At 41.9% G+C, this 130,088-nt stretch overlaps 5 protein-coding genes across 10 annotated transcripts in view; 3 read left to right on the top strand and 2 right to left on the bottom strand.

Moving 5' to 3' along the window:
- Positions 1-3,837, bottom strand: part of LOC117973453 (proteoglycan 4-like) — a 22,036-nt gene extending 18,199 nt beyond the window's left edge. Inside the window, exon 1 of the mRNA XM_059035610.1 lies at positions 3,761-3,837. Within this exon, the coding sequence (XP_058891593.1) occupies positions 3,761-3,837 (77 nt within the window). The remainder of the gene's footprint in view (positions 1-3,760) is intronic.
- Positions 3,838-10,880: 7,043 nt separating this feature from the next.
- On the top strand, positions 10,881-84,717 carry LOC117403717 (rho-related BTB domain-containing protein 2-like). Of its 3 annotated transcripts, none has more exons than XM_034926270.2 (10): positions 10,881-11,737; positions 48,904-49,105; positions 50,852-50,955; positions 62,908-63,093; positions 63,566-64,614; positions 65,545-65,663; positions 74,649-74,799; positions 76,053-76,132; positions 76,761-76,866; positions 78,491-84,717. In XM_034926270.2, exons 2-10 carry the CDS (start codon positions 48,914-48,916, stop codon positions 78,703-78,705), a joined length of 2,202 nt encoding a protein of 733 aa, XP_034782161.2. In that variant the 5' UTR covers positions 10,881-11,737; positions 48,904-48,913; the 3' UTR covers positions 78,706-84,717. The 3 variants fall into 3 exon arrangements, with proteins under 3 accessions (XP_034782161.2, XP_034782162.2, XP_058883020.1); XM_034926271.2 differs by lacking the exon at positions 10,881-11,737 and adding an exon at positions 11,838-12,059; XM_059027037.1 differs by lacking the exon at positions 10,881-11,737 and adding an exon at positions 39,632-40,009.
- A 1,422-nt stretch (positions 84,718-86,139) lies between these two features.
- LOC117404130 (WD repeat-containing protein 54-like) lies at positions 86,140-93,601 on the bottom strand. The gene is made up of 10 exons (XM_034911848.2): positions 93,400-93,601; positions 92,136-92,361; positions 91,709-91,771; positions 90,985-91,051; positions 90,368-90,430; positions 90,006-90,133; positions 89,404-89,504; positions 88,657-88,819; positions 88,306-88,380; positions 86,140-87,500 (listed from the first exon to the last, which is right to left on the bottom strand). Exons 2-10 carry the CDS (start codon positions 92,358-92,360, stop codon positions 87,369-87,371), a joined length of 1,017 nt encoding a protein of 338 aa, XP_034767739.1. The 5' UTR covers position 92,361; positions 93,400-93,601; the 3' UTR covers positions 86,140-87,368.
- A 109-nt stretch (positions 93,602-93,710) lies between these two features.
- Positions 93,711-97,981, top strand: LOC117404146 (uncharacterized protein C2orf81 homolog). Of its 4 annotated transcripts, none has more exons than XM_034006904.3 (4): positions 93,711-93,809; positions 94,125-94,412; positions 95,058-95,270; positions 95,765-97,981. In XM_034006904.3, the coding sequence occupies exons 2-4, from the start codon at positions 94,176-94,178 to the stop codon at positions 96,797-96,799; spliced, it is 1,485 nt and encodes a 494-aa protein (XP_033862795.3). In that variant the 5' UTR covers positions 93,711-93,809; positions 94,125-94,175; the 3' UTR covers positions 96,800-97,981. The 4 variants fall into 4 exon arrangements, with proteins under 4 accessions (XP_033862795.3, XP_058882867.1, XP_033862796.3 ...); XM_059026884.1 differs by having other exon boundaries at positions 93,723-93,857; positions 94,167-94,412; XM_034006905.3 differs by having other exon boundaries at positions 93,723-93,857.
- A 1,109-nt stretch (positions 97,982-99,090) lies between these two features.
- LOC117403978 (zinc finger protein 239-like) lies at positions 99,091-103,824 on the top strand. Its single transcript, XM_059026711.1, has 3 exons — positions 99,091-99,336; positions 100,438-100,692; positions 101,084-103,824. Exons 2-3 carry the CDS (start codon positions 100,467-100,469, stop codon positions 101,983-101,985), a joined length of 1,128 nt encoding a protein of 375 aa, XP_058882694.1. The 5' UTR covers positions 99,091-99,336; positions 100,438-100,466; the 3' UTR covers positions 101,986-103,824.
- Positions 103,825-130,088: the final 26,264 nt, after the last annotated feature.

Below are 130,088 nucleotides of genomic sequence, written 5' to 3'. Positions count from 1 at the left end.
ACCTGCTATAACAATAAGAGCTCTAAAAACCACAACTGTCTTGCATTGTGGTTTAGATGCTCGCTTGCAGTGCACAGGGTCGCTGATTTGCACCCAGCCTCTGCTCTGTTATGGTACTATTAATGAAAAATGTGCCACTTATACCGGGACTTCCTCTCGGTTACCGTGGCAACAACCTCAAGCGCACTTCCTGTTTGCAGGTTTTAGAGGTTGAGGTATTAATTTGGGATGCGAGTTCCATACAAGTGGCTTCATTTAAAAGCAGGTCTTGCCCTTCACAGCTGTAGGTCTGGGTTTGGATCCAGCTTCTTGGGTCATGAGGGAACAAAATATTTGTTTAATTCAGGACGTCCACTCTCCTCCTTTTGAAACAAGTAATCCTTCCTTTAGGGTTACCACAACTATGAACACTGACTTCCCTTGTTAACCAGACTGTAATTATGCCTCAAAGCCTAATGTCTTTCCTCCGATGCTAATTATTCAGTCGGGAAGCGTCGGTCTCTCTCTGTGTTATTTGCTATATTCTTGTGCTACTGTTTTAGTTCAAAGCGTGCTCACTCTGCATTTACACATACAGTTATGTTTTAAATATCCTATCCTAATCCCTGGCTCTCAGTGTTTTCATATGTCATAGTGTTGCAATATACATAAAATGCTGACAAACCACAGTATCCTCAAGGACTTTCCTCAGGGTTCTGTTCTTGGTCCAATATTATTCTCTTTGTACATGCTACCTCTAGGCCAGATTATTCGTAAACATGCTGTAAATTTTCCCTGCTATGCTGATGATACACAGTTATATATCTCTGTGAAACCTGGTGATATCATCACAACAATCTTACTGGAGTGTATTATTGACATCAAAATCTGGATGTCCCAAAATGAGAAATCTGTTATCTTTGACTGTGCTTTAAGTTTTGAGTAGCATATTAAAAGGATTTCAAAAGTGTCTTTTTATCATCTAAGAAACATTGTCAAAATTAGATCATTTCTGTCATTCTCTGATGCCGTGAAAGTAGTCCATGCCTTTATTTCATCTAGACTGGATATTGTAACGCCCTGTTTGCTGGACTTACTAGCCAAGCCTTATCACAGCTGCAGCTTGTGCAGAAATCAGCTGCAAGGGCTCTCACCAGAACAAAAAAGAGAGCACATATAACTCCTATTGGTCTCTGTGTGCTTTGATGTCAGCTGATAGTAGGCTGCTCTGCACTCGAGGGTAAGGCTTAGGAAGAAAGGAGAGGAGAGGTTGCTTTTTGTGTTTGGGCTCCGCAACTGAGGAACTCTCTGCCTGAGCATATCAGAAGTTCACCCACAGTGGCTACTTTAAATCAAGGCTTAACACTTTATTATTAGCCTTCTGATTTGATTTTTTGACATGGGTTATTTTAACTGTTCTATTTAATTATTTTTCTTATGTATTTTTTATTTGTATAACTATTTTTTTGTCTTAGTGTTTTTATAATATCTGTCTTGTAATTGTGAACTTGTGTGAAGTGCCTTGAACCCTGCAGTATAAAAGGCGCTCTATAAATAAAGTATTATATTATTCAGGAACAAAGCAAATCCAAAGACAGTACAGGGTGCAATCACAGGATAATACTGTAGGGAAAGTTACAGGTTTCAGCAGGTGGAATCTGAGCAACAAAGCTGCAGGTAAACCTACAGGTGCCAGCAGGTGGGATTCAAGCCCCCACACTGGCCTCAAGATGTTGTCTGAGCTGCCAAGGCGACATCAATGGTATGTCTGCACCCTCATGGCATCAGAGAGTTTGTTCCTGAGTGGCATCAGTGTAGATGTAGTTTTCTGAGCCCAGAAACATTAGTTACAGACATTAACATACTGTAATATACTGGAGCATGCTCTCTCCAGGACCTGAATGTTGGTGGTGAGTGAGTTCTGCATGCAGATACATACAGGCATATATCATTTTGGAACAAGAGGTGTGGCTGTCTTGCTAGACAAAAGACTGAAAAGAGGGCAATCAGACTGTTTGCTGATTGGAGATACAAAAGACTGTTTAAAAAGTGCAATCAAAGGTGGGTGCGTACTATTGAAGATATGTTAATCACTTCAGGACAAGCAGTCACCACCTCGACACAATGACTGTGAGATCACCCTTGCACCTCTCCCAGGAACCACAATATGCCGGTTCATAAAATATACTCTGGCTACGTGACTGCAAAGAATAGTCTATAATAATTCAAACAGTACAAAGATAACCTTACACTATGTAACAGTAAAACAAGTATAGGTCATTTAGTTTATGGCTGTATAATACACCATTAACCCAACCTAACTGCACACACAGAGGGAGTTAAATAATATGACTTGTTTATGCTGAAGTTCAAAAGGAGCAGCATGAGGTTTCTGTGTCAACAAAAGCAGCATGCAGCTCCGCTCGGGGTCCTAATCTGATCATCTGACAAACATCCAGACCAGTCAACACATCCACAATACAGCAGCCCCAGGGTACATCTACAGCAGTGCAAATGTGATGGAAAAGGGATTTCATTGCTCCACTTATCATAGCTTAGTTGAACTGTACCAGGGCGGAAGCCCTGCCGGTGTAAGGTGTGTGTGTGTGTGTGGTGCTTGTGCGTGATCGTGTGTGTGTGTGTGTGTGTGTGTGTGTGTGTGTGTGTGTGTGTGTGTGTGTGTGTGTGTGTGTGTGTATGTGTGTGCGTGTGCGTGATCGTGTGGTGTGTGTGCGTGCGTGTGTGCGTGTGCGTGATCGTGTGTGTGTGTGCGTGTATGTGTGTGTGCGTGTGCGTGTGCGTGATCGTGTGTGTGTGTGTGTGTGTGTGTGTGTGTGTGTGTGTGTGTGAGGAGGAAACACGTGGGGATGTGGCCCTGGGCTTTTTATTTGTTAGTGTGTTTTGTTTGTTCCTATATTGTGGATTAAACATGTGCAATAGCGCTTCAAACTGCAGCTTCTTGCTTCAGAGTTTCTCTTCCTGCCAGTAACAGCTGGGCCGTGACGCTACCCTGTCACAGGAATCTTTCCTTGTTAAAGGTGGTGGTGCTAAGGTTTTAAAATCGATTTTCTTACCTCTGCCATTGTCACTGCTCCCCTTATCATTGAATAATACCCTGCCCATCACATTGCAGTAGCTCTGCTAAAAGCCTAACCTGGATGCAGCTGAGTCATGGGTGGTATGGCATTTCATCACTTTTGTGGCTTCAAGCTGCACCATTGAAGTTAATTTAATTGACATTTTTTGTAAGGAATTTCCTGGCTTTCATGGCTTCATGCTTAAACCATAACTATTTTTTTAACAAAGTTTTTTTCAATGAATTATAATGATTTGCAGGGGTTTGTTCTTAATAGCTGATCTGATTCATACCACCCCATTCAGTGAAACAGTATCAAGGGTCGTTATCCCATTCTTATGGGCCAGTAGAGTAAGTGTGGACCAACCTGCCAGCATGTGCACTAGGTAGTAACAAACCCTTCGTATGGAAGATCAGTATTGTTAGTAAGGCAATGCACATGCTTTCAGTAATCTCAAAACGACCGTAATCCACTGGAATCTGGTATTACCACACCTGAATCTTCCAGTTTAAAGCACAGCAATACGAGTGTGAGGTTCTGTAAGACCTGCACCAGCTGACCTTTTCTACACAGATTGTTTTGTTTTGTTGATTATAAGCCCTCCCCACTGGGAATGATTGGTTACAGATAATAACAGTATTTACAAAGACATTAAGGAAATGCTAGAAAAGTTAACAGGTTCAGAGACCAACACAGTCAGCTACCCAAGAGAGTCAGATCTGATTGGAATGACCAGGAGAGGGCACACCTTGCAGGTCACCATGGGGCTCTCCGCAGGCATTCCCTGTGTCTTCCATTGTACTGTATAATTTAAACATACATATGAGACAGACATCCCTATGAAGAATATAAGAAGATACACTAAGAGTTACAAATGAGAAGAGACCAAGCTCAGCCGGCTCCTAACAGCTAATTGATCCCAGAACCGCATCTAGACAACTCTTGAAAGATCCCAGTGAATCAGTAGCAACAACTTGGCTTAATAACAACCCCTGCCACACACCTCCTTGTAATGAATTGGCATCTCTGCTCACTGAATTGAATGCACAGTAAGATACTGTATAGTAGAGGTGTGCAGAAACTCATTGTTAGTTTGTTGCCTTGGTACACCAGTATGGCAGTAGAAACGTCAGTGCTGCGGAAGTTAATTGCCATTGATTGGTAATCAATTGTAAACATGAGGGAAGGACAATGTTTCTTGTCTTGAAATCAACACATTAATGAATGGATTTATTGAATACCTGCCGATAAATACTTCTTAAAGGCAATTCCGAGTATGAGTATGAGTTTCTGCATACCTCTATTGTATCGTTCTTCCTCTGCTTAAACCCCAATAGAGTCTGGACATGTGGATACCACACTACAGCACAGTGCACAAGCATCACAACTGAAAATCCTAACGAGCATTAAAATAAAATATCAAGGGCTTTCGAGTGGCGCACCCGGTAAAGGCACTCCTATAGCCTGGAGGTCGCCGGTTTGAGTCCAGGCTATTTCACTGCCGACCGTAGATGAGAGCTCCCAAGGGACAGCGCACAATTGGCTGAGCATCAGCCGGGTGGGGAGGGTTTAGGTTGGCCAGGGTGTCCTCAGCTACCGCACACCAGCGACCCTGTAGACTGTCTGGGCGCCTGCGTCCTTGCCTGTAAGCTGCCCAGAGCTGCGTTGTCCTCCGACGCTATATTATTATTATTATTATTATTATTTGTTTATTTAGCAGACGCCTTTATCCAAGGCGACTTACAGAGACTAGGGTGTGTGAACTATGCATCAGCTGCAGAGTCACTTACAATTACGTCTCACCCGAAGACGGAGCACAAGGAGGTTAAGTGACTTGCTCAGGGTCACACAATGAGTCAGTGGCTGAGGTGGGATTTGAACCAGGGACCTCCTGGTTACAAGTCCTTTCTTTAACCACTGGACCACACAGCCTAGCTATAGCTCTGAGGCGGCTGCATGGCGGGCCTGCAGAGTGAAAAAAAGTTGTCGGCTGAGGCACACGTTTTGGAGGACAGTGTGTGTTTGTCTTCGCCGCTCCAAGTCAGCGCGGGGGGTGGTAATGGTGAGTTGAGCCTAAAATAGTACAATGGGCTGTTTCAAATTGGAAGAAAAATTGGGTAAAAATCAATTGGCGAATACTAAATTGAATATATATATATATACTATATATATATATATATATACTGTATATAATATCTATCTCAGGACAACGGCACTCATACTGTTGCCATGGTAACCTAAAGTGCTGTTAAAAAGTAATGCTATTGAGGACTCAGCCTTGCCCAGTAATGCACACCTCTCTTTTAAAAATCTATTAATAGTTTCTTTCATCTCAGACAGTATTAATGCAGATACCACTGGAGATTAAGACCTGTCAAAATATAACACACAGTCGCACAGCCGATAAATAGTCTGGCTGATTCCACATGCAGAGTGCTCAATTTGGACCTGCTCTGCAGTAGGTTTACAGAGACAATCTGCCTTGTAGGAATTAGCAAAACACAGTAAGAAACACAGGGTCACCAGCACTTGACATACAGTAAAGAAGGTTTTCAGCAGTCTCCATGTGAAATCGATGTATAAGAACAGTCTCATTCAGTACTCAATACTGAGGATACTGCACACATCCCCAGTGACAGGGCTATTTATGAGAGGCGGCCGCAGGGTTTATCCTTTAGCTATAAACCCGCTTCTCCAATTGGGATGAAACTTGCTAATGTTGAGCTGAGGTTAAAAGCTCTAGAGCCACACAAGTAGATGAGCCCATCTCTTTGCATAGTGGTTAAGGTGCTCGCTTGCAGTGGCAGGGTTGCGGGCTCATGCCCAGCCTCCGCTCTGTTACACTAAGGACATCTTTAAGTCACTGTTAATCTGGTAGAATATGGAAGCTGTCAGCCTGCATGTCAATGTATACCTGAAGAACTGCTTATCCAATTCAGATGAAGCTTGTTAAGGATATTCTTGGGGTGTCTGTCAGGAGGCATCTGTCAGTCTTTCATACAGTGGATGTATGGCGTGGTGATTTACTTTTTCATGCTATCGACAGCTCTAATTCTAATTGCGATCTAGATCTTGAAGCGGTCTTGAAGCCTTCTCCAAGCTATGACAGCTTCTGTAGACTTTCCAATACCAAAGCAAAAGATCCTGTCAATCTGGCAAGCGGCCCCACTAGTCACGTCGTACATACGTAAACTGATGACGGTGGTGTTAATGGAAAGCATGCTCAGTCAAACAGCCGCTCTGCAGTCATCATAAAAGACAACATGTAAGCTGTGTTCAAAATTGGGAAGCTATGTGCCACATTCACAGCTAGAAATGTGTTTCTGAAATGACAGATTGATATGACACTCATTGAAATTAGAGATGTTGAGGCCCTTAGGGAACGGTCATGCAGGAGGTTCGTTCCAGTGGTTTGCAAGGGAATTGGAAGGGTTTTAGCAGCTAGAGGTGTCGTTTGTTTCAACTTGACAGGGCGTTTTGGGTTTTTTTTGTGGCATAGATATTGCTGAGTGAAGTTAATCTCTCCTGTTGCTATCGTGGATTAGCCTGACGCTTTCAAGCCTTTGTGTGGCAGGGTGTAAGTGTTCTGTATAAATCAGCCAACACGGGGGTTTAAAATCTCAAATCAGCATTTTCACAAAGGATAGTAGACGAGCGAATGGATTACAGAGTGCTCTATTTAAATCTCACTCCTATTGTTCAGGTGGACATGAATAGGGACAGCCTTCGTTTCAGGGGAAAAGGGCTGATCAGAACACATTCAAATGAAGCGCAATGCAAGATAAAGCAGAAAAAAAGCAGCATTGCAACTCACGATAACCAAGTTATTACCACTGTCACGAAATCCGCGTGGTCAGATTTCTTTACGTACTCTTATGAACTGCTCAGCATACACTCTTATCTCAGGGGAGACGTTAGGAGGACAGAGCTGTTATTACTCCTAGTGGGATATAGTTCCTGCTCTGGACCCGCAGTATATCCAGATGACTGATATAGAACTCAAGAAACTGACAGACTCATGTATTTAAAGTTTTTTACGAATCGGAGTATGATCAGTACTCGTTCGGTTTATTAACGGTTAAATATTGGATAGAGTAGCTACAGGCTACGTCGTATCCCCAGCTGAAAGGCACACTGGGCAGTCCAGTGTCTTAACAGATATCAACGTTAACACTTTAATACATGTATATATGTGTTAATCAAGGCCGACAAGCAGGCCAAGAACACGTCACCTAAAGTACCCAATGGTCTATTTCAGCACATTCAACAAAACTCTCTCTTATTTCTAAAACATAGCGTGAGTCCCTTATGGCAATACATGCAATACATGTGAGATAAAAGAATAATAATTGCTTAATGCTTACCCTTTAATATAAATCGTAAAAGGATATGGCTGTCTTCACCAGGCAAATGAAACTGAATTCAATCAGCTCAATTGTGTCGGTTTGCAAAAGATGGACCACCTTGCCCTGTCTGGGATGAGTGTGGTACTCCATTGAAATTACTCTGGAGTTTTATAGGTTTTTCGTCTCATTGGAATACATGGGACGCCTCAATTAATTCTCAGATTACTAATCAGGTGGGACAGTTCTTATCCATTTTACAAATAATAGTTTTCAAAAGATCCGGACTAACTTTTCAGAATTAATAGGGGTCATGTACTCAATAAATTCAAAACTTCACACTTGTTTCAACTCTTATGATCTAATTTCTTTGCTTTCCTCCGAGCCCCTCCTTTATCTGAAAAGTTAAGTGAACCAAGGTTCCCAGGATCTTGGTTTATAATACAATATAAAAACAGTACTGCATGCGAAACACTATTTTTATATGTGTTATATGTGAGAGATGTGCTTAATATGTATTTGTATTTGCTTGCGATTGTAAGTCGCCCTGGATAAGGGCGTCTGCTAAGAAATAAATAATAATAATAATAATAATAATAATAATAATATGTGACATCATCTTCTAAGTGATTATATTATGCTAAATTAAAGGTATGTGTTTCTTTTAACTTCATATTGTTTCATCATTTTGTTAATGAGTCAGTTTTGATTCCATATACCATTGTCTAACAGAGTATTTGACAAAAGTTTGTCTCTTACAATATTCAAGTCATTTAGTTTCACTAAGTTTAAGTGGTAATAGTTTTCATTACAATTATTTATCCCTTAAGAGATGCACTGACCAGGCTCTGACCTGTACCTGACTCTGGGAATATGTTACTGCTAGCAGTTTCCACAGTCTCTTGTTTTCTCCAAGGTCAGAGTCTGTGCAAACACTTTATTAGATATATGACCTGTCCATTAAGCCATGAGTTGTGCATATTATTTCAAGACATTTACTTATCAGTACTAAACCACTAACTCCATAAACCTTAACACTACAAGTCTATGAGATTTGCAATTTTGCTGAAGTGGAATGTAAGATGACCCCCTCCTTTCTCTACAGCCCATATGAGGCCCTTTTTCACTGCAGCAGTTTCAAATAACCACATTATAAGGATTCCATCTACCATCATTAGACAATAGTATAGTGGATTAATAACAAGGTACATTATAGTATATTATTACAAACTTAACACAAAAACATAACACAACACCTTTTAACTTCTATAATTCAATGGATATCATAATGTCTAGAAGTCTTATTGTTCAATAGCAAGAAGAATAAACTTGTACCATTTTCCCATTTAAGTAAATCGAATACTGCTCCAGGTTTTAATCTTCTTATCACTACAGCAAAGTCGTGAACAAGCAATAATACTTGTCAGTTTTAAATAATATGTTTTCTCATTATAGCAAATACTTAAAACATATTATTAATCTTATGAAATAACTGTTATGAACTGTAAACAGTTTCAATTAGCACTGAATCTGTTTCATTATAAGATAATCTTTCAATTAATTTACCTCTGTTTATCAATTGCTATAATATTATTTTGGTGAATCCCTTTTAGGATTTAAATCCAAATATAGGCCAGTATAACTGCATTCAACTAGACTTGACCCTTCTCTTTGTTCATACAAAATCCAGCCAAGACAGGATTTTTTCTCAAGACCTCTGGCTTGTTAGTTAATCTTTTGGTCATAAAAAGTCTCTTCTTATGTTGTGTTTTTCTTGACATAAATTTGTAGATTAACGTTCACTTTTAGCCGGAATGGTGCTTTTTATCAAGCGTCATGCTTTCTGAAGATAAGATATACTAGTGGTAAATCGTTCATTATATATATATATATATATATATATATATATATATATATATATATATATATATATATATATATATATATATATATATATAATTAAAAATTATCAGATTACTAAATGTTCAATTAGAACCATATGTAGACTGGTGGTGCAAGGATACTCTTTCTTTATCCTTCCTAATATCTTTGACACTTCATTTTATAATACATTCCATATTTAAAATTGCCTAGTACATGTTCAGCATATCCATATGTTCTCAGCAGGATTCAGCTTCTGTACCAGGTTTCGCTCTTAGTTGTTTCCACAAGAAGTCCCTTGATCCAGTGTTTCTCCATCACAGGTGTGGATTTCCATGGCCTGACTTCATTCCTATAAGATACTTGGACACGTTTAGCTGTAAATATTATTTCTTTATATTTCCTTTTGGTCGCACAGAGTCACTTTGCGAGGTACGCCTTCCATCCAGAACACTGAAGGAGGCCAAAACTCACTGTTATTCATATTTTCTGGTATCCAATTACTGTTCTGCCTCACATCATCAGTTGGCAGACACAATACAACTGAATCTGATTCAATTGATGAACCAACAGCTGTAGCTACCAAGATCCTCCTGTCAAAGGAGTCAATATTTTACTGACCAGCCTAACTGATTCAGCGTCACTTGCGACACCACGACTGTATTATAATATAGTCTTTTGACCCCTGGTTAAGCAGTGAATGAGCACCTTCACTGTTAATGTCATGTTGTAGTTTCCCATGCTTTCTTCATATGTATGCTACAAATTTATTTAGTTTTACTGCATGGGCTGGACGAGCACCGCAGACCATACGGTTCAGAGAGTGCTTGACATTGAACACCTCAGGTGAGTGTCTCAACCCCTGTACTAAAGGGTTCTTTACATGAGCAGGTATAGCGCTTTTAATGCCATCTCACCAGCAGGGGTCAGGATCCGTACCTTCAATGCATCACACAACCCTGCACCATACTTTTCTCACTTGTGTTTGACCATGGCGCTGGTGCTTTATCTGCCCTTCACTATGTTATGCTACAAACCTTGCTATAAATATCACCATGGCAGTAAATCATTTCAAGGGAGCCCCTGCCATCCTCACGACTGATAAACACAGAAGCCGCTGGTGAAACGTTAACTTCTGTTACAAAAGTGACTAAGGTAGTCAACATCAAATATTCATTTCAATTGTTCATTAAAATTCAGCAATACATATTTCTCAAGCTTTGCTCTTGTGGTTTCTGGTATCACAGGACCCCACCTATGGATTTTTCTTCCTTGTTCACTTCAGCCCAGTCTCTTGTTCTATTAAGCCAAAGTGTTGCTTGCATATACCAAAAGAAGAAATTAACTGAACCAGGTTTGGGAAATGTGTAAAGCTGCCAATTTGTCAAATGAATGTGTTTTTATAGCTAGAGTACAATACCCGTGTAGTGTAATATGACAAACTCCTTTTCAGTGTAGGCCAGTGGCTTTAAGAGTGGGCAGTCCTCGTACAGCGGTGGGCGTGTCTGTGCGGGGAGTTATGAATGACTGGGTGTTGCGAACTGGGGTGATTGACACATAGAGGCGGCTGTCGTCAGCGCGTTTCATAGGAGGCGCTGGGTTTAGTAACTGGGCTACACATCAAGCTCAAGAGGGTTGCAATCAATAGGAAACAGAAAGCAACAGGGAGGGAAGTAATTGTAGATACACGCAGATCGCTGGGGAATGTCCGAATCTCCGAGTACAGCAACAAAGACGACGAAACGAAATCATCGCATAGGCGTATGGAAAGGACCGGCTGGGCGAAACAACGGACTGCCTTGAACGACGTATATATACTGATACCAATACCGTTATAATAAATGGACAGGACTTTATTATAGATTATTAAAATAAAAAAGTAGTGCTGAAGAAAAAAAAAAAGATTTTATTATCCAAAAGAATAAAAAGCTAATACCCAGTCCACATACACTATTGATTATCATACAGTAGTGGCTTACTACTGTACCTGCAACAAGAAAATACTCAGAGAGACTGATGGGTTGTAATAAGGAAATGTCCGTTTAGAAAGCTCTCCCTCTCGAAGGTATACAATAATAAACGTGACTTGTTGTGCACACCCGGGCTCGGGTTGCTGCTGCTGCAGCCCGGTCTTGTATGTAATTTAAATGATGCATCCCATCTAGTATCGTGAAACAGGTTCAGCAACCCGCCTGCTTCTCATTGCGACACCTCGGAGCTCGGAGCGCGTATAGGCGGACCGGCGGGGATGTTTAGGAGTTCATTTCTCTTCCAGAGGAGGATCCGAAAGACTAAGTCGAGTTGTAATACACACCAGTAGCTGAACGTCAGTAGGGTGCTTCAGACGGTCTACGTGAGAAATAAAAGAAAGAAAGAAAAAGGACACTTTGCAGATTAGGAACTAAACGGACCAAGGACTAAACCAACGAGTTGAGCTCTGTTTGCAGACAATTCAAGGTAAGTTTACTATGTGGTAACACAGACTGCTGGGTAATCTAGGAAACTGGATATCAGATAACCTGAAGGCGTTTATATAAATGTAAGGGTAAGTAGCGTACAGTTCAGTATAGTGTAGTCTTCCCTGCACGCCCTTGTGTATTTTGGTTATGTGCCATCTGATGACAACGCTACCCGAATATTATTAACGCGCTGTCAGTCCACAGCGAGGTAGTCAGTTGACTTTGTGAAGTTTCGCGATTGCATCCCAAGTTTCGGGAGCCGTTCTCTTGTGGGGGACTGGTGTGTTTATTTGAAGAATTTCCTGTGGTACTGGAATTAGGTGAGTCTCCACACCTTATTGTGTATTTTCTATCACAGCAGCATACCAGAATACTTTTAAAAAGTGTGCTGGGCAACCCTTATAATCGTTTCCTTAGTGACAGCATAGCAAAGTGAATTAAAATACAGGGAAAGCATGGTAAAGCACAGGTATGCACTGTAAAGCACAGGTATGCACTGTAAAGCCCAGAGAGGTATGCTAAAGCATATTATAAAAAAAAGAGGCAAACTATGGTACACTATGTTAAATGCATAGTACTGTACAACCACGGGGGGAAATGTTTTTGTAAATGTATTGTGGTAAATATTAATAAGGGAGGCTTTGCTTACATTATGTTTCTATCAGAATTCTGCCCCTCGCCAGCTGGATCATGTTTATTGTTGATGGTGGAGGGTATTATTATTATTATTATTATTATTATTATTATTATTATTATTATTATTAATAATAATAATAATAATAATAATAATAATAATAATAATAATAATAATTTCTTAGCAGTATTCCCTAATGTTTTGTTCATGACAGCCTTGTGATAGAATGAGAAGAAGCACCTGTATCCTTACAACCTGTATCCTCAGTTAATTTCCTCCCATAGCTGTAATATTTACAGCTCTGTAATTTTAACCATTAATGAACTCATACTTAATGCTTTACAAGTTGGAGATCCACTTAAAAGCGAACGCGTTGTATGTACACCGTCTGTTTCATGCCAGTTCCCCGTGTGGGTACATCCTATACGATGAGTTCCTTCTGAAACATACACTCCTCTGATGTTTAGAAATCCCAGTGGATTAGAGGAACATTAGACCCCGTGTCTACTGATTTAGTGCAGCAATAACCCGCCCTTGGAATAAATCTAAATCTCGGCGGCAGCATAGCCGAGAAGCCACTGAAACTGCGCATCAGGTCTTCAGGTTATCAATGAAATAATGAAGGGGTTAATACCATACCGAGATTGTGTTGGTTCAGTTAGGTAAGGGTTTCGTGGTAATACATGTCTTGAATGTAATTGTCCTCGCCTCACAGCGCTGCATTAAATGTATAGCTATGGCGATATAAACTTTTAAGTTGTTGCCGCCTAGCTGTGAGTGTTTTGCTGCGCTAGATCAAGAACAGATGCATCAAGTTTGTATAAAGTCTGTGAAAGTCACATGACTTTTGTATTTCTGTGCTAGAAAGGCCTTCGTAGTTATACTGTACGTGAATCCGATCACAGACGGGCGTAGTTCAGTTGTTAAATCGGAATGACTGTGTGCCAGTAGTATGTTCAGAGCCAATGACAGATGCGAGTCTGAATTCTGAGGTTGAACTTCCTTAGTTAGCCCAGCGGTTCTCAAACTTCGCTGCACTGCAACCCCTTCTCGCATTAAGAATGACTACGCGACACCACTGCCCTGTGTTATTGCAAAGTAGTTAGTATTGATAAGTAAAACATGCATTGCAAGGAAATATCAACAACATAAATATATAACCATTGGCTATTTTTAATTCACAATACAAATCGCAAGATTTTTTATTTTATTTTTTTTAATTTTTTTTTACAGCCAGCTGTAAAAAATAAAATAAAAACGACATTACAGGTTAATGGGAGCGGTGAGCGTGCATGAATGAACACGGAAAATGCACGAGTGCTTTCAGAGCTGCAGATGAGAGCTTTTGACATTCTTGTCGCACAGAAATCCAAAAACAAGCAAGAGGTTTTTGAAAAAAATATGAGCTTCAGGTCTCGTCACAAGAAAGGTCCATTAATTCTTCTGCAATCCACCGCTCTGCTTTCCGATCCTTTTCAGGGAAATAGGAAAATCGAAACTGAGCCCGAAGGCTGGTCAGGTTGCTGCCGGTAACGGCTTGCAAGTCACTCTTTGACAAGGCATTCTCATCCAAACAGTTACCCCTCGTAATAAAATGACTCCAGGTGGCAGTTTACGCGATCGTACAAGGACAGCTTCCTGATCCAGCTTTCGATTTAGTAAGAGAAAGGACCAGTGGTGCAGTCCTAAATCTTAGTGCCGGAAGGCAAATTAAATTGTTTATTTTTCTAAAACAAATTATACGACTTCACGTTTTATTTGTACTTTGAACTCGAGGTAACATTTAATAGGTAATGCATGCGATTTCGATGCTACTCCCCCCCTTGATCAGTGCTGCCAGATTGGCGGTTTTCCAGGCACATGTGTCTTGTTTTGAAAGCATCTAGCGGGTAAATGCTGTCTTTTGGCTAGTTTTTTCTCATGCATGTTTGTTCTAATTCTTTCGATTTTGAGGTCATCACCAGCGCAGAACAATAACCGCGATGCCCTGCTCTGTACCACGTCCTCGTCCTATATATATATATATATATATATATATATATATATATATATATATATATATATATATATATATATATATATATATATATGAACATAATGTAGGTCTTTTATTTAATATAGTGCAACCAAATACTACAAAATGATATCGCAAAAGTCTACCTAAAGCCATAATAGTATTACAGTATTTCATGTTAGATTTTGAAATGGCACATTTTTCATTTTTTGTCAGTTTTTCATTATATGGAAAACTACAAAGCGGTATGTAATCCAATATGTTAATGTAAGATTATTCAGCAGGTTTCATTCGACTTTATGAAGCAATATTAGTTAATTCTACAGGGTGACGTCAAACCTTTGGCCATAGCTGTACATGCATCCATAAGGGGCTATCAATTTACACTGACACCTAGGCTCTGTCACCAGATATATCAATCCGAATTATTTGATGCTTGTCCTCCCATTATATAGCCTTAAAAACATATATGTTCGTAAAAAAGAGAAATATCAAAATTATCTGCCATTGTAATTCTGTATCATACAACAAAAGCATTATGTTATTATGAAAAATTAAAATATTGCATTATTTGCCATTGTAGAAGCAACCACATATTCAGTGACACCCAAAAGCCATGCTTTTTGAACAGCCGAAATATGATATTGTGAGTAAAGTTACGCCAATGTTAACATCTCCATCTATACATGCAAGGTTACGCTTGTACTTGGTTAGGAACAGAACCTCTTAGAATGTCATTACAAATAAGAAGACAAGAAAGAGGACAAGCCACCCCGGTCTCCCCTGCACGTGTGAGTTTATACAAAAAGAAAGAGGACAAGCCACCCCGGTCTCCCCTGCACGTGTGAGTTTATACAAAAAGAAAGAGGACAAGCCACCCCGGTCTCCCCTGCACGTGTGAGTTTATACAAAAAGAAAGAGGACAAGCCACCCCGGTCTCCCCTGCACGTGTGAGTTTATACAAAAAGAAAGAGGACAAGCCACCCCGGTCTCCCCTGCACGTGTGAGTTTATACAAAAAGAAAGAGGACAAGCCACCCCGGTCTCCCCTGCACGTGTGAGTTTATACAAAAAGAAAGAGGACAAGCCACCCCGGTCTCCCCTGCACGTGTGAGTTTATACAAAAAGAAAGAGGACAAGCCACCCCGGTCTCCCCTGCACGTGTGAGTTTATACAAAAAGAAAGAGGACAAGCCACCCCGGTCTCCCCTGCACGTGTGAGTTTATACAAAAAGAAAGAGGACAAGCCACCCCGGTCTCCCCTGCACGTGTGAGTTTATACAAAAAGAAAGAGGACAAGCCACCCCGGTCTCCCCTGCACGTGTGAGTTTATACAAAAAGAAAGAGGACAAGCCACCCCGGTCTCCCCTGCACGTGTGAGTTTATACAAAAAGAAAGAGGACAAGCCACCCCGGTCTCCCCTGCACGTGTGAGTTTATACAAAAAGAAAGAGGACAAGCCACCCCGGTCTCCCCTGCACGTGTGAGTTTATACAAAAAGAAAGAGGACAAGCCACCCCGGTCTCCCCTGCACGTGTGAGTTTATACAAAAAGAAAGAGGACAAGCCACCCCGGTCTCCCCTGCACGTGTGAGTTTATACAAAAAGAAAGAGGACAAGCCACCCCGGTCTCCCCTGCACGTGTGAGTTTATACAAAAAGAAAGAGGACAAGCCACCCCGGTCTCCCCTGCACGTGTGAGTTTATACAAAAAGAAAGAGGACAAGCCACCCCGGTCTCCCCTGCACGTGTGAGTTTATACAAAAAGAAAGAGGACAAGCCACCCCGGTCTCCCCTGCACGTGTGAGTTTATACAAAAAGAAAGAGGACAAGCCACCCCGGTCTCCCCTGCACGTGTGAGTTTATACAAAAAGAAAGAGGACAAGCCACCCCGGTCTCCCCTGCACGTGTGAGTTTATACAAAAAGAAAGAGGACAAGCCACCCCGGTCTCCCCTGCACGTGTGAGTTTATACAAAAAGAAAGAGGACAAGCCACCCCGGTCTCCCCTGCACGTGTGAGTTTATACAAAAAGAAAGAGGACAAGCCACCCCGGTCTCCCCTGCACGTGTGAGTTTATACAAAAAGAAAGAGGACAAGCCACCCCGGTCTCCCCTGCACGTGTGAGTTTATACAAAAAGAAAGAGGACAAGCCACCCCGGTCTCCCCTGCACGTGTGAGTTTATACAAAAAGAAAGAAGACAAGCCACCCCGGTCTCCCCTGCACGTGTGAGTTTATACAAAAAGAAAGAAGACAAGCCACCCCGGTCTCCCCTGCACGTGTGAGTTTATACAAAAAGAAAGAGGACAAGCCACCCCGGTCTCCCCTGCACGTGTGAGTTTATACAAAAAGAAAGAGGACAAGCCACCCCGGTCTCCCCTGCACGTGTGAGTTTATACAAAAAGAAAGAAGACAAGCCACCCCGGTCTCCCCTGCACGTGTGAGTTTATACAAAAAGAAAGAAGACAAGCCACCCCGGTCTCCCCTGCACGTGTGAGTTTATACAAAAAGAAAGAGGACAAGCCACCCCGGTCTCCCCTGCACGTGTGAGTTTATACAAAAAGAAAGAGGACAAGCCACCCCGGTCTCCCCTGCACGTGTGAGTTTATACAAAAAGATAGAGGACAAGCCACCCCGGTCTCCCCTGCACGTGTGAGCTTATACAAAAAGAAAGAGGACAAGCCACCCCGGTCTCCCCTGCACGTGTGAGTTTATACAAAAAGAAAGAGGACAAGCCACCCCGGTCTCCCCTGCACGTGTGAGTTTATACAAAAAGAAAGAGGACAAGCCACCCCGGTCTCCCCTGCACGTGTGAGTTTATACAAAAAGAAAGAGGACAAGCCACCCCGGTCTCCCCTGCACGTGTGAGTTTATACAAAAAGAAAGAGGACAAGCCACCCCGGTCTCCCCTGCACGTGTGAGTTTATACAAAAAGAAAGAGGACAAGCCACCCCGGTCTCCCCTGCACGTGTGAGTTTATACAAAAAGAAAGAGGACAAGCCACCCAGGTCTCCCCTGCATGTGTGAGTTTATACAAAAAGAAAGAGGACAAGCCACCCCGGTCTCCCCTGCATGTGTGAGTTTATACAAAAAGAAAGAGGACAAGCCACCCAGGTCTCCCCTGCATGTGTGAGTTTATACAAAAAGAAAGAGGACAAGCCACCCCGGTCTCCCCTGCACGTGTGAGTTTATACAAAAAGAAAGAGGACAAGCCACCCCGGTCTCCCCTGCACGTGTGAGTTTATACAAAAAGAAAGACGACAAGCCACCCCGGTCTCCCCTGCATGTGTGAGTTTATACAAAAAGAAAGAATAGAGAACATAGCATCCAGACCCTAATAACACTTTCATTCCAAACACACCTTTTAACAAGTTCAACATGGAATTTCTAAACAATTCTGTAAATGAAAAGAAAAAGAAAAAAAGACGGTTGTGGGAAAAAAAATCCTCCTTTCCTTTTTTTTTTAAAGAAGCGTTGTATAGAACACTCAGCTGTTCGGAGCGGAATATTAAAACATTATAAATTATAGGCTTCTCTGTTGGGTGAATAGCTTTGAACATTCCCATTCATTCTGTGGCAGCACAATGTGATTTTAACTGTGTCTTACTGTATTGCATTGGTCGTACAGAATGCCTTGACTATGTCCACGATTTTAACAGCGCTGCGCTTTGGGGCCATGTGATAAATCTGTATTTTAATGTCCTTTTATTTCACATTTCGGGATAAGCAGTTTGTTTAATGTCAAAAGAGAGATGATCCTGCCCTGGACCCTCATGAGAAATACATGAATGTGGGCCATGTCAAGCACCTGCGAGGATCCCTGCACTGGGTTGTCTTCACTGGGATTATGACAGTATCCCAATAACTCTCTTGTTTCGTCCTTTCCAGTCTTGCTTTGTGAACTCTCAAGTGGAAATCAGAAGAAATATTGTAGTTTAGCTAGTCATCATCACTCGCAAAAGTGAATTCCTCTCTCCCATTGCCAGAACCATGTGCATTGAACTAGAGCAATGGAAAGAGTGTCCACACAGAAGATATAAATATAAAAAACGGGATGCAATCCCACTGTGCAGATAAATTGAGGATGAATACTGAGTTTGGGAAAGCCTACCAAACAAACGCAAAATGAGGAAGTCTACTTAAACGATCTCATGTACGACTACGTTCTTATGGCAGCATGAGGTTTTGTAGATGTTACAGATTCAATGAGACGTTCTGTGTTTCCACAGCTGCCCTTCATCACCCCCTTGTATTTGTGTTTGGAAGATACAGAAGTGTTGTACAGAAGTCAGTGACAGGACCTGTTCCTTTCAGGCATTCTGTTTTCTAAACAATGTGCACCTGACTGTTGATACAGCACGCTTCCAGGCAGCCTAGTCATTATAGTGTTCCTAGCACGAGCTGAAGCAGCAAGGCTGCAGATTGTCAGAGCGTTATGCAATCAAGGATTATATAATCATTACCAGGCCAAAGGTCTCAGACCCCATTAAGAAAAGTAGTGCGTGTTTCAGTAATGTGAAACATTTTTAACAACCTTCTGATTTTTATATTTTAAATGTGGTTGACAGGTTTAAAAAAATAAATAAAAAAACTTGACTACATTAAAGTTTCTGAAAATGTTATATGTTCTTTTTAATGTCCTGCAAAGTTAACTTTTTTATTAATTACAACTGAGCCTGACACTTTTAAATATATAAAACCCTCAGTTTAGTCTACTGGTAAGAAACATTAAGAAAATCCATAAACTCTAAACTAACATGAAGCAGCAGACAGGCCTGTGTCTTTTTTCTTCATGCAAAAGACTGGCTGTAGTTGTATTTCTCTTTACATACGTGCGTGCCAGCACTAATTAGCTTGTTAAGAAACCTCAGTCCACAATGCAACTGACCAGACTCAACTTCCTGCCAAATGAATACTCAGAGGCTGGTCTGTGGAGCGGAGTGGAAATTGCCTTGATTGTTTATCATGATGCAGTGTTGATAAAGCAAGTTTTGGACCTTTGACCTTGGTGTGAAACCCCAAAAATATAAATCTCAACAAATTACCAAGAAAAGGTCAAGGTCTCGGCGTCGTCTGTGCAAAATTTCAGGAAGGCAATATTTCTGGTTTGCTTTGAAAAAATCAAAACCTAACCTGCCCCCAATAAAATGACACCCCCCACAAGTGTGCAGCACTAACTGTTTTTGAGTAGATGGTTGGTTAATGTTAAGGGGGGGGGGGGTACCCATCAACCACATTTTAACCTCTCTATAACTTTTGACCCCTTGTCCTGATCAGTCTAAAAATATAAATTTGAGCTTGTTTGCCTGAAACAACCCCAAGAGCCAAGTTTGGTGTAAATGGGAGATGGCAGGGTGTAAATGGGAGATGGTAGAGTGTAAATGGGAGATGGTAGGGTGTAAATGGGAGATGGTAGAGTGTAAATGGGAGATGGTAGGGTGTAAATGGGAGATGGCAGGGTGTAAATGGGAGATGGTAGGGTGTAAATGGGAGATGGCAGGGTGTAAATGGGAGATGGTAGAGTGTAAATGGGAGATGGTAGGGTGTAAATGGGAGATGGTAGGGTGTAAATGGGAGATGACCGGGTGTAAATGGGAGATGGCAGGGTGTAAATGGGAGATGGTAGGGTGTAAATAGGAGATGATAGGGTGTAAATGGGAGATGGTAGGGTGTAAATGGGAGATGGCAGGGTGTAAATGGGAGATGGCAGGGTGTAAATGGGAGATGGCAGGGTGTAACCTGTTGGGTGATTTGTCACGGAATGACCCTACTCCTTTTAAGATTGTAAAGACTTCAATCATGCAGCCCTGATTCTTCTATGTTCCAGGCTAAATAGATTCAGTTCTTTCAGCCTTTCTTTGTAGCTCAGTCTTTTAAGCCATGGGATTAGTCTGATTAGTATTTCTTTAACTTTTCCTTGACAAAGGCTACACCCATTGCTTAAAGCATGCCATTCAGTTTACTGCACATACGTTACACGTTTACTAAAAAACCTAAGCATGACAGCATTAGTTACAGATTTTCCACTGATATGCAAAAGCAGTGCAGCGGTTCTGTGCTTCTGCAGTACCACAGTACTACACAAGAACCTGTGTGACATAAGGACCAATATGCAATATGTGTTTCTAATCCATTGTGTTTGCATTGCTGGTAATACTGCGACTGATTCTTCTAAACATGGTTATATTTTTTAAACATTTCTGTAAGGCCAGCCCCAAGTTTATAATAATGCTGTGATAATTGGATTGACTATGGGCTGGAATCATGGCTGCCTGCCCTGAAGGGGAAGTATTTGTCTTGTCAGGACGCCAAGAGCTTCAACAGACATGGGAGCTCAACGCTCAAGAACACGATTAATGCTCTAAACAGAACACCCCAGAGTAGAGGCCTAGTTTCCAAGTATTTCTACAGCTTGTACTGACGCCCCCTTGACTAGCATCACACATCCTATCCTTGACCCAACCTACGTGTGCATCCCAATAACACTGCCAGCTCGCTTTAGCAGAGGCCCATGCTACGAGTTTGATGGATCCTCGTTCTGAACTCTACCACTCTGCTGGTGCTGGGCTCGTTTTTACTTCCCTAGCAGGAACGTGGGGAATGGGGAGCTGATTTTCTAAACAAGCACATTATGCTGAAGAAGAATAAACGCAGTTTTGTGCTCTGACAGAGTTCACACTCTGAATCCACTGAAGAAACATGTCCAGGGTACCTTCACCTTCGGCAAGTCAGCAAGGCATTAATGAAATTAGAATTCTGCAGCTCCGTTGGTGAAGTACACAGGGTGTTAAATCAAGCACAGGTTAAACCAGACGCAGTGCTGTGTGTGTGAACAAGTTTGCATGTTATTACCTGTAACACTTGAAATGTATTTGCTTACGATTGTAAGTCGCCCTGGATAAGGGCGTCTGCTAATAAATAAATAATAATAATAATAATTCCCTCACCATTTCCGCTATCATCTTCTATAGATAGTGTGTGTTATTCTCATCACCAGTTTTTACAACAACAAATTAGTTCTTAGCTAAACTTCCTGTTTTTGCATGCATTGCGTAGAGTAATTGCAGGGGAAACTGCATTACCAAATAGTTAGCCGCCTCAGTCAGCCTGCAAGTTCTACCAATGCATCTTGCTGTGACACATAGTCTCTGTAGAGATCTTTATATTGTGCATTAATACATTATTACTGATGTAACACAATTTTTGATCCTGGGTAGTAAGTGTTATTTCCTAATTGCTTATGCCTCAAAAGTATAGAAAATGGCTATTATTCCCCACAAACTTTGCTTTTGTGACCAGGACAGTGATATTTTGAAATTTACCTATTTCCAATGAGAAAACAGGCAAATTTGTGTCTTTTCGTTCACATAAAGTCAGAAAAAAACAACATATGAATCCAAATTAACATGTATTTATACTAAAGTAATACAAAAATGACTACAAAAGATTTAGAAGTGAGTAGTTTTTCGAGATTTACGATTATACTGTAAATCACTTTCACGAATCAGCCCCCAAATGTAGTCTCCCATCATGTTCTCGTTATACTGTCCTTGGTAGCGGCGTTCAAAGTCCAGTATATCCTGGTGGAAGCGCTCGCCTTGCTCCTCCGAGTACGCTCCCATGTTCTCCTTGAATTTATCAAGATGAGCATCAAGGATATGGACTTTGAGGGACATCCTACAGCCCATTGTGCCGTAGTTCTTTACCAGAGTCTCAACCAGCTCCACATAGTTTTCGGCCTTGTGATTGCCCAGGAAGCCCCGAACCACTGCGACAAAGCTGTTCCAAGCCGCTTTCTCCTTACTAGTGAGCTTCTTGGGGAATTCATTGCACTCCAGGATCTTCTTTATCTGTGGTCCGACGAAGACACCGGCTTTGACCTTTGCCTCAGACAGCTTAGGGAAGAAGTCTTGAAGGTACTTGAAGGCTGCCGACTCCTTATCTAGAGCTCTGACAAATTGTTTCATAAGGCCCAATTTGATGTGCAATGGTGGCATCAGCACCTTCCGGGGGTCCCAGCCGTACTCATCATACTTCAAGGCGTCCAGCAAGGTCTTGATGCTGTTGTAATCCTCTTTGAGGTGCACCGAGTGAGCCAGGGGAAGAGACGGGTACTTGTTACCATTATGGAGCAGCACGGCTTTGAGGCTCCTGGATGAGCTGTCAGTGAAGGACAGTATAACGAGAACATGATGGGAGACTACATTTGGGGGCTGATTCGTGAAAGTGATTTACAGTATAATCGTAAATCTCGAAAAACTACTCACTTCTAAATCTTTTGTAGTCATTTTTGTATTACTTTAGTATAAATACATGTTAATTTGGATTCATATGTTGTTTTTTTCTGACTTTATGTGAACGAAAAGACACAAATTTGCCTGTTTTCTCATTGGAAATAGGTAAATTTCAAAATATCACTGTCCTGGTCACAAAAGCAAAGTTTGTGGGGAATAATAGCCATTTTCTATACTTTTGAGGCATAAGCAATTAGGAAATAACACTTACTACCCAGGAACAAAACAAAAAAAAAAAAATTGTTACACGGTGATATCACATGTGCTAACCATACATTGTGTTCAACACATCTACAGTGTCTTTTAGTTCTCTCATCAATTACTCACTACAAGGTTCCTCCTGTATACCCTCCTTTTGGGAAACAGCAAATACAATTCATGGTTATTGTTGAAGAACTCTAAAGGAAGGACATTGTAACCTCAGTCCTAGGAGACTGCTTCAACACAGAACTCACAAAGAGGCGCGCTTTGGCTGTGGAAGAGGAGACACCTGGTTGGTTCTGTTGAACACAAGCTGTCAGGGAATTAAAAGCCTAAGACAACTGATGTTAGTGCACATTGAAACCGGAGAACAGTATATTTTCCAATTTTCTGATCTATGAAAATACTGCATGAAATAAAATATATTTTAATTGTTAACAAAGCACTATGTAGTTCACTGTGGGTGGAACACCTGCAATAAACAAAATTAAAGAAAAAACAGCTTAGAAATTATGTTCAGTCTTACTGTATATAAATTCATACGTCATGCGTAGGGTTTCTTATTGTATAGGGCTGTCATCTTGTATGTCCACTATGCCGTATGTTCTGTGCTAGGGATGACCTCTATACACAAGACGAGACGTTCTGAAATTCTAAAATTAATGGGATTCCATATGAAATGATCGTGGGAGACCGCATTTTGAGGGCCAAGGAGGCCCTTCACACCTTCGGTTCAGAAAAAACAAAAAAAAAACCCTAATGCAATAGAGATTTTGCTTTTGCAAATAAATCTAATTTAAACAAATGTACTACTGCCTGGACATTCTTAGCCTTGAACACAAGGAAGACAAAAGCCAGGCCTAGTTTAAATCACAGAGTGAAATAATGGATTTGGAAAACAGGCAAGGTAAACATTAGAGCACAACAAGGAGCTCAGAACCCCATCCTGCCAGAGCAAATCTTCCTGCTGCTGCTACTGAGCGAGGCCAGCTGCAAGTAGAACACAAAGGAAACTATCTGGGAGAGCAACAGTCTCAAGGGTTAGATGTACTGTAAGCAGGATTGCTCCTTTTAAGCATCGGTTTTTCTACCAAAATATTGTAATAAATCACTCACCTTTGGGTTATTCACCATGAAACCTATGCATTTTACAACAGGTTTTGCCACTTTCACAGTCTTTTCTGACCAGCTGAGCTGACGATACACTGTGATTGAGTGGGGCAGAGATACTGCGATCCAAAGTCAACGATAGGAAAGCGCCAGGTACGACTGACACCCGTTTCATTTGCCGTGATTTTCCTTAGCACGGATATCTCCAAGTAAAGTACTCTATTTAAAGGCTTTAGTGTCAAACCTAATATCACAAATAAAGACCAGTATATTAATGTCTGTTTAAAGCAAACATATTTTTAGAAATGTAATTTTCAATTCCGAGATTGAGGCACAGCATTGACAGATGCAGTATGAAATGTAGTGATTAGACTGATTGGCCCAGGATCTCGCCTTCGGGTCCAGCAGGAGCTGCCCTCAATCAAGGTGGTCAGCCGAGGCCGGGTGAGGAAGGACCACACCCCCTATAAGGGAGATCCAGCTGCAAAGGAGGCTGTGGGGAGAAAGACTTACAGAACATTTACTTAAAAGCAGGCTTGGTCTATATAGTATTGGGTAGCCAATAGGTTTAGCATAGCGGGCTGAGCCTCGTCCCTATGAATTACGGTAAGCCACCAGTGGATTAGTGGCTGATGAATAAAGCAGTAATAATACCAGCAGTTATGCAGTGCTGCACTTTATAGAGGTCTTTCCTCCCTTTTATTTTTCACAGAATGGATTTCTTTCAAAGAAATGAGAGAAGTTATTTACAAACCGCTAACCAAGATCAAGCAACAGTCTCTTGACACAGGGGGTATACCGACAGACTGGAAAATTGCAAACGTAATACCGATCCACAAAAAGGGAGACAAAACCGAACCAGGTAACTACAGACCAATAAGCCTGACTTCTATTATATGTAAACTTATGGAAACTATAATAAGATCCAAAATGGAAAATTACCTATATGGTAACAGTATCCTGGGAGACAGTCAGCATGGTTTTAGAAAGGGAGATCGTGCTTAACTAACCTGCTTGATTTTTTTGAGGATGCAACATCGACAATGGATAATGGATAATTGCAAAGCATATGACATGGTTTATTTAGATTTCCAGAAAGCTTTTGACAAAGTCCCGCATTGAAAGATGGATTAGGGAGTGGTTAACATGTAGAAAACAGAAAGTACTGATTAGAGGAGAAACCTCAAAATGGAGCGAGGTAACCAGTGGTGTACGACAGGGATCAGTATTAGGTCCTCTGCTATTCCTAATCTACATTAATGATTTAGATTCTGGTATAGTAAGCAAACTTGTTAAATTTGCAGATGACACAAAAATAGGAGGAGTGGCAAACACTGTTGCAGCAGCAAAGGTAATTCAAAATGACTTGACAGCATTCAGAACTAATGGATTCGATGCTATTAGTTTTATTTGGTCAGTATTTTAGTTAACTGGATACTTTAAGGATAGAGAATGGCAAATTAGAAAATATTTTTCTAACAAACTGAAAGAGTAATGCTTCAATATCTTCTTTGTAGCTAAGCAAACTTCCCCTTCAAACACCGCCTCCCTATCAGGAAGTAAGGTCATCAAAAATGATCTAGACAGCATTCAGAACTGGGCAGACACATGGCAAATGACATTTAATAGAGAAAAGTGTAAGTTACTGCACACAGGCAATACAAATGTGCATTATAAATATCATATGAGAGATACTGAAATTGAAGAAGGAATCTATGAAAAAGACCTAGGAGTTTATGTTGACTCAGAAATGTCTTCATCTAGACAATGTGGGGAAGCTATAAAAAGGCCAACAAGATGCTCGGATATATTGTGAAAAGTGTTGAATTTAAATCAAGGGAAGTAATGTTAAAACTTTACAATGCATTAGTAAGACCTCATCTAGAATATTGTGTTCAGTTCTGGTCACCTCCTTACAAAAAGGATATTGCTGCTCTAGAAAGAGTGCAAAGAAGAGCAACCAGAATTATCTCGGGTTTAAAAGGCATGTCGTATGCAGACAGGCTAAAAGAATTGAATCTATTCAGTCTTGAACAAAGAAGACTACGCAGTGATCTTATTCAAGCATTCAAAATCCTAAAAGGTATAGACAATGTTGACCAAGGGGACTTTTTTGACCTGAAAAAAGAAACAAGGACCAGGGGTCACAAATGGAGATTAGATAAAGGGGCATTCAGAACAGAAAATAGGAGGCACTTTTTTACACAGAGAATTGTGAGGGTCTGGAACCAACTCCTCAGTAATGTTGTTGAAGCTGACACCCTGGGATCCTTCAAGAAGCTGCTTGATGAGATTCTGGGATCAATAAGCTGCTAACAACCAAATGAGCAAGATGGGCTGAATTGCCTCCTCTCATTTGTAAACTTTCTTATATTCTTGTTCTTAATTACTATTGCAAGTGCTTTAAGAGAATCATGCTCTCTTTAACTGAAACCCAAGTGGTTTGAAAAACTCAACTCAAGGCTAGTTGTCACTGGGGTAAAGTTCAGAATGGTCTGTTTTTTACTGTTTTTTGTTTAATGAGCATTGCCAAAATCGGCCAAGTCTCGGTTTGTAGGTCTTGTCTTTCTGGATTTGTGCTTCTGTTGCATAGAGATGGGTTTTGTAATTTAAAACGTTGTGTTTTACATAAATAACCCTTGGGCTGATTTGTCATTATGCAACACATTTGTAACCCTTTTGGAAATGCAGAAACACTGAATGCTATTTTCAAGGATACGGTGCCCATTAACCTGGTGTTTAAGGTGGTTGTGGGAGATAAATCCGAAGCAGTTTAAATTCATGCTCATTTGGGTTTACCTTAAATTCTTGATCCAAAAAAGCAGCTAATAGATTAGCTATGTTACTGTATGCCGTTGAAACCACACAATCCTGACCTTGTTTCCAGGGAGAGGGGCCTGCGCTGCCTGTTTCAACATCTGGACAGACTGTATTAGTGGATAATAAGCTTGCTTGTTTAACATGAGCATGATTGAAAAAGCTATCTTTGCCTCTGTGTAGTGCAGTGAACAGATCTCTATTTACAGAGCAGTAGCTACATTATATACATAGTTTTAATCCCAGCAATGTAGCTTCTTATTGTAGCTTCAGCCATCACATGAGTCCAGCTGCAGCCAATTATTCCAGTGCTCCTGTGTTACAAAGTATCATCGTTTGAGTCAACAGTTGAACCACGGCTAACTGCTGCTTCTGCTGTATTGGTTGCAAAACCTTTTGGCATGGTCTGCAAGAGGGCAGAGGGTAAGGGGACCCTTTCTGTTCACAGCAAACACATTCTTCTCAGCGTCCCAGTGCTTCTGTATGTTGTTCTTTACGTTCCTGCTGAGTGCAGTCGGTCCGATATCATGTTTTCTGCACAGGACTGATTGCCAGGGCTGTCACAATCGCCTCTTTGAGTTTGTCCATGCTGGCTGTGCAGTGGACTTTGTGCTTGTGTCTATTTTAAATATTTACATAGACTGAAATGCTCTAGCTTGTACTCTGAGTGGTCCCGTGAACCTCAGCACATTAGATAAAAAATAAAATAAAAAAGCTATGAAAAGTGATTTGTATCTTAGGGATTTATTTTTAAATATATACAGTATCTGAGATATTGAGCTCCTTCAGTCAGTAGAATGGAGTTGCAGAGTCCATAGACCCCACAGTAATCTTTGAAGTGAGATGATCGTGAATTAAAATGTAATGTGGTTATTGTCCAGCAGGTGGCTGGGATATGGATGTAAGGTGCTTGTCAACAGCAGTATTGGATGATGTTACAAAAGTGCAAATACATGAGGAAAGAATAAGGGTTTTAAACAGTGGCCTAGCATGTTCTCTCTCGGTTCCTTCCTCAGACTGCGTGTGCGTGTGTGCTCTCTGTGCTCCTAAACCTTCCGGTATCAGCTAGTCCAATTCGCTGGGCTAACTGTATGTTTGATAGGTTACACAGTCAAACAGAAGCCAGTGAAGCTAAGGCTTCTTTTAACTGGTTTTCTATTGAGACACATGTTGTTAAGGTCTAGAGTGGATGGTATTAAGAAGAAGGCCTTGCCAGTTTGATATCGACTGTGTTCAATGACTTTGCAGTAGCCACTGTCTGGAGAAATTACTGTTAATAAATGATAATGATTAAATAAAGCTTAGTGAAGCCACTGCAGCACCTCATGCTGGAATCTCTTCTTCTCATTACTGCTTTTCCTACGATTCCTTGATATGATCTCACCAAAAAAAATGTAATACTAATAAATCCTCATCTACAACTCTATCACAGGTCTATTATCTCTTTGCTGTAGATCAGAGGGCACCGGTAAGATACAGAGATTTTCCAAGACTTTGTCTTCCCTTTGTAATGCTAATAAGAGGTAGGAATGGTTTTTAAGCCATGGCTGTTACCAACTCAAAGCCCTGTGAGTGTATTCTCAGGGCTGCAGGAGGTTTTGGTGTCCGTTTCCCCTCAAACCAGTACTCAGTGTCTCAGCGTCCCATCATGAGTTGGGTTGCTGCTGCGGTTGTCGTTCAGGTGAGGTTTTATACACGGAGTTCCTGTTTATTTTGTGGACAGAACCCCCGTGTGTAAACAGAGCCAGGATCCATACGCTGTTCAAATTATTCTTGCCGTCTGACGACATTTTCCATTGTTTAACAATCAGATTGTAGAAATGTTTCTGTAAATATACTCGCATTACAGACTGCCCCAGAGATTTTGCTCTTTTCCAGGCACTAAATCTGTTTTTTACATGGAAGAGAACACTATGTTGACACAAGGTCCACTCATTTGGTCGATTTAACAGCTCTAAGCTAATTGGCAGCTTGGCCTCACTCCAGTGTTTGCTTTGAGAATGGAGGAGTGATGCCATGAGCAAACAGACGTGTGCCTGATTTCTGAGCAAACAGCAGCAGGGCTCGGAGGCACAGAGCTGCGTCTGTGAGGCACAGGGCAAGCGTCACAAACCCCCAACCAGCCTGCCTGAGCCTGAACCTGCCTGGAAAACAGACCGTTCCCTCCCTGAACACCTGGTAGAGGAAACTAGCTGGGGACTTGAAGATCATGCCCAAACCTGTCAAGAACTGAGCAGGAGTGTGCTTTCTACACCGTCTGTATTTTCCCTTGTTACAGTGCTCTGTATCTCCACTTCTCTTTTCAGTTTTTTTTAAAAACATTTTTTTACTTTATTTGCTTGCATCTTTTTTAAACAAACAAAGAATAAATTATACTTTCCCCAAAAATCAGCAATTCATATCAGATGGATTATTCATTCTGCTTTCCAACCAAACAATGTTTTTGAGAATCTTTGAACAAGCTGCGTTTGCAGAACTGGCAATACCTGCACCTTATTTGAAAGAATAATATTGAATTCACAGGCACTAAGGCAGTGGTTCTCAATCTGTGGTCCCTTCAGGTGGTCCGTGGAAAGGTTACATTATGGAAGGAAAGCAGCAGCATAGTTTATAGATCCCAAAATTTGAGACCTTAAACTCAGCTATGGAAGCAGGAAGAAAATGCAGAGATGTAGAATATCTCCAAGTTAAAAAAAGGTGTAACCTCTCCTTCATATATAGTTTTGGAGCGTCTAAATGTATTCTTGGGAGTTTTCGTGTATTGCGCTTACGGCGTGCGTTGTGTTGTGTTAACATACAGCTGTAGTTGGGTTGGAGGCACAAAGCGAAGCTGGAATGCCCTTCAACCAACAAAGCCATATGTACAAACCCTGGAGTGCGTTAACCCGCTTATAAAAATTCATTGATCGTAATTAATTAAAATGAATGAAGCCTCCGTGCTGATCTCAATCACTTTGTAAACAGAGCTGACATAACCCGCAATGTTTGCCTTGTTAGTGACCAAGCATTTAAAAATGCCAATCATGTGTTTTTGTTGATAATGAAGATACAGAAAAGGAAGCAAAGACAAAGTTCACTATCCACACATTACAAAAATACATTATTGACATTTTAAATGCTTGCACTAACAGGCTATCATTGCGGTTTATGTCAGTACTGTTTTACGGAGCGATTGAGACCAGCACGGAGGCTAACATAACAAAACTGAGTAGCCTATTCTTGACCAGCCGAATTACGCACTGAAGCGTAGAATCTGTTTTTTTTTCCCTCTCGGTAAATTTGTTATGAAAAGTAAACTAGAAACGTTCTTGAAAACTCAAATTTTAAAATAACTTTGCTCACAGAAACACACCTACCCATCGCATTACCACAAAGAAAGGTAAGTCTACTGTTATTTTTAATATTATAGTGTTTTTTTTGTATGTGTTTATTTATCAGTAAGCTATGCTTTTTATTGTGTGGTCTGCGGAGATAAAAAAAATCTAGGTGGTCTGTGAGCAAAAAAGAACCACTGCACGAAGGGGAACGCCTCCCAGGTCTTTGTTCCAACCATGTTCATGAAAGTTACACCCAGCTCTTAAAGCAGGTTCATTATTGAATTATACCTGTTATACCAGGTGTAGAGTGCTCTTCCAGGGCCAGAGATGCCGACCCCTGTCCTAGTGATTATTCTGAGATGTTATCTCTTTAATTCCTGGATTGACGTATATGACACACTGGTAACCCATACTGTTTGAACTGGAGGCTTACAGTGATTCTAGGGGCGAGGCTCAGCCTACTATGCTAAACCTATTGACTACCCAATACTGCATAGACCAAGCTAACATTTCACTAAATGTTCTACAAGTATTTCTCCCCCTGCTCCCCACCACCTCCTTTGAAAATGGATCTCCCTTCTGGGGGGGTCGGTGGTCCTCCATCATCCAGCCTTGGAGGACCTCTGACCGACATCGAAGGTCACACCTCAATTGAGGGCAGCTCCTGCTGGACCAGTAGGTGAGATGCTGGCCAAACAGTCTAATCACCCCGCACTACATTTCATACTACATGTGTCAAAGCTGTGCCTCGATCTTTGAATGGTAATTGGAATATGGACTAATACATGGGTTTTAACTATGCTATTATATTAGCATTTCAATACAATGTATGGGTAGTAAAATAACAGATCTCAAACTGGTACTCTGTAATCAAATCATTAATCTGGCGCAGTTAGCATCATTAAAGTATTTGTTGCTCATGACATCAGTTGATCAGCCTCTAAACTGATACGAATCAAAGTTAAAAAATGCATGAGATGCATGAAACAAAACAAACATTGGACAGCAGAATCCATTTCAGATAATCATTGCTGAATTATATTTACTGGGGAAACTCTCTGTAAACAGACTGACTGTCTGATAATGTCCGGCAGGGCTGCTGGGCATGAAAACGGGTGTACTGTATGCCATGGCTAGCTCTATGGCAGAGGTGTATCTGGAGCCAGTGTTTATTGTAGTAGTGGCTCCATCACAAAGGGCTCCAGATGCCCCTAGATGGCTCTGGCAGTGCTGGCAGGAGCTGTTATAAATACTGACTACATTCCTGGGATAAGTCCCATGCTCCATGTGAACTATCTGCTGTATTACAATGGGTGATAGGAACCTCACTGAGCCGACTGTGCACAGTGCCTGAAGTCACACTGCAGCACCTCTGGACAGGAGGCTCCACAGGTCCCATACCCAACACTCACCAGCTTCAGACAGAGCTAGTCCGTATTCTTAAACTGGATGACAGTGTCCATTAACACAGTTGTAACGCAGTCAATTTGCAATGTAAATTGACAATTTGCCATGCTTTTCCCATACTTTTAATATACTTTACCACACTTTACGATGCTTTGACCATCACGTACTGAGCATTGGCAGCTATAACCACAGCTGCAATCAGAGTGGTTGATACACTCCCCCTCCCCACAATCTCCCACGTGCTCGCTAACTCTCTGATCATTTCAAAGTGATGCTAGCAATGGACCTGCTACACTTCTTCTGACTTCGCTGAGTTATTCATTCCAATCACAAACCAGCTTGTAATCGGATAGTGGGAGCGTACCCTGTGTACACTGCATAGATATTGTCAATAACTGATGGAAAATGCACCAGCATCCTGGGCCAGGAAAAATCTGTTTCTAACAGGTATGGGCAATGGAGTTTCATAATATGAGGTAATGTGTTATAAGGTTTTAAGATCGTGGGGAAAAAAGAATTGCTTGAACAAATTATGCTGACTCTTGTCTGAGCTTTGCAAACCCAACCCAACCCAGGCATTTCTTCTGCAAGAATGTCTCTGGACAGCACCCAGCTCAGACAGCCAGACTAGGCTGCACTGTGGTCACTTCATTCTCATCACAATGGGATTGAAGCTGCTTTGGCCGGCTCTGAATCAGCCTGGTATGCAAGCTGTGCCAGAGGGTTAAAGCTCAGGATGTTCACAGGCTTCAGAAATGGCTGAGAAATGCAGATTACAAGACGAGTGAGTTTAATATTCCCCTCATCCTGCTTCTTAGTAGACAGTGTTGGGTTCTTTGGGACGCTTGCATAGTAACCCCCTGCCTCCCTCAGACAGGCACAGTTAGTTAAGCTCTCTAAGGTGATTATACTATATTCACAATTTGAGACCAGCAGTAACAATACACAAAGGCCTGTGATAAATGTACGGCAGGGGTTTGGTGGTCTCGCTGTAAAATGTTGAACAAAAGTAATCTTTTACTAAGCTTGAATAAAGTGCCAGTAAATTATTTATGACTACCATCTTGGCTGGGGTACGGAGAGTTGTTGGGTTTGTGAACCCTCAGTTTGCTTGCTCTCGTTCATTAGCACATGGATTAAATCAGTGGTTTAAGAATCAATGTGTAAGGCCAAAGCATGTTGGATAAATGCTATTTGATAACTGTCCACTGTCCTGCAGTTAATAAAGCATCTATTTTGGATATCTGCAGTTGCTCGAATCCCACAGAAAGTAATTGCTAAACAAGTCGGACCGCTGTGTGTTTCATGAACACTCCTTTCAGTCCCTGGAGTCCCAGCCGAGTCGCTCTCCGCTGCCAGAAATACCAGCGAGTTTCAAGAAGAGAGCTTTTCCTCTCCCTGCTGCCAAACCCTCAGTGATTTAGCATGGGCATCTAAAACCCAAAGCTGTTCCAAAGAGGCTCTTTATTAAGTGAAATGAACAGCTGGAGTGTGGGAGTGTTTTCATTTCATTGCAGGGGCAGGACAACAGCCGGGTTCACTCACTGGGGTCTTCAATCTGATCATGCCGCCGGATCCCAATACACCCACTTGTTTAAATTGAGATAGTGCTGAGACAATTCAAACTAACGCGGCTCGAAATGTATTCGGTGGCAAAAATGGTCATGTTCGTAATCTATCATATAACTGAATTTATAAACGACTGTATCCAAAATGTATCATGCAAAAGAAACCAATGCATCGGTGAGGTCTGGAATAACGAACCCACATTCTACTGTACAGAAGAGTTTCTCTCCTTTCTTCACAATATTCCAGCATTCCCGTATACAAGTTTGCTTTGATACATCTGCATGGCTGTTTTGCAGTTTTCCCGGGATTATATTACTGTATGTATTCACTTTGCTTTGCTGTGTTCTGGGATAGGAGAGTAGGGTATTGAAACCAGACAAGTATGTTTTAAGGCAGGAAGTGTAATATAATATAATATAATATAATATAATAGAGTGGCAAGTAAAAAAGGAACACCTTAGGAAGGGTAAGATGGTACTATGTCACCATTTACCTTTGCTTCAATTATTAAATGGTCATTCTTTTTACTGATTTATGTTCTTTAATTGTCCAGTAATTGCACTGTCAACTTTGAATAGGAAATCTTAGAAATGTAAAAATAACAAGAACAAAAAAAAAAAAAAAAAAATGTTTTATTTGAAAACACTGCACTGGTGCCCAGTTTTATTATTTTAGACGTTTTACTTATTGCCTGCAGAGGGTGCTGTTGTCCGTGGCCTGCGTACCAGCAACGGTACACAGGATCACAGGAATACCAATACTGGTAAAACAGTGAGAAACTGGCGCACTCATAGGTGCTTAAAATAATAATGAAAATAAAAGGCGAAATGAAAAGGGAAAATAAAACACAGTATTAAAACTACAATATAAAGGTGCTGCTTACGCAGTGCCCCCACTGCCGCTAAGCCGGTCAGCTCGAGATCTCCGTCCTACGTTGTTATGCACTCTACACTGGGGTGGCCAAGGTTCCCCTATCACTACGCACGTCCCCTCAGGTACGTAACAATAGATTTTAATAAATTGTTTATTTATTGCTGGCTGTCTTCCTCAGCTGTGCTTGTCTGTTTTGGTCGCTCGCTCCAACCACTGGTGTTCTCAGCCAGCGTCTCTGGGTATTCCCAATCACGGCCACCCGAATGCATAACCAAGCGCGGTACTTATGGGCCGAGCAATCCTCCAAGACCCGCCTCTCAGCCACTCAGAGAGAGGGAAAGCCAACATACCCTCATCCCCACCTCTCCGTGTCACTGCCATAACTGACAGGCAGATCTTTTACAAACGAGAGGAGGCCATTCGGCCCATCTTGCTTGTTTGGTTGTTAGTAGCTTATTGATCCCAGAATCTCATTAAGCAGCTTCTTGAAGGTAATTTACCATGTGTCTGCCCAGTTCTGAATGCTGTCTAGATCATTTTGAAAGTCCTTTGCTGCTGCAACAGTGTTTGCCACTCCTCCTATTTTTGTGTTGTCTGCAAATTTAACAAGTTTGCTTACAACACACAACACACACATTCTCCTCATTCACCAACGGTGTGACCCGTCCTTTTCCCCTTACAATACATGTAACATACAGTATATAAAAGACAGACGAGACAAACTGAACAGACAGCAAGTCCTGCAACAAAGAAATTGTCCGGGTTGTTAATATCTTTTCATTTGAAAGTAAAAATATATAAGAAAGCATGACAACCTTTACGTACAAAAATCTTCACTAATATACAATTGAACAAGAACTGTTGACTATTTATTTTCATTTCATACAGTATTAAATATCATTGTTTATATGACAGTGAAAAATAAATAAATAAATATAAAGATAGATAAATAAATACATAAAGGTCTATGTATTCATTTATATTCATTTATTTCAATATTTATTTATTTATTTATTTATGTATTTATTTATGTTTTACTTTTACCACATATATAGGCTATCCTTCAGCACAGCTAATTCTCAGAAATGATTTCCTTTTTGTCCAGTGGGGACCACAAATAGCGTTACTCTCATCAACCAGTATAGAGAGAGGAAACCGTAGGGACCACAATAAGCGTTACACTCACAGGAAACCACACATTTTTAGAGCTCAAGGTCAAAATCTGAGTATGATGATGATGAATGATGGCTCAAAAAATCTAACATAACAAATCTCAGGTGGGTGGCTTCATCTTTCAAAATAGTGCTTTTTCTCAACGAAACGTATAGCACTGACAGTTACAACACAACATGCTTCCAAACTGAAGGTTGTAGGTTCAAATCCCATATATACCAGACTTTTCTATATTCATATGAAGAAAGATTTTTTTGCTGGCAAATGTTCCATTTTAAAACAGAAATAAATCATTTAATGTAAATGATATAGACATCACAATAAGTGAGTTCCCTAGTATATTTCCATGTTGACAAAACAAATTAATTGTCATTAAAATCGGATGTTCTGTAATATACATATGCGTGGATAAAAGTGCCTGGGAATAGTATATTTCCTCTAGAGGAATTATCACTTTTTTGACGTCAGTACTGCGGTATCATCCCTTTTTTTCAAATGGCTCATGACGCAAATATAGCCTTCATCCATATATATATATATATATATATATATATATATATATATATATATATACATACATACAGTGCCTTGCGAAAGTATTCGGCCCCCTTGAACTTTGCGACCTTTTGCCACATTTCAGGCTTCAAACATAAAGATATGAAACTGTAATTTTTTGTGAAGAATCAACAACAAGTGGGACACAATCATGAAGTGGAACGAAATTTATTGGATATTTCAAACTTTTTTAACAAATAAAAAACTGAAAAATTGGGCGTGCAAAATTATTCAGCCCCCTTAAGTTAATACTTTGTAGCGCCACCTTTTGCTGCGATTACAGCTGTAAGTCGCTTGGGGTATGTCTCTATCAGTTTTGCACATCGAGAGACTGAAATTTTTGCCCATTCCTCCTTGCAAAACAGCTCGAGCTCAGTGAGGTTGGATGGAGAGCATTTGTGAACAGCAGTTTTCAGTTCTTTCCACAGATTCTCGATTGGATTCAGGTCTGGACTTTGACTTGGCCATTCTAACACCTGGATATGTTTATTTGTGAACCATTCCATTGTAGATTTTGCTTTATGTTTTGGATCATTGTCTTGTTGGAAGACAAATCTCCGTCCCAGTCTCAGGTCTTTTGCAGACTCCATCAGGTTTTCTTCCAGAATGGTCCTGTATTTGGCTCCATCCATCTTCCCATCAATTTTAACCATCTTCCCTGTCCCTGCTGAAGAAAAGCAGGCCCAAACCATGATGCTGCCACCACCATGTTTGACAGTGGGGATGGTGTGTTCAGGGTGATGAGCTGTGTTACTTTTATGCCAAACATAACGTTTTGCATTGTTGCCAAAAAGTTCGATTTTGGTTTCATCTGACCAGAGCACCTTCTTCCACATGTTTGGTGTGTCTCCCAGGTGGCTTGTGGCAAACTGTAAACGACACTTTTTATGGATATCTTTAAGAAATGGCTTTCTTTTTGCCACTCTTCCATAAAGGCCAGATTTGTGCAGTATACGACTGATTGTTGTCCTATGGACAGAGTCTCCCACCTCAGCTGTAGATCTCTGCAGTTCATCCAGAGTGATCATGGGCCTCTTGGCTGCATCTCTGATCAGTCTTCTCCTTGTATGAGCGGAAAGTTTAGAGGGACGGCCAGGTCTTGGTAGATTTGCAGTGGTCTGATACTCCTTCCATTTCAATATTATCGCTTGCACAGTGCTCCTTGGGATGTTTAAAGCTTGGGAAATCTTTTTGTATCCAAATCCGCCTTTAAACTTCTCCACAACAGTATCTCGGACCTGCCTGGTGTGTTCCTTGTTCTTCATGATGCTCTCTGCGCTTTAAACGGACCTCTGAGACTATCACAGTGCAGGTGCATTTATACGGAGACTTGATTACACACAGGTGGATTCTATTTATCATCATTAGTCATTTAGGTCAACATTGGATCATTCAGAGATCCTCACTGAACTTCTGGAGAGAGTTTGCTGCACTGAAAGTAAAGGGGCTGAATAATTTTGCACGCCCAATTTTTCAGTTTTTTATTTGTTAAAAAAGTTTGAAATATCCAATAAATTTCGTTCCACTTCATGATTGTGTCCCACTTGTTGTTGATTCTTCACAAAAAATTACAGTTTCATATCTTTATGTTTGAAGCCTGAAATGTGGCAAAAGGTCGCAAAGTTCAAGGGGGCCGAATACTTTCGCAAGGCACTGTACAGTGCCTTGCAAAAGTATTCAGACCCCTGACCAATTCTCTCATATTACTGAATTACAAATGGTACATTGCAATTTTGTTCTGTTTGATATTTTATTTTAAAACACTGACACTCAAAATCAATTATTGTAAGGTGACATTGGTTTTATGTTGGGAAATATTGTTAAGAAAAATAAAAAACTGAAATATCTTGCTTGCATAAGTATTCAACCCCTGTGCTGTGGAAGCTCCCAGTTTACACCGATGAAAGAAATTGCCCTAATGAGGACACAATTACCTTACCATTGGCCTCCACCTGTGAACCATTAAAGTTGCTGTCACATTTTCTGGATAAAAACCCCACTGTTGAAGGGTCATTGGTCAGGCTGTGAATCTGAAGGAAAATGAAGACCAAAGAGCATTCTACAGAAGTTAGAGATAAAGTAATACAAATGCATAGATTAGGGAAAGGGTACAAAATAATATCCAAGTGTTTGGATATCCCAGCAAGCACAGTTGGATCAATAATCAGGAAGTGGAAGCTGCATCACACCACCCAAGCACTGCCAAGAAAAGGCCGTCCCTCAAAACTCAGCGCTCAAACAAGAAGGAGACTTGTGAGAGAAGCCACAGAGAGGCCAACAATCACTTTGAAGGAGCTACAGAGTTCAGTGGCTGGGAGTGGAGTAATGGTGCACCAGTCAACCATATCAAGAGCTCTGCATAACACTGGCCTGTATGGGAGGGTGGCAAGAAAGAAGCCGTTACTCAAAAAGTACCATCTGAAAGCACGTCTGGAGTTTGCCAGAAAGCATGAGAGTGACCCAGCTGCGATGTGGGAAAAGGTTTTGTGGTCAGATGAGACCAAGATAGAGCTTTTTGGCCAAAACTCATAGCACTATGTGTGACGCAAACCTAATACTGCCCATGCCTCAAGACACACCATACCTACAGTGAAGTATGGTGGTGGCAGCATCATGCTGTGGGGATGCTTCTCATCAGCAGGGACTGGGCATCTTGTTAAAATTGAAGGAAGAATGGATGGAGCAAAATACAGGGAAATACTGCAAGAGAACCTGCTTCAGCCCGCTAAAAAACTGAAGCTTGGGAGGAAATTCATCTTTCAGCAGAACAATGATCCCAAGCACAAGGCCAAAGCAACATTGGAGTGGTTCAAGCACAAAAAGGTGACTGTCCTACAGTGGCCCAGTCAAAGTCCTGATCTCAAACCCATTGAGAATCTGTGGCAGTATTTGAAAATTGCGGTCCACAAGCGTCGTCCAACCAACCTGAACAACCTGGAGCAAATCTGCCAAGAAGAATGGGCCAAAATCACTCCGACACTGTGTGCAAAGCTGGTACATACTTACCCCAAAAGACTTAAAGCTGTTATTGCAGCGAAAGGTGGATCTACCAAATATTAATGTGTGGGGGTTGAATACTTATGCAAGCAAGATATTTCAGTTTTTTATTTTTCTTAAAAATATTTCCCAACATAAAAACAATGTCACCTTACAATAATTGATTTTGAGTTTCAGTATTTTAAAATAAAATATCCAACAGAACGAAATTGCAATGTACCATTTGTAATTCAGTAATATGAGAGAATTGGTCAGGGGTCTGAATACTTTTGCAAGGCACTGTATATATATATATATATATATATATATATATATATATATATATATATATATATATATATATATATATATATATATGTAAACATATATGTAAACAGCAGTGTACAATATTGAAGGCATATGAAAAAAAGTTTTTTTTAAATGTACAAAAAAAGTTTAAAAGATTAAAAAATATTTTATTTTCAGAACTTTTCCTGGCAAAAGCCCTTCTTCAGCTGTTTAAAAAGAAAACACCGTGCAGTAAACTTGTTATTCACACTCTCACACACTCACACTCTCTCTCACACACGCACGATCTTACTATCCCAGTGTTATATAACAAGTTTACTGAACTGTGTGGTTACTTTTCTTTTTAACAGCTGAAGAAGGGCTTTTGTCCGAAACGTCCTGGAAATAAGAGATTTTTTAATCTTTTAAACTTTTTTGTGTACATTAAAAAAAAAAAACCTTTTTTTTCATATATATATATACACAGTATATAAAATAAGCCACACATTCTTTGACACAATGAAGATTGTGCTGAGAGGGGCATTGTTCTATCTTTTCCAGGGCGGAGTTAAGGGACGGTCGTGGTAACTCATTGGCTCACCTGTATGGGGGCGGGGGTTGAGAACACACCTCCTTTTCCAGGGCTGGGCCGGGGGGGTTGTTTCTGTCTGTTTCCTTGTTTACCGATCAGCTGGGAAAAATATAACACAGGCAACAAAGAAGCAGATTGCAATGCTGGCAAACGCTGGGTGGACTACAGGAAAGAGGAGTGCAGAAATATCGAGAGAACACGCCAACCCTCGTTCTTAAAGGGGTAGAGCTCTCTGTTCTGAAAAAAGATACTGCTGCTCAGACAAAAGCTTTTAGCTGCGTCGGGAGTGCGTAAAAGTTTGCAGTGGCTGTAAGACAGGATGCAGTGAGATGTTTAGTAAGGGTTTCAAGCACCAAAGATACAACTCAAGGGAGAGTTGTGCCCAGGGAGGGGATATATGCGAGCTGGATGAAGGGAGCACTGGGGAATGTGGCTGAGCTCTGTAGCAATCACAAGGTAAGACCACTGGAGACGCGTGTGCTTGCGTGTATATACAGGGTGATTAGAAAGTAAAAGTATAATGCGCTGTATGCATGTGACTGTATGCGTGTCTCTGTCTGTGTGCGGGGGTGGAGGGTAGGATGGGGCATGTTCTTTTATGCTTCTGCTGAAAACCCTTGTGTGTCGTGACAACCCCAGTCCAATCAAAATGCGTTATACATAAGAATATAAGAAATGTTTGGGAACGTTCTGCCCACGGTTGCTCGTTTACCCAGCTAACAATCGAATTCCAGAATCTTTTTTTGACTGATCCTAGTGTTTTTACAGTCACTTTGTACCTGTTAACGTTTCAACTCTTTTGGTCATTTTCATAGCCCTTCTAGTAGCATTATCCCTGGACTACCTAATTCTAATTTTAATTGACCCCAGGGCTGGTACTAATATAGACAGCAGATGTAATGTGTTTAGTACCCAGTAGGTGCCTAGGAATGGTGTTGCAAACTATATCTCAGAGATACTCTCCAGCACTCTGTCAGTTAGTTTGTTTCAGGGGAATGTGTTGTAGCTGCAGGTGTGTAGTACCGCAGTTCCAGTTACAGCTACAGTAAACTGCTGGCTGTACACATGGTTTACAATCTCTCCTTCCTGTCTTATAGTTTCATTCAATTCCGAACCTGGAAAGAGGTACTTCTCTGCATTAGTTCTGTATTATAGTGCAGTACAGGTACTTAGCTTGCTAAAGGTGCAGTCCTGCTCATAACATGTTTTGATAATTCAGAGATCTTTGTGTTGCTGTTGTTAGCTTTTGTTTAACTATGATGTGTCCTGGTGCAACCTCACCCACCAGGCTTGCCTCTGTGTGTTAACACGACCCCTACCGTTACTGTGAGCTGTGTAAAGCAGCAGAATTCCACAGCACATCCGTCTCCAGAACCAGCAGCCTGGGGTGCAAGCCTCACCCACCAGGCTTGCCTCTGTGTGTTAACACGACCCCTACCGTTACTGTGAGCTGTGTAAAGCAGCAGAATTCCACAGCACATCGGTCTCCAGAACCAGCAGCCTGGGGTGCAAGCCTCAGTCACGCCCACCAGGATGCTGGCATAACTTCTTCTTACAACTTAAAACTTACAAGGCCATTGTAAGTCCTGTCCCCATTAGAACCTATTTGTAGCACCAAGACAACTTGTAATGTCCCTCGGAGCACTCGCAGTTTCAATAACGAAGCATTCAAAGCATTTCACTCTCAACAGGTTCTATAGAAACAGATTAAGTGCATTAAAATCAGGTCTGTCGTTTGTTTTTTATTTAGAGTTCATGACTTTATATGAGTGTTCGGTGGCTCCTCTAATCAAGTTGAGAGAGTACTTTCTCTTGCACTCTTTGTATGTCTGACACAGCATTTGGACAATTGCAATGTTATAAAACTGGCAAGAAAGTACTTGGTTTCGTTGTATTCCTCAGGTTATTTGCCTGGCACTTCACAACAGTCTACCAAGGGTCCTAATAGTTCCTAATAAATTGACCACACCCAGGGTTTGAATGAATAGTTTAGAAGCAGGTGAAGAAAAGTGGAGATACAGGAGACCTCAAAACTGGGGCTTGAAACCTGTTTCCCATAGTAATAGCACATCAAAGTGTAATAAAACACAGTGGAATCATGGTAAAGTATAGGCAAGCATTGTAAATCCCAGAGAGATGTGGTAAAGCATATTAAAAAACATGGCACACCAGGGGAAATGCATAGTATAACCATGAGAAAAAGCATGGGGAAAGTGCAAAAAAAAACCAAGAATACCATGGTCAGTTTTTCTAAGGGAAACTCCAGGGACTGCTTTATTACAAACACATTTTTACTAAGGGAAACTCCAGGGACTGCTTTATTACAAACACATTTTTTCAAATTTCCTTCCGACCGCTTTCCCGCTGTCCCTGCAGCTCATGTCTGTGTGTGGCCGCAGGACATTTGGTAATTATTCAGCCAGACTGTGGATCCCTGCCTCCAGATAGCTGGGAGCGTGACTCGCTGCTCTCTCTAACGCGACTCTGAACCCACGAGCTGTACGACATGACCTGCTCGTGACTGTCTGAATCGTAGTTCAGCCTCCGAGATGCTCCATCATGCAACACGATGTGGGTCTGGAGTATTGAGAGATAAAATGAATACAGATTACATTACAGTTTGTAAAGCACAGTGCAGCACCTGGTACGGATGTGAAGGATTGCCCTGAGTGCTGGCACTGTACCTTACTTATAGGAGGAAGCATTTCTATTTGCTTCACCACCAGGGCTCTATTGAAAAGGCTATGTGGTCCCAGCGTGTTTGATAAAGTGCAATTAGTCAATGAATACATACGTACAGTTTAGGAATAAGCTGTGCTGTTACCTAGTTCATGAGATGGTATTGATAGTGATGATGCTATAATAATATCTCTTTTTAATCTTAAATCTATGGCTCCCCCAGTGACTTACCTAGTACAGGCAAGACTATGTGGTGTGCAGGGTGAGTCATCCTAACTGAGCAGAGTTGCCGGTCTTGGCTGGGGATCCCAGAGGGTGCTGACGTACCCATGGATTGAGGACCTGCACCTGTCCAGCAGTACAGCAGCTCCTGCTGGACAGGTGCAGAGTGAGCTCAAGCAGACACCTTCAGGGTTGGCCTTTGTCCGGCAGGGGCAGGTGGCTCACCCACATGCACTGTCAAGCTCCTGGGTGTAAAGAGGCAATGGGCTTGTCTGTAGGATCGGAGCTCTGATCTACCATTCTCCTGAGCTGATGTGGGGGGTTGCTGCAGTGAGGGAACATAATTATACAGTCTACAACACTGACTTTGATGTGGGTTTCCTTGCTCTGTTCTCTTCCTGTGGTCACACAGTTTACTATGAGCAGCACAGAATGTGAGACTCCAGGTTGGGTTTCATTACCTTGAACAGAGTAAGTGAACTTTACCTGAAAGTGAAAATATAAAAGGACCAGCTGTTTCTTATCTAAGTCAGTGACCTAGATCAGGGATAGATAGCAAGGACTTAAAGGACTGAGCTTCAATAAGCCCCTTCACACTGGCACTCCTGCTCGGGTCCGGACCTGGGTCCTGGCTGACCGGGTCACAATCCTGCTTGGTGTGAAATCACGTACCTGGGTCGGACCCGGGTTAACCTGGTTCCCAGTGACCCACCCCAGGATGTGAGTTGAGCGAGACAAAATACATGACGGCTGTTCGTGAGCCAACACAATAACAAACAGTCATGCCTGCGTGAAAGTTTCATTTCCGCAAGGAATGTTTCTGTTTATTCTGTTTAGCCATATTTTGTTGATTGAGACACAGCATGAGTCAGATTGCAGCATGTAGAAATGAGACCGATGGTTCAATCCAGAGAGGCTCGGATGGAAGCGTCTGTAACAAGCTGCTTCCGGGGCTTTGATACATGCATTGTGTACTTGCGTCTGACACCCAGATCAATGCTTTATCAAAAGCAGTGTGAAATCACATAGCTGACCCGTATGACACCGGGTCCTGCCAGGTAGGTTCTGACCCGGGTAGATCATGCCAGTGTGAAAGGGGCTATAGGTTGACAAAGCTAACCCTAACCAATGCTTCAAGCACACACAGAAACCCGGACCAGAGGACAGTTGGAAATGAAGTGGAGATGGACTTCGGACAGAGGGAAGGAGACACGTTTTTACACAGAAAGTGGTGAGGGGAATTGGAATGGGTTCCCAAGTAGTTGATGCTGATCACTGAGCTCTTGCCTTGCCCAACTTGCCAAACAACTGCATGTGATTTCAGTGTTTAGAATAACGCAGCAGGTGGCTTCAAGTCCACTACAAGTGAAGATAAGAACACGAGCAGGAGGATTCAGAGACGTCCTACACTGCAAGAAAGAAAGTTGCACAGTTTATTTCCATCTGAAAACATCTAAATAATGGACGAAGCAAAGCATCTTTATTGTTTAAATTCTGTTTTTCAAATCCAAATGGAGAACGGTCTCGATTTGAAAGCTGACATTATAAATCACATACGAGAAATCAACCGGTCTCTACAAAGGATAATAGGTTTGTCAAAATTCTAGGACATCTTACTCTGTGTACAGATGTTATTCAATGCAAAGCACATTGTCAGTTGTGTTTTATTAATAACAATAAAACAAAGCTACCTTTTTTAAATGTGCACTATAGCAAAAGCACAGCAAATTGTAATAAAGCACAGTGAAAGCGCGATAAAACATAGGAAAGCATTGTGAAGCCCTGAGAGTTTAAAAAAAAAAAAAAACATGGCAAACTATGGTAAATGCATAGTATAACCATGAGAAAAAGCGTGGGAAAACTGCTAAATTACTGTCCATATTTACTGTGGTAAACTTTTATAATATATGTTAAAATATGTTTTATTCTCGACTCTAAGACTGTGCAACTTTGTTATCACTGTCTGCTTTTTCATTCGGTCTTATCAAAGTGTGTAACAGCTCATTCAAGGCTAGCAGAGAGACATTATAATTATACAGTGGCTCTCAAAAGTATTCACCCCCCTTGGACTTTTCCACATTTTATTGTGTTACAACATGGAATCAAAATGGATTTAATTAGGAGTTACAAAACAGAAAATAATTGATTGCATAAGTATTCACCCCCTTTGCTATGACACTCCTAAATAAGCTCTGGTGCAACTAATTGTCTTTAGAAGTCACATAATTAGTTGAATGGAGTCCACCTGTGTGCAATTAAGGTGTTCACATGATTTCAGGTTAAATACACCTGTCTCTGGGAGGTCCCACAGTTGGTTAGTACATTTCCTAACAAAAACTACATCATGAAGACGAAGGAACATTCAAAGCAAATTCGGAATAAGGTTCTTCAATAGCACCAATCAGGGGTAGGATATAAGAACATTTCCAAGGCATTGAATATCCCCCGGAGCACAGTAAAGTCCATTATTAAGAAATGGAGAGAATATGGCACAACTGTTAATCTGTCTAGAACAGGCCGACCCTCAAAAACTGACGAGAAGGGCACTAGTCAGGGAGGCCACCAAGAGGCCTATGGCAACTCTAAAGGAGTTACAGTCTTCCACGGCTGAGCTGGGAGACACTGTGCATACGGCAACAATAACCTGAGTGGCAAAAAGAAAGCCATTGTTGAAAAAAACTCACATCAAATCTCGGCTAGTTTGCCAGAAGGCATGTGGGAGACTCTGAGACCAAGTGGAAGAAGATTCTATGGTCTGATGAGACCAAAATAGAACTTTTTGGCCTCAACGCTAAGCGCTGTGTTTGGCGCAAGCCTAAAACTGCACATAATCCTGAGAACACCATCCCTACCGTGAAGCATGGTGGTGGCAGCATCATGCTATGGGGATGCTTCTCTGCGTCAGGGCCTGGAAAGCTTGTGAAGATAGAGGGCAAAATGGATGCAGCAAAGTACAGAGAAATCCTGGAAGAAAACCTACTGAAGTCTGCAAGAGACCTGGGACTTGGGAGAAAATTCATCTTCCAGCAGGACAATGACCCCAAACATACAGCCAAAGCCACACTGGAGTGGCTTAAAAACAAAAAGGTCAATGTCCTGGAGTGGCCCAGTCAAAGCCCGGACCTCAATCCAATTGAGAATATGTGGAAAGAGTAGAAAATTGCTGTTCACCAAAGGTCATCCAACTTGACGGAGCTTGAGCAATTTTGCAAAGAAGAATGGGCAAAAATTGCAGTGTCCAGATGTGCAAAGCTGGTAGGGACTTATCCAAATAGACTCATGGCTGTAATTGCTGCCAAAGGTGCCTCTACCAAATATTGACTCAAGGGGGTGAATACTTATGCAATCAATTGTTTTGTGTTTTATATTTCTAATTAATTTAGAACAATTTGTAGATTTTATTTTTCACTTTGAAATTATGGACTTTTTTGTGTTGATCAGTGGCAAAAACTCCTAATTTAAATCCATTTTGATTCCATGTTGTAACACAATACAATGTGGAAAAGTCCAAGGGGGGTGAATACTTTTGAGAGCCACTGTATATGATTTAACATTGTATAACACAGATGGTTTCTGCAAGTTAATATTGAGTGGAAATTGTATTTCATGGAAAAAGGAAATCTTGTGTCGGGAGGCTGTTAGTGTAGGAATTATTGTGCTGCTGCTGCTGTGAATGGGGGAGGTGGTTGCCAGCTGTATGACAGAGCTCCTCCAGTATTCTACAGTAACTGCATCTGCCTGCTGGGGCTTCCGTTTCATTCTGCTACACTGTCTTGCGCTGCTGTGCCTGTTATATGACAGTGCAACAAAATGAAAACACACAGAGAGCTCGGGCTGCTGGGAAATCTCTCCCCGCACGTGCAGGAGAGCGAGCCGAGCAGAGGAGCTCACCTGTCCCCATCTCAATGAGACACAGGGAGACGCTCACCCTGTCACCCCCCCTCCTCCATCCTCCTCTGAATATGGGCAGCTCAGGGGCTGCTGCACTGTGAACTGACCGGGGGGAAGGTACTGTACGTATAACTTGACTTTTCCACAGGAGAAGGACCCGGGGGACAAGTCCAGGCCTGTCCAATAAAGCACTAAGCTTTTAGGGATCAGGAGCTTTGAGAGAAGAAAGCAGAGACTTCAATTTAACCTATGATTGCTGCTGGAATAAATACTGGCACTGCACTTAGTATGAAGCTGTGGTGAATATACAGTCTAAAAAACACACCTTGGAAGTAGCATCTTCAGACTTTAATGAGGTTGCTATAGAAACTAGTTTTATCCGAGGTTGAGTTTCTGTGAAGTGGTGATAATGGGACCAAGTCCTTCCATGATACTCAGAGTCATAAAACACAGCAGTAGACGCAGTGGAGTGTAGTGGAGTGCACTGTTTAGCCTGCGGGACTGGAAGTTTGTGGGTTTCATTCTTGCCCAAATGGTATTCAGTGGCAATGCAGATAGACAGTGGTAATGTCAACTCATGGCTGCATTGGTACCACAGTGGTCTGACCAATGGTGGCTTCACAATAGTATGAACTGGACCAACACCCACTGCAGTGCCATATCCATACCATAACATTATGTACACGCAGTTGATGCATAACGTACTTGATGTGCATTCTGGTGACACATCAAAGCTCATTGAAGGTCAGTGCTGGAATAGGGTTTATTTTAATTGTGTTGGTAAACACAGTGCCTTTGCTGCTTGCATAGTTTGGATCCAGGTTTTCAAATCCAAACGTTTCTGTTGTAATCCCTGAGTGATGTAGGGAGCTTGAGGTTCGGTTGTATGACTACGAGTGAAGCACTCAGTGGGTAGAACACTCACAGATTCGGGCTCCCGTGCCGGTGAGATGACATGAGGTTAAAAGCTCTATAACCATGAATGAAGAGCAGCCGGACTCTCTTTGCACAGTGGTTAAGACCTGTTTGTGTAGCACAGCAGAGCCTGGGCGTGACCCAGCCCCCAAGCACACCACAAGCAAGTGCCTTAACCACTATGCAAAAGAGTCAGCCTCGTGCGTTGCTGGTAGCTCGGATGGGTAGCACTTGCAGCGTAGTGACCCCTATACTAGGGGTCACTAGAAGTTAAGGACGGGAGATTGGTGAGTCTCCAGTAATACCCATGGATAAATGTCAAGTGGGATAATGCTTATTTAAGTGTGTGGCCTTTAAAACTCTCAGAGCACTACATTCTGACAAATCACTGTGTGGTTTGCCAGTCCTTGAAAAGATGTTGATAGATTGAGAAAGGAATTTTTTACAGCTCTGCAGGTTGTATATCTGCACTACAAAAAAAAATCTTATTCAGGTAAACTGCTACAGTAAACGTGATCATCTTGATGTTGTTTTAGGTTGTACTGAGGTTATATACAGTACAGTGGAAGATGTGTTTTTGGAGGTGATTATGAAGTTATGTAAATTGTAGCTCTGTAAGATTATTATTGTTTTTGCATTCCTTGTCCTAGTTATAATTAGCTCTAATTAACTACATTGCTAATTGGACCCTGCTTTCAGATCCTGTCACAATGATGCCAGCAGACCCGTTGCTCACAGAGGTGTGTCTGCGTCTCTTTACAGCAGTGCTTCTAAACCTGGCATTCAGGGACCCCAGGGGGACCCCAGGATGATCTGGATACTTCTCTCTTTGTAAAACCACACACACATTTAATTTACAGAAAAATTTAGTCCCCTGTTGTGATTAGATGTTATTCTTCAGGACAGTATATACAGTATCTGCAGCGTCTGCACTGCTTCCTTTTCCAGTTTTCACTTGAATGTTACATAGCTTTTTTTCTGTCAAGTTTCTAGATCTTGGCAAATGCTATGGTTATTAAAAGCTTACTGTATACATTCAGATGTCATAAGTGTATCTTATTATATAGAAAAACATTTCTTTTCATCCAGTTTGGGCAAGTGAATTGTGAGGCGAAGCTTACAGGTTTTGACTGCTCAAACCGTACAGAATGCCATCACCCTGTACACAACATATTAACTTATTATAAATCACACAGATTTATTAAACAGTATTTTATTTATAAAGGATGTATAATGTATACCAGTGTGGGACATGTATTCAGACCTCTTCTATTATTCCTAACCCTGACTTTAAAAAGGGAGGGGAAGGGGGAGTCAGGACAACATAAATATATAATGACCCAGGGGAGAATTCGGAGGTGACAATGCAGTTCATTTTCAGACCAACCAGAAAACTGTGCAGATTACCTATGAAGTTTAGTGTAAAAACAAATCCACATGGAGGCTGCATGAAAATGTCGAGACTTGGGTGCAGTATATCGGCGAGGCAAAGAAGGAAGGCCTGTTTCCCTTTTTTTCCAAGGCTGCCGGGATGCTATGTGGTTCAGAGTGTGTCTCTCTTGCTAACAGACTGTGCTTTCCTTCCCTCCCTTTCTCTCTCTCCCTCTCCCTCCTTCTCTCCCTCTCTCCCGCTCCCTCCCCAGGGCCCTCTCCATGGATATTGACACAGACTACGAGCGGCCGAACGTCGAGACTATAAAGTGTGTGGTGGTGGGTGACAACGCGGCGGGGAAGACACGACTGATCTGCGCCAGGGCCTGCAATGCCACGCTCACGCAGTACCAGCTGCTCGCCACGCACGTGCCAACTGTCTGGGCCATCGACCAGTACAGGGTGTGCCAGGAAGTAAGAGGACAGCAACTGGAAGCTCTAGATAACTAACTTTACATTGTGAAGAACTGTACGCAGGATGCAATCATCACAGTTGAAAATAATAAATCTTTTATTTGTTGGTTTTGATCAGCAAGCACAAGACAATCTCAGTGCAACTTTGCGAACATGGCAGAGTCAGAGAGAATACAAATACTTTGTCAATGCAGCGCTGCATACATTGGTCAGAAAGACATTTAATACATAATAATATGCAAATATGACAGTCGACAGAGAATCGGGTGAGACGTTGTTGTAAGTGACTCTGCAGCTGATGCATAGTTCACACACCCTAGTCTTTGTAAGATGCCTTGGATAAAGGCGTCTGCTAAATAAACAAATAATAATAAAGGACTACCCACAACCGGAGACTGATCCTTGTACTCTAAAGCCTCGCACACACACAGCCTAAATGCGGTTTGCGAGTTCGCCTTTTGTCTTGATACGGTTTAAGTACACACACATTTCAGTAGCAAAAGGCAGCGAAAACCGCACTAGTTAATCCTGTTCAGAGCGAGTTCTGTTATTAATTCAGTTTGGTTAGTTAATGTGTCTGTGTATTAAAACTGCACTAAAACAACCACAGCAGGTTGAAAGATTAGGAATTGGGTGCACAGTGCCTAGGAGCTGACTTGTCTCGGATGTTGTGACTTTCATACGATAGATACAGGAAATAAAAAGTTCACAAAGTCATCTAGCCATAAACAACAGGAAATAACCTTTGTGAAAGAACTATCCAGTATCAGTTTTGTGCTTTTTATTTGATTTCAAACTGGGTCATTGTAGATTTTTCAGTAATTTGTGTCTTTATGTACTACAGTATGTGCTTAAAATGTTATGGGCAAAAACAGGACAATATGACATTTTATTTTTTACCTTTTCCCTCGCCCTTAAAGCCAGCATAGTTTGAGGGGGCGCTGTCCTATTGGATCAGCCAGTCAACCAATCAGTTCCAATCAATGAAATGTAACCAGACGAGGCAATCTGAGAACGTCTTCTCTGGAGCAGGGAGAGGGGAGGCTAGTTTTATTCTCATTATTCAAGACCAATGCAGAAGTGCACAGGCTGAGAACAGCTTCTCTGGAGCAGGGAGAGGGGAGGCTAGTTTTATTCTCATTATTCAGGACCAGTGCAGAAGTGCACAGGCTGAGAATGGCTTCTCTGGAGCAGGGAGAGGGGAGGCTAGTTTTATTCTCATTATTCAGGACCAGTGCAGAAGTGCACAGGCTGAGAATGGCTTCTCTGGAGCAGGGAGAGGGGAGGCTAGTTTTATTCTCATTATTCAGGACCAGTGCAGAAGTGCACAGGCTGAGAATGGCTTCTCTGGAGCAGGGAGAGGGGAGGCTAGTTTTATTCTCATTATTCAAGACCAATGCATAAGTACACAGGCTGAGAACAGCTTCTCTGGAGCAGGGAGAGGGGAGGCTAGTTTTATTCTCATTATTCAAGACCAATGCAGAAGTACACAGGCTGAGAACAGCTTCTCTGGAGCAGGGAGAGGGGAGGCTAGTTTTATTCTCATTATTCAGGACCAGTGCAGAAGTGCACAGGTGCCATTCAGTGATAATCCTGCTCTGTAGGACCATCACCCTCCCTTGATTATTAGTTGATAATCTGCTCTAGGCAGATTCATACTAGAGCTGTAGAAGTGAAAGGCTGGTGCATTAAGTGTGTGACTGTGCCTGTGTGGTTAACCCCAGCGTGTCTCTGTGTGCCGTGCAGGTGCTGGAGCGCTCTCGTGATGTGGTGGACGAGGTTAGCGTGTCTCTGCGACTCTGGGACACCTTTGGGGATCATCACAAGGACCGCCGCTTCGCGTACGGCAGGTATGCACTCGCTCTTAACCCTTTAGAGTCTGTCACAAAACTTTACAGACACTTTTTCCAGGAGGCGATGGGCTATATGTTCAAAGTGATTCCTCCATTCTTTAATTAACTCCTCTTTTTTGAAAGGAGAACAATTCATCTTAATGCTACAAAGTGAGAAACAAACACCCTGAGAGTGCTTAACAGAACTTGAAATCTGTAACTTAGGTGTTTGGTTGTAGTTTTGTAAAATTAACAGGGTGTTTTACCTCTTTCAAAAAATAAGAGTTCATTTAAAGACTGGAGTAAATGCTTTGAAAATATTAGCCAGATACCACATGAAAAATGATTTCTGTCAGACATGGAATTGAAGTAATTCTGTATTTTGTAAGTGATGGTTTAATAAAGTTACTGTTTTTGTTGTTGTTTTTTTTAATAATGTGCCTGCAACAGGACAGACAGGCAAGCAGGAATCGCAGAAACAGAAGAACAAGGCCATGCTGTTATTGATAATTAACTAAACAATAGTCACATTTTAAAGAAATAAACGCTCTGGAGCAGCACTTTGTAAAGCCAGAGGCAGCGATGCGTTCACCATGAGTTTGTAAAGCCAGAGGCAGCGATGCGTTCACCATGAGTTTGTAAAGCCAGAGGCAGCGATGCGTTCACCATGAGTTTGTAAAGCCAGAGGCAGCGATGCGTTCACCATGAGTTTGTAAAGCCAGAGGCAGCGATGCGTTCACCATGAGTTTGTAAAGCCAGAGGCAGCGATGCGTTCACCATGAGTTTGTAAAGCCAGAGGCAGCGATGCGTTCACCATGAGTTTGTAAAGCCAGAGGCAGCGATGCGTTCACCATGAGTTTGTAAAGCCAGAGGCAGCGATGCGTTCACCATGAGTTTGTAAAGCCAGAGGCAGCGATGCGTTCACCATGAGTTTGTAAAGCCAGAGGCAGCGATGCGTTCACCATGAGTTTGTAAAGCCAGAGGCAGCGATGCGTTCACCATGAGTTTGTAAAGCCAGAGGCAGCGATGCGTTCACCATGAGTTTGTAAAGCCAGAGGCAGCGATGCGTTCACCATGAGTTTGTAAAGCCAGAGGCAGCGATGCGTTCACCATGAGTTTGTAAAGCCAGAGGCAGCGATGCGTTCACCATGAGTTTGTAAAGCCAGAGGCAGCGATGCGTTCACCATGAGTTTGTAAAGCCAGAGGCAGCGATGCGTTCACCATGAGTTTGTAAAGCCAGAGGCAGCGATGCGTTCACCATGAGTTTGTAAAGCCAGAGGCAGCGATGCGTTCACCATGAGTTTGTAAAGCCAGAGGCAGCGATGCGTTCACCATGAGTTTGTAAAGCCAGAGGCAGCGATGCGTTCACCATGAGTTTGTAAAGCCAGAGGCAGCGATGCGTTCACCATGAGTTTGTAAAGCCAGAGGCAGCGATGCGTTCACCATGAGTTTGTAAAGCCAGAGGCAGCGATGCGTTCACCATGAGTTTGTAAAGCCAGAGGCAGCGATGCGTTCACCATGAGTTTGTAAAGCCAGAGGCAGCGATGCGTTCACCATGAGTTTGTAAAGCCAGAGGCAGCGATGCGTTCACCATGAGTTTGTAAAGCCAGAGGCAGCGATGCGTTCACCATGAGTTTGTAAAGCCAGAGGCAGCGATGCGTTCACCATGAGTTTGTAAAGCCAGAGGCAGCGATGCGTTCACCATGAGTTTGTAAAGCCAGAGGCAGCGATGCGTTCACCATGAGTTTGTAAAGCCAGAGGCAGCGATGCGTTCACCATGAGTTTGTAAAGCCAGAGGCAGCGATGCGTTCACCATGAGTTTGTAAAGCCAGAGGCAGCGATGCGTTCACCATGAGTTTGTAAAGCCAGAGGCAGCGATGCGTTCACCATGAGTTTGTAAAGCCAGAGGCAGCGATGCGTTCACCATGAGTTTGTAAAGCCAGAGGCAGCGATGCGTTCACCATGAGTTTGTAAAGCCAGAGGCAGCGATGCGTTCACCATGAGTTTGTAAAGCCAGAGGCAGCGATGCGTTCACCATGAGTTTGTAAAGCCAGAGGCAGCGATGCGTTCACCATGAGTTTGTAAAGCCAGAGGCAGCGATGCGTTCACCATGAGTTTGTAAAGCCAGAGGCAGCGATGCGTTCACCATGAGTTTGTAAAGCCAGAGGCAGCGATGCGTTCACCATGAGTTTGTAAAGCCAGAGGCAGCGATGCGTTCACCATGAGTTTGTAAAGCCAGAGGCAGCGATGCGTTCACCATGAGTTTGTAAAGCCAGAGGCAGCGATGCGTTCACCATGAGTTTGTAAAGCCAGAGGCAGCGATGCGTTCACCATGAGTTTGTAAAGCCAGAGGCAGCGATGCGTTCACCATGAGTTTGTAAAGCCAGAGGCAGCGATGCGTTCACCATGAGTTTGTAAAGCCAGAGGCAGCGATGCGTTCACCATGAGTTTGTAAAGCCAGAGGCAGCGATGCGTTCACCATGAGTTTGTAAAGCCAGAGGCAGCGATGCGTTCACCATGAGTTTGTAAAGCCAGAGGCAGCGATGCGTTCACCATGAGTTTGTAAAGCCAGAGGCAGCGATGCGTTCACCATGAGTTTGTAAAGCCAGAGGCAGCGATGCGTTCACCATGAGTTTGTAAAGCCAGAGGCAGCGATGCGTTCACCATGAGTTTGTAAAGCCAGAGGCAGCGATGCGTTCACCATGAGTTTGTAAAGCCAGAGGCAGCGATGCGTTCACCATGAGTTTGTAAAGCCAGAGGCAGCGATGCGTTCACCATGAGTTTGTAAAGCCAGAGGCAGCGATGCGTTCACCATGAGTTTGTAAAGCCAGAGGCAGCGATGCGTTCACCATGAGTTTGTAAAGCCAGAGGCAGCGATGCGTTCACCATGAGTTTGTAAAGCCAGAGGCAGCGATGCGTTCACCATGAGTTTGTAAAGCCAGAGGCAGCGATGCGTTCACCATGAGTTTGTAAAGCCAGAGGCAGCGATGCGTTCACCATGAGTTTGTAAAGCCAGAGGCAGCGATGCGTTCACCATGAGTTTGTAAAGCCAGAGGCAGCGATGCGTTCACCATGAGTTTGTAAAGCCAGAGGCAGCGATGCGTTCACCATGAGTTTGTAAAGCCAGAGGCAGCGATGCGTTCACCATGAGTTTGTAAAGCCAGAGGCAGCGATGCGTTCACCATGAGTTTGTAAAGCCAGAGGCAGCGATGCGTTCACCATGAGTTTGTAAAGCCAGAGGCAGCGATGCGTTCACCATGAGTTTGTAAAGCCAGAGGCAGCGATGCGTTCACCATGAGTTTGTAAAGCCAGAGGCAGCGATGCGTTCACCATGAGTTTGTAAAGCCAGAGGCAGCGATGCGTTCACCATGAGTTTGTAAAGCCAGAGGCAGCGATGCGTTCACCATGAGTTTGTAAAGCCAGAGGCAGCGATGCGTTCACCATGAGTTTGTAAAGCCAGAGGCAGCGATGCGTTCACCATGAGTTTGTAAAGCCAGAGGCAGCGATGCGTTCACCATGAGTTTGTAAAGCCAGAGGCAGCGATGCGTTCACCATGAGTTTGTAAAGCCAGAGGCAGCGATGCGTTCACCATGAGTTTGTAAAGCCAGAGGCAGCGATGCGTTCACCATGAGTTTGTAAAGCCAGAGGCAGCGATGCGTTCACCATGAGTTTGTAAAGCCAGAGGCAGCGATGCGTTCACCATGAGTTTGTAAAGCCAGAGGCAGCGATGCGTTCACCATGAGTTTGTAAAGCCAGAGGCAGCGATGCGTTCACCATGAGTTTGTAAAGCCAGAGGCAGCGATGCGTTCACCATGAGTTTGTAAAGCCAGAGGCAGCGATGCGTTCACCATGAGTTCTCTCCCCAAACTCCGTTGCAAACTGAAACTAATCCAGGTGCTTTTATACAGTACATATGGTCAGGTTAAATTAGCAATCCATTTGTTACCCTGTCTCAACCAAAAACATAGAATTATTAGTGTGAAGGGTCATCATCCTTCCACAGTGACCTAAAGCTTAGTTTGTTTTGATAAATTAAAGCTGGAAGAAATTGTGATAATGCATTTATGGAGGGGGCTAGAACTAAATTTGAATGTATTTGAATTGCAAACCTAGCCTTTCCTCAGCATACAATCTAATCAGCCGTAATTATTAAACCACCCCATAGAAATATGCAAAGAAACCAACTTTGACTATCCTTCTCATTGTCTTCATTGTCAAAGAATTGCAGTAAAAAATGTTTGTCAAGTTTCTTTTAGTGTTCACACAATTTAATAATGTCAAAACACCAGAGGTCCACACACACACACACACATATATATATATGTGTAAGGAAATGACTTACTTACTTGATTTAAAAACGAATGTTAGAACTGAATTGCTATGAATTACTTCCAAATAAATAATTATTTCCTGAGCGTGCAAATGCTTTTTTTTTTCATGAAGTGAAATCTGTTCCAGGGGTGAAATTCTGCCAGGTCTTATTTTAATCCTGGTACTGGGTACCGGGACTTCATCTGCTTTTCATCCAACGCGCTTGCATTCCGTTCAGTCACACTAGTGTAGCGTTTCTCCAATGTGCTTTCATTCAGCACAGTTCATGCTGCTTGCATTCTGTTTACTCATACAGCATCTCTTAGCTGCTATTGGCCACCATTAAAGTCAGTGTAATCACTGCGTGTTGATTGGCTGAGCTTTCATTCTGATTAGATTTCATTTTGGCATGCTTCACAAATCTCTGCCCATTTTGCTTTGTGTCAGTGCTCCTTGGTTGATCAATAAGAGAAGACTTTAGCAGTGAGACGTGAAAACAGCGCCATGGAGTAATTATTATTTTCTTAAGTTCAGAGAAACTATCTGAATATTCGAACGACCATTGCTGCACATGAATTTGAAGGCAAAAATCCACGTCAGTGTCCGCCATAAATTTTAGAAATAATGATCACAACGTGCTTTGTCTTGCACCGATTTATAAAATGGAAAGTGACGTGTGGGACAGCAGGGATTAACATAAAAAACAGGATCAACAAAGTCAAGTGCTGCTTCAGATTTGGCGAGCGAGTCAGAATCGGGATACAGATGCAGGTGTGCTTTTACACTTTCCAAACACGGGCCCAACCTGCAAGGTGAATGTTAAGTACAGTGATCAAAGTTTTGTTTTGTTGTGATCCTAGCATTTTCTGTTATGAGGGCTGTACATTTACAATGCCCCCTTTTTCTACAGTTTATTTCAGTTAAATTTTGCACTTGCGTGTAAAGGCATACGTAAACCACAGTAATGATATTACTTTATGAACATGTGTCATTTGTCACTTTGTTATTGTGTAGGAACCACAGTGCCAGGGATTAAAAAAACAAACAAAAAAACCCTAGAAACCTGATGTCTGCTTTTATACGGTTTCTGCCTGAAATATACTCCTCTTTATCTGCAATAGAGCATGGTATAATTCATCTACACAGAAACACAACAGAGAAGCACACAGAATATATTGTAGGATTACAATATATTATAATCCAAGGTTATCAGTCTGGAACATACAGGGAGGATTTCAGAGAATACATGGAGATTGAAATGGCCAAGTCATTTTTTAATAGTAGTGCCTTGTACATTAAAAAATAAAGGGGTATTTCAGCCCGTATTGCACATTGTTTGTCTTAGACCTTTTTGTATCATTTGTTCATAGCACAGTTGTTTTCTTTATACACATTTTGTATAACATCCCCCCTTTTTAGGATATCTTGAAACAAAACTCCCTCTCTACAGCAGTTACTGCATAGTGTAATATTTCTTAATACTTATCATTTAAGGTTTAACTTAAGTGTTATATTGCAGTACATGACTGAGTGATACATGCAGAGGGTACAAAGCTTTCAGGATTTTCAGCTTCTTTGTTTATGATGAATTGGTTATATTTTATCAGTTTTTTTTAATGCTTATTTTGTATTCATAAATGTATTGTGTACTGCGCACATGAATACATGCACTTTTTTGTTGAGAATTTCCTCCCTGATCTATTCATTCTACAGCATAAAGAATTGCTTTATATATTTGTACAGAGTTTGTGGATGGGAGGCTGTTATGTGTTATCTCCTTATCCTGCAGTCTTACTGAGTTACACAAACTGGGAGCAGCTGGTTTAGAACATGCACCAGTGCTCTGTGAGAGTCTCTGGAAAGCTGCTAGATATTTAGCAGCATCCTAAATCTCCAGCTGGTCCTTCTAAAGTTACTGATACCTAGTTTTGTGAAACGGATAGAAGGATGTTAATGAGTTCGGCCCTGCTAGATGCTTCAAAGCGCTTTGTTGAGTCAGCTGGGCGTGTGCAGCAGACAGTCTCAGCGGCTCAGCGGTTTTAGAACACGCGGAGTGTTCCTAGCGACTAAGCTTCCTGCCACAAGCCGTCCGTCAACTAATACCGCTTTACCCAGTCACCTCGCAGAGCTGTAATGAGGCGGCTGTGAACAAGAGCTCTTTAAAATCCCTTAATCCCCCTTAAAATGAACAAGATAATCTGATCTTCTCATTGAAGAGGATCATGAGTAAACCATGCCCGAGGGATAAAGAGGGGGGGGGTGGGATGGAGGGAGGGAGGGAGCAGAGAGATTGTATAGGGAGGGAGGGACATGGGGAGAGGGGGAGAGATTGTAGAGGGAGGGAGGGAAGGACATGGGGAAGGGGGGAGGGATGGAACAGAGAGAGTGTCTGGGGGAGGGAGGGAGAGGGGGAGAGAGATGGAACAGAGAGAGTGTCTAGGGAGGGAGAGACATGGGGAGGGACATGGAACAGAGAATGTCTGGGGGGAGGGAGGTAGAGGGGGAGAGAGATGGAACAGAGAGAGTGTCTAGGGAGAGAGGGACATTGGGAGAGGGGGAGAGATGAACAGAGAGTGTGTCTGGGGAGAGGGAGGGAGAGGGAGAGAGATGGAACAGAAAATGTCTGGGGAGGGAGGGAGAGGGGGAGAGAGATGGAACAGAGAGAGTGTCTAGGGAGGGAGGGACATGGGGAGAGGGGGAGAGATGAACAGAGAGTGTGTCTGGGGAGAGGGAGGGACATGGGGAGGGGGGGAGAGAGATGGAACAGAGAGTGGAAGTGTATAAGAATGAAAAGGAAAGGCAAAGGGAGGGTGGGTGTGTTTTGTCCTATGGAGAGTGCCAATAGCATAATTACACTGCAGGCTGATTGCAATGATCCAGGATTTAAACCACAATGCAGCCATTGAGATGTTCGGTCCAGCAAAGGAGAATACTCTTCCTTACAGTGCAGCCGTACCATCGGCATACTGGGGCTTTTTTAAAGTGAACTAGTCTAAGTTCTTCCCAGTTGATCTCCAGTGACGAAGCTGTTGCTCTGTGGTGACAGGTAAAGCTACAGTGGTACGAGCCATTGGTGGAATCGTGGATCGGTGCCACATCTTCATATTTCCACATAGCAAAAGCATACACGGGTAACCCACTGGATTTCCATAACAGTACTGGACAGTGTGCTACTATATCAGGACCATTGTGCAGTATTTCCATTGCTCGTAATGCTGTGGTCTGTGACTGGGTGCACTAGGGCTCTTTCATCGTATTTCACTGCGATTAGCGTGGGATCTGAATGAGACTTTTGTTTTGAAAATGTCCTATTCCTGCCTCTGTGTAACAACCATCTGGATGATGTGTGCGCTCTACAGCCTTCCACTCACCTCACCAGATCACACCTGGATGATGTGTGTGCTCTACAGCCTTCCACTCACCTCACCAGATCACACCTGGATGATGTGTGCGCTCTACAGCCTTCCACACACCTCACCAGATCACACCTGGATGATGTGTGTGCTCTACAGACTTCCACACACCTCACCAGATCACACCTGGATGATGTGTGCGCTCTACAGCCTTCCACACACCTCACCAGATCACACCTGGATGATGTGTGCGCTCTACAGCCTTCCACACACCTCACCAGATCTCACCTGGATGATGTGTGCGCTCTACAGCCTTCCACACACCTCACCAGATCACACCTGGATGATGTGTGCGCTCTACAGCCTTCCACTCACCTCACCAGATCTCACCTGGATGATGTGTGCGCTCTACAGCCTTCCACACACCTCACCAGATCACACCTGGATGATGTGTGCGCTCTACAGCCTTCCACACACCTCACCAGCTCTCACCTGGATGATGTGTGCGCTCTACAGACTTTCACACACCTCACCAGATCACACCTGGATGATGTGTGCGCTCTACAGCCTTCCACTCACCTCACCAGATCACACCTGGATGATGTGTGTGCTCTACAGACTTTCACACACCTGACCAGATCACACCTGGATGATGTGTGCGCTCTACAGACTTTCACACACCTCACCAGATCACAGCAGGAGAGGCAGCTGTGGCACACACACACTACTGTAGCTGGGGAAGCTGCATGGGCCTGTCTGCTGATAACTGTTTCTAAATCTGAATTAATGTACAGTTATGGCCAAAAGTTGTGCATCACCTAGAATTTTAGGATTGTGATATAATAAAAAAAAGTATTTTATTCAACATCATGTAATCAAAAAAACTACAAAATGATATCACAATAGCGGTAAGCCAAATTAGTTCATTCTATAGGGTGATGCAAAACTGATTTTTTTTTTTTTTTTACAAAATTAATTGAATTTACAAATAGTTCAAATATCCCAAATGACTTAGTGAAAATGACTTTTATTAAGATAAATCATTTAAATACTACTTATTTCCTGAAATACAAATTATTTTATTATGTTATAGTAACTACAGTATATTCATTATTGAAAGTCTTTATATATACAGAATATGTTTGTGTGTGTGTGTGTGTGTGTGTGTGTGTGTGTGTGTGGGTGGGTGGGTGGGTGGGTGGGTGGGTGTGTAGTTGATTAAAACAAACTCGGAAGTCACACACAACACATCCTGTTTAAATACTGCAGATAAAACGATGACCTTTGTGTTAAGTGTGTTTGCACGTGTGTTATAAATGATTAACAGTAGATATTAAATATTTAAACCGGGAAGGTATTCAGAGTTTCAGCAGCCTGTCTACTGTATTTCACATTCCCCGTGACTTCATCCACTCCTATTTAGGCCTGTCATTCCATGGCTTTATAATGAAGTATGCAGCGGTATTGTATCTAACCACGCTACCAGAGCGTTGCTCCAAACATGCAAACAGCTGCAGAGCTATATACAAAAGTCACCTGACCAGTAGACAGATATTCAGGGTTAAAAGTATGCGGTTCAGACTAGAGCACCACCTAATTGTGCTATAACAGTAAACATGTTGGAATGTTTGTCAGATTAGATTGAGTAGCATCTAAAATAGCTTCAGCATATACTCTGCTGCAGCAAGTGTTCAGATTCACTAGGTTTCCTAGCTTGCACAGACTTGTTGTTTTTCTTGTGTTGCTTTTCTAGTAGTTGTGGGTGCTGGGGTCCAGCAGGGCTCCTAGTGGCCAGTTTGAGTTGAGTCGAAGGGATCTTTCTTGTATAACTCATGATTAGTGACAGGCAGTGAGCAGTCTAAAGATAGCCAGCCGGAGTGTTCTGTGCTTTATTACTATTATTTATTTCTTAGCAGACGCCCTTATCCAGTGCAACTTACAATTACAATTGTTACAAGATATCACATTATATTTATATACAATTACCCATTTATACAGTTGGGTTTTTACTGGAGCAATCTAAGTACCTTGCTCAAGGGTACAGCAGCAGTATCCCCCACCTGGGATTGAACCCACAACCCTCCAGTCCGGAGCCCTAACCACTACTCCACACTGCACTACACACGATAAACTCTCAAGAAAAGGAAACAGCTGTTGGTTTGCTGGAACAGTTGTTTTTCTTTTTTTTATTTAAATTCTATTCATAGCCTCTTTCAGTCATGTGTCTGCCTTCCTGCTGGTTGTCTCAGTGGAGGATGTTAACACAGCCACTGTATCTCGTTCTAATCCTGCTGGTGTTTAGGTGATGTTATTAAGGGTCAACCCCTATAAAAGTTGTCCACAGTAAAAGCATGGCAAAATGTAATAAAGCACAGAGAGGTGTGGTAAAATTATTATTTATTATTATTATTATTTATTTCTTAGCAGACGCCCTTATCCAGGGCGACTTACAATCGTAAGCAAATACATTTCAAGTGTTACAATACAAGTAATACAATAAGAGCAAGAAATAGAATAACTTTTGTTCAAGCAAAGTTAAAAGCATAGTAAAATGTAATAAAGCACAGAGAGGTGTGGTAAAAGCATGGTAAAATGTAATAAAGCACAGAGAGGTGTGGTAAAAGCATGGTAAAATGTAATAAAGCACAGAGAGGTGTGGTAAAAGCATGGTAAAATGTAATAAAGCACAGAGAGGTGTGGTAAAAGCATGGTAAAATGTAATAAAGCACAGAGAGGTGTGGTAAAATGTAATAAAGCACAGAGAGGTATGGTAAAAGCATGGTAAAATGTAATAAAGCACAGAGAGGTATGGTAAAAGCATGGTAAAATGTAATAAAGCACAGAGAGGTGTGGTAAAAGCATGGTAAAATGTAATAAAGCACAGAGAGGTGTGGTAAAAGCATGGTAAAATGTAGTAAAGCACAGAGAGGTGTGGTAAAAGCATGGTAAAATGTAATAAAGCACAGAGAGGTATGGTAAAAGCATGGTAAAATGTAATAAAGCACAGAGAGGTGTGGTAAAAGCATGGTAAAATGTAATAAAGCACAGAGAGGTGTGGTAAAAGCATGGTAAAATGTAGTAAAGCACAGAGAGGTGTGGTAAAAGCATGGTAAAATGTAATAAAGCACAGAGAGGTATGGTAAAAGCATGGTAAAATGTAATAAAGCACAGAGAGGTGTGGTAAAAGCATGGTAAAATGTAATAAAGCACAGAGAGGTATGGTAAAAGCATGGTAAAATGTAATAAAGCACAGAGAGGTATGGTAAAAGCATGGTAAAATGTAATAAAGCACAGAGAGGTGTGGTAAAAGCATGGTAAAATGTAATAAAGCACAGAGAGGTATGGTAAAAGCATGGTACAATGTAATAAAACACAGAGAGGTATGGTAAAAGCATGGTAAAATGTAATAAAGCACAGAGAGGTGTGGTAAAAGCATGGTAAAATGTAATAAAGCACAGAGAGGTATGGTAAAAGCATGGTAAAATGTAATAAAGCACAGAGAGGTATGGTAAAAGCATGGTAAAATGTAATAAAGCACAGAGAGGTATGGTAAAAGCATGGCAAAAAGAAGATTGCAAACTGTGATAAACAGTGGTAACCATGGGAAAACCACAGGGAAACCTGAAGAATGCTGTTTTTCGCTAATAAGGGAAAACCTTGATGATAAAGTCCAAGACGTACAAAGTTAAATATCTATTTCAGTTTGCCAATAAAGCAGAGAATAATTAAAGGACGATCATCTTTGGCTGCAAACAGAAGAAGCCATTGTTTGATTGCGCTGCTGCTTTCTTGTCAGCAGGAAAACTAAATAATTGACACTTTCCTATAGTTAGGAGATGCCTCCTGTGAAATCACCTTCAGACCAGCCTTCAAATGATAAATATCACAGTCATTAGACCTGTGCTGCCAGCTAATAGCTACTGAAACGAACTACTGCAGGTGAGGCATCCTGCTTTACCATTGAAGACCATAGGATCTCATGAGAGACTATATATAATCTTGGATATCCGGCCATTAATAAATGCATTTATTAATTAATATTTATAGAATAGTAGATAGTAGTAAAATGGTCGCATTACCGCAGTAGTTATACAATTACCGCACCCTGTTGTCTGTTATGCTTACTTATATATTTATTTATCTGTATTCATTCTGTCTCAGAAAAATGATCCTGGTTGCACAGATATTCCTCCAGCTATCCCTCTCTCTGTCTCTCATCTCTCTCTGTCTGTCACTCTCTCACTCTCTCTGTCTGTCTCTCTCTCTCATCTCTCTCTCTCTCTCTCTCTCTCTCTGTCCGTGGCAGGTCTGACGTGGTGGTCCTGTGCTTCTCCCTCGCCAACCCAAACTCTCTGCGCCACGTGAGGTCCATGTGGTTCCCTGAGATCAAGCACTTCTGTCCTCGCACTCCCATCATCCTGGTGGGCTGCCAGCTGGACCTGCGCTATGCTGACCTCGACGCAGTCAACCGTGCCCGCCGGCCACTCGCCAAGTAAGGAGTGCCTTCACACTGCCCTTCTCCCAGCTGACTCAGCTCAGCTACCCTACCAGTCCTTCTGCTCTAACTACTGGACCACACTGCTTCCTTCCCAGTCCCTCAGCTCTAATCACTAGGCCACGCTACCTCCCTTGTCCTTTAGCTCTAACCACTATACCACACTGCCTCCAAGACCTGCTAAGAGGACTAGGGGGCAAAAAATGCTTCTTAGCCTCCATTCTGGGTTGTTTTCTCCTCAAGCAATGGGGCAATCAGAACAAAAACAGAACATTATATATATATATATAATCTCGCATATCATTCTGTTAACCTTACTAATGCCCTTATCCGCAATGATAGATCATTAATGTTCAAGAAAATGTATTAATTCACTTGGTGTTCATGGTGTTTGTAGTCTTATGCTTGCCCATGGAACAAGCCACGTATATTAAACTTATAAAATGCTGCTGTGTTTGGTCCCATTCAGGCCCATCAAGCCGACAGACATCCTGCCCCCAGAGAAGGGTCACGAGGTGGCGAAGGAGCTGGGGGTGCCCTACTATGAGACCAGCGTGGTGGCGCAGTTTGGGGTGAAGGATGTCTTTGACAACGCCATCCGCGCCGCCCTCATCTCCCGCCGCCACCTGCAGTTCTGGAAGTCCCACCTGAAGAAGGTGCAGCGCCCCCTGCTGCAAGCCCCCTTCCTTCCGCCGCGGCCCCCTCCTCCTATTATTGTCATCCCCGAGCCGCCCCCCTGCGACGGGGAGGGGCCTGCCACCCTCTTCTCGGTGCCCCTCTGCGCTGACGTCCTCTTCCTCCTGCAGGGCGGCACCACACGCGTCTTCGCTCACAAGGCCTACCTGGCCACTTCCTGCTCAAAATTCTATGACCTCTTCATCATGGAGCTTGACTGGAGGGGAAGGGAGGAGGAGTGGGAGGAGGAGGAAGAAGAAGAAGAAGAAGAAGAAGAAGAAGAAAAGGAGGTGCTAGAGGAGGAGCGCAGGGGAGGGAAGGAGCCGGCCAGCCGCACTAAGAGCCTGAACATCGACAAGGACCCTCTGGAGGGAGGAGGCAGTCACCACTTTGTCAGGAGGCATCTCTCACACCAGGGCTCCCTGACGACTTCCAAGAGTGACAACCTCCTCCCGGAGAGGGCCCAGGAGCCGGGTGGGGTGGGTGTCAGCAGGACTCTCTCTGGCTGGGGCCGGGGCTTCCTCAGGATGTACTTGGAGCGGGTGGAAGACCCGGTGACCCGGCGAGAGAGGCTGATGACGGTGGTTTCCATAGACTGCCTAATCCAGCCCCGGCCGTTCCAGGCCGTGCTGAATTACCTGTACACCGGCAGCCTGGACGAGGGCCGGGGGGACCTCATGCAGGTGGCCTCCATCGCTGAGCTGCTGGAGGTGTTTGACCTGCGCATGATGGTGGCCAACATCCTCAACAAGGAGAGCTTCATGAACCAGGAGATCACCAAGGCCTTCCATGTGCGTCGTGCCAACCGCATCAAGGAGTGCCTGGTCAAGGGCACCTTTGCAGGTCTGTCTGAGTGTCTAATCTGTCTATCAGCCTACATTACCTGTCTGTCTATATCAGTGTTCATCCGTCACCCTTAAGTACTGTCCAGAATATGGTTTCAACCAGCTAATTAGCATTGTTTTTCAATGCTAATTCATATCTAGTGTGCAAACAGTAATACCACAATTACAGACAGAGCGCTCTATTAATGATTTGCACAGTAGCATCTCTTAATGCCACCACTGTGTAAACCTGCTACATTAAAGGCCTCTCCACCCCTGTATTTTTTATTGTATTCCGTCATACCTGTACAATAAAATAAAAAAACAAAACAAAGAACATTAAGATCGTTGTATAGTTTAAATGGGGGCAGTGGTAGTGTGATCAGTGCTAATAAGAGGTAAGGAGATAAAGCCTTGGTTATCAGTCCTTTAAAGCAGCTTACTGCATGATCAAAGAGATCATAGTGTAGGGCTAAGCAGGACAGTTCCTTCCTCGGCCACTTATGATGTTTTACAATAAAGGTAATTTTCAGACGGAGCTGCTGAGTAGAGCGGATTGGTTTTACAGTGAGAAGATTTAACTGAAAGAAGTCTGAAGGGAACTAAACAAACCACCCTGGGAGAATAGACCAGGCTCAGCGAACTGGACACAAAGAGCGGAGGGGGTTGGAAAAGCACTTGAGTGGTTTATTTGTTAATATAATTACTAGCTAGTTCTGTTTTTACAGACACAAAACAAATGTAGTCTTATTGTATATATATTCATGTCAAGGGATCTCATAGCTAATTAAGAAGCTCCAGCAATGTGAAGGTATGATTGTAACAAATATCTGTATCTGTCTGCCGGTCTGTCTGTCTGCCTGTCTGTCTGACTCTGTCTGTCTGTCTGTCTGTTTGTAGTGTCCACACTCGATGACACATGTGGAGATGGTTTTCCCTGTTGTTTTAGATGTTGTCTTCCAATTGGATGACGGACAGTTGCCCGCCCACAAGCCCTTACTGATCTCCAGCTGTGATTGGATGGCGGCTATGTTCCGGGGTTCCTTTTTGGAAAGCTACATTGAGGAGGTGGGTCTCGTTCATGCAGGGCTTTGGTGCTTCACTGTACCCATTAGGGTTGGTATCCTCTTTATATTATCAATAATTTTGTTAAATCATATTATCAGTGATAGTCTAAAGCCAAAAAGGATAAGCACCACTGAAGACAACCAGTTTGTCCATAAAGAGATGCTGGCAGAGGGGGGAAGGCTGTTAAGTGCCGTGCAGTTAAAGTTAAACAGTTAGGAATAGATATATTGCAGACGCCTGTATGGTAGGTACATCACACTTTACAGTTTTACACCTACCTAGAGAACCGCTTCTCCAATGGGTGAGACTTGGTTAGGGCATTCTCCTGCAAGTTATTGAGAGAATCAGAATCGCATGGTTTATGGACACGCCCTGTCCACCTGTCTGTATGTCACATGTATATACATGCCCATAATGCATGCATCAAGTATGTTGTTACTACACCTGCTATTGCAATCTACAGTAGGTGTAACTTCACAAATGCTGCTTCCTTTATAAACCGTACCATATATAGTTGCCAGCTGCAGTGTTCCAAAGGCTCATGTTCTAGCTGTGCAAAGGTAGAGTTATTCTGAGGGGAAGAACCCGGCGCTCTCAGTTTTTGCTGAGGCCTTGGCTCTGGGGAAAGGATATCTCTGTATAGTGTTACATGTTCAATCCCTGTTGGTGAGCTCACTCAAGAAATAGGACGCCCGTGGATATAATAACAAACCTGGCGCGCTTGCAGTACCGTAGTTTTTCATACTGCTGAGCTGTGTAGAAACAGCCCCTGAAAGACCAACTCCCTGACAGTGCAACACACAGTCGCTCTTCAATAAGAGATTTGTTTATAGCTGGTGATTTTAAAATTGAGGAACGGTCCAAGCAGGCCGGCAGAGGTTCGACTCTTTCAGTGCGAATGCCAGGCAATGTTCAATTCAGTACGTTACAGAGACTGTTTTTAAGCACCCACCCATTCTCCAGACAGATAACTGGATTGCTTTCACTGCACTGCAGTATTGTGGTATGAAAAATCTCTGGAAATTGAACCTGTTTTCTTTTTTCTTGTATAACATATCCTGGTAGCTTATTTGATGTGTCTCCTTCAAATGGTACTAAGTATTTAAAGGCATGCTAATCATCTGCCTGTGAGATGTGTATTCTTGCTGACAGAGAAGTTACCCTATAATATACAGTCACCTCCAAAAGTATTGGCACCCTTGATAAAGATGAGCAAAAAAGACTGTATAAAATAAATAATACCAGTACTGAGCTATATTGTAATTTTCCAACATGTGGAATATATTTGACTTTATTAATGATTCAATGGAATCAACCAAAATTACACATTTCTCAAATCATAAATTTATTTCCAAAAAAAATGAAGTGTCACAATTATTGGCACCCTTGTTTTCAGTACTCTGTACACCCTCCCCTTGCAAGGATAACGGCACAGAGTCTTTTTCTATAATGTTTAATGAGATTGGAGAACACATTGGGAGGGATCTTAGACCATTCCTCCATACAGAATCTTTCCAGATTCTTGATATCCTTCGGTCTGCACTTATGGACTGCCCTCTTCAATTGAAACCACAGGTTTTCAATGGGGATCAAGTCCAGAGACTGAGATGGCCATTGCAAAATGTTGATTTTGTGGTCAATTAACCATTTCTTTGTGGATTTTGATGTGTGCTTGGGGTCATTGTCTTGCTGGAAGATCCACTTGCGGACAAGTTTCAGCCTCCTGGCAGAGGCAACCAGGTTTTTGGCTAAAATGTCCTGGTACTGGGTAGAGTTCATGATGTCGTTGACCTTAACAAGGGCCCCAGGACCAGTGGAAGCAAAACAGCCCCATAACATCAAAGATCCACCACCATTTTTTACAGTAGGTATGAGGTTCTTTTCTGCACACGCATCCTTCTTTCGACGCAAAACCCACCGCTGGTGTGCGTGGCCAAAAAGCTCTATTTTCGTCTCATCTGACCATAGCACCCGGTTCCAATCGAAGTGCCAGTGCCGTTTAGCAAACTCCAGGCGCTTACGTTTGTTGGTTGCTCTCAATAAAGGCTTTTTTTCTGGCAACCCTTCCAAATAGCCTATTGGCATGAAGGTGGCGTCTAATTGTAGATTTGGAGACTAGGTGACCCGAAGATGCAACCAAGTTCTGTAATTCTCCAACTGTGGCCCTTGGATTTCCCTTTGCCTCCCGAACCATCTGCCTCACTGTGCGTGGGGGCAAGATACACTTGCGTCCTCTACCAGGCAAGTTTACCACTGTTCCAGTGGTTTTGAACTTCTTAATTATTGCCCTAATAGTGGTAAGTGGTATTTAGTTTTTTAGCTATTGTTTTGTACCCATTGCCTGATTTATGAAGGTAAACAACTATTTGTCTCTTTTCATTTGTGAGTTCTTTGCCTTTCCCCATGGTGATGGGTGACAAATGGATTTCATATGCGTGTTACCTCATTATTATACCCAAGTGAAACAGGAAGCCATGGAAGGCCACAATACAGTTCCTTAAGACTGAGATTAACTTAAATAAGTAGAATGTTAATGCAGATTTAATTTTGTTTGATTTTATTTAGAAGAATCTTTAGGGGTGCCAATAATTCTGACACCTGTCATTTTGAGAAAAAAATGTATTACTTGTTAATAAAAAACGTTTTCTCTGAGCAATTGTATTACAATAAAAGAATATGGTTTTTCCATATATTTGAGCATAATACCTGCTCATTACCTGTGTTGTTTATTTTATACAGCCTTTTTTTGCTCATCTTTATCAAGGGTGCCAATAATTTTGGAGGTGACTGTGTGTGAGTCAGAATATACTACCTCACAAAAATCAGTTTCAAGTTAGTTTTGAGCCGTAATGCATGAGTGATGCAGCCACGACTACGTTACGTCTCAGAACCAACCCGAGATATTTTTGTCTGGTAATATGTTCTGACCCACAATATTATTTTATAAATTGTGTTTCTTAAACCTTCAATAGTGATTAGAACATAAGTATTGATTGATTGATTTTCACCTGTTTTACAAATCTCATAGAGAAACAATAAATGCAACATGTTGTATTGTTTATTTCAGTTGTTTCTATTATTTGGTAGTAATGAAATTAATAAACTGATTAAATGATGCATATTTTCTTAAGTTGTTTGTACGGCTGGTCGCCTTTCTCTTTTATTCTTCAGATGTTTCTGTTTGGCTGAGTGTGACTGAGTGCAGGATGCAGATTACCTAAATATCAGACTTGGGAGACGGTGATTGCAGTTTGCGATGATAAAAACAAATCCTATCTTCATACGAAGACCCTAATTAAACTGTTGACAGACGTTTCCCTAACTGAATGTCAGGACTCTGAGTGTGTTGGCAGACTGATGGTGTATTTCAGAAAGGGTTATTTGTAGGTTTTATTGCTGTTGTGGACTATTTGGCTGCTGTCACTATAGTTGCTGTTCTGTCTCGATGGCAGCACGCTGTGTTTATTCATTTTTAGAAAGGGAAACAGTGATGCAATTTGATATTAGTTTTTAATGCGACAGTGTAGGTGCTGTGAAACTCAGGAAAGAACAAAAATGCAGCACTCTGATTGGCTGAAACACTTAACAGCATGGTGATGCAGAGTCGTTATGGGCATGAGAAGGGATGTTGGTGTGGTTGTGTGTACCATGTGAAAGATGTTTGCGGGCGTGCCTGTACATGGATACGCTCACAGATAGAGAGACAGATCAACAGATAGATTTTTGTACCAGCAGTTCTTTTTTTAAAACTAGGTGAATTAATTAGGTGAAACCTTCGCATTGCAATTATTACATTAGCAGTAACGCTGCGTAATGCTGTGATCCTGCAGTAGTTTGGGGTCTGTTTAAAGAAGCACGTCCCTTGCTGTGTAAATGTAACTCTTACTGTAGAGGGTTCCATCCCCCGCAAGGGTTAATATCTATGTGAAGAGGAGGCACCTGTCTTTGTATCTTGAGAATCGCTCATTTAATTGTAATGATGGAATTTGGTGTCGCTCTTGATTGGGTTAGAATATAGGCCATGGTGACCTGCTTTTGCTAGAGCTCTGTTTGGTTTGGATAAAAAAAAAAACCACTCACCACATACACCACTTGTGGTATATGAAACTGTAAATATTAGTATTGCATGCACATGAACTATCAGTCCTGCACACACATGACCTATCAGTCCTGCACGCACATGAACTATCAGTCCTGCACGCACATGAGCTATCAGTCCTGCACGCACATGAACTATCAGTCCTGCACGCACATGAGCTATCAGTCCTGCACGCACATGAACTATCAGTCCTGCACGCACATGAGCTATCAGTCCTGCACGCACATGAGCTATCAGTCCTGCACGCACATGAGCTATCAGTCCTGCACGCACATGAGCTATCAGTCCTGCACGCACATGAACTATCAGTCCTGCACGCACATGAGCTATCAGTCCTGCACGCACATGAGCTATCAGTCCTGCACGCACATGAGCTATCAGTCCTGCACGCACATGAGCTATCAGTCCTGCACGCACATGAACTATCAGTACTGCACACACATGAACTATCAGTCCTGCACGCACATGAACTATCATCCCCCCCACCTCCAGTCAGAGAGACGCTGGCTACTGCAGTGTCAGGCTGGCTGCCTCAATGTGGAGCAAAGGGTAAAGGAAAGGTCACCCAGCGCTGTAGCATCAGTGAAACTCCATCTCGGCCCCACTGCCTGCTCCAGCTGCTATTTAAAGGGATAGCATCCTGATCCGAGTGCTCCCTGGAACAAACACACACAGGGGCTGTACATAAGAACACAAGAACATGCAGTAAGAAAGTGTGTAGACCATTCAGAATGGGTCTTAAAGGATCCTAGTGACTCGGCATCAATAACAGGGCTAGGTAACCCATTCCATGCCCTCGCTGCTCCCTGTGCGGTGAAGAAGCGTCTCCTGCCGTCTGTCCTAAGTCTGCATCCACTTAAATTCCAACTGTGTGTCCTCTGATGTACTGCTTTAAACAGCTGCAGATCCTAGTAACAGCACCTATAAACCTTCTCTGACATGGAACCCTGGGTGTTGTATTTAGTGTTGTTAGTAAGGAGGTCAGTAAATCACTAGCATGATTAAAATAGATTCCACACTCTCAGGTGAATACTGATCCAGTTCTCTCCTCTTCCCGACACACACACACACACACACACAGCGAGTGCCTGGCCTTGTAGCCTATCAGATACCGGAGAATTCTGCACATTCCTGCACCCATGTGTGTGTCTGTGCCAGACAAGCAGGGCACTCAGCTGAAATGTTCTAGTCTCATCTGACCTAAATGGCCGACAGATAGATAGATGTTGCTATAACTGCAGTATATACCTCTGCATAGTATCACCTAGGGCTGCAGTATTCAGTCCTGCCTTCAGACTGCAGATTCTACTCCCATCAAGGACTTCTATCATTCAAACATTAATTCAGAGATACATGAAGCAGAAAAGCAGAAAAATGTTTTGGCTATGGCAGTGTTATTTTTTTTATTTTTATTTTTTTAAAAGACGAGGTTCGTGGCAGCACAGGTGACTATCGTGACATTTAGACTGGCCTCTGTTTTCACTGGCCTGAGAGATAGGGAACCAGTAGGTCAGAAATGTATGAAGGGGCATGGCCCTTGATAGTCTCTTAGGTTAAAAACGTAACTTTCAAATCGCTGGCCTGACCTGGTTTTCGACGGCCTGACCTTTTGAACGATAATTAGGGGCCATGTCGAACTTGACATTCAGCTAATTGGCCCAAACCGCTGAGGCAGAGCGTGGACACCCCAGAGCCTGTCAAGGTCCCCTGCCGACGCCCCCGCAGTGGGTAAACAACCCCTGCAGACGAGTGATCTTTATTGAGGCTGCTACCCTTCTATTATCATTCAATAGAAGTGTGAATTAAAAATACTTATAAACGTTCGCTGTCATATTGCTGTTCAAGTTTAAGACACAACCTAAATAAAATATTAAATAAACAAGCAAACACTGTGTGACAGGGTAGCTGTCTGCCTTGTGGGGGCGTGCATTCGCTGTTTAGTGACAAGCAGGAGATCGAGACGGAGGGTGAAGTTGAACAGGTGAACGATTTTATTTACATAGACCAGGAGTGTCCAATCCATAGCTTGCGAGCCACATGTCGCTCGCGAAGCAGTTTGATGTCGCTTGCAGGAGCCTTCTGGAGACACAGGCTAAAATGTGTTTGGCCCTGACAATTTATTCACTGATTTTAAAATGCACATCACCTACACATCAGCTTGGACCCCCCCCCCCCCCAAAAAAAAACAACTCTTCACCTTGCCATGTTCCTGCTATGGGAGCACATCCTGCTCATGCACAGACGGTGTCTATGGAAGGCCATCTTAGTACGCTTTTTAGTACACGTCTTGATTTGGACCAATACATAAAATACCACGTGCTCTAAATCACCTTCAGGATAGCATCTTTCTAATTTCAGACATGAAATATGCTTTAAAAAAATCAAGAAAAAGGAAAATTTCAAATCATGGTGACGAGAGGCAGTGCGGTCCACTGGTTAAAGTCCCGGGCTTGTAACCAGAAGGTCACTGGTTTAAATCCCACCTCTGTCACTGTGTATTTCGTTCTCTGTGTCCGGGTAGCGTGGACGATCTTCAGCCTGTCGGCTTATGGCTTTGCAGCCGTCATGAGGTGAATTCATGGGTCCTTGTTATACCTGATGCCCTCACTGGAACACACCTACCTGCTGATTAGATTCCACACCTGGTAATCACACACAGCAGGCAGGCTCTCCCAGGAGCGTCAGGTACTTCATAATTTATTTACAATAAATGTACACACATTTTACAAAACACTGTTTACAATATTTACACACAAAACCCACTCTTCATGTGCAGGGCCCCTGTCCTGCCACACACACTGGTATCAACATGGGGAGAACATCACAGAGCAGCAAAACAAAACCACTGGAAATAAACGCCCATCAGTCCTCTGAGTCCTCTGACAGAAGGGATATCAAACCCTGTGCCACTTTCAGTAATGTTGGGTGGCACAGCATGTGTTACTGTAGCTATTAATGGAAACACACTTACTACTGCTGTTCAGAAAAGAAGCCATAATGTACTTACTCTCTCTCTATGTACAGACCAACAGCAGAGACCTAGACCCTTAAGGACAATGTAATGGGCAGTGTTGTGTGATATACTGCTCTTACGGATTATGTCGCCTGCCGGTGAGATGAGATGAGGTTAGTCGCTGTAAAATCACAAAGCATGGGAAGCAACAGATTTCACCCATGGACAGTTTGGGGAGTGGAGACAATTCCACCCACGTACTGAAAGAACCAAGGAAGTGCAACACTGTCTGAAAGCATGACTTGCAAACAGAGATGTTTTTAACCTGCTGTGGTTCCAGATAGCCTGTTTTCTTTTTCTTTTCAAATCTGCACATGTGAGACCTACATATTGAATGGAAGTGCACGACAGGTAAGATTTGTGAAATGATTTAGTTAGCTGCCATTTCTCTAAATAAGCAGTCTCTCTTTAATCTAACACGCTGTGGTAGCTGAGTGGGCAGTGTGTTGCCTTGCTCTTTATATATCAGTTCTACAATGGGAGAGAAGGAGGCCGGAGGAACAGAGGCTGTGTTGTGTTCAGGGAAGCCGGTGGGAGAGAGACAGAGAGAGAGGAGGCAGAGGAATAACTGTGACAGCACTTTCCATTCCCTCCTTAATGAACCTTTGAATCCTTCCGCCAACATGTTTGGCTCAAACAAGAAGTATGCTGTTTGCACTGCTGTTGTACTAAGTAGTATTTTTTTATAACTATTAATAGCTCGGTGGTAAATTTTTGGTAGGAAGCGGGGCTGGAAAGGAGGGCAGTTGGTAAATAAAACAAATCCATCTTAAGGGCGAGGTTTAAAGACTGTCCCAGTCTCAGAGTCTCTGATAAGCTGCAGCAGGGTAATCCAGAGAGTAGGAGCACAGCTGTTAAAAGCCCCCCTGGTCCTCAGCTCCAGGGCTGAGAGATGCGATGAGGTTAAAAGCTCTATATCCATGAATGCAGAGGAGCCCGGCTCATTTGCACTGTGATTAAGATGCTTGCGTGCACTGTGTGGGGTCGCAGGTTCACACCCAGCCTCCGCCCTGTTACAGGTGCATCACGTTCAGCTCAGGACTCCTAAATGTCTCCATGCTCAGTTATGTAGCTAGAATGACCAGCGGACATAAGTGCTTCAGTACAGAACCATTGCATTGTCAATAAAGTGGCGCTGCATTGCCATGGTTGGGGTGGATGCTGTCCGAAGGTATCAGGGAGCTTTGATGTTTATTTTCCAGCAACCCTGACATTTAAGCAGCACCAGCTCTTTCATCTGAAGAGGCTACAAGGGCTTGGCTCTTTGAAACCTGATCTTTTCAGTGCGCTGTTGCATCGCTGAGTGTCGGGACGCCCACTGTGGGGGGGGGGGGTACCTTAAGACAGATCAAAGCTTTAAAAAACGCTAAGATAAATCAGGGCTCGTCTCCGATCTGAATCAATAAGATGTTGTGGCCCGACTCTTTGAAAGTGCAGCGCGTCGGTGCAGCAATATCATGTTGTTGGCCAGCACTATACAGTACCTGCGCTGCAACCCTAACACTACCACACAAGAACTGAAGCTAAGCGACATGCCATTTTACAGTTGAGTTTGTTGGTTGCTCACATTTTCTGTATTATTGCTGCAGGTTTACCATGGTATTTTTGCAGTTTCCTATGGTTATACTTTACTGAAAATGACCAGGTCAAGGACGTTCTCCCTGGTTTGCCATGTTTATTTATATGCTTTGCCATATCTCTTTATTCTTTAACATGCTTACCTTTGCTTTACCATGCTTTCATTGTGCTTTATTATTATTTTTTGAATTTCCCTCCCTCTCCCTGACCTGAGATCCACTCCTGGAGGGGCAGTGCTTGGAGAGGTGTGATAACAGATGGAAGGGGTTTGTAATGTTTCCTCTCTCTTCCCCAGGTCTCCATTCCCAACACAAACTGTGCCTGCATGCGCGCCGTGCTGGAGTACCTCTACACTGGCCTGCTGACCCCCACCCCGGACCTGGACCCCATGGAGCTGGTCATGCTGGCCAACCGGCTGTGCCTGCCGCGCCTCGTCGCACTCACAGGTCAGAGCGGGGCCAGCGTGTGCGTGTGCGGTGGGGAGGGGGTCCTGACATTGAGCTGACTGCAGGGGATCATACACAAGACATTTTAGAATAACTTTCCCTATCAGGTCTTATTGTTTGCATGAATTGTGCACTGTTGTTTCTTCATCTTCATCTTCTTCATCATTTTCTTCTGTAGATGAGAAAAAAAATATTTAGCACCCTCAACCAGAGGGAGCTAACAAGGACGGATATTGAACTAAATATAACGAAAAACAAATTAAAAAAGGGACTATGAATGAAATGTTCCGGTGTGAAAGTAGCAGTTGTCCTAATTTAAATACCTGTGTGAAGGAATGCTCCAGCTGACACTGATTAGGCTGTCAAGCTGTCCCCTGACCAAGCTTCTTTCAGACAGAACAATAATACATTCTGAACAGCTGCAGTATTCCATAGACAGGGAGAATTTAGCAAGAGAGTGACATCCATACATGTGGGAAGAGGTGTGAGCATCTGCAATCCTTGATGCATCGTGGACTCGGGGGGACCGTCTAAGACAGTGCTTCAAACAACTTACCACCTCAAACACAGACACTGTTTCCTGATTCTTTTGAGCAAGCTTTCCTCTCTGATTTTGGCTGTCTCTCATCACTTTTCATCCTTGAAAGTTTGTTGTTTTGTTGGTACACCTCTCATGGCTTACATTCACCGTATTTGATGATTATTGTACAGTAGGTTGAACTGTGTTAAAAATCCCAGGGTGTTTTTGCGCACGATTGACAATCTTTAGTTCTTCCTCGTTACCTGTATGCTGTTCGCAGTGAGCTGTGCCTCAGAGTCTGTCTCCAGCTCTCTGCCACGGCTACTGAGGAGCGAGACAGAGAGCGTCTCTCCCAAGTGAACTGACATCCTGTATTAGCATGTTGCCATGGCAACCGCTTGCCCTAACAAAAGAGAATAAAGTCTGTTTGTATCTCAAGGGCTCTCTGTTACTCTGTCTTAAGTTGAAGTGCTCATCCAATTGGTATTGGGTTTGCCATTGATATTTCTTGGTTCTTGACGGTGTCAGAATCTATGTCACACAGGTGTAGCTCTGGCCTTTGATTCGCTGGACTAACACGATATATCTTTGAAATTGCTTGCCTGAAATTGATGAAAGTTGGTTAAGAAGTTCCTTGCCATGCTGTAAATGCAGACGAGGTTATTGCAGGGGATCAGGGTATTGACAGCTGATGCTGAGCTATGCTGAGCCGTCCCCTGTGTTCCCCCCACAGAACAGCACGCGGTGGACGAGCTGCAGAGAGCTGGAGAGGACGCAGACCAGAAGGTGCTGCTCTATCTGGAGATGGCTCAGGTAAGCTCCCTTATAAAAGTTTCCCACAGTAGTTTTGCAGTATTTTTGCACTTTTCCCCAATGCTTTTCCCATGGTTATACTGTGCATTTACCACTGGTTTCCCTAGGAGGTGGGGTGTTAAGATGAATCTCTTAGTAACATTTTTTTTCTCCTACCAGCTTTATTAATAGTATTACTGCCCCCCTTTTATGGTGCTGAGAATCTTGCCTTACCTTGGTCGTTTTACATTAATTCAGGACCTATTTAAAATACAAATTAAAACTTTTACATGACCTGCTGCATCCTGGTACCTGTGCTGTTGGTCACATGGTCTGATTGCCGCTTTACAATTGGATTGAAGTTGAACTATAGCACAGGAAGTGACTGGGTACCAATAAGCAGCTTTTGATCTATAGCCTTGTCTTTGAAATACCTGCATGTTCCAAATTGTAGTGTAACGTACAAGCAAATAACTGCTAGATCTTCAGTAGAAGTAAGTAAGTGGGGTTTAAAGCCATGGTTAGCGCTAGTTCAGCGAGTGTCTACAGGGGACCCGGGCAGACTGTGGAAAGTAGCCGCAGTGTGTTCTCAGCAGGGCTGCCCTGTATGAAAACCATTCCTGGAGTCTCCCCTCTTATTTCTTTTCAGTTTCATAACGCAAAACAGCTGGCCACGTGGTGCCTGCATCACATCTGCACAAACTACAACAGCATCTGCCGCAGGTTCCGCAAGGAGATGAAAGCCATGTCTCCAGGTGAGAGCCCCACTCCCCGCATCTCCGGACTGTGCCCTGGTGTGAAGAAACAGGAAAATAAATAACGGGATGTAAAAGCAATACTGGTAGAAAAACAGCGAGAAGAAAAACTCCAGGAAGGAGCAGCTCACTGATTGATTGTTCTCTCCTGTTTCTTGGTAGTTTTCATTCCTGCCTTTGTTCTTGAACTAGTTTCCAACCGCAGCCCTGCGTGACGGACGCTAGTTTAAAAGTGCAATTGGGAAACCCCATCAGAACCACTAGCAGGTTTGGAACATGTATCTCAGAGTGGTCCAGTTGCCAAACAGGCTCTGAGGCTTTGATTGAGTTTTACAGTAAAATCCATTAGGATGGCGAGCCTGTGTCTTCCCTGACATTAGGGTGTTAATTCAATTTGATTCAATAGACGGAAGTGCTTTTGGAAACATTAGGGGTAATGTATTCGTGTCGGCTGCTAGATTGTTTTCCCATGACAGTGCTCTCTCTGTCCCTCCCCATTCTGCACAGTAAAAACACCAGGCTGCCTCTCAGCAGCTCGAGTCACTGTGGTTTTATCAGATAAAAAATGCCTCGCAATTAAAAGAATATTACAGTGATTGGAAATCCTGTACAAAAAATAATTTACAGAGGTTAATGTGAAGGTTAAGCAAAGTGCTTTTCTGTTAAAACAATCCACTGTTTTTTGCATTTAATAAAGAGAGGTTGAGTCCTGTTCTAGCTGTGGCATTCCTCTCTGAAGATGTGCACCTGCTTCTAAAGAGTGTGACGGTGAAGGAGCAGAGCTGACACACTGCTCAGTTGGGTCTTTTGTTCTCCTGTGCCACTAGCCTACGTTTTTGCTTCCTTTCTTGAATTCTTTATTGTGTGGTTTTGAATTAGCTGCTGCATCATCTCATTTTTCACCCCATGGTGTTTTTTGTGTGTGTTCACACATTCTTTCTTCTATACAATGCCTTGCAATACAGGTCAGGAATACTGCAAAGTCCTGCAGTCAGCTGACTATAGCAAGCATGCTTGTGTGTAGGACAGTTTCACAAACTTTTATCACTGACAGTATCCTTTTAGAAATGTGATTGAGCAGTGCTGCCCACACTGTATCAGCTGAGCAAAGGTCAGAGAAATACTGATTGTAGTAGTAGCTTCGATTGAAAAGATATGTCTTAGTTTATAATGTATTCAATTAAAAGGCTACGAGAAATGTTCTTGTTTATTAAACATGTTGAAAAATGTGTGTAATTTATTTACAGTATTCAGTATACGTACACTTTATATAACCATTTGTTGTCATAACTGTTAAACATTCAATAGGGCTACATTTAGAAACACTAAAAGAAACTTAAGTTAAATGTCAAACGTTTTGACAAGAAGTCTTTTTCAGTGTCTTCAATATTATTTTTCCTCAGGGTGACATTGAAAAAGTCATTGAACTCTTTAACTATTTCTAAATTTAGCCCAGTTAAGTGTTTAATATTCCTAGTATTTCTAAAGGTTTGCTCTCACGAATACCCAGACGCATCCCGTTTGACAGCAGTTGCAGGTTCCGTGCTGTTGCGGTAGTACAAATGTAAAGCGTGTCTCGATGGGCAGCAGGTCCTCACGGCTCTCTCACGTTCTGTCTCTGCAGAGAACCAGAGGCACTTTGAGAAGCAGCGCTGGCCGCCAGTCTGGTACCTGAAGGAGGAGGACAGCTATCTGCGCTCCCGGAAGGAGAGGGAGAAGGAGGAGGAGATCCTCCGCAAGCAGCACATCAAGCACGGCTGGTGCTTCTGGCGCCACTCCTCTTCCTCCTCCTCCTCCTCCTCCTCCTCCTCCTCCTCCTCCTCACCCCATGTCTCCTGAGCTGACCCTGACCCCCCTCCGAAACCCACTGGGGAGGGCCGTCCTCTGGGGACAAAACAGACAAGCAGCCCAGGATCCCATCCACCTTCCGTTTCTGTCCAAACTGGCTACCCGGTGACGTCACACAAGATAAAATGATGAGATTGGCTGGCTGGCTGACTGTGCTGTGTGATTGGTGCTAACTTAGCCTGTGCTTTGTGTGTTTGAGGCTTCAATGAAAGTGTGTGTTGGGAGGGATGTGGATAGTTGGAGGGGGTGGTCTATTTGGTATGGCCGTGAAGGCATGGGGAAATGGAGCACATAGTCTTCTTAGACATTCCATGAAAAGGCCACTGATTTTTACATTTATTTTTTTGACTGATAAGCCACGGAAGGTAAGCTAAATTAAATAAGTTGTGATCACTACAAACAAAGTAAAAATATGACTTGCTCAGGGGTCTGGATACCGAGAGAGGTTTTCCAGATGAAGCTCCAGGAAAAAGGCCACGGAAATCGATCCAAACACAATTTATTCGGCCACGGAATTTATGGCATGTCATGGAAAACCTACTAGGATTTTGTTTTTTCTTTCAGACTGTTGTTGAGTCATCCAAGTAGTTGTGGAAATGACAAGAGACAGATTGCCACGGAATACATGCCTGTAAACTTCAGGGACAGGGAGGTGCAGACAGTAAGGTTTGGAAATCGAATTAGTGGATTTAAAAGGGTGTTTGATACCATTCCTTCCGAACCTCCGTCCTGCAGCTGATTCCCACACTCCCACTGTGTCTCACGGGGAATGTCGACAGCAGGGAGCTGGAGTTGCTTCTTCTGAGACAGAACCCTTCTTCGCTGCTTGACTGGGCAGACAGGAACTAGAGGATGGCTCAGGGAGAAAATATGGAACTGGTACCTGCCTTTTACAATGGGCTGGTACCACGGTTATTGGGTACCTGTGCCTACCTCACTGGAAACTAGAGGTCCCTCACCTTCCTGCCTTAGATTAGACTTAGGGTGAATACAACCCATCATGCAATTGTCCTGCCTCGCGATGCCCGACTCAAAAAACCCTCCTTGCGGTGTCTCCTAGACTAGCATGTTCTTGCATTCGAAATGAAGCTGTGAAGAATCTTATTCAAGCACAATGTGACTCCTGACTTCCACAGGACAGTACCCCCCCCTGTTATTTTTTTAAATCCTGGAATGGTGAGAAAAAGGAGAAGATGGCAATGTAATGATGACTTGGAAACAAATATGCTAAAAATATGTGTTGGTGCACTTCAGCTGTAAAATGAGTGACACAGTAGCTTTAGTCAGTGTAGCGTCTCTATATGTGTACACATATATAGAACCCCTATTGGAATTATAAGGGCTAAACCTACATTATTGCTATACTGATTATCAGCCAGCAGTTCAACTATTAAGTTTACATGTAATGATTACTCTTCTTGACCTACAGTTGCACTGCGCTGTCAGATGTTGCGGTTTTACTGCAAGTAGCACTTCACATAATACAGATGTTTTGTATGAACTCTCTCTCTCTCTCTCTCTCTCTCTCTCTCTCTCTCTCTCTCTCTCTCTCTCTCTCTCTCTCTCTCTCTCTCTCTCTCTCTCTCTCTCTCTCTCTCTCTCTCTCTCTCTCTCTCTCTCTCTCTCTCTCTCTATATATATATATATATATATATATATATAGATACACAGTATATATATAAATACATGGATGAAGGCTATATTTGCATCCTGAGCCATTCTTAAAAAAAAAAAAAAAAAAAACATTAGTGGTGTCAAAAAGTGATAATTCCACTAGAGGAAAATATACTTGAACTTTGACCCATTCGACTCCTCGAAACTGTCACTGTCAATTCAAACACAAAATGTCTTGGACAACACCCACAGTACAGAAATGTTCATTAATGATCAACAAAATGAGAATATGTTTTAAAAAAAAAAAGTGAAGCTGGTACATTTGTATCTCAGAGAAACTGGAGAAACAGATAATGACATAGAACGTCTGTAAGGCACTCACACTATGTTTAAAAAAACCCAAGTGTACTGCTGAACCTCGTCTTCTTTAATATTAGCATCACAAGGGAATCCATGTATTATAAAAAATAATAGATGGGTCTCTTCAGTGAGTTACAGGAAAACAATATCATCTCGGGTTTCTGTGACAGTTTATAAATTACTTGACCTAACGGTTTCATAGTTTATGACGTCACAGAAACCCTAGATGGAATTATTTTCCTGTAACTCACTGAAGCCCATCTATTATATATATATATATATATATATATATATATATATATATATATATATATATATATATATATATATAGTACAGTGTCTTCCTTATAAAAGTTTACTACAGTAAAAGCACAGTGCAATGAAGCACAATGAAAGCATGCTAATGCATACTTATCCCCATGTATTTAATTTAGATAAGCATTATAAAGAATAGCAAGGATTGATAAAGCATATTAACACACATGGCAAACCAAGGTCAACGATGTTCAAATCATGGGGGAACTGCACAGATACCATGGTAAACTTTTTATAAGGGCTGTAACACATATTTAAGTTTCAGAGAGCAATAACATGTCTGCTGATGTAAGAGAGACTGTAGGCTGCACATGCAGAGCTGGCAGGCATGTTTTTATTCATTACTGCGACTGCAAGGTTCATTCTGCCTGTGTGGAGCTGCTTTCAAGGAGCCTGCTGATTAGAGAGCTGAGTTTCACAAATAGAGTGTTGTGGTGTGGGTTTAAAAAAGTGCATCAGCTGGGCTGCACCAAAAGACAGTGTAGTGCAGTGCTCAGTCTAAACTATTATTAGTACTAGAAATATAGATTTTCTTCTGCTAAAAATATGTCCAGCTGGTTGGGTTCTCTATGAAGCACAAAACATGCATTTGTGTTTATTTTACGGGGTTTAAACAGGACAAAGCAGAATGGACTTCAGAATTGATCCCTCAACATTGATTTTTTGAATGCAGGATTCTAGAATGCAGTATTAGCCATACAGAAGCAGAATGCAGCGTTCTAGAACGCAGTATTAGCATCCCCTGGATTCAGAGTGTAGGATTAGGAGTTAGGAGTGGGTCAGTGTTAGGTGTGACGGACTGAGCTGGGGTTAGGGTTAGTATGAAAGTGAAGTTTAAGTGAAGAGCTGTTTTTTTAGGGGGTTACAGGCAGGCAGCGTGTGGTCCAGGTGGTTAGGGGTAAGGACTGAGTTAGGATATGAGCTGCGATTTAGGTTCGCAGGACAACATCATTGCTGTTGTCATTTCTTTGCTGTTCACATACCCTGCCACCATTTAGTTTTGAGATTTTTTGTGGTGATTGTTTTTCTTGCAGTTAATTTGCTTCGGCTGGTGGTGATGCGATCTGCTTAATGTTGATGCTTTGCTTTACTTCCCTTGATTTGCACTAACTTTCTTAATGAACTGACAGTGTTTTGATACCTTTTTGTTATTGCTGTGGAATTTTTGCTAAGGAAATGCAACTGCAGTGACTTACAGTTACAGACCGGAGGTGCAGTGTAGCCTCAACAAAGGAATGTTTTGCTTACAGGCGCAGTATTGTTGTTGTTGTTGTTGTTGTTGTTGTTGTTATTACTATTATTATTATTATTATTATTATTATTACTATTGTTGCTATTATAAGTATTATTATTATTATATTGCTAATACTAGTCTAGATACAGTATAGGTTTAGCGTTTACATCATGCTTCAGATGCAAGACTCCAGCATTTCACTTTTCTTTACCCTCAAGCGGTTTTGTTTGTGTAATGGACAGTTTTTGCTGGTGTTTGTTTGTTTTCTGCGTGTGTTTTTGGTGGTGTTTTAAAAGCACTTTATATACTCTCTTCAGTATGTGGGATGTATCTTGAGCCAAGCATCTTATAGGTATACAGCCTGGCCATGCCTAGTTTACACACGTATAGATCACAGGCAGCCCGATTTCAATGAAGAATACAATCATTGAACTACTATTTCATACCCACCCAAATTACATTACACTTAAAGGGGTAATAACCAAGGTTTGAGACATTTTCACAAGTCACTTAGATTGCGGAGTTCAGCAGGATAAGAGGCTTCGTCCGATTTCAAAGTGAAAATACGATCTTCAGAACTATAAAAGATCTACAGGAGAATGCTAAGAGAAGGACGCACTTGCAAGGAAGTTGTCATGCTAGCGAGAAGAACTAATTTCTTTTGTAAAGACTTGGTTATTACAATGAGCTAGTCATTGTCTTAACACTGTTGGCTTATTTTAATAACAGTGCTGTGCTTCTTAAATAGCTCATGAGTTCAGTCCCTGTGAATAAACACATGTATATGAAATGGAAAGTATAAACAAGGAATGTCTCTGGAACTTCATTTTGCAGATTTCCCACCACAGACTTTACGGCAACAAATGTTTGCATATATTATTTTAAGTATACATATACTGTATATAAACTCAATATAGTAATTACTCAAATTTTGCTAATGCTAATTTCAAGTATATGTAACGATAACATATATTACAGTATGCATCTGTTGTAATCCGCAGTATTTTATAAAACAACCCTCATATACATGTATGAAAGTATATGACATGCATTCGAAATACCAGCTCTTCCCTTACAAATACTCTTGTAATTGTATAGGAAACTATGGTTTATGAAGTAATGTGTAGGTTTAATGCAAATACTGTTGTATTCGAGGTTTTATTAAGCGGTCCACGGGCAGTGTTAATATCTGATTTACTTGGCAATAAGGCGGTGATGTTGAGTCCTGCTCTGTAGTCAGTCCTGAATTGTAGATTTCTTAGCAGTATTAATCCTGTGCCCTGAAGCACAGGGACACAGGGTCGCAGGGACAGGCTCTAATAAGCTAGCAATAGGAAAGCACTAGTCTTTGCTGATCTGAATGAAGCTTTCTTGGCAGTTGTTACACAGATGTACTGCTTTTGATTTTAGTAAAGCAGTAGTTCTGAGATACTTTAGTTTTAAACGGGTAGCTCTTTGCTGCCTTTATTAGGATGCGATCAGTTCGCTCATGAGACTGTACATCATAATAATAGTTAGGAAAACCCACAGATCCTGAGCTTTCCACTTCCATGCTATGGAAACCGGAGAAGCAGAACTGTTTAGTTAGAAAAGGGGTACTGTATGTCCAGGTGCCCCTCTCTGTCTCTCTCAACGAATGGAGACCGAACTCCCTGTCCACTGTCGTATATGGCGTTACTTGTGCCTTCTCACACACTGTTGCCTGTTTTCTTGTAATCCACCCTTTTTCAGCCCGATAGACGATGGGACAGTGAAGAGACAGAGCATGTCGTTGTGAGCAGGGCGATGTCGTGGCTCGTGGGGTTTAAAAACCTGAGCTCTTATAATTCCAAAAGATATTTATCATAGCAGTGCACTTAGCATGGCGTGCTTTTCAAATAGCACAAGATAGTATGAATTCTGCTCTGGCATAAGAGCGATTTCCCCAAGTATCTACCATACATACAATATGGTTTTTTTTTTTTTTATAATCCTCAGTTAATTTTTCTCTTCCTTTTAAAGGCAATGGGAGACCAGTTCTAACCCTAAGGAGTTGTTCAAAGCTTTTTTAAAAGTACATATTAGACTTGGATACGCCAGGCCCCTATTTGACACTGCCTGACGCTGTATGCAGCTCGTATGAAACCGATGTGCTCATAACTGGCCCTGTCCTGACCGTGTGTTGTTTCGTTTCATGAATGTCCAGGTTCTGTTCTGTGCTATTTTGTACTCTTGATGTGACAATTAAGTAAACTCTTGCACTTTTTTAAATTAAATAATTTAGAGCTTCTCTGTGCATAATAATGAAAAAAAAAAGTAACTACAACAAAACACTTTAAAGGGCTTTTTTTAACAATCAGAATGTTTTGCTGCTTTAAAAAAAAAAAAAAAATCCTTTGTAATAATTTTTTGAACCACTGCGATTTGTACAAAAAAAAAAGTTTTGCCGTTTTCAGTATTTTAATGTTTGACTTGACTTATTAAAACTTTGCTAAAATGTGGACGCTGTGTGCGTGTGTTTTATTGGAATATAAATGAAAAGCAATTTGGACAAACATTTCTGTCTTTATAATGTTGAGATTCCGGCCCCATCACAGACCACCTCATTGCCATTGTAAAACTGAAGGATTTACTTGCTCTTTTGTTTAATGGCGAGACGTTCGTCTTTGAATCGGATGGTTTACAGTCCAGCCCTTGCCTTTCCACTCAATCACGGGGCTGAGATGCCAAATTCATCCCAACTTCATCCCAACATGAAAATGCTTGGAATGTTTTTCTTTTTAATGCATTAAGATCCGTTAGGGTTTTAATTTTAGCCACTGAAAACATGAAGTGAGTGAGAAATGAAAAAGAGATTTTATAGCAATCTGTACCCAGATACATCCACTAGAGGGTGCTGGTGACAAGGCTAGTAGAACAATAGCATTATTTTTGTTTGGGTTATATCATTTATTAATTGTTATAATTCTACACAAGGGAATACTTACTTGCTTGAGAAGCATTGGCCCTTGTTTACAAGGCAGGCCTGTCAGGTACAATTAACTTCAGATAGAAGGCACATTGAATTGAAAACAAGAACACAGCATAGTCAGCAAAAACAATAGCACAAGCACTTTTCTGTGGAAACTGAACTGGTTAACACAGCTTATGAGGCCTGTGTTTAGAATACATGATGCCGCAGATGTTTGGGTGTAAAATCAAGCTTCTGCACACAATATATTTTCATATACTGTGCCCAGGGTTAGACACTCACACTAGTCCCCCATACAGTCACTCAATCAAATTTTAATTATTTTTTTTTATATAGCACTATTCATAGCAAAGCCAACTCAAAAGTGCTTCACAATCAAAAAAAAAGTAAAAGAATAAAAGTAAAATAAAACATAAAATATATTCATACTGGAAAGGCTTGAGAGAACACATAGGCCTTCAGGAAGGACTTAAACTTTGGAATCAGCATTTCTGATGATCCAGGGCAAAGAATTCCAAAGAGCCGGACCATGGTAGGAAAAACTGTGAACTCCTAATGTGACATACCTAGACACTGGTGAAACCAGCAGCCCTGAATTTGTCAATCACAACTGACGCCCCAGTCCTGGGTTTCAGAACTGACCAGGTAGGCACAGTAAGTAGGTTCCTGAAATGTGAGTAATCAAGTCCTTGATGAATCTGCTCTGAACTAACACTACTTATCTCAGCATGAGTAAGTTTGTTCAACTTGCTCATGTAGCTAGAAGAGAGAAACAACTAACACTGACCTGATTGCTCTGGCTACTGATCAGTTAGTAACATACTTACATGAGGGGAGTTACAGAACCCAGGACTATGTTTCTAACCCTGCTTAAAGCCTATTTCTAATTCCACAACAATATAATTATAATACTAAATAAGAAAATGTATGCCAACACACAAAGGGACATGAATGCATTTGTGAAAGCTCACTGTATTGTAACTGTACACTTCCCATGTTGAACAGGGGTTTCCATCATGTACCTGCAAGAACAATACAATACATCAAATACCAGGAACACAATCAAACTTCCAGTTTGGAAAACAGTGATTACTAATAATAGTTTATTAAACAGATCCCTACAGTAAATACATAGGTGTTCTCTGCACAGTAAAATAGCACATTGTCATTCAACATCCACAATCGCCTTTGCATTTAAAATCTACAGTGAACATCTAAAACGGTCCCTTATAGTTACAAAGTTAAATATGTATCTGGTGTACAGGGTAGTAAAAGGTGACACAAAACTGCCCTCTACTGGTCAAGCTAATTTTGCAGCAGCTGTTTTCTGGCCAGACATGTTGTCTGTGGTAGCAAGTCAAAGACACACAGAAAACATTCCTAACATTTCAGTTATCGCTGCAAAGGGCAACATCACCAAGACTTTGGACCTATATATGGACATGACATAAATTATGTAAAGTTTGTAGTATTAGAACAGCTAAAATTAGACAATGCAACACATAGAAGAATAAAAGAAAGTAAATGGATAAATAGACTGAACACAATTATGCCAACGGGACTCAAAAAAAAAAAAAGAATGAACCAATTAACTCCAATAAATACATAACATTTAAATAAATAAATAAACCAAATTCATTCTAAAGTTATGCATGCTGATGCGCTGGGGAGGCCAAATCAAGGCTGATCCTCTGAGCCAGCATTGCATGATAATATAAATATAAGTTTATATAAAATAATGTTAATTAGAATTAACACAGATTTATAAGATAAAGTAAAAATGATGTCACAATATATAGAACACCATTACATCATGCAAGAAAAAATCATGGATTTGAATATAAACAATAACAAACAGTTGTCATGCCGTCAAAAACCTATAAATACCTCCAATGTTTTGATTCAAACAAATGTTCCCTTGATAAAGATATGTACAACATATCGAAACGTTGGGCAGCTGGCTCTTTGAGCTAAATTATATATATATATATATATTAGATGGTTATGTTTACATTATATGGGCATGTACAATGTCCTCATAAGGTAGGTTTTGTCAGGTCTTCCCAACTTTTTTGACCCCATAAGCAATATAAATGAACCCCCCCACACACACACACACAATGTGGCGGTAGCAGATGATCTGTGTGTTGTGGGTTCGTGCTCCTTCCTCACTCCCAGGCCCTACACCACAGTGTAGCGGATGATCTCGCTCAGGTCGTATCCGGTGACAGCGAAGGCGCTCCCCTCAGGGTCACAGAACTTTGCTCCACAGATCTGGACGTCGGTGACGCACTCAGTGTGCTGGTGCTCGATCTGCAGGGAGGGAGAGTCAGTGGGGAAACGGAGGGCTACACTGGAGAAACTTTTCTGTAACTGGAATAAATTCCATGGCCCGGGATAACAACAACAACAAAAAAAAACTTTTCTACAAGCCCTCCAAAATGACTTCAGAAACTACACTGGCTTGGACTCTTAAGGTTTCACATGAACTGCTAATATTATTATTATTATTATTATTTATTTCTTAGCAGACGCCCTTATCCAGGGCGACTTACAATTGTTACAAGATATCACATTATACATTATTTTACATTATACAGATATCACATTATTATAATAACACCCTGTTCACTGGAATTTGGAAGTTCTGTTTAGCCCTCTGATGTGTCCCCTAATTCCTTCTCGTGGGTCGCACCCAGTATCACAATATAAGATGCTTACAGGTGCAGGCAATCAGGGAAGAGCTGAAAGTGATTGTAGCTAACAAAATAGTTCCACAAATGTTCCCTGCCACACACATCCATTCATTATATACTGTAGGTCTCAAATGTGCAGCTTTGAAAGAAACCCACATTTTAGCATTACCAGATATCATGTTATAAAATGAAAATACATGCGAGCTACAACATGTGCTTCTTTCAAAACTGCACATTGAGTGAACTAATGGAAGTACAAAACAGGTAAGATTTGTGGCAGCAGTTCTCAAGATGTTTTCAAACAATAACCCATTAATCCTTTAGCCAAGTCCCTTGATCGTGTGTGCAGTCCCACCACATGTCTGGTGCAGCCAGTGCAATAACAGTAACAGCGTTTCACAGGAGATGCAGCAGAACGTTACCTCGACAGTGTGAGACTCAGGGGACTTGCTCAGCTTCCAGATTCGTACCAGCGAGTCCTCTGCTCCGGACAGCAGCTATGTGTGACAGTTACACAGTGATTGTCAGAGGTGAAGGGATCAGTTAGCTACTGCAAGGGTTGATAACCAAGCCTTTATAAGAAAACTCAACAAAAGAAGTACGTTGCAATACTAAAAATTAAATGTCAAACGATTAGACTATTGAGTGTTTTTGATAATGATGGATAATGGCAGACTGTAGTAAACAGACAGCAAAGTATTACAGCTCCAGTTTTCAATCACTGCTCACTGTCCTGGCTCTTGCTGTTCTGGACAGGCACTCAGTCTGCCTACCTTGCCTGAGTCCGGTGCGATATCCAGTGCGTAGATCCAGCGCGCGTGTGCGTTCACCTCCGCGTGCACCACGCCTGACAGGGCATCGTAGAGCCGGATCTGCCCACTGCCGTACCCCGCGATAACAATCCCACACCACAGCTTTACCGAGGAGCAGGAGCACCTGGACACACATAAAGAAGAGACTGAGCACTTAACTGTCGGCACCATCTGTTTTACTGTTCTAGTTTTACTTGTTATACAGTTAAGTGCCTTTGTCAGATATTTATATGATGCTATAGTCCTGTTGAAACAGTCAGAACAGATGCAGATTTAGTGTCTCATTGACAGCTTAGAGCACGGTTTGATGATGTCAACACTCTCAAGTAAATGTAATACCACCAGAAGGCAACTACACATTAAAAGATCTAAACCAGCTCTGGACATTTCCTAATAAACCAATAATGTAACCAGTGGCTCCCTTACCAATGCAGTTTCAATACTGTGAGAATGCTTAAAACCAGACTGAAATTCCCAATGGGTCCAGCAACTTATTCACAACACTCGTTCCAAGATTTTAGGTAGAAATTATACATGTGGAATTTGACTGGGCTGTCCTGGTGCACATAGAAGATTTACAATAAAGGTTTTAGGAGGGTCAAGAGGCTGTACAGCTCTCTTCTCCACATGAAAATGGAAGTCCAAACTTTCCTGGAACCCAGGTGACACAAATTGACTGAATACTGAGTGCAAGGAGATCTGTCTCACCCATAAGCAGGGATCTTCTTCAGCAGTTTAAAATCTTTTCCTGCTTTCCAGATACAAAGCAAGCCGGAGTCGTCTGCACTGACTATATCAGCAATATATTCCTGGGGATGCACAGAGACACATGCAGATCAGTGCCACAGCCCACAGTGGGACACATGTGTGCGATTGGGCTCTTCAGAGAAAAACAACAAGTACGTTGCACACAATACCATGAAATTCATTGCTTATATTATTCTTTAATTGCTCATATTCTTTTTCATGTTATATTGTTAATAATGTATTTTTATTGTATTATTATAATTTAAATCATGGGATATTCCAAAGACTTTGAACAGACTCTCAGGTGCCCCTTACAAAAGCTTACCACGGTAAATTTGCTTGGTAATTTAGCAGTTTTCCCATTGCTGTAATTGTTTTTTTTTCATTTACTGTAGTTTATCCTGGCTTGCCTTGCTTTTTTAATATGCTTTACCATAACTCTCTGGGATTGAACTGCTCACCTATGCTTTACCATGATTCCACTTTGCTCTGCTTTTACTATGATAACATGACGGGGACAGCTATAAACCCAAATAAAAATACAAAAAGGTCTACTGAATGACCTTGCTGCTGGAGGTCTCTGTGGCGATGTCTGTGATGGGATCCCAGTGCTCCTCCAGCACTTCGGATAGGATGATGTTGGCCCCCTTGTCCGGTATTTTAAACACCAGGACAGAGCCAGAGGAGGTGCCTGAGGAGAGACACACAGCATGAGAGACTGAGATTGACTGTAGAGAGGGCAATGCAATGCGAGTACCACTGAACTGAAAGGAAAACTAAATTACAAACTAAGATCCAAAACAGAAGCCTTTGAAATAAAGAAATAAACCTCTCCCTTTAACGCCAGAATTGAGTTAACCAAAACTAAATCTAATGATTCAGGGAGCAGTCACCAGATGACAAGTTTTCTTTTGAAATAACTCACCCACACAGATGTAGTGTCCGAGCGTAGTGGCTGCAGCAATTCCACGAGCAAACACTGCCTCGTCTGCAAAGCAAAGGGATATCAGGGATTCATTTCTTACTTACTCTCATTCTTCTTATTAATTAGTAGTAGTAGTATTTTATATTAATTGCAAAGAAAGATACAGGACAATGACACCTGTTACAGACAGGCATGGTCATGTCCTTTTTTTTATTTTTTATAAATTTAGTCATTGCCAATTATTTTTATTATTTTTTCCCAATTTGGAATGGCCAATTTTTTTTTTAGGCTCAGCTCACCGCTACCACCCCTGCGCTGACTCGGGAGGGCGAAGACGAACACACGCTGTCCTCCGAAGCGTGTGCCGTCAGCCGACCGCTTTTTTTCACACTGCAGACTCACCATGCAGCCACCCAAGAGCTGCAGCGTTGGAGGACAACGCAGCTCTCGGGCAGCTTACAGGCAATAACTCCTTTACAGTTGGCCCCTTGTGACTTGTGCGTCCTCCCTTATAGTTGTAGAATACAGATCAGAAGGGTAAATGTCACTGTTCATGCTAATCACAATGTGGTGTCCCTAGTAACACAGGTGTCCCGTCCCTAGTGACAGTGCAGTACCTGAAGGGGTCTCAGGGATGTCCAGGGCATGCCAGTACACCATGATGGAGCCATCCGACTCGTACATCTTCAAAAGACAAGTATATCTATTTAATAGCTCCAGTCAATGCAACACCACCTGCAGCTGTTTAAATCTCCAATGTTAAGAATACAATCCAAATTCAAAACTCTTTTCAAAGTGAACAGTGTCCTTATTTACCCATATAAAAGTCTGCCATGGTAAATTCTGCAGTTATCCCATGGTTATACGATGCATTTAACAGTTTTAGCATACAATGTTTACCTGTGCTTTACCATGCTCTCACTGTGCTTCGTTACACTTTGTAATGCTATGCTTTTACTACTATACCATATTTTTTATGAGGGTATGGTAAAAGCAAAACTCTGTAGTTTAGTCTTGGCCTCCTGAAGTTAGTGATAGAGCTGTCTATTCCTATTGTGTTACAGTAGTTAGGAGTAAAAACCTGAAGATGCTTAACTCCAGGACACATTGGGCTCTATTTTAATGATCTAAACAGGGCCGCCACTCTTTAACTGTATATTAAACCACCAGGGCTTTTCCCCCGGGGTGATCTATAGACCAAAAATTACTACATACAATATAAAAGGTAAATGAGGATGCAGAAATAAGGTGTTTAGATCATTAAAACACAACACTATTGTTGAAGATCTTGAAGGGTTTAATAATACAGCAGGACTTAATTCAGCAGCAAAGGGCCCTCACCTGGATTCCCTTCTGTGACGTGAGAACCAGCAGAACTCGAGATGGCAGCACACACCAGGACGCCTGGAACACAGAGGTGCAAACTTTTTACTGGTAAAAGACCCTATACAAATGTGACCAGCTGTCTATACCAGTAGAATTCTGTCTTTTCACAAACGCAACTTGATACTTTGTGACATGAACATCTATTTATTTATTTATTTATTTATTTATTTTTCTTTTTTGGTACGGAGAGCCAAGAACAATCTCATTCCTCTGAACCAGAGCCAGGAGTGTTATTTTAAGAGGGCTCTGATTTGGTCTGCCTTCTTCATTAAAACCCCTAAGCACTTATCCAAATAAGAGACCTGTGTATTAAGCCAAACGGCTTGGCTAAATCTCCTCCCCCTCCTCTTTCCAGTAATGAGAGACCCCAGTACAGCAGCACCTGTATGATGAGGGAGGAGCTGGCGGCGATGCTGCCCTCCTTGGACTGCAGCTGGCGGTGTGAGAAGTTGAGTCCGTCCCCCGAGGCGCTCACCATGTTCACCACATTGCAGTGCACCACTGTGAAGTAGGTGAGGCACTTCTCTGCGATGGGCAGCACGCTCAGGTTGTTGTAGAGCGCCGAGGCGCTGCTCTTGATCTGTATGCTCTTCTCCCTGCGATACATCCTGCAGGGCAGACACACAGGGGACAGGCATGCAAGGGTTAGAGGGCCGCGGAGGGTGTGTACGGCACTTAACCCTACCAGGACACATCTCTGTGATTTATTTATTTATTTATTAACAGTAATATGGCCCAAACATTGAAACCAACACATGGGACATGTTGCAGTAACATAAAAAAAGAATGTTGCCTGAAAACAGTTCTTGACAGTAAAGGGTTTCATTGCATGAATCGCAAATAGTTTTTTGTTTTGTTTTTTGCATACAACTGCTTTGTAATGAATCACAGGCAACATTTGTAAGCATCTGTGTGTGACGGTATTAAGAGCCGTCACTCTTTACATAATGAAAACAGACCCCCGTTATTCCATGACATTTTTGGGTCGAGAACAACAAGCAGCCAAGATTATTCTGCCTACTGTATGACCGAAACCTGAGCCTGGCTGGGCGGATAGCTTTACAGTACAGCAAGCAGTAGGTCTCTTGTGCTAGCAGCATACACTCATTATTGTGTGACGCGATATACGTTTCTTATACATAGGTATGTCTCCTGAGGCTGTAGCAAAATGACAACACGGAATCCATCTGAACAGCAAGGATGCTGTGTAGCCAAGTACGAATCCGCATCCCGGCCCTATATATATATATATATATATACGTACACACACACACACACACATAGCTCAAACAGCCAGCTAATCATTGTACGCAACTCTGATAATACAAATAAAACAGTACTATTGGCTTTGTTTGCATTTTTAATAATTGTTGTAGATATTGACCTGTTCGTTTATTGATGGTCTGGTGCTTTGCTTTGGAGAAGCATTCTCTGTGTTGCAGTCAATAACACTTTATCGTAATTATTTTTCTGCCAATGATCCTTTTGTTTTGTTGTTTTTACAACACCAGTTTACGCATAAGAAAGTTTACAAACGAGAGGAGGCCATTCGGCCCATCTTGCTCGTTTGGTTGTACTACATATACACCTGTATGTATATTTCTACAGGTTCGGGTACAACATATAAATTCATCTGGTTAACTTACCTTTTACCAGCAGCCTATACTGATGCTTTCCTCGACAGGTTACCTAATCAATATAACAACACAAACAGCTTTCTGTAAATCAATCAGCTGTGTCTTTTACTGCGATAGTAATTGCTGTTTCTGTAATTGCGTGTGTTTAAGTATGTTGTTTTCTTTCTTCATCTGCTGCTGAAATACATTCGGCATCGTCTGCAGCCATAGTGACAGCGCAGCTTTCGATGACGTCATCCAAAGCAGGGCACAAACTGTGCGAAACGTCATTACTAGCCGCGCGTTTGGTGAGTTGCTAAGCAACCATTGACAACATCCCCCGTCGGTCTCTGCTCTTAAATTGTAACCAGAACAGCGAAGAGGCGAACCAGATATAAATACATTGAAAAAAACACCAAAATAGAGGATATTTGACTCTGGTAAGCACCTGGAATTGGAGTGGGATTTCTCTTGGAAACAACATTTAGGTACGTTAAATACAGTAACTGTAGTTTGGTTGGGTATTTATTTCCAAAACATTTAATTCGATTTTTTATATCACTGTATGAAGACATACATGTTTTTTCATTGATTTTTAACACTGTCAAAGACTTTTTTCCTTATAAAACACATTATACCAGGTGTATTGTTATTGTAAACAGTTTTACGATAAATGTTTAGCAATGTTTTCTAAGATATATATTAGTAAATTGTAAAGCAGTTCTAATGGAGACGACTGCTTTATTATTTTTCAGAGATTACCCGCCGTGTCCCTGTCTGGCTTGCTTTCCAAACAGCTAGATATCATGTCCCGCGCAGCGATGTCCAAATCACGGGCGGAGAAATCCCGCACCACCTCTGTGTCTGTTTCCCAGGCTGTTGGTCAAACAGCGCCCCCTGATGTTGTCCAGGGCCGACTCACCGAGGCCGACTGGGTCTCCATGGTAGCGCAGGAGGAGGGGGAGGAGGCGGTGGCGGAAGTCTTTGATGTCTTGATGGCCCGAGTGATGGAGGAGTGTTACAGAGCCTACCTAAAGAAGCAAGTGAGGAGGCACACATTTAATTACCGTCTGATACACAATGCAGCAGCACAGTATTCGATACCTGCTTACTGACTGCCCTGCACCTGAAACCTGTGAACAGAGATGTGTCACCAAGTAGATCAGATCAAACAAGTTCAGTAGGTTGCAAAGTTTCAAAGCCTGAGTGAATAACAGTCAGAGGTAAAACTTACAAGTCAAGACAACAAACGTTTCAGTGTTAGTGAACTTCACGTTACATCTGACACGTGTGGTCTAATAATAACATGAATAGCGGAAGATGTAAGTGCTGCTTCTTTCTGCCGTATTATTATTTAAGTAGTTGTTGGTGTAAATAATTGGCCTTCCTTATCATTAAATTCTAAATGCACTGAAAAAGTTTTGCACTTTGGAACAAGTTTAAAGATGTGAGACCTCAGCTGTTCATTTAAGTTTTGTACATCAGGAACAGTTTTTTTGGTTTGTTTGTTTTTTAATCCCTGCTAGACCGCAGACGGAGCCAGTGCCAATTGGCAAGGATTCAAAGTTATGAACAATGTTTTTCTGCAAACCATTGTTCAAGTAATCCCATTTCTTCAGGAGACACAAAGAGCACCTATTTTAATGTGAAATTCTAAATGTGCCTCGCTCTTTTCTCCTTCCCTCCAGCTGATACCCTTCACGGTGATGCAGGCAAGAGATGCAATGGTTCAGATTGTGGAGTGGCGCTTCCTGGCCCGAGATAAGGGGGAAGAGTCTGTGCAGTGCGACCCCACCTGGCAGGAAGATGAGGAGCCCTCGCCATGTGGCACAGATTCCTGGGCACAAGGGTCTGTTCCAGTTGTGCACACAGGACTGACACCACGTGGGACAGGCAAACAGGTGCACTGCTCTTCATGTCTTAACTGTAGTTATTACAGTAGTGTAAGGCCTTACCTTATTGATTACATTATTTGACAATGTCCTTATTCCTGTTCCTATAAGATATTACAACTTTGTAAGATCTCTGCAAGCTATTGGAATAGAACTGACATTTATGTAGCACATTTCCACACAGTCAAAAATGTATTTTACAGAGCACAATTGTACAGCTGATTTATGTAGCCACTACTGAAGTGCAGCCCCCTGTAGTGTGTAAAGCAGTAGTGATTTTGTGCTTGCGTGCTACACAACGGTTTCTTTATCTTCATTCCGAACTGTTATTGTTGTTGGGTATTCCAAAAAGTGATAGGGTATACCTGTTAATGAATTTACACAGTAAGGGTATACTTACAGAGAATTTACAAAGAAATTGAAACTTTGAAAACTTAACAATTGTCATTGTACTGGTGTTGAGCTGTAAATTAAAATGAAACATCATTTAACCTTCTCTGCAGAAGCTGGCTGAGCCTCCTACTAAAGAGAACACACAACCTACGGCACACCAGCCAGAAACTGACACACAGCAGGAACAGAGTAAATCCAGACAGAAAGAAATCAAGGATTTGGATCTGACACCAAATAAACAGACCTCTGAGATCAAAAGAGAGAAAAAAGAACCACCTGTACCCAAAAAAACTAATCTCCCCCGTAACCCCACCCCCCCTCCCAAAGAGCAGAAAGCAAAAAGGCAGTACAAGCCCCACCGGGGGGCTCTGCCGTCAGCCGGCCTGCGTAACTTCACCAAACCTCTGGAGGACTCTGAGAGGGATCTGCTGATCCAGCAACTCTCCCAATCTCTCCCCTCTGAGCAAGACTCACCCAAACTGATCCCTGCTGCCTTTCACAACCTTCTGAAGATCCAGGGGAGCCGGCCGGCGCAGAATAATAACATCACCTACGATGAGTCCGGCAACGTCACCGCAGTGCGCAGGCTAGAGCCGGCACGGCTACCCAGGCACCTTGTGAGGCCGAGGGTCGAGCTGGTGGACCCCGAGGTGGAGGCCGAGCAAGTAAGGCTGGCAGCTATCAAGGCTGGGTGGGGTGCGCTGCGCAGGACCGTTCGGGGGAAAGACAAATCAGAGGTGCAGAGAGCCAGAGAAGCTGGGGCGCGACCAGATCGGACAGTGACCAAAAGCACCAGAAAGCAAATTCCCCTCTGTGTGCTGGATGAGCCCCAGGCCTCTAAGTCTTTATATAAGGAGGAACGGCAGGTTCCACATGGCCCCATGTCCACAATGGCCAGTCTGCTCTTAGAGAGCATGGAGCTGTCCCCGGGAGTGGTGCTTCGAGAGCCCAGTGGTGCCAGACGAGGCTCGTGGAAAGGGTCCACACAGGAAGGCAGAGACTACCAAGGAAATGTTCTGAGGCCCATCCTCCCCAATGTGCCTCGACCCTTAATCTCTGTGGACCAGCTGCTGGAAGGCCACAGTCTTCAAGTGATCCACGCTGTCCCCCGTCATTCACTTCAGACTCCACTCGTGGGGCGCTAGAATTGTATTGAGTTTTTTTGTATAATATTTGGTAAAATAAAAATCACAGTTGTTTTTTTCTTAAAGCATATACAATAGAATCAAAAATAATAAGTGATTTAAAATAGAAAAATTTAATGAAAATGTGCTGCTGAGTGTTTCCAATCTGTGTTAGAAGTGTGGTCAGCAGTGTTGGGGTGATTCACCTGCATTTGTTGACATGTAACTTTTATAACATGCTCTCAGCTTCAGATGCTGATGTTCGTTTGGTGACCATTGTCCCCCTGGTCAGACACATGGAACACTGAGATCAACTGTAGTGCAGAAATGTCCACTGCATCCTGTTGCAAAATACAAGAACATGCGATTTTAGGAACAAGAGAAAGCCATTAGGCTCAACATACTTGCTTCCTACATGCAGTACTTTTCTCTTGAACTGTTTATACACTTAATGTACATGGTAAATGATCACATAAGTTTATTACCCGCTCTGTTGAATCTTAATATTCCTTGCACAGCGCTGGACGAAGCAAGTACTCCTGTTCAAGCTCCTGTTAAATCTGCTAAAAAACATTTTGTCTTAGAAATTTGCCCTTGTCATGCATTTGCTTCAGAATAAGATCCCATGCATTTAGTGATGAAGTCTTCTTGCCCTGTTCACTTTATTTAGAGCAGCAATGCAATAGACATCCAATTGACACAACATAGAGTCAGCATTGAGTGTGATTGTGCAGCTTGCTGGGTTTTAGCACCTACAGCACAGGAAGTGAGTATGGACATGGAACCAGGTGGTTACCATTAACGAATAGTTCTGTGCCAGGCAAAACAGCTTTCAGAGTCAATGTGAAAATAAAGTCTGGAAAACTAAAAGATAAAGCTCTTTTGTGAATGTTGTTATGCTCATGAGTGAGAAATGTTACTATTGATTTAATTAGTTTATTTTTATATTCACATCCAATGCTGGGGTAATTGCAGTATATTTCTATATTGCACTGAGACATGTAAAATCCATGCAGTGTAAATAAAGTTCAAGAAGTGTGCTGTACTGTGCATCTTTTTGTCTTGATTCTGTACCATGGCACTGGATTTATAACCACTGCATTGCAATGGCATTAGCCTGGAGACCATCAGGTTCCACAAAGACAGAAGGCCAACAGCACAGCTGCATGGCCAAATGACCAGAGTGCCAAAGCACATGATGGAGGGGAGAGTGAGTAGCTTTCTGTCTATGCAAATCTGTCTGATTGTTCTTGTTTGACCATTTATAAATTGATTCTCATGATTCTGTGTCTGAACGCCATCTCAAAATAAAATGCATAAATGCATGTTCATGTGATAAACCTGTCACCAGCAGTATGTGTTAAAGTGATTTCCCTAAGTAAGAGCCATCACCAATAACAGCTGTGCTGGGTATTGCCAGTAAAACAACGGGAAACATGTGCCAAAGTGGTAGATCACTCTTGCTTTTATAAAGACTCTTTGGCTGATCTAGAGTAAAGTTACTTGGCAGGCAACTGCAACTAAAAACATACAGCTGGTTTCACAGAACTCGATTAGCGCTAGTCTTACCTAACATAACTAAGTGCTAATCCGGGTCTGTGAAACCAGCCAATAGTGACTCAAGCACCTTAATACAGACTTCTCACACAGGCCATCACTTAAAAGCACAGAATGTGAGTGACCCGGGTGCCTGCATGCTTACTGTGCATCATAAAACCTCAAGGGGACAGTCAGAATAAATCAAAATAAAATATGATGCAGACTGCTGTTTAAATTTCAAGTTGAACTGGAAACAGCTCATTTAACATGCTGCAGTCAATAAGCATCGATCCTCCTCGTGCTTTTTCCTTCCTCATGCTTTACCGTTTTTTTTACAATGTTTTATCATTTTGATTTCCCATTCCAGGTGTTCCACACATGTTCCCCACTTTACTGTTCTGTACTTTCTTATGTTGTGTCGTATTGTGCCACAGTCTTGTTAAATACGTTGTTCTGGAGACTAAATTGTTGACAACATGTTTTATTAATATGTGCTGTTTTTGTTTTACTCAGAATCTTGCAGTATAGATACTGTACATTAAAGCACAATCGGAACTCCCCACCCTGTAACGCTGCCCAGCGCAGTGCCCAGCCAGCAAATACTTTTACAAACACAACATTCTACCAGCCAAAGTAAATGACACAAGTAACCACTCTAGTGCTACTTTGATTTCTACGTCTCTCCTCCATCCAAAACAAAAAACTGCGATGCGATGAACCGCCCACGGTATTGGCTGACGGTGTTCCAAAGGAGGACTTGATTGGCTAACCTCCTCGTCAGTCTTTGGGGGTGGGTCAGTGTGAGGCTTGTTATACGGAAGGAGAGAGAACTCTGTTTTGTTGTATGTATGTGAATGCTGCGTCTCTCAGGTTAAATTATTTTCTGTACTTTTACTTTGTTCATATATTTATTTCACTGAAAAGTCGTATACAGTCTAAAGAGGTGAGACAGGTGGAAAGCAAGACTCGAAGATAAATAGAATTAAAACTTTAAAGCGACAAAGCCGAGGCGAGTACAGGTAAGGAACAGGCACAGTAACGTCAAGTACAGTACTACACTAGCCCTCTGATTCAGACACAGCTTGAGTGTCACTGAATTGTATGTTTGTCTTATTTTTGTACTGCATACTACTGTTACGGTATCCAGGACACCTGGACACCTCCTCTCGTTTGTAACCTTTCTTATATGACGTAAGAAGTGTCAAAGAACCGACTATAGTGACGTTGTTATCGATTTTAATGGCGATATTTCTGTATGTGTATGTTGATGCCGTTACTGTTCTGCACTGCACTGCAGTGCACTGATGGCTGCCACTGTATACCTTTGTCTAAAAGGATATATATTCCAAAATTAATTTTACTGTATCTACAGTATCCACAAGCTTACTGTGCGTTTAAGAAACTGCAAAATAAATGTTGTTCTTCCTTCTTTCCAAACTCCCTACACCCTTTGTCAAATTATTTTCTCAAAACATGTTTCGTTGTAATGTCACCTGCTTCAGAAACCTGCCTGGCCTTTAATGATGTTAATATATGAATCCACAGTAGATTATCCATACTCAGAAACAACACTTAAATGTTAGTGTTCACTGAAGTGTGCTTTTCTTATGCAGGCATCAAAGTCAACAAAAAGTGTGGTTTCTGAATATCACCTTAAGTCTTATATTCTTCAATTTGCTTCCCGAACCAAAACACCTTGACTTGTCTCTTGTAGTAATGTCACACATAGAGGCTGTGTGGTCCAGTGGTTAAAGAAAAGGGCTTGTAACCAGGAGGTCCCCGGTTCAAATCCCACCTCAACCACTGACTCATTGTGTGACCCTGAGCAAGTCACTTAACCTCCTTGTGCTCCGTCTTTCAGGTGAGACGTAGTTGTAAGTGACTCTACAGCTGATGCATAGTTCACACACCCTAGTCTCTGTAAGTCGCCTTGGATAAAGGCGTCTGCTAAATAAACAAATAATAATAATAATAATAATAATAATACTGTACTACCTCAACAAGGTGTCCCAGTGCATGCTGCAGGGTAGTGTGCAGCACACCCCACAGAACAGCATCAAAGGAACAAATTCCCACTGTATTTTCCCAATTGTAAGAATGTCTCATTTATCCCCACACAGGTTCTGAAGAGGAAATGGTTTAGCATCGCATGAAGGACGTTTCCGAGATGGAATCTTTTTATATCAAACAGGAGTCCAGCGAGCCGCCATCCGCACCCTTGAAGTGTGTTGTTTCAGAGGACTGGAGTGTTCAGATCAAGGAAGAGGTGACAAGGGTGGCTGACAGTCCTGGGTACATAACAACCGAGAGCACTGGAGACGACGAAGGCGATATTAAACAAGAGGAAACATCACAGACCAGTAGCACTGTGACACGTACGTAAAACAACGTTAGCCTTATTGGGATTCAAATCTCTTTAAATATTTTTCAAATACAAAGTGGTGTGTATGTATTGCTAGTCTTATTCCCATACATTATAAAATGTAACTATTCAGAATATCCATGCAGTTTGATCCATTCCTGGTTTTATAAGACAAGCCCGAGCTTTGTTACCTCTGCACTGTGGCTATCCAGGCTCATTTTAAAACTTGGAAAGGGGGGAAACGGCTCTGCAATAGGAGTCTTATTCCATAAGTATTTAATGTTGGTTGCTGATTTAATATTGGTCACACCCTGTTCATATCCAGTGTAAAGGTGAGCTAAACTGAACGTGCTGTAACATTTATTTTTCTCCCTCTCTTTCTCGATCTATCATCTATCCTGAAGTGGATGTTAAATCAGAACATGGATCGTATCCCTGCCCTCACTGCAACTTCTCTTTTACTGGTGCCCAGTATCTGGAGAAGCACACAAAGATGGCACACAGAGAAGAATACGTGAAGATACTGAGAAACCAGGCCTCTTTGCACAGCACTGAATATGATAAGATTTTCAATGACTTGGAAAGCCTCAAGAAAAACAAGAGATTGCGCTTAGGAGGACCACCCTATTACTGTATTGAATGCGGGAATAGTTTCAGTCAGTTGGGAGCCCTTAAAATACACAAGCGAATTCACACAGGAGAAGCCCCTTTCCTGTGTACCGAATGTGGGAAAAGCTTCAAGGCTTCAGGAGACCTGAAAATACACCAGCGAATTCACACAGGAGAGACACCATATCACTGTGCTGACTGTGGGAAAAGGTTCAGCCAGCTAGGGAGCTTCAGAAGCCACCAGAGGACTCACACAGGAGAAGCTCCGTATTATTGTTACGATTGTGGGAAGAGTTTCAAGCAGCCAGGAAATCTTAAAAAACACCAGCGAACCCACACAGGAGAGAGGCCGTATCACTGTTTTCAATGTGGGAAAAGTTTCAAGCAGTCGGGAGACCTGAAAATACACCAGAGAATTCACACAGGCGAGAGCCCATACTGGTGTGCTGAATGTGGGAAAAGATACAAGGCTTCCAGGGACCTGAAAGTGCACCAGCGCGTTCACGCAGGAGAGAAACCGTATCACTGCTCTGAATGTGGGAAGAACTTCAGTCGGTGTAGGAGCCTTAAAATCCATCAGCGAATTCACACTGGAGAAAACCCATATGACTGTACTGATTGTGGGAAGAGTTTCCGGGTTTACATGCAACTGAAGAAACACCAGCGAATACACACAGGAGAGACAAAAACCTTATGACTGTTGTGAGTGTGGGAGAAGCTTCAAGCAGTCCCAACCCCTTATAGCACACCAGAGGACACACACGGAAGAAACGTGTATGTCTGTACTGAACGTGAGAGAATTTTAAGCAGCTAAGATCCTTTAAAAGACATCAGAGAACTCACAAAGGAGATAATCTGTAAACATATACACTATATGGCAGTGGTACTTAATTATGGCCCTTGAGATCCATTCCAGTCCAGGTTTATACTCCAAGAAGGTTCTAAAATAGTTAATTGAGCCTTCTAAGAGGCAATTGTCTAATTTAGGACCCGATTGATATAAAACCTGGATTTGAATGGATCTCAGGGGCCAGATCTGAGTACCACTGCTGTACGGAATACTTCTGCACCCTATAAATAATTTTATTTTAAAGGAAAGTATTCAGTATACGTGAATAGATATTAGAAGTGTGTGAAACACTTCATATATTAATGTCTGATTTCACAGACCGCAAATACACTTGTCTTGGTACTTACATAAGGTGTTATTTGAGGCCCAGGAAATCTAGTACTGTGTAGTTAGAGACAGATTCATTTTTAAGTGTATTTATGTTTTGTATTGTTTTAAATTAATATTCTTACTGGAAACAATTAAAATAAGTGACAAACCAAACTTGCCATCACAGTAAATATTACAAAAATGTCCACTCACAAGTTGTTTAACATATTGCAGTTTCTTAATTTAAACCAACATACAATATACCATTCTTACTATTCCTTGATAAGAAACTGGATTTAAAGATTTTATCTATCAATCTATCAATCTATCTATCTATCTATCTATCTATCTATCTATCTATATATAGATATATAAATTAGGGGTTTTTACCGAATATAAATTCGTATTAAGATATGCACAAATAATTGGTCTTCTTCCTAATATTAGTAATGGCCAAATAGTGACTTTCATTTTTATGAATATTAGGCCGTATTCGTTGCAAATGAAGTGTTTGAAATCAGTGAGAATTGAGAGCCTCTCATTTCAACCACGCCTCCCTCTGCAGTCTGTGACACTGGAAGCCAATCAGTGTGGGGAAGAAGGGTACAGAGTCAGTGCTTCAGTTCATTCGATTCGAGAGCGCTGTATAGGGAAAAGTAAAGTGGAATTGTGCTTAAATTTGTTTCACTGTGTCAAGAAAAAAGACTTGTGTTGTCGTAATTTAAATAAAATAGTGTTTTTGGAGGGGGTAGGAGCTTTGAAGTTTTTTTAAACGTTGTGAAAATATAATTAATATTTTTGTAACCAGCTTAGCAAGACGATGGTCTCTGTGTATCGTGCACAGTTGCAGCACTAGGCTCCAGTTTGGAGCTGCACTGCAGGCTGTGTGAAAGAGGAAAAACGCTGTCTTACTGATGGTTGGGATTTTAGAAGAGTGTTTATTCGATTTTAAAAAACTTTAAGGGGCAAACATAAAGGGGCATTACGTCATCAAAAATACAAAAAGAAAGCGAAGCGCCCTACTTATAGTAGAGCTTTGTTACAAAATACAGCACAGGACTGGACTGCACAGTATATATTATACACAGTAGAAGTGAAGTTTGCATGGGTGTTGCATAGAAAACTGCACATTGTTGCATTGTTTTGTCACTCAGGACATTTTTACATTGTAAATAAGTGTAAATAAACGAGTTTTAAACAACTTCTGGGTTTGCCCCTTCCCACTTCCAGTTTGACGAATACAAACATGAGTACTAATAGTATGGGCACGAATACAGATACAGATACTGGCTCTATGTACCACCCCTAATATACAGTGCCTTGCGAAAGTATTCGGCCCCCTTGAACTTTGCGACCTTTTGCCACATTTCAGGCTTCAAACATAAAGATATGAAACTGTAATTTTTTGTGAAGAATCAACAACAAGTGGGACACAATCATGAAGTGGAACGAAATTTATTGGATATTTCAAACTTTTTTAACAAATAAAAAACTGAAAAATTGGGCGTGCAAAATTATTCAGCCCCTTTACTTTCAGTGCAGCAAACTCTCTCCAGAAGTTCAGTGAGGATCTCTGAATGATCCAATGTTGACCTAAATGACTAATGATGATAAATAGAATCCACCTGTGTGTAATCAAGTCTCTGTATAAATGCACCTGCACTGTGATAGTCTCAGAGGTCCGTTTAAAGCGCAGAGAGCATCATGAAGAACAAGGAACACACCAGGCAGGTCCGAGACACTGTTGTGGAGAAGTTTAAAGCCGGATTTGGATACAAAAAGATTTCCCAAGCTTTAAACATCCCAAGGAGCACTGTGCAAGCGATAATATTGAAATGGAAGGAGTATCAGACCACTGCAAATCTACCAAGACCTGGCCATCCCTCTAAACTTTCAGCTCATACAAGGAGAAGACTGATCAGAGATGCAGCCAAGAGGCCCATGATCACTCTGGATGAACTGCAGAGATCTACAGCTGAGGTGGGAGACTCTGTCCATAGGACAACAATCAGTCGTATACTGCACAAATCTGGCCTTTATGGAAGAGTGGCAAGAAGAAAGCCATTTCTTAAAGATATCCATAAAAAGTGTCGTTTACAGTTTGCCACAAGCCACCTGGGAGACACACCAAACATGTGGAAGAAGGTGCTCTGGTCAGATGAAACCAAAATCGAACTTTTTGGCAACAATGCAAAACGTTATGTTTGGCGTAAAAGCAACACAGCTCATCACCCTGAACACACCATCCCCACTGTCAAACATGGTGGTGGCAGCATCATGGTTTGGGCCTGCTTTTCTTCAGCAGGGACAGGGAAGATGGTTAAAATTGATGGGAAGATGGATGGAGCCAAATACAGGACCATTCTGGAAGAAAACCTGATGGAGTCTGCAAAAGACCTGAGACTGGGACGGAGATTTGTCTTCCAACAAGACAATGATCCAAAACATAAAGCAAAATCTACAATGGAATGGTTCACAAATAAACATATCCAGGTGTTAGAATGGCCAAGTCAAAGTCCAGACCTGAATCCAATCGAGAATCTGTGGAAAGAACTGAAAACTGCTGTTCACAAATGCTCTCCATCCAACCTCACTGAGCTCGAGCTGTTTTGCAAGGAGGAATGGGCAAAAATTTCAGTCTCTCGATGTGCAAAACTGATAGAGACATACCCCAAGCGACTTACAGCTGTAATCGCAGCAAAAGGTGGCGCTACAAAGTATTAACTTAAGGGGGCTGAATAATTTTGCACGCCCAATTTTTCAGTTTTTTATTTGTTAAAAAAGTTTGAAATATCCAATAAATTTCGTTCCACTTCATGATTGTGTCCCACTTGTTGTTGATTCTTCACAAAAAATTACAGTTTCATATCTTTATGTTTGAAGCCTGAAATGTGGCAAAAGGTCGCATAGTTCAAGGGGGCCGAATACTTTCGCAAGGCACTGTATATACACTACCGGTCAAAAGTTTTAGAACACCTCAATTTTTCCAGTTTTTATTGAAATTTACGCAGTTTAATATCTCAATGTACTCTGAAATTAAAGCATAGAACAAATAAACAATTGGAGATAAAAAAGAAATCATGGAATCGTTTTGTTTAACAAAATTTAATCTAAATTTTTGACTCATCAAAGTAGCCACCTTTTGCAGATATAACAGCCGAACACACTCGTGGCATTCTTTCTACAATGGAAATCAAATATTGTTCGGAAAGTTCTTCCCAACACTGTTGCAGAAGTTCCCACAAATGTTTTGCACTTGTAGGTTGCTTTGCTTTCACCCTTCTGTCCAGTTCATCCCAAACCAGCTCGATGGGGTTTAAGTCTGGAGACTGTGCTGGCCATTCCATGATTTGAAGCCTACCGTCTCGTTCTTTTCTTCTAAGGTAGTTCTGACATAGCCTGGAGGTATGTTTTGGGTCATTATCTTGCTGTAGGATAAACCCCTGACCAACTAGGCGTATACCAGAGGGTATTGCATGGCGCTGCAAAATGCTGTGGTAGCAGTTTTGGTTCAGGGTGCCACTCACTCTGCAAGTCGCCGACTCTGGATCCAGCAAAAGAGCCCCAGACCATCACGCTTCCTCCTCCATGTTTGACAGTTGGTGTCACACACCGAGGAACCATCCTTTCGCCTACTCGATGGCGTACAAAAACCCTGCGTGATGAACCGAAGATTTCAAATTTGGATTCATCGGTCCATAAGACCTTCTTCCAGTCTTCAGTAGTCCACTGGCGGTGCCTCATGGCCCAGGCAAGCCTCTTTTTCTTATTTTGCCATCTTAGCAATGGCTTTCTTACTGCCACTCGACCTGTCAAACCTGCAGCTCAAAGTCTTCTCTTCATAGTTGAAACTGAGACTTGCTTACTTCGACTAGTGTTAAGCTGTGCTTGAAGCTGTTGTCCTGTGAGCCGCCTATCACGCAAGCTGTTGACTCTCAGAAACTTGTCTTCTGATTCTGTTGTGGCTTTGGGTCTGCCAGACCTCTTCCTGTCAAGAGTTTCCTCCAGTTTCCAAGTGCCTTTTGATGGTGTAGGAAACTGTACTCACTGACACCTTGGCTTTCTTTACAATTTCTAAAGGAAAGACCTACACTTTTAAGGGTTAAAATGGTCTGTCTTCCTTTGTTAATTGCCTTTTTCTTGCCATTATGAGAGCAATATACTACTTCCTGCAGTACAATACTGTCCAAATAATGCTTAAGAGGGTGTAGTAACACAGTCTGTTCCAACACTGCTTTTATACAGACAGAGGATTTGTAAGTAATCAACAAAAGTTGGGACACCTGTAGGAATTGTTAGCATCAACTTTCAAGGCTTAATTTACTCCCATTGCTGCAGAACAGCTGTAAGTTGTTAACCCATTACTTGTTCCCTGAAAAAGGCCTTTTTGTATAACTCTGAAATGTATATTATTTTTCAGTTTTTGGTAACCTAAACTTTTTTTTTAACCTCTGGCAGTTTACCGCTTACCTTTGTACCATTTCAGGTTATTCACTGGACTTGAACTGCTTAAATTTCAATAAAAACTGGAAAAATGGGGGTGTTCTAAAACTTTTGACCGGTAGTGTGTGTGTGTGTATATATATATATATATATATATATACATACATACATACATACATACATACAGTGCTCACCCGTTATAATGCGCCTCGTCATGGTGCGGGATTGGTTATAACACAGTTGGGTCGTGGCTCCCATTTAGAATATAAGAAAGTTTACAAACGAGAGGAGGCCGTTCGGCCCATCTTGGTCATTTGGTCTTTTGCCGTTTTTATTAGTTTATAAACAGGTTACTTGCTATATTAACTAAATATATACACCAAAAAAACAAATAAGTACCAGGCAAACTAAGTAGGTGTCCCTCTGAAATAAAGTTTAATCTGCGCTACAACAGTTGGTCTCAGCTCTGTTGATAGCGTTTGGCTCAGCAATAACACTGCAATTTTATTCATATTAAACCACTGCCATTTCCGGGAATCTGGCAAGAGACAGAAATCTGCAGACCATCCACTAGGTGGTGCTAAAGCCACACACATGAGCCTAAGCAGGTGAGGATACTTACATCCTGGGTACATGGCACCACTCCACTAAGCATTCCAGAACAAAGAGGTCCTATTTTAAAGTCTAATTTTCTATGCTGTCAAGGTCTTAAAGTGGAAGTGCAAAATACAGCGGTAAATCTTGCCTTGACCTATTCTTCCGGCCCTAGTTTCTCTCGTACACACATGTGGTACACACACACACTGGAAGCTCATGAAAGTTCTCTCATACACGCATGTGATACACACTGGATGCTCATATGAAAGTTCTCTCATACACACGTGGTACACACACACTGGATGCTCATATGAATGTTCTCTCTCATACACGCATGTGATACACACTGGATGCTCATATGAAAGTTCTCATACACACATGTACACACACTGGATGCTCATATGAAAGTTCTCTTTCATACACACGTGGTACACACACACACACACTGGATGCTCATATGAAAGTTCTCTTTCATACACACATGTGGTACACACACACACACACTGGATGCTCATATGCAAGTTCTCTTTCATACACACATGTGGTACACACACACACACACTGGATGCTCATATGAAAGTTCTCTTTCATACACACATGTGGTACACACACACACACACTGGATGCTCATATGAAAGTTCTCTTTCATACACACATGTGGTACACACACACACACACTGGATGCTCATATGAAAGTTCTCTTTCATACACACTTGTACACACACACATACACTGGAAGCTTATATTTATAAGCTTATTTATTTATTTATTTATTTAGGAAATTAACCCATTGAGGCCGAAGCCTCGTACATAAAACAACACAATTAATATTTGTGTGGTCCAGCCTTAGACAATAACAAGAAATAAACAAAGGTGCAGTAATGCAGCGTTATTTATTTATTTATTTATTTATTTATATTTCTTTTCAATGTGGGCTAAAAGAAAAGCAATGGCAAGGAGTTTTAAGCACATCCCCAATACGCTCTTTATAACCAAAACATGAGAGGCGATCAAATTCCACTCTTAAACCAGGTGAAAAAGGGTTCCAGGTTTTTGGGAGTCGGTAACATAAAGCCAGTTCTCCTGATCGTGTCCGTATCCTTGGGACTACCAAACTATCAGAATCATGAGATCGCAAACTATAGTCAGTATTGACCTTTTGACCAAAGTACTAAGATAATCAGGAACCATACCTTTAATAACTTTAAAAACGAAGCAATACCGAGTTTTTATACATCTGGCAATGATGTGTCAAAAAAGGACACTCTAAAACAAAACGGCAGCATGAATGATATATTACATCCAATTTTTGCAAAGACTGCTTGGAAGCAAACTGATAGATAAAATCACCATAGTCCAAAACAGGTAGAATAGTAATAGTCACTAACTTTAATCTGCTAGCCTGAGAAAAAAAAACTTATTATTCCTAAAAAGGAAACCTAGTTTAGGTCCTAATTTTGAAAACTGTTTATTAATGTGATAATTAAATGTAAGATGCTCATCGATTCATATACCTAAATATTTATAGGAGGAAACTTTCTTAAGTGATTCACCATACAAAGTAGTAATAGCCCAGGTCTGACTACTAACGTTTTTCCTGTTAGAACAAAATAACATGGGTTGAGTCTTAGTTGCATTTATGCACTCTGCAGATCTCTCTGCACAGCCTGTATGGAATATCCAGTTGTATATAGAATAGTGTCATCTGCATATAAATGTATGCTTGAATTTGTAGTGCCCAAGTTACATCCCAAATCATTTATATACAAAGTAAATAGTAGTGATCCAAGTACTGAACCCTGAGGAACCCCTCTGCACAGAGATAAAAAAGGTTGACATATTTCCATCAGCTCTTATTGCTTGTGTTCAATTTGTTAAGCTGTCCTTGAACCAATCCACAGCCCTGTCACTAATTCCCAGGCCACCTCATTTTCTACAGAGAACAGTATAATCAACTGAATCAAAAGCTCTTTAATTGCTCACTTACTAACATCTCAGATATTTTAGCAATAACTGGTAGGACAGATATAGGCCTATAATTATTAAGGTCTGAGGGTGCGCCTTCCTTAAAAACAGGGACAACATATACTGATTTCCATATTGATGGAATTGAATTGGTGATTACAGAAAGATTAAATAATTCAGTTAATGAGCAATAATCCTAGCTGCTATCTTTAAGAAATATGGCTCCAGATTATCGGGTCCAGCAGACTTCCTTTGATCAAGGTTCATTAGTAATTTAACTACCTCCTTTGTTTTTATAGTTTGAAAATAAAATGTAGCTGTAGTCTTATCCTTCCTTAGTTTGTCTAAGTTAGACTCAATGTGTGACTCAGTATTGGCAACAAGCAAATCCGTTGACAAATGTGTTACAAAGTTTTCAAATGCTTGACCGTCCCTAATAAAAATGCTTATTAAAACAATCAATACTATCTTTACTCCCAGTATAACTACAGTCATTAAATGTAACCTGATGAGGGACAGCTGATGATATCGTAGTGCATTGTATGTTTTTCACAGGGTTCCAGAATGTACATGGGTCATTCATATTATCAGTAGTTAGTCTCAGGAAATAATCAGATTTAGTTTTCTTGATTAAATTCGTACACTTATTTCTCAAAGTACGAAACTGTTGCCAATCATGTTCAGATGTTGTTTTCCCTGCTCTAGCCCAGCATTGGTCTCGAGCTTCTAACGACCCTTTGATTTCACTAGGGAATCAGGGACAATTATATATTTTACACACAGCTTTTTTTAATGGAGCATGATTATTGATAACTGTACTAAATTCATAAAAAATACCCCCAAGCAATATCAACTTGTGGGAAACATGTAATTACTGTCCCATCAATATGGGACACTGCAGTTAAAAACCTGCATCTTTAATTTTTTTATAGTGTCTTTTGAAGAGAATTTTCGGTTTAAGTTTAGGGATATGCACATCTCTGATACAATAAATTGTATTATGATCGCTAAAAGCATTACAGAAAGTTCCTGCCTCTTTGTACCTATTTGGATAGTTTGTAAAGCATAGATCAATTAAAGATCATTTAGACCTTCTGATTAGTATTCAAGTGTCCAACTAACATGTGTATAGCTAATGATTAAAGGCTGTTTCATATAAAGGCATTCTGATTACTCAGGGTGGTGTGATGTGCTCAGGTATTGTATCAGTTGGGGCTAGATGCCTGTGGCTTCAGGACTCATAACCCCCTCTGCCATTGTGATATTTCAGCACATCAATCCACCCTGTCTTACTATAATGCTTACAAAACGTGTATCATAACAGTGTGTTATTATCACTAATAATAATCTATAACTGTTAATAATAACATGTTTACACATCAGGGCCGGCGCTAGGGGGATACCAGGGGGGGCCCGGCCCTCCCAAATGTCCCTTTGGCCCCCCCAGATCCACTTTCCTAAACAGTTTCTTTAAGAGAGTGAAGCTGGGTGGGACAAATGTGTATATTATCTTCCATTTCATTTTCTAATTTCATCTGTGCATTTTTACATTTTCTATTTGACTCATATGCTTGAATATAGATACAGTACTTGCAAAGCACATCACATTATCAAATATATATATCTGCCCACTCAGTTTAAGCTCACATCCGGTTTAAGAAGCCATTAAAATGAAGAGAGAGAGTGTGTGAGAGAGAGGGAAGTACTGTAGACAGTTAAGAACAGTAAACAGAGAGATTATTAAAAGGTTAGTAAATTTAGGTTAGTGATTTAGTTTAAAGTATCAACGTTTGATTGCCAAGGAAATAGATTTTTTTTTTTTGCCATCCATTCATTTTATTTAGTTATTATTGCGTACATTAAGTTAGTTTTATTTACTTCTGGGCCTCCTTACTGTAGTTCTGCTGCATCACAATTGATCGGTTTCTTATTCGACAAAATAAAGAGCCTGTGCCTCACACTACTACTAGAAGCACTGATAATAAAAGAGCCTGTGCCTCACACTACTACTAGAAGCACTGATAATAAAAGAGCCTGTGCCTCACACTACTACTAGAAGCACTGATAATAAAAGAGCCTGTGCCTCACACTACTACTAGAAGCACTGATAATAAAAGAGCCCGTGCCTCACACTACTACTAGAAACACTGATAATAAAAGAGTCTGTGCCTCACACTACTACTAGAAACACTGATAATAAAAGAGCCTGAGGTATGTTTGGTCAACGAGAGAGAAGCTTTAACACAAGTTGGTTTAAATGTAATGTTGTTGAAACTGCCACCCTGGGATACTTCAAGAAGCTGCTTGATGAGATTCTGGGATCAATAAGCTACTAATAACCATTTTACAACTGGGCTTTTTAAAGCTATTTGAATACAATCTACAGAAAGATCCAAAATTAGCAGAGATAGTAAAGACTATACCACAAAATGCAAAGTATACAGCAAAAGATATACAAAATTAAGTGATAGAGACATTGAGTAAATGGTTCTTAATCAAATTAAAGAGAAATATATGCATTCTGATTCTAGTGGGTACTTTATCAAAAGTGATGGGACAGGAGATAAGTGCAATGTAGGAAATCTGTCCATCATGGTAAGATGTGTTACTGATTCAATACCTGAGGAGCATCTGATTGGCTTGCTTGAACTGCATCAGTTGGATGCAGAATACATTACAACTCAAACACTTCAACACCTCTCTGAAGCAGGTTTTAATGCTGACAGCATCATCAGCCAGTGCTACGATGGAGCATCAGTGATGAGTGGGGTTAATGGAGGTGTGCAGGCTTTACTGCAAAGAAAACTAGGAAGGCACATACCATACACACATTGATACAACCATCAGCTGCACTTAGTACTAGTGCATGCAATTCAAAGTGAACCATGTGCAAAGAGATTGTTTGATCTTTGTAGTTCTCTGTATGCATTCTTTCATCAGTACTACATTGATAGAAATTTGCTGGACGTCATGTTGAAGTGACCAAATGTGTTGCTGATAATCAGGATCTTATTCTTGATATACTGTCAGAAGTCTCAGAGGATAATATTGCTTCCATAGACTCATGTACAGAAGCATCCAGACTTTTTTCTCAGCTAAAGAGACAGAGCTGCTTTGTTCTTGGAAAGTTCCTAGTCCATATTATTGGTATTTCAAAGCCAGACAATACTGTTCTTCAGTCACATTCTGTTGATCTGTGATGTGCTGGTGAGATGATAAGAGCATCAGTAGATGCATTAAAAAAAATATCTGTCAAGATGAAGATTTCTGGAATGAGCACTGTAGTGTAGCTGTACTACAAAGAGACAGAGAACCATGAGTAAGCAGCTAGATGATTCTGTTGTGTTTTCAACACTAGGACATTCAGACTCTGCAAGTACTGCTAAATCTGACTGCAGTCTGACATTAAAGAGACCTTGTGGAAGGGTGGGGTTATTCACTGACACAGGAGACAGAAGATTGTAGTTGCAAACGCTGCACAGGTGCTCAGTTTTATTTATTTTCTTTTGTATTTATTTTTGCCCGCAGAGGGCGCTGTTGTCTGTGGCCTGTATACCGGCAATGGTAATTAGGACCACAGGTTACCAACACATGTATAGGCAGGCGCATTCACAGGTGCTCAAAAATAATAATGAAAACCATGACTGACAGGCGGATCCTAAGAGACTGCTGCCCTCTTCCTGCAGTATCACGCATGTGCCAGATAGTCAGTCCAGATCTCCCCTGTTACAAACCTATGTTAAACATTGAACAGTGTCCGAGATGGAACACAGATTGTCTCAGAAGAATCTGGATTTAATGAAGTCTTTGTCTTGCCTTGTACTCCACTCGAGTACATGTCTTGATGCTTCCATGCTAGAGCCTCTTCAGATGATAGCTGCTGTTATTCACAAAAATGACATGGCCAGTGAAATTGTTGTAGCTAAACCTAACCACTTATACCGGATACCCAAACTAAACTGCAGATTTACAATCTTTGCTGCTACACTCCACAGCGAGCTTGACAGCACAGAGACACAGCATTCATACAGACAGACATGCTAATGTTAATGGTTAAATAAACTTGCTTTACTCCTGGAATGCATTAGATGGCAGTGTTGGTGCATGTCGAGGTGAGGAGTACCAGCTGCACATGAATCCCTGAACACAGGCATAAAGGAATGGCAGAAATCTGTGGGATAAGCAGGAATGTGATCAGCCCAGTGCTGTGTGCTGTCTTGTCTACCTGCCTTCCTGCAGCACAGGTGCTCTGCCAGCTGAGCTCCCCAGCCAGTCTTTCTGTCTCTCTGCTCTGTCTGGAGCTGATGCACGCTGGTCAGTGCAGCTTTCAGATGGAGCTGCAGTGTACAGGCATCGGGGCTCCCGCACATCACTGTGCACCAGCTGTTTAACCCTTCACCTTCCTCGCACATGATCTCACAGCTACTGCCGGCAGGGAGCAGCTTGAGAGTGTAGTCGATTTAGACAGCCATCAAACCCATCCCTCCAAGTCCCCTGGCGTTACAAAGCAGACTGCAGAGGAAAGAGGACTTCTGCCGCAGTGCCAGTGAGCTCATTGAAAATGTTGTTGCTTTCCAGACTTTATTTTGACTGCCACAACACTTCAAGTTATTTTCCTGTATAACAGGCAATAAACCCCCTGACTCTCAAGTTCCATGCTGCACATGTCAGGTAACACAGGAGCTTTAATGGGGAGAAGAAACCAAGAAGTTCCTTCAACGGTAGTCGTGGCAAGATTAAGTTTCAATAATATGTTTTCAAATATGTTAAAGGGCTACTCTCAAATCAAATCAAAAGCTCTTAGAATATTGAATTCCTCCCTTTAATGTCATGTGTGTGTTTTGTATTATTGTTTTGGCTTCATTCTTTCACTGGCTTACTAAGTAATGTACTTTTATAAACCACAGGGACTGCTTCTGAAAAACTTTTGAAAGCTTTGTAAAGAGATTTTACATGTACTCACAGTTGCCACTGTTGCAGAGGGGGCAGACATTACAGTTACACACCCATAAGTGGTCTTTTCTAGAAAATTAACTTTTTAGAAGCAGAGTGTAATGATCCCTTGTATATTAATATTATAATTATAATTAATAATATTAATATTAGCTCTGCACCTTTAAGGTTTGGAGCTCTTGAGAGACTGACGTCAAACTCCACCTCCCAACAGAGTAGAGGTGTTTGCGTGTGTCGGAGAGGAGAGTGGAACAAGTACAGCAATGCGGTTAATAGTTGTGCAGGGATACGGGAACTCTTACAACAATATGCATATATTGGCTATCTGTGGTTTGTGTACTCGATTGTGAGGATGGAGTAACGAAGTATGTGTTGGAAAATAAACTGAGGCCTTTCCAAATATCTGGACTTCTGCGTATTCATTCAAGGACTCTTTCCTACATTATTACTCTGGCAGAAACCTTACAAGGGATTCAAAAATTCTTAGTAAATCAGCAGTAGAGAATGATAAAGAAACGGGTAGGAAATGAATTCCTATGAAAACATATATAAGTTAAAGCATTCCTTTAACATGCAAGTAAGTCATTGCGATGAATCTTCAGTGGTGTTCTGCATAGGTGTAACAACTTTATTCTAACTACTGTTCTCCACCAAATTACTATAATACAATTTGACAAACGTTTGATGAGAAATCTCTAGCAACGCTATAGATAGATATTGACAAAGACTTCAATCGTTCAATCGTTGGTCTAAAAGCAATGCTACAATGTTTCATGATGTTTCAGTTTGACATGTTGCTTTTTTATTTCTTTAAAGAGCTGAAGAAGGCTTCTAACACACAGCTTGGGTATAACAGCTCCCCAGCAACCACCGCTATCCCAGTCATGTGACAGCACAAAAGTGATTGGCTGCAGGTTGGCGACTGATGCTGCATAATGCTATATTGATTGGATGCACTTGTCAAATGCACCCTTCTGATTGGCTGAATGGACTACAGGAATTCAATATACAGTATGTGGGTAGAGGTTAGGACTTCCTCAAACCTGTGGAGTAGGTGGGGTGTTACACAATCATGGAACCTGACAGGATGGGATATTATGACACCATTTAAAAAAAATAAATAAATATATATATATATATATATATATATATATATATATATATATATATATATATATATATATATATATTTAAAAATTATATGTAAAGCCTTGGTGCACAACCATTTGATTGCTATCAATGTGTTTATTTTTTGTGAACTACAAAACATATCCAACAGGAAACATAACCCACAGGAGCGAGAGTGATGTCATATTTCAAGACATGCTGTCCATCTATTTTCAGGGATTAGAATCCCTCGTTTGCAGTTAGCTTTGAACGCTGCTGTTTATGGGCCCGCTGGTTCCAGTGCTGTAATCTGCATTCCTCTGGTTTTGTTTGTGTCTTCAGAGTGCTGTTAGCCATTCCTGCGCATCGTTTTGTCAAATGGATTTCCTGTCATGGGGGGTGTGGAAAGCTTCCTTGAATTGTCTTTCAAAATGTTCTCATTACAGCCCTTTGGCTTCAGTGGGATTGATTGCGTTGCTTGTCGATGTTCTGCATCCCCGCTTCTCATACTTCATGTGTGTTTTATTATTATCCCTCCATGCAACACCAGTATTTCTGGCACTGCAATAATCGTACATCCACACTCATCACTTATCAGTGAGTTACAGGGAGACATTTCTGAACATGTGGAAGATGAATAAGATGTATTATTGTTTTTAATTCATTACTGCATCTGATAAATACGCTGTTACCTGTGAGTTGTGTGTCTTGTATGCTTATCTCTCTCGCCTATTTCCTCAATAATAAACTTTGTTTCTTAACCATTAGGTTTTATTGAATTATTTTAGAAATACTAAAAGAAACTTAATAAGCTAAACATTTTGTCTAAAAGTCTTTCCTAATGTCTTGGATGTAATTGAATTCTTTAAGGTATTTTTATTTAGTTTCTCTTTCAGCAGTTTTTAGATTGCTCAGTATGCTTTGATAACTTCAGGGCGCACTGAGTTAGTAACTAGGAAGCTGACTGACTGTGTATTTGTATTAAGGCACTGGAATTGCATCCCATCATGTTCTGTTTAGCTCCCCTCCAAAAGGAAAGCTTACCAGCTCAGCGAGAGGGATTGTAAGGATTAGGCAAAAGCAACCAGGAAATCATGCAGCCATTGAAATAGCAATGCTGTTGAATACTTTTATTCAACAAACATAAAGCAAAACAACAGGTTTTAACATGTGGATGCTTTTAGCACCAGCCCACTAGTGCTCCTTCCTAGGCCCCAGCCTCTACAAGCCTGAACATACAGGCCAGGTGCAGCCTTTAATACACACCTACATCAGTTAAACCAAATTGAATAGTTCATGAATTGATCATACCACTAACCAAGACCTGCAGGTTTCTCTATTCCACCCCCCTCCCTGTGTTCAGGTAATCTACAGCATGGGAATGGGGTTTGATTCATGGCACAAACCTACCCCCCCCCCCCCCCGTAAAATGAGGCACATTACTCCACGGACTGGTATCTCATTGAAGTGGAAGACTAATAAACATGTCTTTCAGGACTACACTGTGAACCACATCTGAATTTTCAGAAAGAGCTGTGTAATTTATTTGAAGACTATCAGTCTTCCTCGACGTACCCAATTAACATATTTCAGCCTGTAGGAAGATGAAGTTCTCTTCACTCAGCGTGAAGTCTTGGATTATACATCAGTAGGAATAACTGAAGACTTTGTGTGAAGGCTGCTTTAAGAATGTCCAGTCTGATGAAGGAATCTGTGGCAGTGCAGCAGACCAGTGCACATGTGTCTGTGTTGGTGTGGGGAATAATGGGTTGGCAGGGAGGGGGTTAAATTTCTCCCTGTTAAAACACGTGGGAGTGTGGCTGGAGCTGTGAATTGAATACATGATTAAATAATGAATTAAGGCTCCAGCTACAGGTGTATAAATGGGGTGGTCACGGGTGATGGGAATAATGATTGAGAGTTGATGTTGTTGAGAAGTAGAGGTTTTCCTTGTTCCATGCTGTCTTGTCCCGTCTATTTCTTTACATTTCCGTGAGTGATTTGTAGACCTTTTGTTTTGGCCTTTGCTTCTGTTATTTTGTTAATGCCTTTTGTTAGTGTTTGTTTCTGTGTTTTGTTTTGTATTAAACATGCACGTTAGTGCTTCACTGTAACTGGACCTAACAGCGTGGCCAGTGATGCTGCCTTGACACAGGTGGTTTCAGAGTGGGACAGTGCCCCTAGAGACTCAGACCAGTAGTGCAAGTTTGAAAAGACAGAAGAGAAAGAAAAGAAAATGAAGAAGGAGAATGGCCAGTCCCGGAGGCAAGCGAGAGAGGCCAGAGGAGGAGGAGGGCAGTGGGGACCCCTATATCAGTGCTTTTGAGGCCTCAAGCTGGTGCTTTATCTGCGGGGAGTGGGGGCACTGTGGTCAAGGAGGAAGAGGAGGAGGAACAGCTACCGGTCATTCCTGAAGGTGAGCAAAGAAGCCGGTATCACCTCCAGAGCCACTGTCACCACTGCTGGAATACCCCACACCCTTGCCAGCTACATGGCAGGAGGGCAGCTGGGACGCCTACCTCAGCGCTCTTGAGGTCTCGAGTTGGTGCCCCTCCTGCGGGGAGTGGGGGCACTTCCCAGTCAACTGCCTCCTCCAGGAGGAGGAGAAGGAGGAACAGCTACCAGAGTGCCCCGCGCTGATGTCAGCATTGTCGCTGCCAGTGCCACCACTGCCGGAGTGCGCAGCGCCACCGCCACTGTTGGAGGGCCCCGTGCTGCTATCAGCATTGCTGCTTTCAGCCCTACCACTGCAATAGTGCCCAGCCCCACTGTCTCCAGCACCACAGGGAGAAACCCTGCTGACTCCAGCACCACAGGGAGAAGACCTGCTATCTTCAGCACCACAGGGAGAAGCCCGCTGTCTCCAGCAGCACAGGGAGAAGACCTGCTATCACCAGCACCACAGGGAGAAGACCTGCTATCTCCAGCACCACAGGGAGAAACCCCGCTGTCTCCAGCTCCACAGGGAGAAGACCTGCTATCTCCAGCACCACAGGGAGAAGACCTGCTATTTCCAGATCCACAGGGAGAAGACCTGCTATCTCCAGCACCACAGGGGGAAGCGCCGCTGTCTCCAGCACCACAGGGAGAAGACCTGCTATCTGCAGCACCACAGGGAGAAGACCTGCTATCTTCAGCACCACAGGGAGAAGCCCGCTGTCTCCAGCTCCACAGGGAGAAGACCTGCTATCTCCAGCACCACAGGGAGAAGACCTGCTATCTCCAGCACCACAGGGGGAAGCGCCGCTGTCTCCAGCACCACAGGGAGAAGACCTGCTATCTCCAGCACCACAGGGAGAAGACCTGCTATCTTCAGCACCACAGGGAGAAGCCCGCTGTCTCCAGCTCCACAGGGAGAAGACCTGCTATCTCCAGCACCACAGGGAGAAGACCTGCTATCTCCAGCACCACAGGGAGAAGACCTGCTATCTTCAGCACCACAGGGAGAAGCCCGCTGTCTCCAGCACCACAGGGAGAAGACCTGCTATCTCCAGAACCACAGGGAGAAAACCTGCTATCTTCAGCACCACAGGGAGAAGCCCGCTGTCTCCAGCTCCACAGGGAGAAGACCTGCTATCTCCAGCACCACAGGGGGAAGCGCCGCTGTCTCCAGCACCACAGGGAGAAGACCTGCTATCTCCAGCACCACAGGGAGAAGACCTGCTATCTTCAGCACCACAGGGAGAAGCCCGCTGTCTCTAGCTCCACAGGGAGAAGCCCTGCTGCCTCCAGCACCACAGGGAGAAGCCCCGCTGTCTCCAGCTCCACAGGCAGAAACCCTGCTGACTCCAGCACCACAGGGAGAAGACCTGCTATCTCCAGCACCACAGGGAGAAGCCCTGCTGTCTCCAGCACCACAGGGAGAAGCGCCGCTGTCTCCAGCACCACAGGGAGAAGACCTGCTATCTCCAGCACCACAGGGAGAAGACCTGCTATCTTCAGCACCACAGGGAGAAGTCCCACTGTCTCCAGCACCACAGGGAGAAACCCTGCTGCCTCCAGCACCACATTGAGAAGACCTGCTATCTACAGCACCACAAGGAGAAACCCACCTGTCTCCAACACCACAGGGAGAAGCACCATGATTCATGTAGTAAAAATATGAATTACCTCATTAAAACATATTAAAATATACAAAACCTCCAGGGGTTTTGCGTTCTATCACTCCACTCATCAGGAATTAACTTGTACAACTTCACTGCATGATGCTCAGAGTATGACATTGTCTCCTTGACTACAATCTATGCAGTTTTCGAAAGTGATGTGACAACACTAATCTGACTGGCTGTAGTTGGGCTCACATGACTTTGCTGCCTCATGCTGCTGTTATTGGATGCGACTCTCCTGCATAGCACTGATTGTCTGAACAGACTTTTCTATTGCGGGTGTGTGTGTAGAGGATTAGGACTTGTCACCAACCTCAGACCTGTAGTGCTGGCTCTGCGCACTGCACCATGCATTGAAAAATGTCATCTGTAATCTCTACTGTTTAAATATTACCTGGCAATAAAGGGACTGAATGATTGTTTCTGATTCTCGCCTGTCTCCTTTATCTACTTCATTGTTTGGTTACCTTTATTTGTCCTTTACCTGTCAGGCCTGTGACAGTGAGTTATGGCACCTCAATGTGTGAGCCTGGTGAAATGAGTCACTGACAGACGGAGGGGACGGGGGCGAGTAGAGAGCACTGCATCTTCACAGGACCTGACAGGTGATCTGAGATCCAATCATATCGAGATGAGTCCACGTTCCTTGCACCCTGATGATGAAAACTCCAGCCAAAATGTCATCTTTCAACCGCTGAGTCTGCTTCTGAAAAGACTAGTAATTTGACTATTGTTGCACGCAAACTGCAAAACGCCCAAAAACCTATCAAGGTCAGGATGTTAGGTGTATAAGATCCGGTACCTTTGTGTTTACAAATTAAATCCTGGTTACACTATCGATTTACCATAGTTTGCCCAGTTCTGCAGCGTTTATTAAAATGCTTTACCATACCTCACTATCCTTTACAATGCTCAACTCTGCTGTAGTATGCTTTCACTATGCTTTATTACACTTTGCTATGTTTTTACTATGGGAAACTTTTATAAGGGATAAAAAAAACCTGTTCCAAATTGTAAAATATTTTCTCAGGTGGTGAGTAACCAGTTCTTACACATCAGGTGGTCCAGTGGTCCAGTGGTTAAAGAATAGGGCTTGTAACCAGGAGGTCCCTGGTTCAAATCCCGGCTTAACCAATGACTCATTGTGTGACCCAGAGCAAGTCACTTAATCTTCTTGTGCTGTTTTTCGGGTGAGACGTTGTTATAAGTGACTCTGCAACTCATGCATAGTTCAGACACCCTAGTCTCTGCAAGTCGCCATGGATAAAGGTGTATGTTAAATAAACAAATAATACTAAATATTTTTGCACGATATAACCCTAACCCTTTTCTGATAGAATGGTGTACGTAAATTGTGCAAAAGGTTTTCCACATTAAGTACATTGTAACTAGAGACACTTAATGTAAAGTGTTATCCTGTTGTTAACTATAATTCACATGACATGAGGCTGTGCAACAGCCTCGCTTTGTCACACTTATCTAGCAGGAATCTGCATTGTTAACTCCTATTCTCCCCCTTTACCATCTGCTGCTGTCAGGTACTCGATTAAAAATGAGGCCCCCAAGAGGATTTACACTGCTCATAATGTCTGACCTCGTAGATCCACTCCCCCAAGAGGATTTACACTGCTCATAATGTCTGACCCTGTAGATCCACACCCCAAGAGGATTTACACTGCTCATAATGTCTGACCTCGTAGATCCACACCCCAAGAGGATTTACACTGCTCATAATGTCTGACCCTGTAGATCCACACCCCCAATAGGATTTACACTGCTCATAATGTCTGACCTCGTAGATCCACTCCCCCAAGAGGATTTACACTGCTCATAATGTCTGACCCTGTAGATCCACACCCCAAGAGGATTTACACTGCTCATAATGTCTGACCTCGTAGATCCACACCCCCAAGAGGATTTACACTGCTCGTAATGTCTGACCTCGTAGATCCACACCCCCAAGTGGATTTACACTGCTCATAATGTCTGACCCTGCAGATCCACACCCCAAGAGGATTTACACTGCTCATAATGTCTGACCCTGTAGATCCACACCCCCAAGAGGATTTACACTGCTCATAATGTCTGACCTCGTAGATCCACTCCCCCAAGAGGATTTACACTGCTCATAATGTCTGACCTCGTAGATCCACTCCCCCAAGAGGATTTACACTGCTCATAATGTCTGACCTCGTAGATCCACACCCCCAAGAGGATTTACACTGCTCATAATGTCTGACCTCGTAGATCCACTCCCCTAAGAGGATTTACACTGCTCATAATGTCTGACCTAGTAGATCCACACCCCCAAGAGGATTTACACTGCTCATAATGTCTGACCTCGTAGATCCACTCCCCCAAGAGGATTTACACTGCTCGTAATGTCTGACCTCGTAGATCCACTTCCCCAAGAGGATTTACACTGCTCATAATGTCTGACCTCGTAGATCCACACCCCCAAGAGGATTTACACTGCTCATAATGTCTGACCCTGTAGATCCACTCCCCCAAGAGGATTTACACTGCTCATAATGTCTGACCCTGTAGATCCACACCCCCAAGAGGATTTACACTGCTCATAATGTCTGACCTCGTAGATCCACACCCCCAAGAGGATTTACACTGCTCATAATGTCTGACCTCGTAGATCCACTCCCCCAAGAGGATTTACACTGCTCGTAATGTCTGACCTCGTAGATCCACTTCCCCAAGAGGATTTACACTGCTCATAATGTCTGACCTCGTAGATCCACACCCCCAAGAGGACTTACACTGCTCATAATGTCTAAAGGCCATTGCACACTGGCTCCGTTCCATCATTTAGCATCCGTCATCCGAAATAGTCGTGCCTCAGTCCATTGCACTCTAGATGTGTTAATATCGTACTTCAGAGCACTGGTGTACAGTGGAGGCTTTGTAGTAAATATACTTAGTTTCAGTATTTTAATAAAAAATAAATAAATACAGTTCTGTTGTTAATTCTTACATAACTTTGAACACAAAAAATGTTAAATGTAGTATAAACTTAATGATCAGCAAACGCTGATGGAAGTTAAAACGTTTGCTAATTACTATGCTTCCAGTAGATCTGCAATAATGTTTTACGCAATACAAAAAACACACACAAAAAAAAAACATGTGATATTACATAACACAGTTGTCATAGCATCAGAAACCATATGACCAATATTTAATTTTTCAAATACTCGCTCCTGTAATAAATATATCTAAAAGTTGGGAAGTTAGCAATGAGCTACCAAAAATACTTCACAACAATGACCTTCTACTTTCTGTGTGTGGAGGCAGAAATTCCATCCCTTTCATGTACTGACCCTCTTTTCTGATTGTTAAGCCCTGACCGCTCTTGCACTGTCACACTTTTGTGGCGGATTGTCCCGCCCCTATATATATATTTATTATTATTTGTATTTTTGTTTGCGGCGCAAATCAAAGCGCCACGTATTTGTTGTTGTTTTTATAATTTAAAAACCTTGTGAGGATGCATGGCTGATCAGCTACTGACTAGCTGACAGTCACGGAGAGTACGGGGAGCGGGGAGTGGAGAGAGAGAAAGAAACTACATTTAAAAACAACTGCCAAGTATCGTGCTGGTGCTAAAACCAGCACTCTTATTTGTTTGTTTATTTGTTTGGCCAACGTGCCCTTTTGTTTTGTTGTTTGTTTAAATCTTTTGTTTTGTTTTATTATTTAATAAATACGCTGAGCGCAGTAGCGTTCAGCTTCACCCGCCCATCCATTGTTTTGTTTCTGGTACTTCCTGGTCCGTGACGTCACCACACACGCCACTCAACAGCGACTCGGTCACAGCTTCTTTCTCCGATATGTGTCTCCAGGTTAGGCCATTGATTCTTTACTTCCTCGACTACAATTGAAATAAAAAAACTTTCTCCAGGGTCACAGTGTTGTTAGTGTTGTGTTGTTTTATAATTGTTACTTTATTGGCAGCATTTCTCCATTCTAAGAAACAAACAAAAAATAAGTGCCAATGACAATTTGGAGTAGAAAGCTTTTAAGATATTAACCAAATATGTTCCTACCATAGAAACTAGACTGAGCTACCATACACTTAGAATGACCTCCTCCAATCGCATTAAAAAAATCCTTCAGCCTTCATTTGTTTAAAAATGTAATTGTTTCAGTTGGATCGTGCTGCTTTCCATAAACTTCATTGTCTTGGGGATGTATTGTTGGACACATAACATAACATGAAATGAAATGTTTGAATGAGTTCTGTTGCCTCCTCTGATCTCCTAGGAGCACCTTTGTAAATTAATTCATTTCAATGCTGTTTTTTACAGGTTACATTTTTTTTCGGAGGACAGCGTGTGCTCGTCTTCACCGCTCCCGAGTCAGCGTGGGGGTGGTAGCGGTGAGCTGAGCTAAACAAAAATAATTGGACACTATTAAATTGGGGAGAAAACAACAAAAAAAACAAATTGGCGACTACTAAATTAAAAAAAAAAAAAAGCTCGAGGCTACAGCACGGCCATAGCCATACAGACGGGTGCTGAGCGAAAGCTTGCTATGTTGACATTGAGGAGGAGAGTGTCCGCTCCATGGAGAGAACTACTACACGAAACCCTTCCACTGCAAGATGGCGCTCGTGAAGGCATTGCCCAGCCGAGACCGTTTGAAAAGGCTGTTTGAAGAGGCAGGAGTCGTCGTGAGGATGCTGGGACTCTGGGAGTTGGTTAGGGGATGTTGATCCCAAACAATATAGAGAAGGTTTGCATAGTGTAGAGGGAGCGGGACGTTCCTATTAGTGGGACTAGCATTCGCCATGTGTGGCAAACATTTATTTTTAGCCTTGTTTTGTTTTTTAAATCTGACACTAGGGCTGCCATTGCAGGTACCCTAGTGGCAGCCCCTGTGTTGTAATTAAATCTGCATGCTTGTGCGGCGAGTCAACACCCAGTGCTCTGTGTCTGCCTCAGTGCTATTCAGTGACGACCCACGTATGTAACATCACCCTGTTACACCTCACAATAGATTCACATGCATGAGAGGTCTTATTTCAGACTGGGCATGTTCATTATTGGGTCACTATATCTCACAGAAAAAAAGAACAGGGAATAAAGTAAAGATGAAAGGGTTACAGCACACCCACATTCCTTTGCCTTCCATATCGCACCAATATATTGTTCAACATAATACCGTACCTATAGTTTTGATATTTTTTTCACATATCATTAGCTGGAAATACATTTCTCCACTTTTTAATGTGGGAGGGTTTGTCAGGAGAAATATACATTCTCTTATGAGCATCGTAGTGTATTAAGATCATGCTCCCTCATGCGTTTCTTGTAAACAGGGTGATCTGTAACCCTAATGCTAGAATTTACATTAAAAAAATGGAACTGTTTTACCAATATTCCTGGTTTCCCTATTTGTGCATGTACTGCATAGTCTGAAGAAGGTTCAATAAATCAACCACACTGTCACAAAAAGAAAGAAAGAGAGAAATAAAACAATCAAGCAAATATAAGTAGCCTTCTGAAACTTTGTATTCATTTTTAAAAGAAGAAATGCTTGCAAGAATGAATGGAACTAAATACGCCATCATTCATCCAGGAAACCTACTCCGTCTTTGTGATTCATTTTCCGTCTCAACAATTCATAATGTTTATTCAGTAATGATTGCTACAGTACGGAGGCACATCATTTTTCTCCCTGTGGGCACATACAGTAAATGTAAATGTTTTGCATCCTTTTCAGTGTATACGGTGTAAATCAAAACTGGGTTACAAAGTACAGTTAAATTAGAATTGGGGGGGGGGTCTTATCATCAGACACTGCAACCTTAGCATCAGATGGTATGGCAATAAATCTACAAATACTGAAAAAATGAATACAAACAAAACAATCTAAAATTCAATGACAAACGTTTCAAATGTTTCTCAATTTTACTATATCTTGCTTGGCTGCGAGCAGGGCTGTCACCAGCAGTCCAGATTCTATTCTCACTCCTGAGACAACGAAGGAGCACCTTTGGGTTTTCTGTCAGATAACATGTGCCATCCATTTTGACAGAGATCAAACAAAACTGGATAAAATGCCTCTATGTCTACTACCTTGAACAACAGTGTTCCTTATTTTACAGTTCTACTCCACAGTGTTGATTGGCTGATCTTGCACCCATTGTTCCAGGAATCCATGGAGTGATGTCACTGCTTTGTGAATGTGCCAATGCTATGCCAAGCAACAATTCTATTTGTGATTTCAATAATTCTATATCAAGAAAACTATTTTTCACGTCAGTAATTTTGTCACATTTCTTACATCAAAAATAGAATGGTTAATATCAAAAACAGAATTGTTGATATCAGAAATATAATTGTTGATATCAAAAACAGAATTGATTATATTCAAAATTCTGTTTTGATATCAAAAAAGAATAGCAAATTGTTGCTATAAAATGTTTTATATCAGAAATTGAGGATTCAATGTTTCAACGGTTTGCCATACAATGCAATAGATCTTCCAGGGGCCTGGATTAAACCATACTGAATTAGAGTGGCACCACAGCTATTAAACAGCATAGCTATCGTTTACATTTGGATCTGATCAGGACCAGGTTTAGCAAAGTGACGGTTTCAGGAATCGATAAACTGAGCACCCTAAATAGAGGGCACTGTGAACATGCATGGATTACTCAGTCATTCCAAGAATGAGGAAGGCCCAATAACTGTTGAGCCCCCGAAGGGATAGAGTAGGTGGCTTTTGGCCATCTCCATGAGTAAAACAAGCACTCCATCAATAGAACTCTGTCAATGTTCATGGTGCATTTTGTTTATATAATGTATGGGAAAAGTATGTTTAAACCGGAATTAAACAGCTGCATTCAGATAATTACTTTCATGAGACCAGACAGTGGAACAGTGCATTGGATTTTAATGAAAGCAAGCTAGACTCTGAAACGAGAGCCAGTGAAAAAAAAAATTCTATAGCGTAGATGGTATTCTAAGGCATGATGAAACGCATGACTATCTATAGTAAGACACAGTAAATCTATAGTATGAGAATATGAATAGCACTGTAAACCTGTAAACATACCATAGTAATCGTTTATATGGATCAGACACAATACTGGAGGGTCAGCAGTTCATGTCGTTACCATAGAAACCTTGGCAGTCGTTGTTTTTCAAATGATTAACCCTTTCATGGCTTGTGCTTGGAGTCTTTTTTCAAAGTGGGATATTGATGAAAGTGTTGTGGGTTCCAGTCTAGGAAAATTTAGCATCTTTACAAACTGTATTTTATTCATTAACTCTATAGCTCAATAGTTTACGCTTTGTGAATATGTCCCCGCATACAAATGATATAATTTCGTCCATCTGGCAATACCATCTTAAATCTCTTTTGTTTTGACAAACTCACACACCTTATTGACAGCTGCTAGTAACAATTAAACCTGGGGCTATTTAAGCCTTAAATACTGCTATAAACAATTTTAGCCAATTGTGCTCTTGTCCAGTTGACAATAGAGGCCAACTGAGTTTATTCATCATAATGCATTAATGGTTCAGGAATTTTCAAGCCATTACGAAACAGGCAAGGCTGCTGTTGTGTAAGTTATCTCGTTTGGAAAATGAAGGTTACCCTGTTGACCTATAAACCACATCACGGTAATCCATAACTAGAGAGAGGCATCAGATTTAAAATATGTAATCTGTCTGCTAAGACAATACCTTCAGCCGCATAAAATCAATAATTGAACTAAGACTTGACATATTACATTTTCAATGTGTGCTGAATACTGTAGAGATGAATCGAAAAAAAAAATGAAAACCTGAAAGTGTTTCCAGCTCCCACACTCATTAGAACTGAAAATGATTCTGAGAATCTCTCCAGGTAAAGAATAAACCTGGCTGGTGTTTTTTTTTTCTTTTTTTTAATAACTTTGGTTCAGCAGAAATCAGGGTCTAAGTGCCAGATATACAGTAAATACTGACATGGTTTCAATCATTAAAAAATGTGGACTTTATGATAAACAACTTCTCTGTCTGTCTGTAAGGGTTAGTTAGTTTATTTTTATCTTTAAAAGCATGTAAAAGTTCAGGTTAGTTCCTATTTTTAATATTTAAACAGGGGCGTAACATAACATATCCGAACAGAAGGAGGCCATTTCTCCCATCTACGCTGGTCCAGATCTTCTGCACTGATTGATCTCAAAACCTTGTCAAGCTGGTAATTCAACAGCGTGCCTATATAACCCATTCCATCCCCTCACCACTCTGTCTGAAGAACAATCTCCTGCCCGCTGTCCTCCTGAGTCTATCTCACTTAGTTTTACTACAGAGTTCTAGATGGGTTTTTTTCCAGTTATTGACTGCTGGTTTCTCACTGTCTTTCAACAGATAGTAATGTTTTGCAGGTGGTGTAGAAAGCTGTCATTATGGATGCCAGGCTTGCTCCAAACCTGCATTTCAGTAACCCATCAAATAAGAGCAAAGCCCCTTTAATGACATGCTGCCTGGCCCTCATTGTACAGAACTAGGTGCCATATTGCAGCAATAAGAAGCACTGGCTGGCAGCTGTTCAGGCGTTCAGAAGCTGCCCATGTCAGCTAGTGATTGTATGTGTGTGCATGTGTGCCAGGTTTCCCGAATGCCAGCTCACACATGTCATTTCTTGTACTGTCAGAAATCTGGTAACGAACCTTTTACAAGGCAGATACCAGGAATCAAGCTTTTAAAAAGAGCTATTAGGGTTGGGCTTAATTATATTAGGCTTGAAAAGTTTACCATGGTATTTTTGCATATTTACTATGTTTTATCCCATAGTTTCCCCTGGTTTGCCATGTTCTTTAACATGCTTTCCCATACCTTGCTGATCTTTATAATGCTTATCTATGCTTTGCCATGCTCTCATTGTACTTTATTACACATTCCTGTGTTTTTACTATGGGAAACTTTTATAAGGGTGTTAATATTTAACTCATCTGAAAAGCAGCACAATTGAAAAAACAAAAATCAACATTCATGTTACTGTAAAATAGTACCTCCTTTATTGTTCTTTTTAGCTGGCACTGTTCTTTTAATGTGTATATTAAAAATATATGAAGTTTAATTTTACCATTACTCAAAAACCTTTACAAATACAAAGTTTTCATCATTCCTGTAAAACTCAACCCCATCTCCTTCCAGTGTCAAACTGGGGCTGCCGTGGTTCTGCAATCCAACCGGCAGTTCAGCTGCAGACACACAAGCATTCTCTTCCCCTCCCCTCTGATTGGCTGAAAGATGCTTAGCATTTGGATTCCGGCAAAATGTGCATTCTGATCAGCTGAAAGATTCGCAGTCGTCTATAATAATGTACTGTATAACAAAAGCTAAATCAAACCAATAATAGCTGTGGCACTCAAGCACTGAGGCAATCAGCTTCTGGTCTTGCTGAAGAATGACTTGGGTCCAGAGGGTAGGACACTATCTTTTATGACTTTTCTGTTAATTTAATCACATATCAAGCACATCCAGCAGTAATTTGGTTATTAGCATCTAGTAGCGCTTTAACTTTCAAATATAAATATGCCGTTGCTGCTAAATGAGATTAATTTATATCAACTAAACAAGAAAATACGGAATAAATTTGGAGTTAAGTCAATTTAATTGACATTTTTAGGAGATATTTGTGAGGATACCTTAATCTTAATTCAGCATGCAACATTATAGCTGATGAGAGCTCTTGGCTTGCATTTGTGTGGGTGAATTCCTCCAAATCCATCAATGCTTAACAGTTCATTGCAGCTGAGAACATGAATGGGGGAATCAATGTTAATGCGGTGTTGGCCACAGAGTTCTTATTTTTCACCATGTTTCTGCTGAGATTAAGGGCTATATTCACAAAGCATTTACCACCATGCTAATTCACCCCCTACTCCTTTATTTGTAAAACCAAAAAACAAACTTCTGTTGTTAAATAACTGTCAAGAAGCAAGTAAGGTGCACAGAAGGGTTTATTTGATATTATTATACCTTGCAAAGCTTTTTTACATCAAGATTCTTTTTGGTGTGAGCTTAACAGGCTGGCCAAGGCTTTGTGAATATGGCTCTAAATGTGATCGCACTATACCTTAGTACACTAGCTAGCCTTAACAGTGGGCAGGACCATGTAGCTCCCGCTGCCTTGTTAGGAAACAGGTGCGGCTTGTCCAGTGATGAAGGTTTTAGCATGTCTGTTGCTTGTTACAGTGTGTTTCAGAAGTCTTCAGGTTCAAACTTCATGCAATCAGAGTTGTGGTTTCCTGTTTTGCGAATGTTGCACTTCTGGTGTTAATCAAGACCACAGACTGCACATGTGATTTCTCACAGACTGCACGTGTGATTTCTCACAGACTGCACATGAGATTTCTCTCAGACTGCACATGTGATTTCTCACAGACTGCACATGTGATTTCTCACAGACTGCACGTGTGATTTCTCACAGACTGCACGTGTGATTTCTCACAGA

This window comes from Acipenser ruthenus, chromosome 1, assembly GCF_902713425.1.
Source record: "Acipenser ruthenus chromosome 1, fAciRut3.2 maternal haplotype, whole genome shotgun sequence".
NCBI classification, from domain to species: domain Eukaryota; kingdom Metazoa; phylum Chordata; class Actinopteri; order Acipenseriformes; family Acipenseridae; genus Acipenser; species Acipenser ruthenus.
This window is presented reverse-complemented; position numbering and strand designations above follow the sequence as displayed.

Excerpts from the sequence above, each read along its gene's own strand:
- LOC117403717 (XM_059027037.1), top strand. The coding sequence starts at position 39,981 with ATGTGGCTGAGCTCTGTAGCAATCACAAG. Across the intron at positions 63,094-63,565 it reads GCCCGCCGGCCACTCGCCAA|GCCCATCAAGCCGACAGACA; the intron begins GTAAGGAGTGCC and ends GGTCCCATTCAG. Across the intron at positions 76,133-76,760 it reads TCTATCTGGAGATGGCTCAG|TTTCATAACGCAAAACAGCT; the intron begins GTAAGCTCCCTT and ends ATTTCTTTTCAG.
- LOC117404130 (XM_034911848.2), bottom strand. The coding sequence starts at position 92,360 with ATGTATCGCAGGGAGAAGAGCATACAGATCAAGAGCAGCGCCTCGGCG. Across the intron at positions 91,052-91,708 it reads CGTCACAGAAGGGAATCCAG|ATGTACGAGTCGGATGGCTC; the intron begins GTGAGGGCCCTT and ends TGTCTTTTGAAG. Across the intron at positions 90,431-90,984 it reads CATCCCTGAGACCCCTTCAG|ACGAGGCAGTGTTTGCTCGT; the intron begins GTACTGCACTGT and ends TTTGCTTTGCAG.
- LOC117404146 (XM_034006904.3), top strand. The coding sequence starts at position 94,176 with ATGTCCCGCGCAGCGATGTCCAAATCACGGGCGGAGAAATCCCGCACC. Across the intron at positions 94,413-95,057 it reads GAGCCTACCTAAAGAAGCAA|CTGATACCCTTCACGGTGAT; the intron begins GTGAGGAGGCAC and ends CCTTCCCTCCAG. Across the intron at positions 95,271-95,764 it reads CACGTGGGACAGGCAAACAG|AAGCTGGCTGAGCCTCCTAC; the intron begins GTGCACTGCTCT and ends CCTTCTCTGCAG.
- LOC117403978 (XM_059026711.1), top strand. The coding sequence starts at position 100,467 with ATGAAGGACGTTTCCGAGATGGAATCTTTTTATATCAAACAGGAGTCC. Across the intron at positions 100,693-101,083 it reads GACCAGTAGCACTGTGACAC|TGGATGTTAAATCAGAACAT; the intron begins GTACGTAAAACA and ends TCTATCCTGAAG.